The sequence below is a fragment of the Anguilla rostrata genome, chromosome 3 (assembly GCF_018555375.3).
Source record: "Anguilla rostrata isolate EN2019 chromosome 3, ASM1855537v3, whole genome shotgun sequence".
Taxonomy (NCBI): domain Eukaryota; kingdom Metazoa; phylum Chordata; class Actinopteri; order Anguilliformes; family Anguillidae; genus Anguilla; species Anguilla rostrata.
This window is the reverse complement of record NC_057935.1, coordinates 16,035,197-16,171,207: the sequence shown is the minus strand read 5'-3', so window position 1 is coordinate 16,171,207 and position 136,011 is coordinate 16,035,197. Positions and strand designations below refer to the sequence as shown.

Genomic DNA, 136,011 nt, shown 5'->3' with positions numbered 1-136,011 from the left:
CAAACTAACAGCATTATTACACCAGAGCAGCGCAGCTTTTACCTGGCAACCCCACCATGTAACTACATCAAAAAAAAGCAGTCTATCAAGCATGATCACACACAATCACCATGACTCGCAGATGTAATATTTCCTTAATGTGATGCATGTCTGACAAAGTGCAAAACTCTTTCCTCCCGAGAACAAGGGTGTCATTCATAAGTTTGAATATATTCATGTACTTTTATTTATATATTCATTAAATTTTTGTGTATACCTGTTCATGTATCTACACTATATGACCAAAAGTATCAGGGCACCTCTTGGTCTGGGGCTGTTTTTCATGGTTTGGGCTAGGCCCCTTAGAATCAGTGAAGGATAATCTTAATGCTACGGCATGCAATCACATACTAGACGATTCCGTGCTTACCCAATAGTATGGGGAAGGCCCTTTCCTGTTTCAGCATGCCAATGACCCCAGGCACACAGTGATGTCTCAAAGGATGGTTTTGTCAAGAACAGTGTGAAAGAACGTGACCGGCCTGCAACCCCTCAACCTCATCCAACACCTTTGGGATCAATTGGAAAACCAATTGCAAGCCAATCGCCCAACCAGTGCCCGACCTCACTATTGCACTTCTGGCTGAATGGAAGCAAATCCCTCCAGCAATACTCCAACATCTAGTATAAAACCTTCCTAGAAGAGTGGAGGTTGTTGTAGTAGAAAAGGGTGGACCAACGCCATATTAATGCCCATAATTTTGGATGAGATTTTGGATGTATATTTCTCTCCCTTTCCGCATTCATTAGTTCCCCAAATTAAATTGCACGAGAAATGACAGCTCTTCTTCAGACAAGTCGTATTGTATGTTCTATGAATGTATGCTGTGTAGATGCTGGTTATGTGGGGTGTAATATTATGGGATGCAGAGCAAGAGCTTCAGTGGCATGGAAAGTGAATGTCTGACTCTGATGTGCCCCTAATTACAGAGGAAAGAGGGAGGGGGGCTGAGAGTTTGCCCCAATCATACCTCCTAATCTTGACTCATCCATATTCCGTCACCCTCTCCTCTAATCCAGTTTAATCCTGCGAGCACAATGCCGAGCCACCCAAAACCAGTCCCAAAACAGGAAGTATTGTGAGTTTTTTATTTAACCTCTGCTCTATACCATCAGTTTCACAACTGCACGCAGCCTGTTTTGACAGAAGTCATTCATATGTGTACCAAATTCATTTGGGTCAGATGGAAAGTTATGGAGAGAAAGACATCCTGTTGCATAAGTGTTCTCTCTGAAAGAGGAGAGTGTCCTGGGTTGTGAGCTGCGTGTAGCTGATTCAAGCTAGCAGGGTCACTGTGACTGACCTTGCATTCCAGAAGATTTCCACCTACCCACAACAAACCCAGCACTCAGGCCTGCGTTTGGACTGATTCTCCGGGCTGAATCCCCAAATCCCCAACTGAATCACCTCCTGAATCACGACAAGACTTACTTTGGGGGGATTTGCTTTGAGGTTCTTTCCACAGTACAGTGCTTCACCCCCTGGAAGTGCGTGTGTGATGCTCTGTTTGTACTGTACACAGGATGAACAGGCCTGTACTTTTGCTTGATTTGCCTGCTTCCAAGGCCACACTGCGGTGAGCCTGGGTCAGATAACCAGGGAAACGGCCCTGGCTTTGTCTCTCCACCAGCGTGAGTAGCTCGCGGGGGCTCGGGAACAAGGAAGCGTCGCTATCGCTCTGGGACGTTACAGAGGATGTGGCACGCCCACTGAGCAGAGTAGCACAGCGCCTTGCGTCTGACAGACAGGAAGTGCTTGCACAGCAGCTCCAGAGGGCCGTGGCGCAGCCCGTGTCACGCACAGGAAGCTGGCCCCACCTTTTCAGGAAGTGACCGGGTATAGCTGCCAGGCGGAGTGCATCATCAGCTCAGGCGACGCCGAGTGCACCGAAGCACAGCAGCTTATTTCCCATGATCCTTAGTTTCCATTGTGAGTCACACAAAGCACAAGTCTCTTTGCTAAAGAGTAACCACATTACTGTGTCTGTTTAACCAACAAAGTGAAAACAGAACATTTTAAATCTCCCCATATATCAATTCAAAATACAAAAAGGGGAAAAGAAAAAGAATATGAAACCCAATATTAATTCATGATTGATTTCTGTTGTGAAACGGATATGAGTGAATTTCAGTGAACTGATCCCACAGAAAGACAGGGACCATTCTAAAGGTTGATAGCTAGATGCAGGCTGTGTGTGAACTTAGAAAGTTCTACCAACATTGCTGTCTTGTTTCTGAGGTCTAGCCAGAATTTTCTGGTCTTCAGCTCACTGATAGACTTCAACAGGCTATTGCAGTCCGGTTCACAATAAAAGCAGATCCCTGCCAAGTTTTACAGTCTGCCAGTCACAGCTATCTCCAAGCATGTATTATAAACATGTGGATAGCATTACCTCATAATACAGTATCATTGTTAATACGTTACCTTTTAGTACACATTATCAGTAAGTGGCACTGTAGCTTAGCGCCAGGGCCCTTCACCAGACTGGCAGACCTGGTGGCCCGGCACTGACATCAGTGTATGACATCACAGCAGGTCTTGTGGCGTGCTGGGTGATTACCAGCCTTAAAGTGAATAGTGCATTATGCAGCTGAGGCCAACAGGAAGCTGTAGATGTGTCACCGTGTTCACACAGTTAGAGTAAATGCAAGTGACACAACGTCTGCTGAAAGCGCCACGCCGTCTGCGCGAATCTTCCCAACAACTAGGTTGAGGATGAAGGGAGACCCAACAGAGTGTTAAACTCTGTCATACTGAGGCTTTTTCCGAAGGATGATGGTTAAATGGAGGGAAAAAACAGCCTGTTGATTACTAGTTGAAGACTTAATGTACACCATTCTCTGAGCTCCATTCATTTCAACCCCACTGAATATTGTGAGGGATAAATGTGAAATCCTTTTTAGTACTTTTTAGACGTTTCATTCTATTCTATCTTCAGTGAGATTGATACATTATATGAATCTCAGCCAGACCAGGTTTCAAAATGTGAACACCATGTTATGAAGGAGGAATTTGCTCTGTGGCTTGTGTTAGAAATGAAACTCGAATGTCTCTCAAATGTAAAACAACTCACTATCATTATCAGATTAGTAATTCAGTTGTGTGTGTGTGTGTGTGTGTGTGTGTGTGTATTGGGGGGGGGGGGGGTACTAAATTATTTGATGTAATTCCAGCCGGGAAATCCTGTTGGCCCAACAAGAATCCTAAATCCACAAGAGGAGGAACGAATTCAGAGTCAGACAAGCTGTTCTGTGCATTCCTGTCATTGTTCAGCCGATGCTATCAGGAGCCTGGCTTTCCGAACCGCGCTGATTGTGTCTACAAAAGTTGGTGGACGAAAGTCACAATGCAGGTTTATTTATGAAGGAAGGGCTGTTCGTTTGGAATGCAGGGTCTCTGTTACTCGCTCCCTCTACCACTCTGGCCAGGGTTCAATCAACATTTGCACTTTAACTGTTATATGCGATCGCATCTGCTAGTTGTCTTTTTAACTAACATGGTTTGGCGAGTTCAGCGATCACAAGTTGAAAAACTGTTTTTGTGAAAAAAAAGTAAAAATTATTTGTAAGTAAAAATGAAAAAATTTTGATTGAATCCAGGGCTCTCACTCTCTCTGTCTCTCTCTCAGTTTTTTCTCTCTCTCTCACAGACACACACACACACACACTCAGACTGCATGTGTGTGTGTGTGTTTTGTGTTGGAAGAGGATAAGTGAAGGATGGTGTTGGGTTTGTGTTCTTTTCCCTTGTCTGCCCCTGACGCAGCAGGCTCCCGCCCTTACTGCGCAGAGACACAGATGGACTTTCTGCGCTACAAAAGGGAGATCCCAGCTCAAAATTAAAATACTGCCTTTGTTCAGTCAGGAACTTCACAAAAAGACCATTCAACAGGTTTCTCCTTTGAATCCCATAATTATTTCAGAAGCCAAAACGACAAAGCGAATGCGTGTGTGCATGTGTTGGAACGTGTTGGATATTTAGACAACTATTTTGGAGACTAAGGTACAAACATGTTTCATTTTCATTATGAATGTATTTTTTTTAATGAATACTGATTCTTTTCAGGTAACGTGGAGACACAGACAGAAGGTGCTGTTGTGTGTGTTAAATGTTGTGAATTTGGGGCAGTTGTGTAACAGCCGCTGATGTAAGGGTGTGCTGAGGCATGGCGGCCTAAACGGCTGTTTTTCCTGGGAGGCGGGTTGGGGGGGCATAGGCGGTTGGGGGCGCATAGGCTGGTTGAGTGTCAGTGTTGTGCTAATTTGCCACACAAACATATTTAGCGGCGTTCGGTAGGCGTGTCTGATACGGTCCCTGTCACAAACAGCCGTGGTGAGGAAACAGTGCTGTCTGGCTGGGCATTGAAAGGCCCCTTCGCGGTCGCACTTTTCCCAAACGCCTTCCAGCTGCCCCCATTGTGCGGCCTATGTGGGAGCACTGGGATAATTTACAAGCCTTTAACCCCCCCCTCCCTCTCCCTCCCAAGAGGAGTTTACAGAGAGGGCTCTGTGCTGCTGGGACAAAGGGGGACCTCCTTATGCCTTTATATTCACTTCAGCCAGCCTAGAGATTCCAAGATACCCACACTCCACCCTACACCGCACCACACGCCTGACCCCACTCAACATCACACACGCACAAACGCACACATGCTATCACCCACACATAATAACACACACTGTCGCACACAGTCTATCGCATATGCGCACACATACGTTATCAAACGCGTATGCAGTTACGCACATGCAAACACACACGCTCACACGCAAACAGTATCTCACACTCTTCACAATCACACCGGCTCATCTCACTCAAATGCTAATACACATTTCCATAATCGCCCACACGCGTACTATCACATTTACTGTAAATAAGCACACAGACACATGTTCAGACACTCACACTGGCACATACGCATATGTATTCCAAATACCTACACATGTTCATACATGCTTATACACATATGAAAGCACACACATACACACACACAGAAAAGCTTGGGAAATGGACGGTTGCTCATTTCATAGCTGACGGCTATTTCGTCAGATCACACAGGCTAAAACCTTTCACAATCAAGGTACATTCAACCTTCCTTGATACATTCAGACAGCAAGTAAATGGCACCTTTAACAATGAAGCAGCTAACGCCTAGCTTTGAGCTTCCTTAATGAAACACTCCAGTATTGCTGCTCTTTAAATGTTAGGTACCAAACTATGTCCTTCCCGCCCGTCTACTTCTCCTTCCTCTCCCCTTTCTTTGTAAATGATGGGTTTTTCACAGCATCAATCGGTCGAACCGTGAGCATGCATGTTTCAACACGGCCTCTAAACACTTGAGGTCCCCACAAGGCACAGTTCTCTCTCAAATGAGGATCTTGCTCAAGGTCCCGCTGATCTGGCTAAGTAGTAATCTTAGAACTGTAATCTTCTTGATCTTCTCTTCGTGAGAAAGGCAGTGGAAGTCAGCAGAACAGGCTCTGACTGTCCAGAATGTTCCGCCATGCGCAGCCCTCTGCCCATTGAATATGGAGATCAGGACCCTTCTGACTATGGAATCTGCTACGTATTCAGGGCAGATACAAGACCCCTTTGTGCCTGGCCGTCCAGAACACACACAGCTTTCTTATTTCAACGAAAGCATGAAAACTAGACGCAGATCGCTAGGGCACACTAAACACAAAAATGTCTTTAAGCTGATTTTGGTAGGATGTTGATACGCATTACATACATATGTAAACGTGTGTAAGTAAATATGTGTGTATTCGACATGCCTGTGGTTTCAGAAAGAATGTGGCACCTGCAGTGGAAAATGCCTGGTCTGTAGAAGGGTTATTTTATTGCTGGAAACACACCGATGTGGACGGACGGTATTTGTCACATCCAATTTGATTTATGGCGGCTTGGCTAAGACAGAGACAAGAAATATGTAGCAACAAGCACACATTAAAAAGCAAAGCAAAACATGGTGCTTCTGTATTTTATGAACATCTCCCTGTTGATATTATTGTAGACAGTGGAAATAAATTGAAGTGCTTAATATTTCACTGAATGATTTGAAATAATCATTTTACGCATTGTTACCATTGGTATACATGTGGATTTGTTACGTTGTGCGTGGACCTTTTTTTAGATTAAAATATTTTTTATCTTGCAAAACCAATGGGAAGTAATGGTCATGTATTCCATGAAGAGACAGTGAAACAAAATGTAAAGTTTAATTTAAAACTTTTAAGTTTCTTTTAAATTTAAAGAAACTAAAGTGAACAAAATATCACTCAAAAGATTTTCCTTATTTTCCTACATTACTCTGAAGTCCCCTGAATGAATTTATCTAAAATAAATGCAAACTACAAATACAAACCATGCATTTTGTCAGGGCTGACTGTTGTAGTTTAGTGGTTATTTCAGACAAGTGTAACGCAAAGACAGAAAAGGTTTCACATTTGTATAAAAATTATTTTATTTCACGGTATAAAAAAAAAAAAAAAACGTTAACAGAAAATGCAAAAATATATCAAATATATTACTTTGGTTTATAAATATCACATATCAAACAGCAGTCTCCTGCGATTGGTGTCCCCCTGAATCGTGCTTTTGGGGAGCAGCCACAGGACTGCACAGCAGTACACAGTCATGAGGTAATCTGCGGTCATATTCAGTTCGTTCTCCGGTTGGGATCAGGGAACGTTCCAAAAAAAGGCAACTATTGGCATTGCAGAGATGAGGGCCGGTCTTGATTGTGACAGCGATCTTCTGCAGGCAATTCAGATTTTTCTAATAAAAGGGTAATACATTCACTGAACTGAACCCGCGTGGGGGAGGGGCGTGACCCGGTATCTAGCCACTAGCCATAGCGACAAACAATCCCCACTGCTGTGAAATAAAACAGGCCGCTTCGAAAGCAACTTAAGCTACCAAATACATATAAATATTCACCTGAGAGAACAGAAGCATTAAATACTCCTGTCTTATGAGGCAAAAGGGATGTCATCCCCTTCTCCATCAGCTTATATGGTGGAACACAAGCCTGGTTATTTAAGAAGAACCCCCCCCCTCCCCTCCCCATGCACCCTGGTCATGGCAGTTCTAAACCGGACCCTGTCTGAATACACAGAAGAAGTGGGGGGTAAAGGCTCAAGCCCCCCCTCCCCTTGCACTCCACTTCTGCCACATGCCGAACACTTGCATCTTGTCTTCGGCTTGAGGGTGGGGGTGGGGGTGGGGGGTGAGCTTTTCAGCGCAAGTCCAGCATTTCCTTCAATGGCAGTCAGTCACAACGCTTAAAATTCAGGTCTACTGCCCACAGGGACGTACGGACGAACGCCATTGGCCCCTGTGGCATTAGGGGGGAGGGGTCTAGTGCTTCTGCAAAGCGGCCCGAATGCACAACCTCGGCCCGAGCCGGGGGGGGTCTAAGTCCCAAGCGTTGCAGAGTCCTCCTTGCGGCGTCCGGGGACCCGGAGAGCGCCACAGCGACGCGGCCCGCCCCCTCGGCCCCTCAGCAGCTGGGAGAGGTGGTGATGGGACTCTGCAGGAAGGCCAGGGGGCTGGCGTTGGGGAGGACGGGGATGGAGACGGGGAAGTTGAAGACGGTGGCGCTCTGGCCCAGGGCGGGGCTGCCCGCCTCGGCCGAGCAGGTGGAGGAGGCCAGCACCTGCGACTCGAACTGCAGCAGCTGCCCCATGAAGCTGAAGTTGGGCGAGATGATGCTCCGCCGCTGCTTGACGAACTCAAAGGCCTCGTCCAGGCGCACGCGGTTGGTCCGCATCAGGTACGCCAGGCAGATGGTGGCGGAGCGAGAGATGCCCGCCTGGCAGTGCACAAAAACGCGCCCACCGGCGTTCCGCACCGAGTCTGAGAGAGAGAGAGAGAGAGAGAGAGCAGGTCAGTACAGAGCACATTCAACGGTCATGTATCGATGATGTCACAGCTACTGAGGTCACGTAGGTGAGCCTGAATGGGGGGCAGGGCTGAATGGGGAGTGAGTGTGAACGGCAGGAAACGGATTGTATCCCTCCTCTCCTGGCCTCTTTCAGAGGCAAATTGAACCGTTAGCGGTGGTGGTCTCGCATCTCATTTGGGGGAACAGGAAGAGGAGGTAAGAGTGGGGGGGATGGGTGGGGCTCCCCGCGGGGTCAGCTCACAAAGTGGACACAAAAGGGGGCGGAGGGTTCCCCCGCTGGTGGGGGAAGGGGGTGGGGGGGGGATGGGGGTTGTAGAGTAGGAAAGCAGTGGAGGGCTGGGGGAAGACTGCCTTTTGTTCAGCCAGAACAAAGAGCCTGGAGATCATTCAAACACAGCATGCTCAGCCCAGGTCGTGGCCCCATGCTTAACATGAAAAAGGGGGCACCCTCCTTCAACGAGGGAGAGGGGGGAAGGGGGGGAGCAGTGGTGATGTAAGCCCTGTTCCCATTATACAGTGGTACAGAGGGGAGCCTGGCTGGACAGCTGGTCAATTTGGAGGGAAACTCTGGATTTAAATTTAATTCAAGCCACTCCAGGGAACAGGTTGCCTGTGTGTGTGTGTGTGTGTGGGGGGGTCATTTCCGTGGAAGCATCTGTGCAGAACTATAGGGGGTGGGGGTATTTGTCAGTATGGAGGGAAAGGGAGGGAGGTTGGTTTTAGGGGGAAATTTGTAAAGAAACTCACCAATAAATTCAATAGCTTCGTTGAACCAGGAGCTGATGTCAGCTTTGTGGTTGTCCTCCACCGGAATGCTCTTGTATTGGTAGTGGCCATCAAAGTGATTCGGGCAGTTGGCAGAGACGTTGACGAGGGCCGTGATGCCCAGGGTGTCCAACATGTCTTTTCTGGACGCGTGATATGCACTGCCCAGGTACAGAAATGGCAGGATCTCTACCGGCCCACCCTGAGAATGACGACAAAATAAAACTTTACTTTTCCGTTTAACCAAAATAGGCACAGAAAAAGGCATTATACTTCATTTATTCTTGTAAAGCCTGTTGCTATGGATTAATACAAGTTAAGGCTTCATCGTCGGCAAGAACAGAACCTATTAATTCCCGCCCATTAAGGAGATGCGTGACAGGTCACTGTTTAAGTCTGAATTAAATAGGATTACTACCCCCACACCATGTGAATCTCCATTAGGTCATTTTTTCAGGACAATGAGCAGGCCTTTAGGCATATTTGTAATAACTTTAAAAAATAAAAAACACATAATCGAATATAAAATTTTAGCCTATTTAATGCATTCAAATCTTACCTGGTCGTAGAGGGGGGTGTTGCACGAGCTGCAGCCGGATTCCGCACTGTTGGGCTGGGAATTGGCGCTCAGCGGCAGGCACAAACCCTGGGGGGGAGCCGGCTTGGTGCACATATCGGGGAACTCGGAGGAAAAAGTCTCGAATCCACCTAAGCAACAATCGCAAACATTTACAATCCAACTCCCAAACAAAAACAAGTGACAGCTGTCTTGTTGAGTGGCTATTTTTGCATTCAATATGTCACCAAGATGCACGAAGCCAGTTGGCTGACAGCTGCTAGACAACATTTGTTTGTCGCCTTAAACAGGCAATTTCTGTCCCATGTAGCGTCGACAGCGACGTTATCGGAGCATACGGTAAGACTTCAGCAGCATTTAAATGATAGGCCTATACGATCAATTTGCAAGTTATGCTTGCAATTTCGTAAACTAAGAACCACTTTAACCTCGAAGTACAAAATTAAAGCTTACCTTTCAGCAAAAATATACTGGCGCCACATGGGTCGCGGCACAAGGCGTTCACCGCGAGCATTAACGTGCCATCCTTTTTCACTTGATCAAAGTCAAAGCTCCGGTCATCCAGAAACACAACCGCCTGGTACTCCCCAGATAGGAGTCTGTTCCTGGTTTGCTCGTTGGGAACAATATGTTCCAAACCCAAACCCCCTCTTGCTCTCCGGCGCACTATAGTGCTAAAACGCACATTAGTTGAACCGGGTATGTGACAGGAGTTGAACGAAAAGAAAGAGCGGCAGTCCAGGACAAGGCAGCCCGCTCCGTCCCCCTCCAACAGATTTCGGAAGGTGGCGCAGTCGATACTGGGGACTTCCATTATGACCATAGTAGGGCGACGTGCGGAAAACGGCAGATCTAAATACATAAAAAAAAACTGAACGTTCACAAAAGTAGGACAAAGATCCTTCCTGTGTTGTTGTTAATCGCCTTCTCGAAAACGGTTTCCGAAGTCTCCTTTTAGATAGTGTAGTGTCGTATTCAGTCGATTTCTGCTTTGTTCCTACGACGGATAAGTAGCCTAACTCGTTCAGTTTCCGAAAGAAAAAGCGGTGCCTTTGTAAAAAAATATCTATTGGTTTCAATAGGTATCCGTGTCTTCAGAGCTAACAGTGCCCCCTTTCCTTTTGTAAGTTTTGGAGTTACTCGTTTATACAGCTCGAATGTTCGCAACTTCAAACTACCTTATCTCAGTGGGCTGTATGTCCTCTTTTATGAATGAGGAATTGATGACGTTGAGTCCCCGCCCTTCTTGGATCTCCGCCAGAGTGAATTTGCACAGACGTCATGCGTAAGCTTGAGTCAAGCCCTTCTACCAGAGATCGCACAAACTAAACAAAACTGAGGTCTTGCTGGTGTTACAGGGACCCGAGGCAAGCTCAATTCCAGACGGCCTTTAATGTTTTGTTGCATTTATTTTTAATATTATTTTCCTTTAAAATTCTCTCTTTGAAGGCCGCATGGTATTTTGAAAAAAAGGATATCTGAAATGGGCGCAGAAGCAAATCTCAAATAAAGATACTCAAATGAATGCAAGAAAATAGTCATTTTCTTATTGTTATTTGAATATATATATGATAAAAGGTAATGTGCTATATATATACATGTGTATATGTATATGCGTGTGTGTGTGTGTGCATATACATGCTTACATACATGTGTTTATGTGTATGAAATTACATTTTAGAAAAGTAAAAACATATACTGTATGCACACACACACACACGTGTGTGTGATCACTGTTTTTGGTTTGTATGAGAAAATAAGTTCCATTTAATACGTTTGCATTCACATGTGCAAGTTTTTAACAAAGTGGACCCCTCTTCAGTTATGAAAACCCTCACTGCCCCAGGGCTGGGTCAAAGGAGGAATCTCGCAGAATATCCGAAGGAAAATTCCGTGATGTTATTGTTTGTTGTGCGTTTTATCCCTCTTCTTCAGATGAGAGCTGACAAATATCGAGACAATAAGCAAATTCCTATCACGGCCGCAATAAAAGTTTATGCGTTGTTTTTATTGGGCGCCAGTACGGTGCGACCGAGGAGAGGCCGAGCGAAGGTGAGTCATAAAGGTTAATCACCGTACAACAGCCGGAGCTCTGGTAGATTTCCACCGCGCCGTGAGGACAGGCCCCCGCCATGCCGTACCTGCCCACGGGCGGGTGGAAGCTCTGCTTCCAGGGATATCTGGGTGTTTGTTTACTCCTCAAAGATCCAGTTTGGCAGGTTTTGAAGCACACCTCCATCATGCTTACAGTATGGTGACAAAGTCAACATAATCGCTGCCATTTGGGGCAGGCTCAGTAGGCTGTTGTAAACATGTAGGACACTTCTTCTTTTTTATTTTAAGTGGCACAATACACAAAAAGGCAGGGCAGCCAGGCGACCCACCCGTGCATTGTGCCCAGCAACAACAGGAGGTCCTGAAAACCACAGAAACACACCTGAGTTTTGTATCAGTTTTTCTATAACATGCCCTCAGTTTTGTCCATGCCTGTTAAAAATGTCTGTGTGTGTGTGTGTGTGTGTGTATTCCACATAAATCATGTTTTATGCTAAACAAGTCCAGTCATTGTGGGGCAGTAAAAGATGTTACATTCACAAACCTGAGTGGAGCGAGTCCAAGCTGCTTATGCTTAACAAATTCTTGCTGTAAATCATGACAATATTCTCCCATCAGCTTCTGAGATAACTCCAGCAGTTGACTCATCATATAGGCCTAATCCTCCCTGTTTCCCTCTTCTCTGGTTAATGGACAGTGACAGAAAAAGTGCTTGTTTGCAGGCTACAGGTGTGTAGAGTTTATGAGATGCTGACCTTTGGTCACTGCTTGTATCACTTCAGCTTGTGCATGTGATTTACGGGTTAAAAAGCAAACTCAGGCAAGCAGGTTTGAGACTGATAATAAGGGACTTTTTGATATAAAATATATTACACCAGTGTATGTATACTTATATGTAGTTAAATACAAAAGTATTGAGACAGTGGTACGTATATATATTTTTTTGTTTTGGCGCTGTACTCCAGCACATTGTATTTGAAATAAAACAATGAATATGAGTTTAAAGTGCAGGTATTTACAACCATATCAGGTGAGAATTACAACCCTTTTTATAAATAGTTACCCCATTTTAGGAGGAAAAATTAATTGGATAATTGGCTGTGCAGCTGTTTCTTTGGGAGTTTTGTGTATTTCCATCATGAGCACATGCACAAGAAAGCTAACAAAAGATCTAGAGTTGATTCTAGGTGTGGAATTTGCATCTGGAGTCTATTGCTGTTGTCTCTCAAAACGGGGACCAAAGAAGTGTCAGTAAATCAGGCCATCATGAGGCTGGAAAATCAGTCTACATCAATCAGAGACATAGCTAAACATTGGGTGTCAAAATCAACTGTTTGGTACATTGTTAAGAAGCAAGAATGCATTGGTGGGCCCAGATATAGCAAATGACCTGGTAGACCATGAAAGACCACTGTAGTGGAAGACCGAAGAATACTTTCAGTTGTCAGAAAAAAACAATTTCAGCTATCAAACCAATCAAGAACACATACGTAGGCAAAGAGAAGACTACGCCAGAATAACCTCAGAGGGTTCACCACAAGATGCAAATCACTGGTAAGCTTCAAGAACAGAACATCACAATAGAGGTTGCGCAAAAGTACATTTACTGTAAAAAAAAAAACTAAACAAAACATAGAGTTCTGGAACAAAGTCTTAAGGACCTAAGAGACAAGTATTAACCGGTAATACAGTGATGGAAAGAATAAAATGTGAAGGAAGAAAGGGACTGCTCATGATCCAAAGCATCCCCCGCTCTTCTGTGAAACATGGTGGAGGTAGCATTATGGCTTGGGCATGTATGGCTGACACTGAAAATTGTGCACTTGTCTTAGATGATGTGACTGATGATCACAGTAGCAGGATGAATTGTGAAGTGTACAGAAACACCTTCTCAGATCCAACCAAATGCCTCAAAACTCATTTGACAGCACTTCACCATGCACCAAGACAATGACCCCAAACATTATAATGGGCAAAATTCATTGTTTATTTTGCTTATCTTTTTTGCCATTATCGACATGTATGAAATATTCAGGGTAAATAGAGCTGTAATATTCTACACCGCACCTTATTGGAAGATACATTGTGATAAAATGAGCTGGTGTAAAATACATATTCATTTGACTGGCACCAATACTTGATCTAAAATGTGCCTCAGAGTCTACTGCTAGTAAATCTTTTTTTTTTTCTTCTTTTAAAAAAATTAGGACACTTTTCCCCCACCCAGAAAATGCAGCCTGGATTTTGAATGTGAAACAGGAAAGCATATATAGGTCATGACGTCACCCCTGCATTTTTGTTGCTCTGACTCAAGTGTATCTAAAAGCACAGGAGTGCGGTGTCAGAAAAAAGTTTGCATTCTTTGTTTCTCCAAAACAAAGTGAGAAACAAAACAGAGAGAGAGAGAGAGAGAGAGAAAAAAACAACACAAAATTGTGGCTTGCAACACAGTACTGGAGGTTCTAGGGGAACCTGCGGTCAGTTCTTACTGTCAGAGCTCGGATGAATCAGTCCGAAAACTCGAGCCACACGGTGGTAACGTCACTTTGGGGGGAGGGTTATGGGGTGGATACAGTATGTACTCACATGTGTTTCCTGTACACGAAGAGGGGGGCGGGTTGAGTTTGTTGAAGTGAAGAGCAGTGACTGTGCATGTGCATTTAATTAAGGGAAAGAATGAGCGTTCTCTACAAGTCAAAAAACTTCTTGGAATACACAGCACAGGGCAGTTAGACCCAAAAAATCTCCATGCACCCAAATCTGGTTCTGTAAGAAAACAAACCATTACCATCAGATCACCAGGAATGCGTCTCCTCATTTGCATATTATTAAGGTTATGTAAGGTCATAACCTTCTGAGAAGAGATTTTACACTGGTCATGTGTGTTTATAATAAATCTAGAATATTTATTTGGATGGATAATGTAATATATTGATACTTTTCATTATACAACATTGGTATCCCTTTAAGTGGACAGTCCCGACAGCAAAGGGTGGATTACTGACCCGCCTGTATGCTTAAAAGGAGTGCCAACCCTTACATTTATTTACATTGTGACTTTGTGCAAATATAACTAAATTCAGCCTGAACTGTCATACGCATAGTTGTTCTATAAAACGACGAAAATAAACAAAATTATGGGAAACTGACGGAAATACCATTAAAAATGAGTCACTCTTGGTTTCACGTTTTCTGTTCCATGGACTAAAAACTGTGTTGTGTCACCCTGACAAACCCTCTGATTGCTGAAATGAAGCGCAAACAGCAAATGATGAATTTCATTGAGGCGGCGTCCGCGTGCATGTGTCATAAACTGCTGCGATGACCTCAGACAGAACACACTGTGACTGTTTAAGACCTCTTCCCCAATGCGTTGAAGAATGAAATGGAACTGAAACTCTGTCTCTGACAGTGCCTGGCACCGGCTTTCTGTCATATCTTTACAGACTAGTTTACCGTCATGGCACTGCCAGGGCATAACCGGCCAGCCCTATCATGTTTTCATAATTTCAGCCGAATATATGTAATGGCTTTTTAAAAAAACATGGAATCGCACTAAACGTGTAGCGCACTACACAATAAGATACGTGAATTCTGCGGATGGCATACGTGCAAACAGCACGTAGCCTATGTGGCAACTCGCCTATGCGGTAATAAATGCTGTGTGCTCGCTCACAGTCATTCCATATGTAGCCTACAAATTCAGCCTTATCTTTGGAGAACAAACACAGCTTTATTCTACGTTATTCAAATGGGCTTTGGCAGATATGCCATTGTGGACCTGGATAAAGACGCACTGTTGGTCATCCCAAACGTTTCAACATTTGAACGAGTGCGATCATTGTCTGTCCTATAAAATTAACATTACCCTTTCACTTGGCTGTTTCTCTTTTAATATACTGGAAAAGCAAAACTGTCAGGTTTGAACCGGGGTGAACAGAACACAAGGGCTCACGATAACTTGTTACATAACAGTGGCTCTCGAAATCTGGTGGCTGATTGTTTTTGCATAAATTAGGCTACTATTAATGTGCCCCAATACGATCCATTGTGCTAAAGGTAATTGTTTCAGCACGGAAAGTTCTGAGATTCCTAAGTCCCCGCAAGAATAACCTATACAGTATTCAGAAAAAGTCATAGCTCGGATTTCTGCACATGTGAAACGGATGGAATAATTCGTGCAGGCCATGACCGGATCGACGCGTAAATCATTACAAATCAAATACAGTAGTTTATTAATTTATTAAAATGTAGCTATCATGTATGTTTAGTAGACCTATAGGCCGACAGTGAGATTTAAACTGCAGAAGAATGTAGACTAGCCTACATTCAACAATAAATTCTGAAGCTGTCCAAATGTAAAAGTAAAGTAAAATATTGTTGAAACGACAAGCCCATGCTAAAGTGAGGATTTCCCCCCCTCTTTTCTATTAAATTTAACAGAACCAAGCAATTTTTTATCACTATGGTAAATGGACTGCATTTTATAGCGCTTTTATCGAAAGCACTTTACAATTGATACCTCTCATTCACCAGAGCAGTTAGGGGTTAGGTGTCTTGCTCAGGGACACTTCGACACGCCGAGGGCTGGGATCGAACCAGCAACCCTCCGACTGCCAGACAACTGCTCTTACCTCCTGAGCTATGTCGCCCCCATGTCACCCACTACGTTAAGTCTGTTGGACTTCTGGCTGGAATTAGACCTGACCCACTAGGTTAGGCTATAGAATATGCTATTGCTAAAACTATGAAATAAATTTAACCAGTTATAAGGTTGTACTCAAGATGACTGGTGTGTATGAATGGTCTAAAATCACATTTCCCTTTAAGCTACCCCAGAGTGTTGGAAAGGGCCCATTGACTAGGTCAGGCTTCTGCCATATATATCTCACCTGCCCATCAGCTGTAGATCTGCTGATCTGTGGAAGAAAGGGCAAGCCTTCAGGGCTTGAGATCAGCAGCATGCATGTCACACATAGCAACTGATGATGATCCCGTTGGGCTCACGGGGAAGAGAGACAGAAACTCAAGACATTTTCGAATGACAGGAAGCTAGTCACTTTGCCCAGTATCAAATAAAAAGAAACAATGATTACAGACTGGACCTCCGCGGGCGCTTCTATCATAGGCTATAACCAGGCTGAAATCAGCGACAAGTAATTTAGATGATATAATACTACGAACATCAATACTACGAACATCCCCAAAGTGTGTAGTACACTGTGCCACAGCTCCTTACAGCCAAACACGACTGCTGGAATGCCAAATGGATATTCATGTGATGTGCAAAATGTCTTTTTTTATTGATCACAATAATTTTCGTGACATACATATAAAACATGAAACATACATTTTAAATGATCAACATAAACAATAATATACAAGGGAGTCATTTAAACATTGGAATTAAACAAGAAATGAAATACACCAAACAACATGGGAATAGGCCAGCAAATAAAGGTATAACATACCAAAAGTAAAAGCAAGAGGGAATAACACAATCATTCCAAAATATAGGGATGTTAATACATTTTAAAGCCCATTCCTTTCTTCAATTGTTTTCATTATCTTACTTAAATCAAGGGAAGTATTAACAACTTTCTGTGAGCAGAAACTGTAAACGTGTTCCTCCTACTTTAAAGGGGGGGACGGAAATGGAACCGAGTCGGGCACCCCGAGCAGCCAATCCGCTTTTGCAAAGCGTCCTAAGCTGACGTCACCCCCGGTGAGCATAGCCGGCAGTATTGAAGTGAAGTCTTGAGTTGTCTTCTTCACCACTTTGTATTTTCAAATAGCCTTTTAAAAACTACTTGCAAATACAATGACTTTCGATGTCAGGAGGTAAGAATCGGATCATGCTCGCTTAGTTTTCCCATTGTGCCTAAACGTGTCGATCCATTTTAGCCAGCCCCATAATCAAGCTAGCTACCTAGCATTGATGCTGTAACGGTAACTGGCTCACTGGCTAACTTGAAGATTGCATCGTTAGCTTCTTGCTAACTAATGATCAAGAAATCGTATATATTTATATTAACTACGGGCATGTGTATTTGTTTTAATGTATGATACAACGAGCCTTTGGCAGAATGCATGTACTGCAAATGGCTCGTGACGTTTAGCTCCATTCACGCCATGGCATGGCAATTGGATTACAATTGAAGCTCAGTTAGCTTGTGAACAAAGATTGAATGAAATGATTGAATACTATCCTATCTAGTTACCTTGTAAGTTAGCTGTAGAAACCTACGTTTGCGCGTGATCTGTCGCTTTCATTTTAGCTGCGGCGTTATCAATTGATAATATTGTGGTTTAGTGATATTTTTAGTGAGATATTTCAAATAGAGCTTTTTGCTTGCATGTTTTTTTTTCTGTGCTTTGTTACCCCCATTTTACATTGCAATAGGCTATATTAAATCATAAGGTCTTTAATGCACCAGTGCGAGGAGATACACGTTGCCGCAATACTGCTATTAATCCGTTTTTTGGAAATCGATTCTGCTTTAAGTTTTAAATGTGGTTTATCAATGGGAATGAAAATAGAACTTGTTGATTTGGTTAATTTTCATACTAACAATGAAAATGGACACTATTGTGTCTTCGATCAGAGCATATTGGATTGTATGTCAATGGCTTTCAGACTGCAGGTTTCACTGAAGGTGTGTCTCCCTTTTGAATAATGCTGAAATCAGGTCACTGCCAGCTCATCACACCACCAGGATGCAAACAGGATACAGGATCATTCTGGCTGTCAGGCCTAATGTTCTATAGAGGAAAAGGGTTATATGGGGTTAACTGGGCTGATGGAAGTCCCCTACTCTAAAAACACTCTGCCACCCCTAAATCTGCACTTCATTTCCCACCAGCCCCTTTACATGCGGAGCTGTCTGCTGGGTTTGGGTGAAGAAACAGAATTTGTCCTGCTTTGGGTCAATCAGCTCAGGAGATACTGCAGATTATCTTGATTCCCCTCCTGTCCAAGGTGGTTGGCAATGTGAATTAAAATCAAACACAGGGCCGCCATTGTAAATAAGAATTTGTTCTTAATGACTTGCCTGGTGATATAAAGGTGAAATAAAATAAAAATATTTTTTTCTGCACTTAATAGCCCGGAGCACTGGGATATATGCCCTGATATCACAGTAATGAAGGCGATTGTTGTCTGTTCGATGCATCTCTCAGGGAACAGTGAGTCCAACAAAAAATATGCTGTTAAAATCTGTTTAGGCTGGTGGAATTGTAATTGTAATGAGGAGCTACCAGGTCTGACACACTGGTTTTTGTTGTGTGGTTGTACCAGCGAGCTGTGTACTAACCCTGATTTACTGAAGTGAATAGCATACATCTGGCTGTGTAACAGTATCCATTAAGCAGAGGGAAAAAAAACAAATAGGCTCCTCCCACACAAGCTCAGCCATGCTTTCTGCCATGGCCAAAATGTCATTTCAAAACTTTTTCTAACGTGGGGGAGAGCAGTGAATGTTTTGAACTGCATACCTGAAACCATCCCCACATAATTTTATTGGGCCAGACTACAAGATGTTAAGTTTCTTGGTGAGTTGGTATAGAATGCATCAGATAAATTGCAAAGCAAATTAAATCAATGGAACCATACAGATTGAAGAAAGACAGTGAGTGTCCAACTGATTAGAGCCAGTACTTCAGTAGATTGGTTCTAACACGATGGTCTGAGTGACTTTGTTACATCTGTAGATGACTAGAGAGGACAGGCATCTCTTATCAGTGATAACTCTCTGTGTGTGTGTGTGTGTGTGTGTGTGTGTGTTTTGTTTTTGCTGTTTTTTTCCTCCCTAAAAACTTCTGAGGATAGAAAACTGTGTCCATAGCCTAGGTCCAAGTTGTAGAGTTCATTGGGGTGTTTGTCAGGTTTTGGAGCCGGTGAGCTTCGGGGCCTGGTGTTCAGCCGGGCATGTGTGATGATGGTCTGTCAGGAAGGGCAGGTTAGGTAACCACGTCCCCCCCGACCCCCCCCCCCCCCCCCTTCAGCTCAGGTAATGTGCACTGACAGAGACTGTATAACTGCACAGAGAATCTGGCTTCCTGAACGGAATGGGTTTAGTGAAATTCCTTTCGGCTAACGTAAGTTGCGGACCCTCCAAACAACAGGCGCAGACATCTGGCAGCGAGATTCAATCAGGCAGGTAATCCTGACATCAAAGGGCAGAAGAGCTTAAGGTATGCAGGCTACATTGTTGCCTGTTCCTTTTAATTGAATTCATTGTACCCCTAAGACACTCTTCTGAAATTCAATTAAATCTCTCTGTCCCTGAGATGAATACTTTGGTTGATGTTTGACAGGAAGTGGTGCACAGTGGGCAGTATTTTAATGTTTAAATTGCACTTTGAGTAATAGTACAGTAACTACAATATACAGTGAATTGTTCAAACAATTTTGGGACTGTTTTACTTGTGTGACCCTAGACACGGCCAGTCAGAGATGGACCTGTCCGTAGGCGTTGTGGTGAAAAATTTTTTGTGCGTGCGAGGTGTTAGAAATGAAGAAAGCAAAACTCATCAGTTACCAAAACAAACAGACAGAAATGCAAAGTGTTTTTTTCTGCCTTGCGTGACTTGTGGATTTCCGCATCTGAGCTGTCACTTATGGTTTACCACCACTCATTATCTTTTGGTAGGCAGGCAAGGAAGTCAGAACAAACACTGAAGTGTGGTAACCAAAGCAACCAAAATGTCATGTCACAACAATGCTGCTCGTTCGCTGAGGCCTGACATCATTTCTCTTTGAGTAATTATGATGTATGGCAATGTCAAAAAAATATCCAGTTGGACCAGAAATACCTTGTTGTAAAATGTTGATTGATAGGCCTGAATGTTTTGGTTGAACCTTTTGCTCTGGCACATATTCAGAGCCCTCAGATGTGGTTTGGAATTCTGGAAATACCATTGTATCCCCCTTGCAGGCCAACTCGCCTTCATTTCTTAATTTTGGTTGGCAGTGTCATGTAGCTAATGGTTATGGAGCAGGGCTTGTAAATCAACAGTTTCCAATGCCCTGGTGGCTCACTGTTGCTGTAACTTCGGACCTGAATTGCTTCATTGAATCTCCAGCTGTATAAGTGGCTTGTGTGTAAAAATGTGCTGTGTATGTTGGGGTGGGTAAGCGTGGGCTGCCACCGTAGTTCAGATGATGGCGTCTAGATCTCTCTAAGAGCCCCGGAATTAGAGTGCTGAGTTGTTTGGTCTGGGGAGACTTCCCCAGGCCGCTGCGGAGGTGCAATGCACAGGCTCTCAGAGGTCTGGCTGCTTGTTCCATGGTGTGGAAACATCGCCTTTGAGCCCTTCAGAAATGGCTCGTGTTTCTCATGTGCGCAGTTCAACTGAAAGCGTGTGTTTTAGACACCAGCTCATCTGTGGCTTTATGTGCATCTCCCCAGAAAACTGAAAACTACAGTGAGAGAGAGAGGGAGATAATATAACTTTTTTAAATTTTTTTTATTTCTACGTTTTATTCCACTGTATTAGTTATATGTCTTATGTGTCATTGGCATTTGTTCGAGAATTGCTTTGGCAATATAGGCAATATACCGTTATGCCAATAAAGCATTATTGAATTGAATTGAATTGAATTAAATTGAGAGAGAGAGAGAGCATATAGGCTATCTGTTGTTTGTGTTGTGCAGATATAACCTTAAAAAATAGAAAGGAGTATGAGGCTTGAGTTCAGTTCGGAGTTCAGTGTTCCTCCAGTGTTTCATCTGTGTTGTGACAGAAAGGTTGCAGGTCAGAGCGGCTCTTAAAACAGACCCCGCATTCCTGGCCCCGCTGTGGGTGAGTTACGGCCGCGGGGGCGAACCGCGGGCACCGAGGGGAGGAATGTCGCACGCCCGTGACGGGCCGCGCGCCTTCGCTGCCCCGCTTCGCCTTCTCTCCTTCTGCCGGCTGAATGCGTTTGCCCTTTTGTTTTTGCCCCGCTTCCTCTGAGAGATTGCGGCATCCCCTTTGCGGTAAAACCAAACCAAAGCCCTGGGGTGGAAGGGCTCTGAAGATCCTCATTGGCAGTGTCACTTCCCCCCAAAATGCTTTCGCCGCTGTCAGTTACTGGGGCGGGAGGCGTGGCATTCGAGGCTCCGCCTTCAGGCTTTACAGCTAAGCGTTGCTATGGCGCGCTGAACTCATCACACCTGAAGCAGGCCTGAACACGGGCCAGCTAAGCCCCGCCCGCCTGGAACACGGTAAAGCCGCACATGCCATTGAGCGTTATGCTAATGCTCTGGGGTTTGGAGAGGAAATGCTTAAAGCGTGATTCAAATGATGTTTTCCCTGGCCTGTCACTCCAAATCATTAATTTCTGTTCTTAATAATGGCCAGAAAGAGGCCTTGCCAGTTGCTGATATATCATTGTGGAATTTGGGTAATTTCTCATAGAGAGGAGGGAGTGAGAATGAGCAAGAGTGAGGAAGCTGACCTAGCTGATTCATGTAATATAATTAATTATATTACATTACATTGCATTGCATTAAGCTTGATCACATTTAAGGCGCAAGTTGGAATTTTGGGGGTATGTTCAAAGATAAGATCCTGGCTCAAACAGGTGTGAAGTGACATGGCTGTGTTTGCAGAGAATGGAGATTTGAAACCCACTGCCAGACCTCCTACGGGTTATTTCTGAATGGTTGCCTAGGCTACGCGGGGAAATATTATGATGGTTACAGTTGTGGGCTCTGAGCTGCGCATTAAGCAGAGCGATGTGTGTGTGGACGGACGGACAGACTCTGGCGGTCGTCCAGCAGTCAGCCTTTGTGCATCAGGAAAATTGTACCCCTCTGCGTACACCCATAGTGTGAGATCCCTCCTGTGTGTGCACGCGTGTGTGTGTGTGCGCGCGCATGTGTGTGTGTGTGCGTGTGTGTGAGTGTGTGAGTGTGTGCATGTGTGCATGTGTGTGTGTGTGTTTGTGTGCGTGCGTTTTCGGAATGGCAGCTTTTATTTATTTCCTGGCAGGCTAAACATAGCCTAAATGAAACATTTTCCGATAACAGCGACTTGGCAGAAAGGGACTTCAGGTCATAATTATGCATTCACAAATCATTGTTTACAAACAGCGTTACAGCATTAGTGGCACGTCCTCTGCCGGGGCCAGGCCTCCTTCTCACTCTGCGTCAAAGACAGATTGCCTGCTCTCTGCCCTTCTGCCTTCTTTCTTCCAGAAAAGCTCGATTCCAGTTGCATTTGATCTGCATCACGGGTCTGAGTGAATTTTATAGGGTGGCTTTTGAGTTGCAGTACAGCATGGAAAGGTCATTGGTTATTTCATTAACTGCATTATTGCAGATGATTGGAAAGGAGAAGCTTTGCTTGCTGCTGGGTGGGTGAATATGAGTTCTCCAGGTGTAGCACCTGTAGGCTCTGTTAGTGTGGCTCTGTTACTGTGGGTATGGTGTTTGTCTTTAGCGGGACTCTGGTATGAGTACAGCATTTGTCTTTAGTTGGACTCTACTGTGGGTAGAGTGTTTGTCTTCAGCAGGACTGCAGTGTGGGAACAGTGTTTGTCTTTAGCAGCTGAGGAGTGGGTTGACTGTGTCCAGTCCAGTGAGCTCTGTGTTGCTGTTGCCAAATCCACACAGCGGTGGTGAAATGTTATGTCATTGTGCTGGGAAAAGATTCTTACACTTATGCCTGGCTGGTTGCAGTTAGCATACTTGTAGTTAAACTTTGTTTTTGTGTTTAGGCTGTTTGGTTGTTGTTTGGCTGTGCGGTTGTACTTGCAGATGTGTGCTTGTAGCAGGGCTGAGTGGTTGTAGCATGCCTGTGTGGTTGTAGCAGGGCTGAGTGGTTGTAGCAGGGCTGAGTGGTTGTAGCATGCCTGTGTGCTTGTAGCAGGGCTGAGTGGTTGTAGTTGCGCTGTGTGGTTGTAGGTGTAGTTTCTCCAGCGCATCTCCTGTTAGCCCTGTCACTCTTACCCTCAGTGGTGCCCGCTGTTCTCACTGGGCACCTCGCCTTGTGTCATGACCGAACGCTCTGACTACCCAGGGCTCGCTGATGAAGGCCTAGCGTGCCGCGCACACCACCGCCGTCCCAGGTAACATCGAGGGGGGCGGGGCGCGTTTCACTTCCCGTGAGCGTGCGCCTGGCCCGGCTGTTTGGACGCCGCGATCCCTGCCAGAGGGGGAACGAACGGGAAAGTCTCCCTCACATCCTCCTGGGCCTGCGTCAGCCAAGATTATCTAATTGCTGGAGGGAGGCCGCACAGATGTGGAGGCCTACGAGAGGGAGGGGCGCTGAGAGGGCTTGGATGGGGATGGGGATGGAGACGGGGTGGGGGCGGATGCTTGGGGGAGGCGGGCTGGAGTTCAGCGGAGAAGATTTAGAGCCGAAAAAGGCATTAAACTGGAGCCCCGGCAGCTCGCGAGCCAGAATAGTTCTGCCGTTGAGCAAGCGGAATGGCTCGACGCGGAAAGCCAGCGCCTGTCCAGCCGCGGTCTTAAATATTTACGCTTTCGGAACTTTTTAAAGAAGGATGAGTAAATGGGCGAAGCGCTAGGACGCTAGCCCCTGGGAGGGTCGGCGTGGCGTTTCAGTCATTTACCGTCACAACACTGGCAAATCGCTCCATGAGAGAGTTTCAGAAGCCGAATATTGTGTTCTGACATTTAGGCATTTAGGATTAGACGACAGATGCTAAGTGATGAGGATCACAACTGACAGTAGTAGGCAATACAAAATCTTACAACATGAAGTCAGATGCCAAAGTAGGTTCAAGTAGGAAATGAGAATATAGTATTATTAGGAAACAAATGGATTATGGGGTATAGACTAGTTTTATGTGTAGCATAGGTAGGGACAGCCAAGACACAGTTTGAATAGGTGCCAAATGCTCAGAGTTCAGCATTACATGACCCAAGAGGCAGTTTAAATAGTACAAAATGCTGAGTGTTCAAAATTAGATGAGCCAAGATGTAGTTTAAATAGACACATCTTCAGTCTGCAGAGGAAGATGGTTGGAACATTTCACCACTGCTAAGTCACAAGTATAGAATCCAATATTCAAATTTGTTTCTGCCGATTTATGATGATTCATGTCCGACTTTCCTTGACTTTGGTATGTACATCTGGGTTACATTGTGAAAATTTAAAATCAAGTTATGTTTGGATCCAGTTTACGTGATAATAAGTTAAAATGTCATAATTGGCCCAAATTTCTTTATTTTTGTGCATTTCCCTACAAACAAAGCTATGGTATGTAATCTGAAATGTTTGTATCGGAAAGTGTTTATATCTGAATTAAAATGGTTATCTTTTGAAACTGAGATGATAAAGCATCTTGAAGGAAGTAGCCTAGGCCTAATCGTTGTTTGGTTAGCTGCTGATATTAGAGTATAGGCCTAGAGGAAGTCAGGGTGTGGAAACCTACTGATATGTTAATCACACTTTTGTAAATGCCAAGCCTGCAGAAACGTGTTGTTTTGCTGTAACCCCTCTGAGAAACTGGACATCTTGTACTTTTGAAAATCTGGAACTGTTGCCCAAGAGAAGGCAGAACCATGCCCACCTCCCCCCCTCAAAGGGCCCCAGGCTTTTAACACCCAGCCCCCTTTTTTGGGGTGGATTTCACCAAGCCAAAACAAACGTGGCCACACTGTGACCTTCGCATATTTTTATACATTTTTCTTTTGTTGGAAAGACTGTTCCCAAACTGCACTGCTCCGAAGCTTCGGCCAAACCCAGAAAACCTTTCAGGAAAAATGAATGAAGGGTGGTCACCCAAAGCCCCTTTCACCCCACCCCCCAACTTCAGGCCAGAAAGGGTTAAGTGTTCATTTTTCTAAAGGTCAGAGGCGGAGGCCTTCTTGGGGGGAGGCAGGAATGTTGGGGCGGGCCGACACTGCTCAGCCTTCAGGCCAGATTTTTTGGTGGCAGCATTCCAGGAGGAACATTCTAGAGCGCTGCCGTAATGCCCCTCAGAATGCTGGGAACAGGCTGTGCTTTCTCACAGGGCCCTCGCAGCCGCGCGATCTGTTTACTTTTTCTTCTCTCTTACCTTTCTCTTTTCTTTGTTTTTCTTTACTTTTGGCCCTCCCTCCATTACCTTGTTTTTTTTTTCTCTCCTCAGGTTTGATATTTACCGGAAGGTACCTAAAGACCTGACGCAGCCCACATACACAGGAGCCTTCAGTAAGTGCGCCCCCCCCCCCCCAAACCGACCACCATTCCCTGCTACAGTAACACCCCCCACGACACTAACATCCGGCTAATAAGCACCATGGTGTTGTATGGGTATGAATAGAGGTGATTACGGCCCCCTCCCCCCACACACACTGAAGTTTATACAGATAAATCACTGTTTACCATTCTCCAGTTGTTATTCAACAACTTTGTCACTCAGTTGCCTGAAGCAAAGGGACACACCTCTTGATGACCAGCAAAACCATCACCCCCATTGTTGATTAATCACTGGTTAATATGTCACAAACCATTCCATGTCATTGTTCCAATTTCCTAACGCTAAACCGCATTGATTCAGTGTCCATTTAGACCTCCGATGACACATCAAGTGATCAGGACCTAGTTTGGCTGTTACACAAGCACAATGCGCTTGACACATTCCTCGCTGGTCAGGTTTTTTTTTTTCTTTCCCCCTCCTTTTGTTTGTTTGTGGAAATGTCTCACCAGCTGTGGTGGTCATGTGATTGCGCTAACTCCTCCTCCCCACCCCCCGCGCTCTAGGTGTGGTTCCAGTAATGCAGTAACACGCACGCTCACATGTTTGACCACGTCAGCCTGCAGGAATGACACCTACCTGGAGGCTAAGTCTCAGGTAGCGAGAGCTCTTAAATTCAGCACCATTCAAGCTCTCAAATTGCTTCACAAAAAAACAAAATGGACATGATATGAATATTATGACATTCATTCAGCCGTAGTGTACAAAATGGTCCTTATATTCTAATACAGCGCAGCCCACTTGTAAGCTTACCACATGTAGGATTAACCCAGAAGTAGTGATAACAACAGGATGCTATTTTTCCCTATGCAAATGTTATTTAAATAGTTCACACGTAATAATCAAGCACTATCATGATTTTTTTGGGTCGGTTCAAATATATTCCTCTTATTCCTGGCATAATTCATCCATTAATACCATGTAATTGTTGTATTTTACTTTTCAATGTAATTACTGAGCTAATAAGAGAAATACGTTTTTAGTTGTATGTGTGTCCTTTTGCCTACCTAATAGCTTGTGGCCGCGAGTAGAATGTTTACGTAAACAAGATCACATGAAATAAGTCTGTTCTTCAAAATTGCGGACTGAAGGAAGGTTTTTTCTGTTGAAGAAAAATGCCATTGAATCTTAAAATGAACCCAAAGCAGCCACGGCTCTTAAGGTGCCGAGTGTAAAACTTTGCGGAAAATAATCCAAAAGCAAAAGTGAACGGGCGAGGCTGGTTTCCACCTAAAAGATCGCAGAAGATGCGGTACATGTTGTTTACCAATTTTGTAGCTTTTGGTGAGTCACAATCCTTCTGGGATGATGCAATGGGGCATGTCCCACCAGCTAAAGCTTGCGGGAAACCTTGCACCAGAGTAATCAATTGGGTGGCATAACGGATGAGTTGTCTACCTGGGCATAGATTGGTCAATATGACCGTTTGTCACATGAGGACATGTGATGGATCAACCAAGGAATGCTTCTCCATCCAGGGCCTCTGGAACATTCATCATTTCTGGGTTTAGAGTTACAAGCTATTGCTTGATTTCTGAGCTTCCCAGGACTCTCTTTCTTAATTATGTTCCAAACATTTGGCTTTGGTAAACCAAAGGTTTGGCCTAAGTCACACAGTTTTTTTTTTTTTTTGCTTCATTGACTTTCATTGGCAGAACTCTGGTCCCTATGTTGACAAATACAAATAACTGACTCCAAAGGCAATTAACTAGATATACAAAAAATGATCTTAAATAAAAGCTGAGAATTTGTACTTTAACCACAGTTGTTTGAATACAAATTTAAAATTGTGGAGTACACAGCCAAATCAAAGAAAATATGTCTTTGTCCCAAAAAATATAATGCTCACTATACTCCATATATATGTATATATACACACAGTGCTGTGAAAAAGTATTTACCCCCTTCCTGAGTTCCTCTATTGATGGTTTCAGATCTTTAAATAAAGGTTCAATATGAGTGAGGTTTAAATTCAACAGGAATGGCAGCAATCAAGCCTAGTTGTGTTCAATCAGCTGAATCTAATTATCAGTTAAATTTGGTTAATTGGTTGGTTGAATGACTAAGGGGACAATTACTTTTTTTCACCTACTTTTTGTCGTTTGATAACCTTAACTTGAACGTTCATTAAATAAGAATATGAAATATGTGTTTACTCAGTTTCCCTTTATCTAATATTACACTTTGTCTAAACCATTCAGTGTGGCAAATGTGCATTAATAGAGGAAGTCAGGACGAGGGAAAATATTGTTAACAAAAATAACAATAATAATAATAATTCAAAACACAATGTGATGAACAAGCAAAAAAATTGGGGAATACATAAATAAACATTAAAAGATATATGCATTTGTTTATAGATAGACAGATAGAAAGATAGATAGACGAATGTGCGCTGATACATATATAAAGTAAAATAGCAGAAAGGAAAACCACAGAAGCTTTTTTTAACCGTGCAGTGAGCGTGTGCAGTGTTGAGGAGCATTATGTCCTGTTCTGCACTTGTGACGGGGCTGTCTTGCATCATGATGTCCGACACTGAGCTGCGAAGACCTGTGCTGAACATTACGCAGAGGAAGCCGCGAAACCGCAGCGCAGCGCAGCGCGGAGAGTACACCCCGTCACGCTCGGCGTCCACGTACGGCGCACAGCGGACTAGCGTCACGCCGTCGCTGCGGCAACGGTTGCACAACACGCCAGCGCTTATCGCTGTCCTGCCTATCAAGGAGGGGGATTGAGTTTCAGTGTTTAGCCGCGGGGGGGCATTCCAGACGAATTACAAACTAACATCTGACAATAGTTTTAATAAAGTAAGGAACAAACCCCCCCCCCCCCCGAAACCAGCATGAGCTGGATTATTAATTTCAGAATCTAGAACATTTTGGAGGGGGTGGGGGCAGGGAAGGTGGGGGTTGGGGGGGGTGGGCGGGGGGTTGTTCTTTTTGAAAGTCCTTCCTTTTTAGAACCGGTTATATCCCAAGTTTATATTGCGTGTTCCCTAAGTACATTAATACCTGCTGGGTTGTTTTGGAAAAAGATTTAATTATGCGTCCGTGCTGGGGGCGAAGATCACGCTTATCTGAAAATCAGCCGAGTATTTCATAAAGCAGGATTGCTGAGTTAGCTTGGTAACTGCAGTGAGTAAAACCTGGAACAGCTTTTTTTTTTCTTCAGTCCATGTTCCTGGTTTGGGAGGGTTCTGGGTTTTAATCAGTGCTGCTATCCAGCTAACTCTGTAATCATGCTTCATGAAACAGGGCCCAGAAATAAAAATATATTGTTTCCTCTGAACAAGCCCCCCACCTTTCTTTTTCTTTGAAGGATGTGGATCATTTTAATGGTTTAATGTGCTTTTTCTTTGCACAATATTTCTACTGTGTGGCATGACATACAAGACGTCTTAATTGGGCCTTAACCCAAGGCCCTTACAATAAGTATGGCTTTTACACTGGGAAAGCCACATTTTTAATAATAAAGTAAACTTAAATGATCATACAGCTGAGTTTCACCTTTCATTTAATATAATTAGACAGCCTGGTTCCAACTCTTTGGTGGGCAAGGGGCTGATGAACCAGCCTGATTCCAGCTCTACAGTGAAAAAGGGGTATAATGAGCCAGCCTGGTTCCAGGTGTATAGTAGGAGAGGGCTATAATGAACCAGCCTGATTCCAGCTCTACAGTGGAAAAGGGGTATAATGAGCCAGCCTGGTTCCAGCTCTACAGTGGAGAAGGGGTATAATGAGCCAGCCTGGTTCCAGGTCTATAGTAGGTGAGGGGTATAAGGAACCAGCCTGGTTCCAGCTATACAGTGGGAAAGGGGTACAATGAGCCAGCCTGGTTCCAGCTCTATAGTGGGAAAGGGCTATTATGAGCCAGCCTGGTGTAGCAGGTGTGCATGTTGGCTGTATGAATGGAACTCAAGTAACGGGCTGTAATGGGTCTTTCCACAGTCTCCATCTGCTGCTGTGTTTTCATGCTCTTCCTCTTCCTGTCTGAGCTCACCGGATTCATAGCGACAGAAATGTAAGTACACCCGTCACTCAGCCATCCATGTGTGTTATTGAGCGCACGCGCATTCTTTTCACTCTGCTTTTGAGCTCTGTGGATTTCAGTGCTTGGGGCAGGGGGCTCTCGGGGTAAACTCTTGATCTGTTGACTCCACGTGTGAGAGTTTTTCCAGCGACTGACCGGGGAAAGCCTTTAGCGTGCTGCCTGTCCTTTGTAGCGAACGCAAGGCCGTATATGCGCATGTATGTAAAAAGCCGCTAACCGCGTGCAGAGCTCTGGTGATGAATTAGCTGCAGCGGTCATAAACCGCAGAGCTCCCGGTGAAGTGGGGAAGCTGTTTATAGGAAACAGGACACAGTCTGAGCTTCCACAGGTGCCCGTTGCCAGTGTGCTGCCTTTTTCCCTGTAAATATTTAGCTTCAGTGTTTCTGGCAACAAGATGAGTAGGGGTTGGATGGATGTCGATGAGGTCTGGCCTTTCCTCTTGTTTTTTTTCCCAAAACGCCGTTCTCACGACCGAATGTCGAAAATAACCTCTCCGAGTTGGCCTTGAAAGGTGAAAGTCACCTTTTCCTGCTCAACCTCCAAGAAGAGGAGGACAAAGAAGGTGAAGAAGACCAAGAAGGCGAAGAATAAGACAAAGAACATAACAAAGAATGAGATGAAGAATATGAAGATGTGACCCTTCCAGACACCTTGTTTAGCACAGGGCGGACAAATGGATCCTGTATCCAGAGGCATTGTGGGCTTGGCTCCTGTAAGAATGATGTAATTCCGGTGCACCGATGAGGCAGATTCGATGGCTTTTTTTCCGTGAGGGTAATGGTTTTGGGTGAGAACTGGATAGCGCTCTGTTATTTGATTAAGAAACGAGAGACAGGAAGGAAGCGTCTGCCGGCATTGCTCCTCGTCCGGGGCCCCGCTCTCCGTTGCCAGAGTGACGCAGGTGAAGTCGTTATTTTTTGATGCGAGGCCTACGAGTGGCCGGCCTCCTGGCCCTGTTCATCAACTCGCCCGCATTCCCAGACGCCACCATTCCGGCTCTGAAGGTGCGGCCTACTTTCCAGGATAAATCATTCTGAAAGATCCCAGATAGATAAGTGACGTTCTGTTTTGGAAAACCTGCCGTATCAGACCTGAAAGCGCGGCGTGACCGCGGTGGTGTCTGGGTGAAAATGTGACCGCATTGACGGGAAGGAAAATGTGGCAATATTTAGAAAACAAGAAGATCTTCCTCATCTTCTTTCTAAATGTCAGACTGAACACTATGTCGCTCTGAATTTATTGTTAGAACCTAACAAAAGTATTTTTTATTGGGGTGAAAGCGGTATCCTGAGTGGAATCATCTATAAGTTAGGCTAATGCAAGACCAGAGGACCTGTGAAAAGTGATATTGGGATGATTGAATATAGCCACTGAGAACAGGGGTTAGCTTTTCATCAAGGTGATAAAAATGTTTCCTGTAATCACCATTTAACCTGATCCAATACTGTCTATTCACCATAAACCCAATGCTGACTATTCACCATAAACCCAATACTGTCTATTCACCATAAACCCAATGCTGACTATTCACCATAAACCCAATACTGACTATTCACCATAAACCCAATACTTACTATTCACTATAAACCCAATTCTGACTATTCACCATAAACCCAATAGTGACTAGTCACTGTGGCCCAGAACTGCGATTCTGCACTGACTGTCCAACAGTCATTTGTATTGTTCATCTGGATCAGTCAAGGGGAATTAATGCTGTCATAACACCATGAGGGGAAATGTTAAGGTGGCTCAGTTCAGTTTGCCTCCTACGGCGAAAAACAAAAGCATTGCCCAACCTGTTCTGTGCCTGCCTGCACGTGCGCTTTTGTGTGTGCTGTTTGTGTGCGTGGGTTACGTGCCAGTGTGTTCATGGGTTCAGGCGCCCTGTAACGGATCTGTTTGCGGAGTGAACAAAGTGTGTGTGTGTGTGTGTGTGTACGCAAATAAAAAGTGTGTGCGTGTGCGTGTGTCTGTGTCTGTGTGTGTGTTTGTGCGTGTATGTGCACGCATGTGAGTGAATATGTGTGTGTATACATGTGAGTGAATAAGTGTGTGTGTACGCACGCAAGTGTATATGTGCATGTGTGTGCATATGTGTGTGTGTGAGTGAGCGCTTGTGTCCTGACCCCTCTCTCTGTTTGCAGAGTGAATGAGCTCTATGTGGATGACCCTGACAAAGACAGCGGGGGGAAGATTGATGTGAGTTTAAACATCACTTTGGCAAACTTGAACTGTGATCGTGAGTATATATATACATATATATAAATACACCTCTCACTTTCCTTCATTACATCTCAGTGACTCTCTGTGTCTTTCCTTCCAAGTCTTTCCACATTATGTTGTGTTTTATAGCAAGTGGCCATTTTAAATGTCCTGCTTCTGTCTTTCTCAAAGACAAGACTGGTCTGTGTTCTCCCCAACAGGTTGTGCGTGTGTTTTCATGTTAATCTTCCATATAAACTGATCAATTATGAATTCCTCTGGTTAACAGGTAACATTTCTGTAGTGTAGCTGCAACATTATGCAACATTATGCAAGTCCTATTGGCTGGTCCTCACGCTGGAGTCTTCAAACGCCATTTTAAGTGCTGTTTTCTGTGAAAGCAGAAAACAGCAGAGATTATGAGTGGCTCATCCATTAAAAATTTTCTGATCTACTGTCCACTTACAAATCCCATAATTCCCTGTGGTGGATTGTGTCCCTTCCACCTTATGGCACAGTACATTGAAAACTTCAGGGGACCCCAGTGATATCATATTTGTTTCCTGGAAATGTTACTCCGCAATCTAATAAAATCTATGGTTGTTGGATAGGTAATGTTTTTTCCACATAATATAAACAATATGTAATTTCACTTGTGGTATTTTTCCAGTGTGGCTGCCAGGATATTTTAGGTGTGTTATCACTGAGATGCTAACGGACCGTATCTGTAGTTTTTCCTCGTTGTTTTTCTGAAGTGTCACTTTTGATATCCTTACATTGATACGGAAACTCAGCCTGATGCTGTTCTCTCCATTTCGTGCATGTGTCAGCAGGAAAGTATGCTATTTGATTTGAATTGTTTCCAGACCTCCAGATTTACTTAAAGCGGGCATCCGGAACTAAAACACGTGCACGGATGCACGCACGTACACGCACACACACACACACACACACACACACACACACTCACACTCTTTCCCCTTTAAAACTTTAACTGCAGTATTGTATACGTGCTTCAAGACCTAAAAATCTTTTGAATATGCTGCTTTTACAGTAAAGGCAGGAAGATTGTGGACTTTAGAGTGGCTTTTATGGTTGAAAATTTTAGCTTTTATTACTAAGGTTAGGGTTAAGTCGTGAAATGAGAACAGTGATGGTAGGTCCTCACAGGCCCGAGCTCAGGTCTTACTGAAGCTACTGTGAAGAGCTTTAATATAATGGCAAAACCACATTAAAGCTTTGTGGTTTTGCCATTATATTTGGCATGTGTGACATACGCACACAGAAAGGAGGGGAAACTTAACATATTCTGTTCTGAAGCCATTGTTATGTTTTCAGCCTTTGACTACTGATCTTGGATCATCTTAACTAACTGCAATGTAAATCTTAATAGCTAAATGAAAATTGATCCAGGGTCATCGATTGGGGGGTCAGCTGCTGGGGAGTTTACGCGATTGTAAAATCACACTCTCTGTCTCCCAAGGCGCTCCCACGAACGAAGGCCGAAACCGATTGGTCATTACGAATCGATGGCGTAAAGTAAAACGATGGCTAAATCGCTTGTGAAATGACTGTTGCCTCATGGACGGTTGCAGCATGGTGGATGAGTGGCAGGGGTGCGGGAGTGCATTTCTATGGGGCTTAGTGAATCTTTGGCCCGCGAGATGACCCCACGCTATCGTTTTACTCTGGTCCCACGCCAGCGGTCTGCGCGGCTTCCTGTGACACCCCGCCGTGTTCTACGGCGACAGGACACGCCTCCGGTTGCTACGGGGCCGCGTGGTGCCGTCACGTTGCGTCGCTCTGCTCACCTTTCAACGGGACGTGATCGAGTCTCTCTCTCCCGCTCTCGGCTTTCTGTACTGCCGTCATGTAGCGTCACTCTCTGCTCACTTTTCGACAGGATGTGATCGAGTCCCGCTCTCAGTTTTCTGTATTCAGTTACGGTTTGCTTCATTGGCATGCGGTGTACATTCCTGTTCCCCTGCACTTAGGAAAGAGCCAAGTGTCATTATCCCATGGCTGAATGATACATGGCATTTAGTGGCCAAAAATGTAAAAATATATGGTATTTAAGGCAAATTAAGGCAAAGAAAAAAATATAGTCCCCCCCCTTGAGCCCAGTGAGTTTGTCTTCTCTCTTCCCTCTCTCCCTCTATTCCTTTTCTCCCTCTCTTCCCTCTCTCCCTCTCTCTTTCCTCTGTCCGTCTCTCTTTCCTCTCTCCCTCTCTCTTTCCTCTGTCCCTCTCTCTTTCCTCTCTCTCTCTCTATTCCCTCTCCCTTCTCTCCCTCTCTCCCTCTCTCTCCCTCTCTCTTCCCTCTCTCTCTCTCTCCCTCTCTCCCTCCCTCCCTCTCTCCCTCTCTCCCTCTCTCTCCCTCGCTCTCGCTCTCGCTCTCCCTCTCTCCCGCACGGCGGTTCCTGACGCAGTCGGGACGCGGCGGGTCCGGCGGTCCGGGCCCTGGCACCGAGGCGCAGCGGCCCGTCCGGGGCGGATTACGGAGCGCAGAAAGCATTCCCCCGTGACGAGCGCGGCCGCGGCCCCGCCCAGAACCCAGGAAATCACAAAAAAAAAACCTGCTCGCTCGCTCCGAGGCCAAAAATGGCAAGAATGCCGAGGCTAAAGAGCGCGCGGGTGAAGCTACCGCTAGCGTTTTTGTTTTTCTGCCGTCCTGGTCCTGACTCACGCACTGTACGAGTGAAGGCCCTGAAAGGCAGCTTCTCTGCCAGACCGGGAGGTTTTGTTTTCATAATTATGCGCCGTGACCGCACACACCGTGCGCTCACTGCCTGCCGACCTTCCCTTGACCTTGACCGAGCCCCGCTCTGGCCTTCCCCTCCCTTGTGGGGCGTGTGCCGCGCGTCGCCTAGCGACACCGCGGCGGAATGCCGGATGGCGTTTGCTACGCGGGCGTCCTTTTTCGACACACCGGGCCGGCGTGGCGACATCAGCGAGGTCGCGGAGGTCGCGTCTGTGCGCCGCCGGTAGCCGAGCCTCCGCGAGGTTGTCGTAACCCGGGGAGCGATTGGCGGCCGCCCTGCGTAAGCGCTCTGCGGGGACAATCCCGCCGCGTCGTCGCCGTTTCGCCACAGCGCCGCGTTCCGCCTCGTCTAATCGACACTTCCTTCTTCCCACGCTCAGAATGCGCTGCAGGCCCTCCTCTTCCCTTATTCTTCAGCGTGTGCTTTTCACTTGAACCCGAGAGGAATTGCCAGTCTATTTCTGAGGAGGAAAGTGTCATGTTTTGAAAACAAACCCCAGGGAAAGGGATTGGTTGGTCGCGTGGACTTTTCCACAGCCCTGCCCGGAGGGGCGCTTTCGCGGAGTTTATTTCCCATCAGCCTCTCTGTTTGCATTCAGCTCCTCGATTGTGGGATGCTCGCTTCCATTACCACAATATCGCAGCGTTCTGACAACCCTGCCTTCCTCTTAAAATCGGACTATATATGTTTTTTTTTTCCATCCCGTGTGAAAATGCTGCCATTTAAGTCTCTGAGGCCCCCCTGCCCTCTTGTCTTTACTGATCCATTGGATCTTTAGTCATAGAGAAAGTGGAACCAAGGCTGACCTTTTTTCTCTCTTTCCTTCTCTTTCTTTCCCTTTTTTTTCCCCGCCCTGTGCTGTGATAAATGTCGAGAAGGTTTAGTCACTCGTTACTGTAAAATGGGTCCAACTGACATAGCTGTTTGCGTAACACTTACGCTCCACATGAACGTATCAGAAGCCGTTGTTCGAGGGAGAATACATTCTCGGGGAAAACACAAAGTGGGTTTTTTTTTCTTTTTTTTATAGCCTTATGACAGTAAGTAACCAGCTTCACATTAAAGCTCAACAATGACCTAATGTGGTGTATGCGTGTTCTCTTTTATAGTTCTGGCATTTAGGAGACGCTCCTATCCCAAGCTAAGACGGCTTACTTTTTCTTTTCTTCTTTTTTTTAACACACATGTCCATTTATACAGCTGGATATGTACCGAAACATGTCAGGTACCCTACTCAAGAATACAATGGGTATCTGGGAAGCAGTTCTACTTTCAAGCCCAGTTCACTTGCCGTTATGCTACTCTGTCACCCCTGCAGTATATTGCAATGTTGTGTTTAAAATGTTTTTAATTAATGTGCTTGTGCTTCATCGACTGTGAATGTAAACATGTGTTATGAACCCTGTATGTAACTTTTGCACTTTTTTCCCTTTCCATAAGCAGCCGTTTAGTTAGTTCTCTTTTTACTTTCTTGCTTTGTTTCATGTGTAACTATATTTTGCCTTCCAGAGGGCTCAGGGTGTCTTTTACAGTTTGGGGCCTGAGATGGCAGTAGCACGGTGTCGAGTGTTTTAGCCCGCTTATGTAATGCTGCGGAATAAGGCCTCCCTGTCTGCCCCCCGACCACCCGCTCCTTATCAGACAGGAAGTGGAAGCGGCCTGCGTGTGCACGCTTTTAAAAAGGGTGGCATGTATTCTTCCTTCCAGCAAATGTGTCCACAAGTTTATTTTGAGGCCCTTTTGGGAGGGGGGGGGGCGTGGGGGGCAGGATGGGGCGTTGTCATTAAGCATCCAGCGCTTAATGTCAAAGGTCGACGCGCAACCTGCCAAGCCGCCATTGGAGCACGCACACGCCGCGGGGAGGCTTCAGAAATAGGCCCCACCCAAAAATAGCTGCCATTTCAGCCCTTGGAAATCGGGTACGGATTGGGCCTGACCGGAGGCCGGGTCCAGACCTAACCAACCGACCCCCCCCCTGCCCCCCCTGCTCAAAAATGAAACTGTATCTGCCAGGGTGTATGTGCCCTGTTTGCCAGGGGGCAGCAGTTGGGGGGGGGGGCAGGGTTTACAGCTGCTTTTGGGTGTCTCGGGGGGCCGATGAGGGGCATTAGTGTAGCCTGTCTGTAGGCTGTGTGAGTTGGGGGTGCTAACTGAACTGCCATGCCGTATTTGGGTTGGCTCTCTGGCCAGCGGATTTGACTCCTCACAAGCAGTTAGCACCTTTGGCAGTGTGCCTGTCCAGTACGCTGGTTTGAGCCAGTACCCTGCCGCCTTGGCTAAATGTGTTAAATGGCAGCCATCTTGGATGAGGCCATCTCACAAGCAAATGAGAAGGATCACAATATAATATTTATACATCTCAGCTCCCTATAAGAAGAATTAAGATCTACATCCTCGATTCCCCCTCTCTGCTGCTTTGATTGGCCCTGTTTTCACCAGACCTAAGCGGGATTCAAGCTAGTTTGTATTGAGGCGTCTCCATGGAGACGCGCTGTGTTTATAATGGGTGTAATCATGGTGACTGTATGTCTCCATCCTGCCTTTTGTCAGTTCTTCTGCAGCGATGGATTTCCAAACTGTGAAGAATCTCATCCCTCTCTCCCCTGTCTCCCTCTCTCTCCCCCTCCCTCTGTATCCCTCTTCTGTGCAGTGGTGGGGTTGGATATTCAGGATGAAATGGGCCGTCATGAGGTTGGCCACATTGATAACTCGATGAAGGTTCCCCTGAACAGTGGCTACGGCTGCCGCTTTGAAGGGAAGTTTAGCATCAACAAGGTAAGGGCCAATGACCGCAAAAAAAACAAACACAGTTACAGTTAACCGTTACCTCTGCCTTTTACCCTAAATGTGGGACAAACGGCTTTTTAAAAAATAACAAAAACACATCCATTCAGAATGGCCTAGAAAGCACTGTGTAGATTAGAGGCCTGATTTTTCTGCATCATTATTATCATCCCAACCTCTTCCTCCTCCTGCTTCTCCTCATCCTCCTCATTGGTTAATAGGCTCCAGTGAATTAATTTGCATTGCAGTGCGGTTAGTTGATTGTATGTCCACAGGCCTGATAACTAGTTGCACCACCTTAAGCAGCAATAACTGCCACCACACGCTTCCTATAATTTGATATCAGCCTTTCACATCGCTGTGGAGGAATTTTAGCCCTCTCTTCTTCTCTGCAGAACTGCTTTAATTCCGACAAATTGGTAGATTTTTGAGCATAAACTGGTTGTCTCAGGTTCTGCCACAGAATCTCTATTGGGTTCAAGTCAGGACTTTGAGAATAATGACTCTCACTGTGGTTCGGTGGAATCCCAGAGCCTTGGCATAGAAATGGCTTTGTGGCCTTTTCCAGACTGATATATTTCAACAGATTATTTCTCATCTCTCCTGGAATTCCCTTTGTTTATGGCATAGTGTGGTTGTAGAAACTTGTGCTGACTACTTCACTCTGATGGTAAGGCTCAATTTGATTGGATTAGGTTTAAATTCAATCAAGACTGGCTGTGTCCAGCTGAATCTATTCATCAAACTTGGTTACTTGTCGATTGAGTAACTAAGGGGGCATTTATGTTTGATAACTTTTTTTCATTAAATGAACGAAATAATACATTTTAAAATGTGCCTTGCGTTTACCCTCTTTGTCTAATATTACATTTTGTCTAAAGATCTGAAACCATTCAGTATGACATACGCAGTTATGGAGGAAATCAGGAAGGGGGAGAATATGCTGCGCTGTACAAATCTTTATTTAAGCATTTGACCTACCTCTCCTGTCTCATCTCCAGGTGCCTGGAAACTTCCATGTGTCAACGCACAGCGCCACCGCCCAGCCACAGAGCCCTGACATGACGCACGTCATCCACAAACTGGCCTTTGGGGACAAACTACAGGTCCAAAAAAATAACCATCCAATTGCTAACTTTCTAACTGAAGATACATAATAATAATAATAATAATAATACTCTTTTTATAATGTGTGCCTCAGAAGCTGCATGTATTTATGAAGTAATGTACATTTCTGTTAAACTTCCTCTGATGTTGCATCTTTCCTCATCTTTCCTGTGTTTTTTTTTTTTTTTTTGTCTTCCAGGTTCAGAATGTTCAAGGAGCCTTCAATGCTTTAGGAGGAGCGAGCAAGCTGGAGTCAAACCGTACGTCCCCACACACGCACACACACACACACACACACACACACACATACACACATAAACAAACACACAAACAAACACACACACACACGCATGCCCCTGCTCCCACTGCCACACACAGGTCTGCTCGCATGCAGTGCTGCTCTGTGCCGCAGGGTCAATGGTAGACCGTCTCAGCGCGGACACTGCATCTGGACCGTGGCAGTTGGAGACACCTAGTGGTCAACCTTCGTCACAGCAGTCCTCAGTTGCAGAACAGACACTGTTCTCACAGTCAATACCAGTGAGGGCTGAGTGAGACTTCACCTAACGGATGGAGTTACACACTGGTATGACTCGGTCAAAGAGTTTTGCTAGCCTGTGCTTCTGTTTACTGAGGGCAGCTGGGAAGCAATGCTTGTCCCGGCCGTACGTATCTCAATTAAGTGAACGGTCAACAAAACAAACGATGGTGGGCGTAGACAGGCCCGAGACAAGCTTTCAGAAAGAGAAGCTGACTGTTTGCGTTGGTCCCTGCAGCTCTGGCTTCCCATGACTACATCTTGAAGATCGTTCCCACCGTGTACGAGGACAAGAGCGGGAGGCAGAGGTTTTCCTACCAGTACACTGTGGCCAACAAGGTGAGAGAGCCACTTCACCAACAAGCCTGAGACGCTAAGCTACGCGGATTGTACACTCAGTGATGTCATGGACGTTCTTATTTTAGAGGGACACGCTATCTACTGCTGTTTTCACTTCCCTCGCTTCTGTTTTCGTTTTTCGTCAGCCAGCCAAACTCTTCCCTTGTGTTTTATTTTCTCGCACAACAAGCTATGGTATCTATTAAAATAAAATAATAGTAATACTGATTCTGGTAATCACAAATAATGATAATTATTCATCGGAAAATCTGAGACACCTTTTGAGTCCTCAGCTGGTTCCAGTTAGAGAAAGTAAGCGTCGGCCTTGTTCCTGCGTGGATGTGTTCTCCAGGCTGATTACAATTTCCTGTGCTGTCATGTAGCGGCTGATTGTGGCTTCCTGTCTGGATGAGCTGACCGTGGCTCGTTGCCGTTTTGTCGCCCTGAGCAGGAGTACGTGGCCTACAGCCACACGGGCCGGATCATCCCCGCCATCTGGTTCCGCTACGACCTGAGTCCCATCACCGTCAAGTACACGGAGAGACGACAGCCCCTCTACCGCTTCATCACCACGGTGAGTAACCGAGGGCAACCTGCTCTTACACCGCCCTGATGGACCCCCGAACTTTACCAGGCCAATCATAAACCAGTTTGGAGCTGTTGCTTTGGAGCTATGCAGTGAGGAGGTCCGCTACACTACTAAGACTCTCACAGTGACCATGACCACGTGTAACCTTTCAGTGGTCATTTTCTCAGTGTCCATGACGATGTGTGACCTCACAGTGGTCATAAAGGTTACTTTCTGACCGTGACCTAGGCCATGACACAAACAAGTATCTGTAATCTGCACAGACACTATCAAGACTTTCTCACAGTAATTCTCGACAATGACGAGAGCCTGTCAGCGATTAGCGCCACTAATGAAACTCTCTCACTCTTAGCGTGATGCTAATTAGACTCCCTGTGATTCCCATCGCTGATGATCTCCCCCTCGTGCTTTTAGATCTGCGCCATCATCGGTGGAACGTTCACGGTGGCCGGTATCATCGACTCCTGCATATTCACAGCCTCTGAGGCCTGGAAAAAGATACAGCTGGGGAAGATGTCATGAGCCTCCCTTCCACTGGGGGCCCCGGCGAGCTCACACTCGACCCTCCTTATTTATATCATTGGGACCTGTCCAACTGACACCCCCCTCCTCCCTGTCCCTCTCTCTCTCCCCCGCCTCCCCACCTTCTTTTATTTTCCGTTAAAGTGGGGGTACGTTGGGGGAGAGAAAATGCATTGACATTCTTGTCATCGTCTTTTGTCATCTAAATGTGTTTCTGACTGAAATCATTGTATTGAGAATTTCTCATCCATGCAGATGCAATAGTCCTGTCTGTTTGTGTCATGGTCCTCAAGATTGTAATTTGCCAAAGTAAAGCCGCATTAACCTGTGACAAATCCGTTGGCTGTACAGATTGTTCAAGTGCATTCAGTCTGTCTGTGATTGTGCTGGAGTGTAGAACTCCTTCATGCTCAATAACAATCATCACCACTCCTATCTGTTTGGTGTTCATGTGACAGCCAATCAGGAGCGCGGCCATGCAGCATCCGTGTGATCTACGAACACGTATCACATGATTGCATGACGCCTGCATGGCCGCGCTCCTGATTGGCTGTCATATCAACACCCAGTATATAAGGAGAGATGTTTTTCCAGAATCATTAGACATGGCCTCAGAAGTTTGGAGATTCACTAGCATATCAGGTATGATTACATTTTTTTAAATTAGAAAAGCAACCTGAAATGCCGCATGGAGACAATGATTGTTATCGCGTTCCAAAAATACTTTGAGTATCACGATGGTTTATTGCCCAGTCCGAATTATCAGAGCCTGTATTTTTACGCCAGGTGTTTGTGATGAGAACTGCACGTGCTGTTGCTCTCCAATTTTTCAGCGTCCTCGTCCCAAGCCGTCATTTCCTGTATATTGTGTTATGAGCCTCCACTATGAATGAAGGACTTTCTCATTGTTCTTTTTAAAGAGAAGCTAAATACCTGCCACTTTCAGAAGAGACTGACTCAAAGCAAATAACAACACGCAATTTGTATTTCTATTTGTATTACAAATACCCCTGAAATTTGTAAAGAAAAGACTGAATGGATATCTTGATTTATATAACTGTAAAATATGTGCCACCCCCCATACAGACAAGAGATTCCATCCTTGATCCTGCCTTCAAGGAGGCTAGGCAGAGATTCTGCGGACGGGCACGATTCAGAGATGGCTGAAGTTTTTAATTTGTAGTTTTCGAACGGCAGGGCAAATGGAGGTGTCTGCCTGTGCCATGATTAGGAGGGCTTGCTTAGCTATCGCTCGCTCACATACTCTGCTGTACTGAGTACCGTGTAATTGCATCAGTGTAGAACCGTTCGGTTTTTCTTATCACGTTTGTGTAAATCCTCTGGATTTTTATAGTAATATCAATGTCGAATCATTAGGAGTTGAAACCACAGGCAAAATTACTTTTTTGGACCGACCTTTATTTTTATTCACGAAATCTGTATTGACTGTGTCCCATGATTTTTTTTCTTCTCCTTATAAAATATTTTTTGAGAACTACTGATCATTTTTTTAGGCCTTGAAACTGTCCCTTCTGCTCTCGTTTGTGGGTTTTGGGTGCAGATGAAAGATTTATTTGACATGAATAGCGACCAACTAAAATGTATGAAACGCATACATTATAGAAGGGCACACATTACACAGCTGAGACCTGTATATGCCCCTTAGCAGTGTAATATAAAACCCATCCCTGAGAAAGTGCAAGTTAATGAACTTAAAGATGGTACCTATTGAGTATAGGTTTGTGTGTGTTTATATATATATATATAGTTACACACACACATGAATACCTATGTCATTTTCTCAGAATAATTTGTGAGTAACCCACTGTTCTACAATTGAGAATATTCTCACATGGATACAGTTCAGAATGAGTTTTAAGGGAAGTTTTTGGCGACTGAATTTCCTCTTTTCGTTCACCCCGCGTGCATTAACCTCTCTCTGACTGGGAGGGAAATTGTGCCGATGAAGCAGTAGTGTTCAAGGTTCAGGGACCGCGAACCTGTCGCAGCGTACAAAGGTCCCTACTTTTCTGTGATTCTGCGCTGGCCTTCCTCCCTCCCAACAGTGCGCCCCGTCTCGCCAACGAGGGCCAAGAGACTGAACGCCTCCCCCTCCCCGCCCCCCGCCCCCCGCCCCCCGCCACTGCCCATCCGACATGCGTACATTTATCTTATTTTTTATAGCGTTATTGTTTTTTTTCATATGTGGTGGCTATATTGACTTTAGTCTAGTCATCAGCATTCTCTTTGAAGGTTTGTTACTTTGGAACAGGATTACTGCAAGGGAAGGAAAATAAAAAAATGATTGCTTTTGTTTTTAATTGTAAATTGCTAATTTTTTAAAATGAGAAAATGATAGCCAAAACGAGAATTATTTGCAATGGGAGTATACTGTTGTCTGTTGTAGCTCTTGTTGTGTGTTTGCACTGGCTGGGCCATGAAAGGTCAGGTTACTGTGTGTTTCTGGGGCATCTGGTACGGATTGGGCAGCTGTGGTGCACTGCACGTCACAGAAACGCTGCCGACATTGATTGCTTTTCCTCTTACGGACTGCCGACTGCCATCTGCGGCCACCTTAAAGAAGCCTTTCAGTAAGGAACTGGGCAAGCAGGGAATTTAGCGTGGAATCGATGCAACTCCCGCTCTTTAATAAAATCCTTTCAGAAGTGAAAGAATCAGTGTCACGTGCAGCCACAGAACAGCGTTTTTTCTGACCCAAAAACATTTGAAGGGAATGCAAACATGCCAAGTCATTTTTGTTTTGTAATTTTTGAGGAATACTGTGATTGTGTGGTATTAAAATGTTGGTAAAGTAACTCGGAGAACTCGGTGATGTTTATTTTCCACTTCCTGTTCATTGCCAGTGTCAGCTCTCTTTAGCTCTCCAACTCGCTTTATATATCTCAGACTCTCAAAGTGGCAAAATAGCCCTCAGAGCACCTGCCATATCTGTCATCCACAATCTGTCATGTGGAGAATGGAGTTTAGCATTGCAGCAGTGAAACTCGGGTCTCAAATTTCATATTCAAAATGAACTGCAGAGCTGATGTTCCATTGCCATACAGTTGAAGTGTTTGTTATATTTTTTATCAAATTGTTTTTGCAATTTTCTTTCACCAAATGTTTCCAAATGCTACAGTGAATGCGGGTCATTAGTTCTCTGGATTTTAAGCTTCTCTTCACTTTCCAGGTCTCAAAAGTAAAACTTGACAAAAACAAAATTAAGAAACAGATATATTGCTTTATTTATTTGCTTTTTTGTACAAATACAAAACAAAGGAAGCTTACTCTCGGGATAGATAAACGTAAAAGATGTGCGATAAAATGCATGAGAGTTTCGGTTTGACATAAATGCGCCACCCAGTGACCGGGAGGAGTACTGTTATTGATGAATGTGTTTATTTTTTTTCCGACTCAGTTCAGTGCTGCAGAGAACCCGTTGGAGAGCAGGGGGCGGGGACACGGTGTTGATGAGTACAGTGGTTAAAAACCGGGCGTGGCTCTCTTCTGCTCCGCTGGGCTCAGGGTTGGGGGGGTGGGGAGTGGAGGGGTCTACGGGCTGGCGGACCCGTCGGACCCGCCCTCGCTCGGGGAGGAGAAGAAGTCACACAGCCCCTCCTCGGACAGCTGGCCGTACTCGTTGTTGTAGAAGGTCTGGCCGGAGAGCTGGCTGAGGAAGGGAGGCCGGTGCCTGCCGCTCTGCCCCGCGCTGCCCTCCGCCTGCTCCGGACACCGGCTCAGCTGCTGACTGCACGGGGGGAGGAAGGGAAGGACAGAGATGGGGAGAGAAAGGGAAGGACAGAGATGGGGAGAGGAAGGGAAGGACAGAGATGGGGAGAGAAAGGGAAGGACAGAGATGGGGAGAAGGAAGGAAGGGGGAAGGAAGGACAAGACAGAAAGGGGGAGAGGAAGGAAGGACAGAGGAAAGGGGAAGATGAGGAGAGAGGGAAGGAAGGATGGGAGAGAAGGGAGAGTGAGGAGACGAGTGAGGAGAGAGAGAGTTGAGTGGGCGAACTAACTTTAAATTTCAGCAGTCCTTAATTTGCCATTTAAACAAGACCAATATCAAAATGCCTTGTCAAAGTTCAGCAAGCAGAGAAGACGAAACTTGAGAATGTGTAAATGTCAGGAAAGGGGTTCGCTTACCTTCTGGAAAGCGCTCCTCTGTGTTTGTGTTCAATTCTCTCAAACTCCTCCGAGGCCAGGACCATGCCACTGTCTGTCTGACTGTCCTGCAGAGGGAAATGAATAAACGCAAAACTCATGGTCTAAACCTCACGAGAGCGAGCCATATGAACTCCACTGCAGTGGTACAGGGAGGTACAGACACGACCGCAGCGGTTTGGTGAGAAACCCTCACTCACGTGGTGCGCTTTGATCGAGGTGAGCTCCAGCGGTAACTCCTCGAACGTCTTCACTCTGTTGTGGCAGACCCTGGAGGGCCCTGCCGTCACGCAGCCAGCGAACGGCACACAGTTATAGTATCTACAGGGAGGAGAGCAGTACCACAGGGTCACCATCATCACTCAACATCCAAACCACGCCCGCCTCTCCCACTCTCAGCAGGGTGTTGTTTGATAGACGGGGTATACCTGATTGGCAAGGAGCTGTTTGATGGGCGGGGCATACCTGATTGGCAGGGAGCTGTTTGATAGGTGGGGTATACCTGATTGGCAGGGAGCTGTTTGATAGGTGGGGTATACCTGATTGGCAGGGAGCTGTTTGATAGGTGGGGTATACCTGATTGGCAGGGAGCTGTTTGATAGGTGGGGTATACCTGATGGCAGGGAGCCGTTTGATAGGTGGGGTATAACTGATTGGCAGGGAGCCGTTTGATAGGCGGGGTATACCTGATTGGCTGGGAGCCGTTTGATAGGCGGGGTATACCTGACTGGCAGGGAGCTTTTTGAAGGGCAGGGCTTACCTGATTGGCAGGGAGCTTTTTTTAAGGGCAGGGCGTACCTGATTGGGAGAGAGCCGTTTGATAGGCGGGGTATACCTGATTGGCTGGGAGCCGTTTGATAGGCGGGGTATACCTGACTGGCAGGGACCTTTTTGAAGGGCAGGGCGTACCTGATTGGCAGGGAGCGTTTTTTAAGGGCAGGGCGTACCTGATTGGCAGGGTATTGCAGGCCAGCCTCAGCTCCTCCTCTGATGGCGGTCGGGACGAAGCCTGAGAGAATCCATCATCCTCCGAGCTCTGAGACACGTCCAAGGGGACGTAGTCCTTACCATCCTGGAGGGGGGACAGGGGAGGGAGGGAGAAAAGGAAGGGTAGGAATGAGTTGGGCCTTCTTACTGTTCTTCTTGGCTATAGGCCAAGTCTGTTGATTAAGCACATACTGATGTTCTTACATTTGGACATTCATTTAATAGATGCTTTATATTCACAAGTCATCTTGTCACACAACACTAAATGTAAAATGCAATGGGTAAACTGCAAGCACCAGAGTACCGTACGTCTATGGAAATTTACACAATGCTGTTGTCAACTAGGACAAATAAACATTGAAAGTGCCAGCTGTGTAGTCTGAAGAGGCACTGATGTGTCAGTATAGCTCCCCCTACCGGTAAGCCGTTGTCCTGCAGCAGGTCTCCCAGAATTTCCACCAGGGCAGGGAATGTGGGTCTCTCTCTCGGCTCGCCTTGCCAGCAGGCCAGCATTATCCGGTATCTGCCAACGACGGGGCGGGGGGAACGTTTCACATCCATTCAAAACTCAAACCAAAACCGCCTCCGACCAACCAGGGCTCTCTGCATTCCTTTTCACTCGTTCAAGCTTTGTTTTACTTTCCCCCCCAAAGGCTGGGCTTGTTTTACTTCCCGCCCCGTTCGCAGTGGATTCCACATGTTTCCGTACCCTCTCGCAAGCTGGCGGGTGAAACTGGCGGTTTATTGTTATTAATCACTCAAGTCACAGCAAATAAATTCATCTGTGCCTTCGGCGACCTGGCTCTGATTACGGAAAAAAGATTCTGCCAGTTGGTCCGTTTTAAAGTGGTACAGGATGTGGAGGAGTAGTTGCTAGGGTAGCATCTCAGCACATTTGAATGTAAGGGTGATTGAAGGGTCACAGACTAGATATAAGGGTCAATCAGGGGTCACAGTCTGGACATAGAAGTTAATGAAGGGTTACAGACTAGATGTAAGTGCCAATCAGGGGTCAAGGTATAGACTCAAGGATCATTAAGGGGACACAGAAATATAGTATATATAGATGTAAGAGTCAGTCAGGGGCTGCGGACTCACATCCCAGGAGAGGCGTTCTCTGGAGCCCGCATGCGCGTGCCATCTTTCAGCCGCTTGCAGAAATCCTCATCGATCTGAACACCGGGATACGGCGATGCACCTGAGGAGGAGGAAGAGAGTCACACACAGAAGGTCAGAGGCACACCACGTGTGCTGAGTGCCCTGTGTTTGAGTTGTCTACAATGCTCTGATGATATGTGTGGTGGCAGATATGCAGTGTTGTGATAATCCATGCGCAGTGCTTTAATGTTTTATGTTTGTTAGGAAGCTGTAAGGTCATCTCAGCCTGACCCATGACCCTGGACCCCATGGCTCTGCCCCCATCTCTTACCCAATGAGAATATTTCCCAGAGCAGAACTCCGAAGGACCACACATCGCTCTGGCTGGTGTAGACCTTGTCAAAGATGCTTTCTGGAGCCATCCACTTCAGAGGCAGACGAGCCTACGGAACCACAGGGGAACGTATCACACGTTTGATGTGTTATTACCTTTTATAGTAAGTTCTCAAGGGAAACAGTGAGAGTGTTTCAGTGTTTGAGTCAGCTGTTGTTCCTTGCTCTCTTACGTTGCCTTTGCGCACGTAGTCAGGGTCCTTGTAGATGTCTCTCGCCAGCCCGAAGTCGCAGATTTTCACCACGTTATTCTCAGACAGGAGGATGTTGCGTGCCGCCAGGTCTCTATGGATACACTGCAGGGTACAGAATGACCGTGAGTGAAATTGTTGCCTTTGAAGTTTGTCCTGTTTTCTCATCAAAGCTTCCATAAAGGATTAGTCGAACAGTGGCGCCTGGCTCTGGATTCAAACCTGCAACCCTCCAGGAGTAAGCACAGGCTGTGCCATGTAGCTCAGGCATAGCAGACAGCAGGCCTGCAGAGTGGTACCTATGTAGCTGCAGACTCACAGGTGGGAGTATCAGAGGAGTTGCAATGCTCCTTACTCAGATGCAGGTGGTACAGCAGTAACCTGGGTAGCACAGTTGTCTATTTAAAATTGACCAGTTTAGATGTCACCCTGCTCTGCTACTGTGACAGTGTGTGCAGTTCTCCTGTGGTCCACAGAGGGGCTCCACTCCCCTGCTGCAGGCTTCTTACCTTCCGAGAGGCCAGGAACTCCATCCCTCTTGCCACCTGATAACTGTAGCATATGAGGTCCTCTATAGTCAGAGGTGTCTTCCACAGGTCATCCACTACAGAAAGCGAGAGAGAGGAAGAGAGAGGGGCAAGAAAAAAGAGATGGGAGAAGAGGGAGAGGCAGAAAGAGAGAGGCAGAGAGCAACAGAATAAGAGGAAGAGGGATGGAGAGGGTATTGGTTAATTAAACTGGGCGGTTTTCTATGCAAGGACGAGTCTTACTCACACGCACACACAGGGACTGACCTTTCTCCAGAGTGGGTGGGGATTCTTGTTCCTGCTTACCGCTGGCTGTGGACGTGGGGGCTTGGCCGCTCTGCTCCACCTGTACGGCCTCCATCATGCGCCGGACCTGGTTCCGTGTCTTGGGGGAGCGGTCCTGTGGTGGCAGTGATCACAGGATTGAGGGCTGACTGCCAAACCCACCAGAGAAGCTCACTCGCCTCTACCCAACACTAAACACCCTCAGTCCCCCTCCCTCTGATAAAATCAGCACACAAAGCTCTTAGCGACATTAAAGATGCAGAGAGCAGCATCTTTAATGTTGAGGATCCGACTGACTGACCTAACTCAAGCAATCCCGTCCTATAAATAGCCACTTCCGTGAGACAAAAGTACCTGTTTGTCCAGCAGTCATGGGAGGTTTCCTTCCTGTTGCTATGGTCTTAAATTAAAATCATGAGAACGGCATGAGGGAAACTCTTACTCTGTAAGGCAAAAAGAACTCTCTCTTGGCTCGCAAGTAGTTAGATAGGTTTCCGTACTTGCAGTACTCCACAATCACCATTAGGGGGCCTGGAAGCAGAAACAATGGAGTTCAGTGATAAAAACAGGAAAAACTCACAAAGAAGTGGTGTCTCCCTTCAAACAAACTATTTTAATATTACTGTGGGAAAGTTTACGAGTTGCGGTCACGGTCATGGTCGCGGTCGAGGTGACCGAGCTTACCGTTGGGTTTGGTGCAGGCTCCGAGGAGGTTGACCACGTTCAGATGATGACCGATGTGGATGAGAATCTTCAGCTCTGACATCAAGGCTTTGTGCTCACTGGCTGTGGCTCCCTCTGTCTCACACACGCACATACACACACACATTGTGAGGTCTTCTCTCTAGTGGCCAGTCTCTCCCATTATTTAAAACGTCACTGCTCACCTTTCAGCATCTTGACTGCCACTGTGTCCAGGCTGTGGGTTTTGTTGAGGCTGACAGTGGAAGCTTCTATCACCTTCCCAAAAGCCCCATGGCCCAGAACCTTCCCTGGGGAATGGCAGGCCAGTGAGAGCATGTGATTGGACAGGGCAGGGATGATAAGAATATGATTGGACAGTGCAGCATGTATTTTTTGCATTCATTTTTGAACATTTGAATATTTTCAGTCTCATGTTCCCCTCTAGATGTTCTGGGCATATTGATGAAGCATGTGCAAAGTATGAGTTTGGTAAACTAGGTGCACTGATCCACAGCCCCAGCAGAGGGCGCTAGGCCTCACCAAGCCTCAGTCTTTCACGTGGGATCTCCCATTGGCTGGAGTCGTAAGACAGGTATTCACACTGATCCTCCAGTGGCACCTCTCCTGGGTCCATGATGATGGACAGGTAGCCTGTCTTTATGTCAGCTGGGTTCACCTGGTGGGGACGGGGCAGGGGTTAGAGCAGAGGGGCAGGGGCTAAAATAACTTCTGTTATTTCAAGTCAAAGATGAGACAGTAGGTGAGTATTTTATGTTTGTTTATTATAAAGTGGCAATGGAAGACACTAAAGAAGGTGAAAGAGAGCGAGAGAGCAATACTGACTGAGTGACTATTCAATTCAATAAACTTTATTTATCCCCGAGGGGCAATTCATTTGACAGATGTAGAGTGATAGATACTGTAGTAAAGCTTGCCTCAGTGGCTTTCTCATCTCTAACATCAAACACGCTCATCTACAGAGGTGCAAACACAAGCAGTCTACACAGCTGTGAACAGCAGCAGGGAATAAAGTAAACCTCCGTTGCCTATCTGTACCACAGACCAATCAGAGGACAGGGGAGAGTGATGTGGGCTCAGGAATGTTTAATTGGTTCAAACAGGTCAGTCACAGTCACAGTCACAACCACCCATTATATGGTTCAAGAGGCCTCTTCTCCTTGCTAGCCAACCCGGGGCGACATAGCTCAGGAGGTAAGACCGATTGTCTGACAGTCGGAGGGTTGCCGGTTCAAACCCCGCCCTGGGCGTGTTGAAGTGTCCTTGAGCAAGACACCTAACCCCTAACCCCTAACTGCTCTGGCGAATGAGAGGCATCAATTGTAAAGTGCTTTGGATAAAAGCGCTATATAAATGCAGTCCATTTACCAACCTGAGGGGAAGATTTGGGGTGTACAGAAAAGGGGCGGTGCTCACCCTCTTGACATTGCAGAAAATGAGGATGAGGAGGGCCCAGAAGAAGATCGCAATGACCCCTGTGCCGATGAGTATCACAATTTCCACATTGGTCTTGTCGTCTGAGCCTGCAGGAGAAAGGCAACACATCAGAGAGTCTCCTTTAGCCTCATTAGTACAATCCTGTCCACACTAACGCATTAAAATGACCCCCCTCGTTTAGAAGATTGCCCCCGCAAATCCCCCCCCAATCTGCCCCCAACAAGAGCAGAACCATAACCCTGCACAAACAGCCAGAGCGCTCCCCTGCAAAGCTCACAACCATGTCAGAGTTTGTGATCACACAACCATACACAAATCACACTCCACTCAACACAAAAGCACTGCACACGGCTTTATTAAAAGATGAGCTTTCGAAGTCCATTAGCAAAAAACACGGCCTTTTGCAAAAGCAGCTCTAGGGGGAGCTACAACACAATATCCATAAAGCAGCAATATTGATCACAAAAGCCCTACACATTTTACATGTAAATAAGGTCCACGCTAATTACAGAAAGCTGAATAGTTGTAGAAAAACGATTGCCACAGCAAACATCACAAACTGTAAATAAGGAATAGTGACGACTTTGCTTTCCCAAATATGTCTAATGAAATAAACTTTCCCTGTATGTTTGATTAGTACTGCAAGTTTGAACAATTTAGAGAAAGGAGGAAGATACAGTAGTACTTAAAGCAATGTGGCTGCACTTATGAAATTTGTGTGAGTGTGTGTATGTGTGTAGTGTGTCTATATGTGTGTGTGTGTGTGCATCTTACCCATGACAGAGAAAGTAGTGGAGGTGTGGATGTATGTATGTATGTATGTTTGTGTATATGGTGAGTGTGTATGTATCTTACCCATAATGTAAACAGTACTGGAGTATGTGGATGTATGTATGCATGTGGTAAGTGTGGGTATCTTACCCATGACAGAGACGATAGCGGAAGTGTGGATGCAGCCCTTCTTGTTGCAGGCGGTGCAGGTGTAGTGTCCAGCATCCTCCTCTCTCACGCGCTGGATACTGAGCGTCCGATTGGAGTCTTGCAGCAGAATCCCTGCACACATTCAGACAGCTGTCAATCACCCCACTCGCCTGCAGACACGCCCACGCCAGCCATACTTACTCACCTGTCAGCCAGCTCTGTACACGTCCACTCACATCCACTCACCTGCCTGTCAGACCTACAGCGCCCCCTGCTGCACAGCGAATGCCGAATCTGTTCCTCAAACAATGTATGACAGCCTGTGGCTTCACCAATGCTGAGCAAATTTAAAGTCATTCAGCATTGCACCATTTAATCCACCTTCTTCAAAATTACCGAAAACAAAAATAAAACAAATAAATAATGCAAATAAATAAGGTAAAGTCATATGAATTTTGGTAACTATGTTTTCATGGTGGCTTAATAGAGACTTTCTTAGGACCTAAAAATCAGGTAACACTCTCAAAGAATGAGCAGGCCTTGGAAATGTGAGTGAGGCGGCATCATATTCCACCCAGAAACCAAACCACTCTGTCAGCAGGGACCCAACTTACCACAGCCCCATAACATATACACACATACCTACATACGCACACACACACACACACACACACACACACGCACATTCCATCCGTGCCCCAAACCCACAGAGCTCCCCACGGATGTCATTCAACAGAATTCCATATGATAACACAGCAACTGTCAGGTGAGATATGTCTTTCAATCACCGTGTGAATGCGTGTGTATGCACATGTACATATGTGTGAGTGTGTGCGTTCAGGGTGACTTGGAGTGCTAAGTGTTCCTGGAGCCGATCTTTTCAAAATGCTGACACATTGTCAGAGGTGTTTGTGTTAGCTTGTCACGGACGTTCCTTATAATGTATTGAGAGACAGAGAAAGGAGTTGGAGAGTATATGCGTATGCCAGAGAGTGACAGAGAAGAGAGTCAAAGGCTAATTGAACTGCCTTTCCCTTAAAAGTTTTACATTCACGTTAAGTGCATATTTGGTTTTTGTAAAGTCGTCACTACCACTGCGATTTTTTTCTGTTCATTCCTCAGCATCAAACCGCGAAACGGAAAACAGAGAGGACAGACACCAGCCAAACGCCGACACAAACAACGAGGGGAGAGTGCCACTGCAGCCGTCTGCGGCTTTTATTAATATTTATACCCTGGAAGGACAAACACCGGGAACTTTCATGAATATGTATCATTAGTCAGTCTCAATGTGTATGGTCTGTCCTTTTCCACTGGTCAAAACAGAGACCAGAACTCCAAAAACACACATACACACACGTCTCCACTTTTATTGAGTTTTTCTGGCTCAATCTCAATTAAAATTTAACAGGGTCTTCCTGTTTACCCCACTGTCAGGGGAATAGGAAATCCAGCACAATCTGGCCTCAGGCGTTACACCACTGGAAAATATCGCCAGCATTTTCACAGAAGAAAAATAAAAAATTGTCCAAAGACTCCCAACACACTCGCACACTCACAAGCACACCGTGAGAATGAGGTGTCATGAACCCCGTAACGGGCGGTGCCATGTCCCACCCAATCACTGATTCCGGTATCAATCAAAAATGGCCATACCTGATTTCCAAAAAATGGCCAATAACCATTGCTTTACATCAATGAATAAGTGACACAACATCATCATTGAAAAGGCTATGCCATCATCTCATTTTTGGGGTACATAAAGCCTCGCATTCTCTGTCAAAAAGCCGCTGGCATTTGACAAAAGTCACAGAGATTTTGGGAGAACGGGCAGAGGTAATTCAGGGAGGGAGCTGGGGGGTCAGAGTTCAGGACAGCAGGGGCTGGAGAGACTCACCGGACATGGGGTGCAGGGGCTGGTTGTCCTTCAGCCAGGACAGCTGGGGGGTCGGCGTGCCTTCCACGTCGCACTTCATCAGCAGGGACTCGCTGACGTTCACCGTCTGATTGGTGGGGCCGTGTTTGTAGCGAGGGGGCTCCAGGGCTGGGAGGGACAGAGACTGTTAAATCAGAAAACTACCACATACCACATACCGCATCTGCATTCAAGTCACTTTCTCCTTTTCTAGAAGCACATGGTGTTGTCTGAACCCTCTCACTCGATTGAGAGTTTGTGTAAGTGGCAGACATGTATGGTTGACAGGTCTCAGTGATTAGTACTGTTGTGTGACTGACAGGTCTCAGTGATTGGGATTGACGTGTGGAGGACAGGTCTCTGCATGTAAAATTGACAGGCCTCTCTGACTGACAGGCATGTGTGTTTATCAGGTCTGTGATTGGCAGGGGTGTGTGATTTCCAGTTCTCTAATTGGCAGGCATGTATGAACAACCATGGTCTGTGATTGGCAGGGGTTTGTGATTGACAGTTCTCTAATTGGCAGGCATGTATGAACGACAGTGGCCTGCGATTGGCAGGGGCGCGTGATTGGCAGGCGTGCATCATTGACGGCTGTCCGTGATTGGCTGGCGTCGGTGTCCCTCACCTCTGACGGGTATGTACTTGCGGTGGCAGTGTTTCTCCCCCGAGCGCCGGTTCTGCACCTCGCACACGTAGTTGCCCTCGTGCTGCAGCTGGATGTTGGGGATGCTCAGCTCCAGGACCCAGCTGTTGCTGGCGCCGTCGAAGGACAGCCGCCCGTCCAGCCGCGTGGCGTACAGGTGCAGGCTCCGGCAGTCCAGGAACTGCGGCTTCCCCGCCTCGTCCTGCAGGGCCCGCGGGTCCAGCCGGTACCACTGCAGGCTTTCGTAGGTGTAGTTATCGGCGCTGCACTTCAGCTGCACCAGGTCCTGCTCCAGCGGCTCCTCGGTGGGCTGCAGCTCGATCCCGAAGCCTTCTGGGATAGCTGCAGGTGGAGAGGCCACAGGGAATGAGTAAAACCTCCATTATTGCAGCCTAACTACAGTGTCACAGATCTGAGTGAAACCTGAGATCCAGTACAATGAGAGTGTAGCTAGATCGGCATGCAAAATAAACCCGGTGAGGAAAGAGACCACCAATGGCCTTGGCATGGAATACCAAAGACCACAGCCACTATACCCCCCCACACACCCTTTCCACCGGTGCAGGAAACTGCAGGCATAACATTACCCTTCCCCCACCGGTGAAATCCCACTGAGATATTAAAAAATAATATAGCGTAAAATGTTAAATGAAACAAGCAGCTGTATTTTTGAAGGGTTGGCACATCATGAGCCGCTGTAATGGAAGTAGGCCAGCAGCTTCCTCACGAAGCCCAAGTGTATCTGGAGTATAAAAATGGCACGGATTAAGGACTAATATTTCTGGTCGCCTGGGAGACCCCCCCCCCCCCCCCGCCCCACCCACTCCTCCTTTTCCCGGGCAGAAAGATGAGCGTCTCAAGCCAAATAAAAGCCTATTTGTATTTTATTGATCTAATGGAACATTAGCAAAGGCACTATAAACACACGGGTGTTGTAGCAGGGAGGGAGGCATGATCTTGGAGATACTCACTGGTCACGTAGAAGTAGATGAGTCTCTCGTCTTTGCCCACCTTGTTGTATGCAGAGCACTTGTACATGGTGGACTCGCTCGCGTTCTGAATCACCAGTTTGCTCACCGTCTGCCGAAGAACAAACACCTATTCTCAGATCGGCTCACAGCTCACCTGGTCTGCGTTTACATGACAGCTGGTCTTAGGCTAAGCAAAATCTGACCTCATTTTCTGGTGGTTGGAAAAAACGGGTTTAAAATGGTTTTTAATAGGAATTAGGCCTATCTTCGTGGACCTCAACAGACAGCCCTGTCCTGGTGGTCGTTTGAGTCAACCCTCACCTCCTCCTCCTCCACCCCCGCCATCCCTCCCCTCCTCCTGTCCCCTTCACACACTGCAGGAAATGACCTCACAGGTGTGCCTGAAAACAGGAAGTGAGTGCTCTCTCCTTATGTGTTTATTCCCTCTCGCTGCAGGAAGTGTGGAGAGGAAGAGGGTTTTAAATATTTCTCATGTGGAAATGGCCGCCCGCTCGGCCCCTCTCTCTTCTGATTGACAAACGCTGTGCAGAAACTCTGCATCTGGGACACTTACATAAAGCTGTCTCAGTTTTAGGCTGGGTGGGGCACTTATAAAAGTGCACTCCAACCAAGTTTCTCAACCAAAGCTACAACAGAAATTTTACTCACTACACACAACCAACAGCCTCCTAAGCCAACACACACAAACATTTCCACAGTATTACCGCAAGCTAGCAGCATAAGTAGGACATTAACACTGCATAGCAGGATGTTGGGTTTAGATGTTGGGTGGCATGCAAAGGGCACCTTATTTCGGCCGTCGACCATCTCTGTCCAGGTGTCGATGCTCTCGATGGTGTTCACCGCGTTGTCCGAGTCCATGTCCTGCCAGTTCTGACACTCCGGGATTGGATCCCTGCGTTGGCGACCGAGCTCTCCTCTGCGAGATCTACAATCACACACACACACACACACACACACACAAAGCCGTTAAAATCTATTTCAGGCTGTTCTCTTTCAGGTTGATTACATCCAATCAATCTGCTAGACCAGGAAAAGCACAAAGAATACCACTTGATTTTTTTTATTTTGAAAACTTTAAAGACCTTTGTAAGCACATTTTCATATTACATTTTTTTTATTAACAATGATGTGCAGCTAAAAAAGAACAAGAACATGAAATGTTATTTCACTCCAATTAGCAGCTAGGACATTACGAGCTCTATTGTAGGCAGTATATATTTATTATATATGAATATCATACGCATTTAGAATCTAATATATCAAACAGTAGACTCTGCCTTTCAGCCTTAAAGCCATGGAAGAGGTGGACTGTGGGTAATGGTCATGTGACAGGTCAGGTCCAGTCCAGGGGGTCACTTGTGCAATGAGCTGCTTTGCATTACAGAAAGCAGGTTAGCTCCGCCCCTTAACTCTGCCCCATTCAACCATCAGGCTTGGCCCCCAGTGACTATGGCCAGCTTCCTGTGACCACCTTGTCACAGCTGCGTCTCTATAGATAGTGCAACAGGAAGGAGAATTTCTGACTGCGGCCCCACCTCGGACTAAAACCAGACAACCCAACCTGTTTCGTGGTCCCCTGTGTCTACGCTGAATAAGACAATTCAGCATTTGGGAAGGTTTGGGGGAAAATACGACGCCCCCGAGAGGTGGCATCCTCCCTGAGCGGCGGGCGTGGCCACGCCTGTCAGGACGCACTGATTGATAGCCCCCCGACGAGGAAGCGACTTCCAGAGGAACAGCAGCTTCCTGTGTTTGACTAGGGGTAACTAAGGATACGCACGGAGAGCGGACCTTCGCTCATTAAACCTTAAACACGTCCTCCCGTCACCAAAAAAAGGAGGAAGAGCTGGGCAAAATAAAAAAAGAGGAAAGCAGGGAGTAGGGAGAGCAGGAAGAGGGAAAGTAGGATAAAGTGATAAAGTGTTTGAAATGAAAAATGCATGCAACCCAGAGGGGGCTTAAGAGTGGAGGTGCGTTTTGGAGCGGGGGGGGTGGGGGGCAGATGGGGAGCCTGTGATTGGGCAATGCGGTTGCCGCGTACCCCAGTCCGTGAGGAGTGGAGAGTTACGCTGTGGGGTGAAATGGGGGCCCTTCTTCATGCTCATCTGAAGGGACTCCATAAAAAAATCCAAAGATTCCACATAGGAATCCAAAAATCGAAGGATCTAATACTCCAACTATCCAACAGTCTGACCACCTAACAATTCGCTTAGCTCACATATTAACAAACAAAAGATCTAATCATCTAATAATCTCATAATTTAAGAAATTTACGCTTCAACAATCCAATGATTCAATATTCCAGTAATCTAATAATGAAATGATCCAACAATCACATAAATCAACAATTCATCAATTTAATCATCTAATGATCCAATAATCTCATATTTTAACTAAAAATTTAAAATTCTATGTAACTGAAATAATAATGTAATAATGGTACATTATTACAACAATTGACCTAACAATCCAAAGAGCTAAAAACCAATAATGATTCAACAAAATAAAATTCCAGCCATCCAACTAATGAGCCAACAACCTAGAAACTATCCAGCGGTCAAACAGTCCAAAAATCTAATGACCTAATGACCCAACAATCCGAAAATTCAATTTCATAATCGTGGCTTGCGTGTGTGAGTGTCATTAGGATGTGGCTGTTGGAAAGACCTGGATGTGAAGCAGGACTGGTCTGTGTGAGTAAGAGGTGTCCAGTTTGGGGTGTTGGGGGGGAGGAGGAAGCCCCCTACTGCTGGGACAGGGTGCGGCTTTGCGCGTGAAGGTTATTCATTTTGGAGAAGATAGGACGGAAGGACCATGGTGTTTTGGGAAAGGAAACAGGTTGGGCTGGGAGATGTCAACACTGACAGTTCAGCCTGACCCCCCCTCCCCCACAACCAAAGGATGTCACCAAGCCCTTTGGCCCCACACTTCCTGTTGTTGGAACGATGCATCACTCACTATTACCCTCTTTCCTCTACACTAGTGCCACCCCCTTTCCCCTCCCCTCCCCTCCCCCCGCCTGTCAGGGTGGACCAAACCTGTGCTCCACCCCCTGCCCCACCACTCCTTCTTAACACCCAGTCTAGCTGTTGTAGGGAGTGGGAGGACCTTTACTACTGAGAAAACAAACAGGCCTCCTCTGCAAACCCGCCGGAGCCCCGGCCCCCTGCCAGCCGCCAGCGTCGGCACTAAGCCAAGATGGACAGGGAGAGAGAGCGTCGGTGCTGAACTCAGCATGAACCGCGCGGCCTCACACCGACCTCACAGCCACATGACAACTGACTGACTGGCCCGCCACGCTTTAGAAAGGCGTGGCTTTAAAGAGTACTGGGTGGTAAAAAGGGGCGTGGCTTTAAAGAGGCTGGAGCGCTAACAGGGTGTGGCTTTAAAGAGGCTGGAGCGCTAACAGGGTGTGGCTTTAAAGAGGCTGGAGCGCTAACAGGGTGTGGCTTTAAAGAGGCTGGAGCGCTAACAGGGTGTGGCTTTAAAGAGACTGGAGCACTAACAGGGTGTGTCTTTAAAGAGGCTGGAGCGCTAACAGCGTGTGGCTTTAAAGAGGCTGGAGCGCTAACAGGGTGTGGCTTTAAAGAGACTGGAGCGTAAACAGGGCGTGTTTTAAAGAGGCTGGAGCGCTAACAGGGTGTGGCTTTAAAGAGGCTGGAGCGCTAACAGGGTGTGGCTTTAAAGAGGCTGGAGCGCTAACAGGGCGTGGCTTTAAAGAGGCTGGAGCACTAACAGGGTGTGGCTTTAAAGAGGCTGGAGCGCTAACAGGGTGTGGCTTTAAAGAGGCTGGAGCGCTAACAGCGTGTGGCTTTAAAGAGGCTGGAGCGCTAACAGGGTGTGGCTTTAAAGAGGCTGGAGCGCTAACAGGCGGTACATTTCCTCTCTTACTTTCCCACAGGCCTGCCTGCAGAGCCGATTGGAAGATTAATCTGATTATCCACCAATCAGCAGCGACAGTGGTGGCAGTGGAGGATCTCTATAGAGTTTAAACAACGGCGTCATAATACGGCATGAGTGAGTGAAACAGTGGGCGTGGCCAGCCAGGGTCCTTACAGGTTTGGGCGGGAAAAGTTGAACCCGCATGGCCCCCAGGGCCTCCACTGCCAGGCGATGGTGGTGGGGGCGGGGATGCCGTACGCGGTGCAGGTGATGGTCTGCCGGCTGCCTCTCCGGTACGGGTTGGTCGGCGCCGCCGCCTCCTTCTCGTGGATCTGAGGGGGAACTGCAGACAGACGCACGTGTCACACCAACTGTACACACACGTTAGCTCTGGCTAGAGACCCATGTGCAGTGCATCTGGTTCATGTTTTAAACTGTCACAATGTCCATGTGTACTGACCCTGACAAATAAGAAGTAGAAGACATCACGCCAACTACACACGTATGCTTCAGAAACTGTAAACACACATCACGTCAACTTTATATAATGGTATGACAATCCAACAAGTGACCTAACAACCCACACAACTAAAAACCAATAATGATTCAACAATATAAAAATCAAGGCATCCAACTAATGACTACACACGTATGCCACAAAAACTGTAAACACACCTCATGCCAACTACACGTGTATCCCATTGCAACTATATACACACACCACGGCGACTACACCCATATGCCACGGCAACTATACACACATCACACCAACAACACATGCATGTCATGCCAACTATACAAGTGCATAATGCCAACTTCACGCTCACACTACGCATGCTGCCACCCTCAATATGTGCGTTTCACATTTACATTGGCTGTTCAATTCAGCAGACTATTAAGGTTAACAGTGACAACGAGAATTTACACAGATCAGTTGGAAGAGCACTGCTTCTGTGTTGTACTGTCCTTGTCATTAGTGTCCTTATTCATCACTGATAAATAATGACAAAGCACAACATAGCACTATAAGTTCATTAAAACAGGAAAGAATAGTCTTATGTTGGTAAAGAGATAAAACAAGGACAAAGCTATGCTGTTTGACAAAATAAGTACAAAGCCCTATGTTGGTTAGAGTGTGATTGCCCAAATAGGCTGGGCTACTGATTACCATTGACGACCAGAGTGATGCTGAGCCTCCTCTCCAGCAGGGCGGCAGTGTTCCTCAGAACGATGGTGTAGTTCCCTGCGTCCTGCTGAGACACCTCCTTGATCTCCAGGGCATGATGCTGGTACTTCATCCGGTTGAACTCAGGACGTTTGGTGATGAGCTTTCCATCTTTAAACCTTGAAAAAAATTTTAGATTTTTTTTATTTACATCGTTACCAGCTGTCCTGCACCAATGAATGCACAGCGGCAATTTGCTCCGCCTCACCATTGTGTTTCTGGGGTCGGGTAGGCTGAGACTTTGACGGACAGCCGGAAGGTCTTCTGACCCACAGTGGCTTCAATCACTGGCCTGTCCTTGTAATCCAGACTGATGAAGGGCTTTTCTGAAACGCCAACAGATTGACTGCATCAGACATCCTCACTGTGCCTGTCAATCACTCTGACACGCAGGAGTGAGTGGGTGGCAAACATATCCATCAACGCAATGAATTCCTCTGATACTATCCCGAAGAAACTGCATTGAAAAAAAATTCTGAAAAAATTCTATTCCATTCCTCGTTTTTTTTTGATAAAGCCATGCCCCAAATGTGGATCTCATTACTGTCAGTCTATGCACGTGGAGTAAGATTACACCACTCCAGGAAAGAAGCACTCAAGTCATCCTGTATCTGAAAAATGACTGACTTATCCACACATTAGCTGATACAGAGCAGACCTCTATGATCTGTGTGTGGTCTTTATGGCCTGTGTGTGGTCATATTGTACTGTGCACTATGATTTATGTGCGGTCTTTATGGCTTGTGTGTGGTAATATTGCATTGTGCACTATGACCTGTGTGTGGTCCTTATGGCCTGTGTGTGGTCATATTGTACTGAGCATTATGGCCCGTGTTCAGTGGTACCGTACCATGCACTATGACCTGAGTGGACAGCTGCAGGGACTGCTCCACACTCTGGGCTTGGCAGGTGTAAGAGCCAGTGTCGGAGATGTCAACGTGCTGGATGGTGAGGATGCTGGCGGCTTCGGTGCTGTGCGACAGCAGGTTGCGTTCGTGCTGAACATTCACGGTCCGGTTAATCTGCCAGGGCATGGTCAAAACACGGTCAAAAACACAGACACCAAATCTAAGACACTACTTCTGTATGCAACATCCCCGACATCTCCAAAAAATCGCACAGAGCTCCCCTCGCACACCTCCTCCAACCCCCCCAGCAGGTTCTTTACCGGTTTGCTCTGGTACAGCCACATGAAGTTCACGCCTGTGTTGAACTCCACCAGCGCTGTGCAGTTTAACACCAGTGCCTCTCCTGCCATCAGCTCCACCGACTTCTCAGGAAACAGCTTCAGACCATAAAACAACCATCCTGTGGCGTGGGGAAAGAGGAGTTAGAGTGAACATCATCAGTCAATCAAACCATCAATCCACATGTCAACCAATCATACAGCCAACCAATAATCAACCAACAACTCAATCGATTAAACAATCAATCCATATGTTTTTTTGCAAATATAGTTATTAAAGTTAAAATAAAACATTTTCTTTGCAACTTCCAGTTCAGCTAACTGAAGATCTCATCTCTCATGATGTATCTTTCTCTGCTGGCCTCAACAATGCAAAACCAAGCACTGTAGTCTTGGTTAGAGAAGCAGTAAGGAATATAGCTGAAGTGTGGATCACCCTACGTCTTGTGTGAACTCTAGTTAAACAGAGATGTTAACATTGCGATGTAAAGATCTTAACAACCACACGCACATGCCAAGAGATGCTGAATGAACTTGTAAAACAGAAAGGCAACTGCAGCAAATGCATTTTCTTACCTGTTCCCTGAGTGGCTTTCTCAAATCACGTAATTTCCAAGAAACACACTTAACGTGACCTAGGCTGCCTCTAAATTGTGTTCTGATATTTTGTTTGCCATATATAATTTTTTATTTTTGGGGAAAGTTGGCCTTTATAAATCAATCTCAGTTAAAGGAGCCTAAATGGCCAGCCTGCTGGTGAAAAAAGTTAAGTGAAAAGCAGCAGTTATAGAGTGCATGCTGACATTAATGTGACATTCGATCACAATGTGGACCCATGTTTATTTTCCCTGTCTGCGGCCCATGTCAACGCTGAACGCCGAGAATGAGTCACTTTTATGGCTCTCCAGAAGGCGACATGATTGAGAGTGTTGATCTTGGCTCTCGGATGCTAACAGGGCACGGTATCTTCAGATTAATAACGAGGAAGGAGAGGCAGGGAGAGAGGGAGTGCGAGAGTGACCTCATTCAACATCACTGCCTCACAAGGTCCTTCATAGTTCATTGAAAATGAACAGTGAGCAGACAAGAACCCCCCCCCCCCCCATTCCTTTCTCTTCTCCAACCCACGAATCCAATCACCTCTCAGCCGCAGCTCAAAACCAATCACCTCTCTTCTCAGAGCCATTCACCTCAAACGCTCAGAGCCAATCACCTCTCAGTTAAGAGTAAGTCACCTGTCATCTTAGAGCTCAGAGCCAATCATCTCATCCATCCATCCATCTATACTGGCTTAGCTCAGTGAGTGAGTCGCCCCCATTTACTCTGAGGCAGTGTGAGGTATTAAAAAATGTCATGAATGAAAGCCACTTTTATTACTGTTGTTACCACCACTCAGCTCTCAGTCAATGACTCCTCAGCCTCAGGTCAGAGTGAACTGCCCTTCAGTTGGCAGGAAGCTGCCTTCAAAGAGAAGGCACACGCTGATTTCAAGTGCACTCAGAGGCAGCTCTTAGCCTGTTTTACTAAAGGTTTACAGGATAATCAGATTTTCTACGGACTGAAACTTGAGATGCAATTGCTAATATCAAATGTGGAGCTGACGGACCTGCTGATATTCCCTCCCTTGAGGACTGCTCATATTATGGAGTGAAAGTAAATATTTATTGCATCAGTTTAATAGGCTAGGTTTCGAGCCTTGCCACTAAAAACATCTGTACCAGGAAGATTACTACATTCCAAGAAAAAATGAAGCAACAAGTGGTGTACTGTTACCCGGAGTCCCAGAATCTCATCCAACATGCAAAGACCATCTTGGCTTTTAGCCTGCTTGAATTTCTTGTGTATTTATTTTTCACGGGTTCTGAGCAATTAACATTTTCTGGATCCTTGGATCTGGATCCTGTACATTGAGGTGGGAAGGGTGACACCCAAAAAGACACACTGTCAGCTCCTCCTGCAGTCAATCAATCGATCAATCATTACTTTCTATAGTGCCACATACAATCATGCTATCACACAGTGCTTCACAAATCCCAACAAACATTTTCTAGATGGAGTGAAAAAAAAGAAAAGGAAAAAAAAACATTTTGTGTCACTGTGGGTGAAACTGGAATATTAACTGAACACCTTTAAAGGTGACGAAGCTGAACTGGGACACACAGAGGAAGAGGAGCACATTCAAACACTGACCGAAGCGAGTGGGTGACCGGGCCCTACCTGAGTGGTGGATCAGGTAGACGGTGGACTGGAACTCCCTGTTGTGGAGCACAGCTCTGCAGAAGAAGCCGATGAGGTTGGGGTGACTCAGCACAGCCTGGCTCGGCACAGACCAGCCCCTCTTACTGCTCCAGGTCAGATTCTTATCCACCAGTGGGATGGGAGAGGGGATCTATAGGGGAAAAAGCCAAAAGTCACATAGGGCACAAATACATACACACTCTCTCATACACGCATATACACACACACAAGCACATGTGTGCACACATACTCACACACACACACACACACACCCGCACGCACGCACGCACACACACACAAAATACACATGGATGCCTGCAAACACTCACACCCATATGCACACAAAAACAAACATGCATAAACATACTCATACACACACATGCATGCACACAGTCATACCCTTACTCTCACACACACAGACACACACTAACACACACCAAACATGCATAAACATACTCACACACACAAACACGCACACACAAAACATGCAAACACATACTCATACACACACACATGTATGCATATACTCACATCCTTACTCTCACTCTCATGCACACAGAGACACATACATAAACACACACACAATACATGCATACACACACTCATGCCCACACACATGCATGCATACACTCACATCCTTACTCTCACTCTCACTCACACAGAGACACATACACAAACACACACACACACACACTCACAATACATGCATACTCACACGCATACACACAATGCCTGCACTCACACACGTGTGGGCCATTTACCGGATGGAGGGTAACATTCAGGTCGGGCACAGCCACCAGACAGGGCACCTCTATGTACGTGGTAGACCGCGTGACAAAGATCGTCTCCAGATCCGTCCTTCTGACGAACGGGTGCTCCACATCTAGAAGAGGTAAACACACCTGTTCACATTCCTACCTGTTCACCCATTTTCCTGTTTAATCATTTCCATCACTCAGATTGATGTATTGCACAGTTGACTGATCCCCACAGTTTCCAACATTCCCAGTCGGTCACTATGCAAAGCAGCACAGTCTAATGGTTATGGAACTGGACGAGCACCGAGTAGGTTGCAAGTTTGATTCCCAGGTGGGGCACTACCATTCTAGCCTTTAGCAATGTAGTAAGCATAACCTTGCTTCAGCAAATTATCCAGCTGTATAAATGGATTGTATGTAAAGAAAATGCATGGTTTGAGTAAAATAAGTGTCTACAAAATGCAAAACACAAATGTGCTGTCCAATGGTGTTACTTTTGCGGTTTGAAAAATGTGACAAGCAAGGATTTGGTTTCTCTTTTTCGGGAACATTTTTTTTAGACAGAGGAGAGTAAGCATGGGGTTCCAGCCTGTTCCTAACATGTGCGAGGACAGCTGACGGACCATGACGGACCGGCCATGCTCACTGACAGGGCTTTAATTGTAGTTCAGAAAACAGTTCAACCACTGGACTGGGCGGATGAGGGTTTTCACAGGTAATTTAATTTCACTCACTCAGATCCCCCCGCCCCCCACCCAACCCCCCCATCCCCGACTAACAGCACAGGGACAGCGAGGTCATTCACCATACTGCAACCCTCCACTTTCATGGTCTTTGTGCTAAAGAAAGATTGTGTGAACGTAATGTGATGTCTGGATTGGATGCAACTTTTGTGGTCTCTGTATTGAGAAAAGTTGTGAAAAGGTTTGGTTGTGTCTGAATAGCACTTTAATGGCCTCTGTGTTGAAGAAACATTAGTGAACGTTGTCGCTGGATTCTTTTCACACGAGCGAAACATCAGACTCGTGGACTGCCACCACCCCTGAAGATGTGACTGAAAAACATACTGGATAACAGTATTTCACCATAAATATCTTCTGTAAAAGGCAGCTGTTGTGTGTGTGTGTGTATATGCGTGTGCGTACAGGTATGTGTGTGTGGGTGTGCGTGTGTGCATGTGGGTGTGGGTATGTGTGTGTTTGTGTACGTGCGTATGTTTGCGCTGGATAATTTTGGGACCTCTCCACTTGGTCCATAGCAGAGTGGTGGGCAGGGTAACTCCACTGCCCCAGAGACCACCGGTGGGCTAACCGGAGCCACATGTGTGCAGAGGGTCCGGCGTTGGATACTTTCACTACCCTTTACGGCTCTGATCACAGCTGGACCGCTCGCCCCACCTCCTTCCCCTCAGGGAGATCTGGGGAAACTGTTTTGGCACCTTGTCGGGACTGATTAGGACTGATTCATAAGAGTGCTTGAGTGGGTCCTATGTCCCACCACCACTTCTACTTTAGCTCACAGACTGAACTGGGATTCTGGGTAGGTACAACAGACCCACTGCAACTTGAACTCATGGTGACCCTTGGAGAAGCCCTCTGACTTACACACACACACACACACTCGCACAAACAACCAGGTGTGTCTCATATAGATAAGCGGTGGGGTCAGTGCCATCCAATAAAAATGCTGTTTTACTACAGGGACCCGCTGGACACATAGAACTGTAATGTTTCACTACGTTTCATGGCAAATCTTGTTAAAAAATAATGGGTCTAAAATCTCAATTTTTTTTTATTTGCCTATTTGAGACCCCTTGATTGCTGATGGCTTTTTGAAGTCATATAAATGTGTTCTGTAAGACAGGAGTAATTGGTCACACTATAAACCTCTGGATTTGACCGTGCATGAGTTATCATTTTTGAAGAAACTATTTCAAGATGCAAGTACAAGCCTCCCGTGCTGTGTATTAGATAGCACAACCCCTTCCAATTTACTTTAACCACTGTCCCAAACACTTGCATTCAAAAAACAAAGAGACGCACTACCATCTGAAGGCAGGAATCCGACTGGGCCAGTAAGTGCTCAGAGAAGAAACTTGAGAATGCGTTTGACCCTTTCTGACCAGCTCTGACACTGGGGTTATGACTCCAATGTGATGTCAGTGGTGATGTCACGGCAGAGTGCAGTCACAGGTTCTTTAGTCTGACCAGACACTCAGCTCCATATTCCTACTGCCAACTGTTGATGTCAAAGTGTTCCATTTTGTTGATACATGTTCTATGTGTGGTAACATATGACATCACAAGAGATGTCTGGTTCTGTAATTAAGAAGCAGGGAGGATAGAAGGAATGCAACAGCTTCGTATCTGGTGAGTCTGAAAAATCTGTGGTGCAGCGCACCTGGCACCAGGATAAATGTAATGAATGACACTTCATGCGGGACAATTCAGAATAAACGAAACCCTTCCTCACAAAGAGAAACAGGAAGAGAACCACAGCCCTCATTAAACGAGATTCCGTTAGCCACAAATCGTGCCTTTTCCTTAAAGCTGGAATACCCCTTAATACAAAGCAAAGAATCTGACCATCCCGAGGTTAAAATGTCAGGACCGAACTCTGAAAGTTCCGCTGTCAGATGCCTGTAAGTCTGAGGTTTCTGTTGATTAATGACAGGTCAGCAGTGGAAACAAACAGTGCCCAGAGACTGATCACACAGAAGTGCACTTGCCGAATGGTATCAGACTGAATGTCTTTAATTCAGATACATTTCAAAATATTTTTCCCTCCTCCCGTCTTGTTTGCATTTGCTGCAGTATAAATAAGCAGACAAGCCATTAAGATGTTTGGACACAGAGAGTCAGAGGTCGGGCCCTCTGGCATGCTGCTAATTGAAACCTCAAACACAGATGTTTTTTGGTCCCAAGGGTCAGTGTCTCTGACCCTGCGGAGAGACCCTGGCCCCAGCTTTCCAATCTTCCCTTCTGTAGTCAAACCCATACCGGCTCCTTTAACTCGTGTTTCAGGTCTTAAGCTCTACAGTGGGAAAGGGCTATGATGAGCCAGCCTGGTTCTAGCTATGCAATTGGAAAGGGGTACAATGAGCTAGCCAGCTCTACAGAGGAAAAGGGGTATAATGAGCCAGGTTGGTTCTAGCTTTACAGTAGGAAAAAGGTAGAGCCAGCCTGGTTCCAGCTGTGATGGCAATATGATGAACGTGATATGGTAATCAATGTTATTTTATAATTTCCCATACAAAACATAACCAAATGCCTTTGAATTAAAAAAAATAAATGAATTAAGTGTTTCTGTTGGAACCACATTGCAGTCAGCACGCCCTCCACAGCACAGTTTGGACTTTCAGAACGAGAGCTGGGGTTCAACTCATTGTTGATCAAATGGCAGTGCACAAACATGGCATAACCTCTGTGTGTCAGAGTGGAAGACTAAACGCTGAGATCGTGTTTCCTGGCTGATTATTGGTCAAACCAATAACCAGGACAAGCAACACATGCAAAATATTTCTGGCAACTGAATATCCAAGTCCAGGAAATCTGTCTCCAATCCCCTGTACATAAAGCGATTATTCGCTGAGTATGAAAACCTTCCCTGTTTAATCCATTTTCCTGGTCAGCTATTTGTCGTAACCTGACTGCAGGTTACGTGGAAATACTGTAAAACTGCCGTTTCGCCCAACCACTGATAATATCATACATACATGATAAATACTGTATCCAGCAGACTGGGTGCTAAGGAAACACTTCATCTGTACAGCACATGGGGGGCTGCTAAGATGAATTTCTGGCTTCGGCCTTTAGCATCTGAGGAAAGAGCTAAATGATGGGTCATGCTTGATTTGGAAGGGATAGAGCAAAATCCGAAGAGGCAATCTCTTATCCCAGAAAGATTATCTGAACCCCCCTCCACAACACACCCTGTAGCCTGCAGTGTCTCTCTGGACTGTCTCTGTGTCTAAACAAAACCCAAATCTGCCGCTGAGCAACTCGTAATCCTTAAAGCCTCCTTACGGCAATGCTTAGCACACAATGAGCTTGGACTTCGCTGGAGGGATCAGTGGGCTGCTGATGTACAAAACAACATGGCCAACACCCTGGCCCTGACAGTGATGTCATCTCTGTCAGGGAGCAGGCCGTGGAACAGTGCTGGAACTACAGTGTTTAGTGCTTTAATACTAAATGGGTGTACTCTAATGAATAGGGTGTAATGAGCCTGAACTTCCACATGGGAGTCAGACATCCGAGCCATAGGCAGAGCGCTGGCAGGTTTTAATCATGGCGGAAAACAGGGGGCATGTGTGCTTCTACCCCTTTATTAAATCTACGGTTTATTAATATTAGGATCCTTTACAAGCATTAGCCAACTCCCAAGGCAAAGCAAATAGCCCCAAGGCCATAGCAGCCAAACGCACCGGGCCCTCTTTGATGTAAAACTATCTCTTAAACAAGAGATCAATTTTCAGCTAAATGTCTGTAATTGTCTTGTACTTGTCCCAAAGAAAAGAGAAAACTTAGTGTTGGACAGCCAGGCAGAGGGGGGTGGGGGTGTGGGGGTCGGGGTGGAGGGGAAGGGACATGTGTAGGAGGGCTAATGAAAGTAGGGTGTCCCACATGGTTGTTACAGCAATTTGCTGACGTGGCAAATAGATTAACTTTTCTTTTCTAGCCAAAGGGATTGAATCTGGTCTCACAGATATGTGCCACTATTTTTTAATGACAATCAAACAACGGCTTTCTTGGTTGTTAATTCCATGCATTAAAATGGCACCATGTAAGACAGCTGTTAACCAAGGCGCAAATCGAACCTGGATTACATCAGAACCAGCAGGTCACTTTCGGAGAAAGTTCAAGGATTTACTTTGTTGTCACAAACCACAATTCACCTCTCTGTTTGAGAGTGACCTTGAAGTGTGTCACCTGTGTGCTTCCTCTACCTACACAGGGTTGGGGGTGAAGGGGAGATTAGTACGGTTGGGGGTGTGTGGGTGTTACCTCAGAACCCCTTGCTCTAAGCTCCTCCCTGGCATGTTTGACTCTATGCCCATAGTTTCCAGATACTCTCCAATACTGTTTCTAGGCTTAACCTGCAAAACAGAAATTTCCATTTTTTTTCTTCTTCTAGAGCTACTGGGGACCCCAAACGTCTGCTTGCAGAAGTCTAAGCTTCAGGCTGTTAGGCTGTTAGGTCATTAAGGCTGAGGTTAATAGGTAACGGTCGGAGGTTAAGTGAGTCAAAGGCGTACACCAACATTCCGTTAAGGGGCCACAGCACAGGTCAGGGAATGGGGAAGGGGGAGGAAACGCTCACCCCTAACGAAGACGTAGACGCTGGCGGCGGTGGTGCCGTCGATGATGGCCTTGATGTCCTGGTAGAAGCAGCGGTAGTAGCCGGTGTCATTGCCGCAGGCGCCCGTCAGCACCAGGGTCTTGCAGTACGGCCTGCCGGGCTCGCCCTGGCACTCCCGCACCTGGACCGAGCGCTGCCCCGGCGCCTCCACCCGCCGCGGCGGCAGCTCCTGCCGGTCCGTCGCCTCCTGTCTGGTCAGCGAGCTCTCAGGCCACGCCCAGTCCAGAGTGCGCTGTCCCCTAGGCGATGGGAACCAGACAAACGCCGCGGCCAACGTCAACACGCAGCCCGAGAAACGCAGTCGGACCAGATATGAGTAATGGTCGCAATTTTGTAAATGTTGGGCCCGGAGCCTGGGTTCTGATACTGATCCCTGATATGAAACCGGGGCGCAGGGGGGAGATTCATTTCACACCCTGTTGCCTCTCTTCCTCTTTCCATCTGTCCTGTTATTCAGAAACGGAGACCTTGCTGGGTATAGTGAAACCCTTTAAGCCTCTCCTGCGGAGTTTGATATTATCATTGAAATCCCCTATCCGTGACCCGGTGACTCATAGGCAGGTATTCAACATAAATAAACTGCGTTTCAGTTATATGTACTGGTTGCGGATGCCAGAAGAAGTCTGGCATCCACCACCAGTACTGCTGGTTTAAGGAGTCCAAGATGCAGCAGCTTAATTAACCAACATTATAACTTCCCAACACACTTCTAATGATGTTTACATACGATGTAAAACATGCAAACATGATGCATGATTTTCTATGCCCAGCCCTTTCAGCGGAATAACATTGTGCGTTCCTGAAATTTTCTCCACAGCACAATCTCTGAAGTCATTCTTTCCCAAATTCAACTGGGAGGATAAAATGACCCAACTGTCCTATATTAATTACTGTTAGAGCAACGTCTATCCATCAGATTGCACTTGGCGTAAAGCAGAATATGAGAAATAATATGATTTCCTCAGTAACAAGATTTTGAACCACAATGACACCCTGAACAAGAGCCATGGGGTTTTTGAAATGCGTAACAGTCTTCAACGAACGGCTCTGGACGAGCAGCCAAAAACATTATTTTCCTTCCAAAAGGCATGTACTTGCTACTGCTACAAAACAATTTATCCACAGGATTCTTGGCAAGGACATCCATGGAGAATTCTCCGGGATCTGAGACAAATAAAGTTATGTTCACCTTTTTGCCCCCAGCCTTCAAAACACATCGTTAGCACTTTATTTGGTGATGGCTGTAGCTTTAACATATTCATATCCTTGACAAAGCCTAACAGGAATATATCATTTACCCCAGTGGGAGTTAAATGTTAAGGCATTGTGAATTACATTACTTCTGTAGACCTTACAATGTCTGTATTAAATTTCTGTTTTTATTAAACAGTCTAATAAGCTTAGAATTAATCACTTCCAGTACCTGCATGTAATAGTCAATGTGTCATTGGCATGAATCACAAGGTCTTCTTTCGGGCTGTCGAGGGTGGGTGGAGTCATAGAATATCCAATCACCAGGCCTGCAGAGAGAAGAATAGTTTAATCGGGATTGGGCGAGGAGGGTAGAAAGAGTAAGGCAGAGAGACAGAAATGGAAATAAAGAACAGGAGGAGAGACAGGAAGAGAAAAGTTTTTTTTTGCATTTGCTCGTATGATGGCTTTGCATTTGCTGATCAGGTAATCTGTGCTTGATTACCCCTCATGGGCATACACTGTAATTATCCACAGTTTGTGTGTGTGTATGTGCTGTGTGTGTATGTATGTATGTGCATGCGTGCCTGTATGGATGTGTGTGTATATGTGTGTGCATGTGTGTGTATACATGTGTTTTTTATATTTTGGTGGGCTTGTTCTTCATCGATAAAAAAACCTGTTCATTAAGGCTTTGCCTAACACCTGATTCACTGCCGCCACGCTGCCTCGACTCATATCTGCGAATGCAGCAACTTGGCGACATAATTACCCGCGTTTAAAACCCCCGCCGGGTGTCATTAGGCTTCGTCGAGCTGCGCCCCTGCGTTTATAAAAATGTCGCCCCGGCTTATGCCACACCTGGAGATCGTTAGGGGCTGGGGCGCGGCAGTCAGAGGGAAAGAGGCCGTGTGGAGAGCGAGAGGCAGCGTGCCTCTCCGCTTAACCCCGCTTTGTTTAACAAGTGAAAATGAGCGATAGTAAAGGGGTTTAAGCGCAGGTCGCGCTGCCGAAGCGCCAACAAGCGCTCCGAGCCCCGACTATGCCCCCCCCCCCCGCCCCCACCATCTTGATCCCGTTACAAACCCGTGAATAAAACTCACTCAGCCGTTTTTCAAGCATCTTCGGGGCACACGGAAAAATGTGGCGACGTGCGCACCAGGACGGAATGAAAACTAATAAAGTCGTGTCCTGTTTTAAGGTTGGTGAAAACGAACCCCCGGAGATCAATTTGCCGTTCAGCAAGTGATCGCATCGCAGACTCCAGCCCACTACAGCTACAAGTCTAGGAGGTGTAAATTTCAAAACGATATTCAAATATTATATGATTCATCCAATAGTTGAACCCTACCTTTCCCCCAAAGCAGTGAACTGCACTGAATAATGACAACTACCTACTAAGATATGCATTAACTCACAATTTCAGGCTGGAAAAAATAATGCCCTTGCTGTCATTGTATGCACAGTTTTTAATCTTTCGTTCATGTACACTGATTTGTAGGAATATGTCTATGCATTTATTTTCATTTTTGGTGACGAATTCCAAACTCTAGTCCTTCTGGGATTGAGTGATGTCACGGTTGTAAGCTCCAGTAATCTAACATTCATTTTCCATTCTGCTAAACTTATTTTAGCCCAGCACATCTGTTGAAGTTATGCTTGCTGCAGATGCATAGTACCTCCACATATTACAGCGATGCAACATCTTTACAACACACCACTCGACAGGCGACTAAAGACTTGGCAAAAGCTCTCCCGCTGCACAGCTGTTTGAGCCATTCCAGGTCTTACGAGAAAAGTGATGCCTATGGAGATCTGCAAAGTGGCTGCTTTCTGTTTTCACCTCAAAACCAAAAAACACGAAACCCGGTGCGTTGAGTTTACAGTGTACTCAGCGGCTTTAAATGATCAATTAAGCGCTGAGTAACTACAAATACCAGCAATCCCTGCAGCTCTACAAGGGCAAGAGTGATTTCCCTTGCCCATAAGCTATGTACAGTGTTCCATAGATGTGCGTAAAGAGGAGAAACTGCCTGTCGGATGCAAAAACATTTTTAAAACATATTTTACGCACACTTAAACCTAATCAGCTATAAAGGTATGTGGATTGTGCTGGCTCTTGAACTAGGAAAAGTGGAAAAACAAGACCTTTCTCAATAGGAAGTGACATCACAAACCTCACCCCTTCCCCAACCTGACTGATCCTGTGACTCTACGAGTGAGCCCACATCGGCGGACGGCTGGGCGGCCAGGCCATCCAACAACGAGGCATCTGCCGTCAAAGCTCAGAGCTGGAGCCCCCGACCCCGCCTCTCCCCCGACGGTACGCCAGGACCAAGGACAATTTAACAACAACCGAGCGTGACCCAGCTGGACCGCACCGTCCATCACGTGCGGAGGCCTTGGACCAGAGCGGTCCAAATTCTTCAGATGCATCCTGCTGGCACTCGCACAATAGAAGGCTCCTCACCATTCTGTAAATATTTGGTGCGCGGCCACAGATCCCAGACCTGTGTTTACAGTAGAGCCCGGGCCAATTGGGGGGCAGCCCTTCTCCAACACCCCGCCGGCAGCCGCCCACGCATCACCTTTTATTCTTCCTCTCCTGCCTTTTCTTTTTCTTTGTCCTGAGCCCATTCAAACAGCCGTCACATTCACTGGAAGGCGGAAGACATCAAACAGGTAAAAATAGAGTGCGGGGGCGTACGGACTGTGTTTACTGAGGCTATCTTGCCGCGCTCACACAGAAGCACAGAAGCCCTTCCTGAGAGATGAAAACACAAAACGGTCTCTTCCATGTTTCAGTGCCTTCCAAGTAACATTATCATTCTCATTAAATGAATCCCTTATATACTCGTAATTGGGATTCTATTCTTATTTTCATTTCAATTACGGTTTACTCAAAACTGGCATCTCCTTAGAAACAAGCATTAGCGCCCAAAATATAACTGTCAACTACCAAAACAAATTATGAGCAGCTGGTTGTCATTTAGTGCTTAGAAGCCCAGTACTATGTGCAAATAAATATAAAATATTAGTGTGAAAGATGAAAAACTGTCATCGTGGCACCTCCACCCTGGTTACACTGTTTGGCCAGCAGAATTTAAGTTGAATGGATATCAAACTTGCATCTGATTTACCTCTACCTCAAGGAGTGGAACACAAGTCTCAGGAGGAGAGCTCCTTCCCATGAGTAAACACCTTTCTGAGGCTCAGTCACCTCCCGTAGCACAGCTCCCTCTTGCTCTAGCAGGACAACCCTCCAGATCATAGCACCCCCGGTAGCAGGGCAGCCATTAGAGAATGCCCTCAGAACACCCTGTTCTTAAGAAAGGACAATGTGGTGACACAGGGGGGCGGGGCCTCTGTTGCTGGGTGGTGTCCAGGAGACCGTGCCTGTGAATAGTCTGCGCTCTGCCCAGAATTCTACCTTGCACTGGCCTCTCTTTTTTGAATCATGTGCCGGCCAAGACAACTTCTTCAGTTTCCCTCAATTTCTTATGTTTTTTGTCCTCATTTAAATCTGAGAACCAAACCAAAGGAGAAAGCGGTTTATTTTAAGGATGATGTATTTGACCATTATTATAAAGCGAATTACACAAGTGACAAGTGTGTTTGTTCAGGAATGCCACAAGTTGTTCTGTTGGAAATGTGAGATTATTTTGTGTTTTCCAGCTTGATTAAGACAGCTGGGATATTTCTGGTATGTGACACAGAAAAGAAACACACAGAACAAAAATGAAAGTTTAGAAGAAACCATTTAGAACAACAAAGGCTAACCACAGCTGGGTGCATGACAATACATCACGTCCACTGTTTGTTTCTGGACAGAAAACAAACAGGCCAGTGTAGAATAATGGCCGCTCTCCATTGAACCTTTTTAGAAGCGACCTCAGAAGCAACCCCCTCCCCATTTAAAGGCACATGGGTAGCTGCTGTCTGAACTCTGCCATGACAGTGGGTCCTTTGGAGTATGAACAAAATCAAACCACCCCCTCCCCCCGGCCTCCCATCCCTGTCCCCATCTCTGTCCTCGTCCACTGGCTGCCTGCCTTGGGGACTGGTTAAATAAACAGCGTCCTTCTGCAAGACAGTGAGACAGGAAATTCCCCCCCCCCCCCCAAGGATGGATCACACCTCCTCTATTTCAGGAACAGCAGATTTCCGACCCTTCCGAAACACAGGGGGAAACGACAGCGTTCCTCCCGGAGCGCTGGGGCGCTCTCTCTCACCCTGGAAAAGCTCGTCCCCATCTCACCAGGGCCTCCTCCTCCCCACCCCCCTTCCTACCCCTCATTGTCCCAGACTTCACCAAAACCATTTCCTTCACAGGGTCTATAGCACCACTTCCCAACCAAACCCGACATCCTATGGCCATTCACTTAACTATCACACAAAGCGAGAGGGAAGTTTTCAGGTGAGTACCGAGGGCTGCAGACAGATTCAGGTGGTAGAAATCCGACAGATCTGCGACAGATCTCTAAACCAGGCACACAAGTACACAGCAGGGTGAAAATCATGTGGCGCCCAGGACAAAAATTTTGTCTGCGTGTATCATTCAAAAACATTTACCACAAGTTCACAGAACATTGGGCCCCCCTCCTCCAGGGCCCGGGACAATATGCCCGGCTGTATGGTCTCGAGGGAAGCCCTGGGTGGTGACAGCGTCAGGGTACCATGGTTACCCAGCGGTATGGTGCAGTACCCCAGTGGCAGGCTGCTCATGCGTGCCTTCATAAATTCCACAGCAATTTAACTGTCCTCTTACTGCTGTGGTTTGTTTATTACAGCTGAATTTTCCATATATTTGCTGTCTTTACTTTCTGACAGGTTACATGATTTTTTTTCAGCTGTACAGTGTGGATTTGTGGATATCTACAGTGTGGCAGACTAGCCAAGTGCTGAGTGCTGATGTCACAGTAGCAAGAGCTGGGCTGATTGACACCAAATCACGCGGCCGACTCTGGCTTCCATTAAGGTAACAGCAGGATCCACTCACCCCAAAAAACTGCCATGAGGTCATTTACACAGACCGCCTGCCCCCCCCCCCCCCCCACTCCAGCAGAGAGCAGTGGCCTCAGTGAGAATGGCCTCTATTATGGATTAGCTCCACTTGGCAGCATGGGACTGGGGGAGCCTCAGAGCCCTGTCCTAAAACCCACTCACGTTTTCGGATCCTCCCTGCAATTATGGAAACAAATCGCCAGCACCCGCACTGGAAACCTGCCATCGAACGATTACTCCGTTTGTCCACATTCCACATTCATCTTATTTGAGATGCTCCTGAGCCCGTTTGCCAAGGTTGGACACCCTTCTATGCTTGTGGTTTGTGCGCACAGTTATTCGGACCCCTCTCAGTCTCCAGGCTGTGAAATTCCAGGCTTTGGCTAAGCCGATAGCAATTCCTCTGGAACGAGCATGGCCGACTGTGACTGAGTCATTAATGCCGGGCCTGGCACTGGAGTGTGTGGGAATCTAATTTCAACCCGAATCTGATAAACAAACGTTTTTTTTTTTTTTTTTTTAATCAACAGCTAAACCCTGAAGAATGGCTGAGCAAGCATGAGTCTGCAGGACATTTTGAAGAAAGAGAGCAAAATGTGACATACTGCAGAAACCTTTGACGATCCAACACCAATAAAGAAACGTCCAAAGTCTTCCACAGCCTGCAAGGGCGTTTCGTAAAGATCAATAAAAACGAATTACGCCCAATGCCCTGGGGGAGCTGTGGAAGACTTCAGGCATTTTTTGTATTGGTGTTGGATTATTTTAGATTTCAACAAGGCCAGTGAATATAACATAATCCCACACCCAACAGCACATCCTCCAGAACAAGGTCATTTAACACATTTAATTCATAACAGAAGAATAGCTTGGATGCGGGGTATTAATCAAGATGGGACTGAAGGATTGAGATTCATTACCCCTCAACATTGAGACTCTTCTTAGATTTGATGGTAGCCATCTAACGACTCTCAGTGGCCACTTAATTAGTTACACCTGCTCGTTAATGCAAATAGTCTGCTCCTCCAAACAGTGAATCATGAGGCTGCAACTCAATATGCATGCAGAAATGGTGAAGAGGTTTAGTTGTCATTTGATCAAATATTAGAATGGGTGATCTAAGGATGATCAAAGCCATATTGACCGTGGTATGATTGTTGGCGCCAGATGTGGTGGTTACAGCATCTCAGAAACAGCTGCACTCCTGGAATTTTCATGTATTACAGTCTCTAGAGTTTACAGAGAATGATATGATGAATAAAAAACATCCAGGGAGATGCAGTTCTGTGGTCTGAGGTCAGACGACAAGGGGATGACTTGTTCAATCTAACAGAAAGGCCACAGTGGTGTGCAGAAGGGCACTGTGCATAAAACCTTAAAGTAGGTGGGCAACAGCAGCAGAAGACCATGTTGGATTCCAATGATGTCAGTTAAGGACAGGAATATGAGGCATAATCACCAAAACTGGACGACTGATGGCAGGAAAAAGGTTGCCTGGTTTGACAAATCTTAAATTCTGTCGTGACATGCGGGGGGTAGGGTTAGAATTTGGTGTAAACACCATAAATCCACTGGTCCATCCTGCCTTGGGTCAATGGTGCAACTTGCTCTGACTTTTCACAGACTTCACCACAAACATTTTCACAGTGGTGTAATGGTGTGAGGAATATTTCCTTGGTATTATGCTCCTTAATATCGATTGAATATCATTTGAATGCCAAATTGTTGCTGACCATACACACGCCTTTCCCACCACAGTCCACCCTTTTTCAAATGGATATGTCTAGCACGATTATGCACCACAAAGCACACATTATCTCATTCTAGTTCCAAGAACATGCCTGTGACTTCAGTTTACTCCAATGGCCTGCACAGTCCCCAGATCTCAACCCAATAGAACCTTTTAGGATGAGATGGAGTGGGAGGTTCACAGCATGATGTGTGGCTGAAAAATGTGCAGGAAATCTGCAGAATTTACAGTATGCTATTGTGTCCACATGGACTAAAATCCCTAAAGAATGTTTCCAGCATCCATGTCGTGAATTCAGACTGTTCTGGAGGCAAAAGTTGATTCTACAGCTGAGTGTATATGGTTGTATGTGTTGGTGGCGACTTGTAACTGTACCACTGGAGAGAGGGGGGTGTTGGGAGTTGGATATGGGAATTGTATTTTCAGTCGTATTCTGTTGGATGGTTTCTTGTGGAAACAATGAAAAGCAAAAAGCAACTGTTAAAAAACTTTGAGAGTCTTCTTGTTCTAATTCAGCAGACACATCCCCTCACACATTTGTTCCACCTGATAATTCTATCCTGTTCAATTCAATTTTATTTGTCATACTGTATATGCACAATCCAGAGCATTGAGACAATTACATTTCTTCCATCAATTACTTGGTCCAGTAGGGGTCCACAACCCGGTCCTGTACAAATCATTTGAAACCCAGACATTCCAGGGAAAAACTACTCTAATCAGGTTTTCAGGACGAGCAGTCTAATGCACCTAGCTGGTTTGCTAGCTCATTTTACTGAGACTTTGAATCAGTGGAATAAGAAAAAAACACACTTTGACATAGGTCAATTCAGTACTGAAGCTCTTCAAACCTCGAATCAGTGCGTTGGTATGCAACCTTCACTGGCATTCAAAAGATTACCGGAGCAGTCAAGCAAGAACGCGACACACGGCTAACAGCCAGGGGAATAAGCCATACTGGGGCCTTTCCTGATTACCACGTCCCCTGTCAGAGATCCCCCAGGGTTCCTTTCCTGAAACCCAGCCCCCCTGGTGAGTCAGACAGCCACAGGGCCACTGTGGCCCTCCCCCACGCCTGACTCCCTGACCGCAGTCCAGTGGCTTATCCCTTCTCTCCACTGAGACAAAAGTGACTTCACTCGATTGTTCCTGCTGCATGACTCACGGCGGACTCATCGCCGCTGTAATCCCAGAGGGGCCGTCCTCCATGGCGTCGGCTTCCTGCACCTCGGGAGGCCGTTTCCAAAACCACGCACTGCCCCAGGCTTCCTCGCTGAGAGGGGCCACCCCAAAATCAATGCTGGTTCCGATCGTTGTCTATTTCATGGGTGCACCCAGGAAAGGACAAGAATGTACCCCTCAGAACAAGCTTACTCCAGGGAGTTAAATATGCTCTCCGTGGTTAAAGGTCATCAACTATAGTCCATGGTGAGGCATCAGACCTGTTTAACACACAATCTGATTTCTGAATGTCATGATCTGAGCAATGAAGGTCAAACTCTGGAACCTGCAGGGTCAGAGAGCCCATAATTATAGATACGTATCGGAACAGAGCAAGTGCTTCCTCTATATGTATCAGTCTAAGCCGGCAAATTATGGTTTTATCATTTCAGTTTAAATAGCTTCCCTCAGGATCTAAATTTCGCTACAGCTGCCTGGCTGGATGACTGTAATACCTCTCTTAGTTGTTCAAGAACTGCTTTGTGCACAGCGTGCTTATGCATAAGCAATCAAAAAACATCGCTTGTTTATGATGCTTTTTCGGTGCTCCAATATTTTATATTCTGCTTTCATTATCTGTGTCGTGAAGCCATAATACAACTCATTTTTTTTTACTGTTACTATTCCTGCACTCTGTTCTGGAGTATGCAATAATAAAGAAAACAAAAACCCACCAGACCTAGAAATGAGATATGCAAGCACAGAGCAGGCTAACATCATAAACTTCCTCTGTTCAGCAACATGGCAGCTAATCAGGCCATGAGGGAGGGGGCAAGATAGCGGGATTCCACCCACTCCGGGAACCACTCAGATTTCAGATTTCATAAAATTCCACCCACATGCTGTATAATGTATGTAACAGAGTGTTCGTTTGGCAGAAGAAAACACACATATAAAACATATTCAGTTCAATTAAGCCTTACAGGTGACTGAAACAGTCTTGGCCCTTTAGCACTGAAGAACAATATGACACACATGAGGTAACATACACTTAACACTGAGCAAAACTTTCCCTAGCAACCACTTGATGGCTTTCTTCCCTAAACGTAAAGCATTCACCGTTAAGGAAGGAAGGGCATTTGCCCTTTTGACGCCGGCTCTTATATACGGCTCACAGACTGTGCAGTTTACAGCTAAACTGGCTCGCTACTGCACACGCTATTTAGCTTCAAGCTTTCCATTCCTGCTACAACAGGAAACTGGAGTGGGCCAGAAAATTCTTCAGGTGCCTGAAGCCAGCCAAAGGCATTACAGCCATTCGTACGCTGTTACATACTGACATGATATCAGCTTTGAGTTCCATGCGCCAGTGTTTAAGAGCCCAGTTGTGTGCACAGTTGGGCCCTTGGAGCGACTGATCTCCGTTCCGTTGACCCACGCGTTAGTCGGTCCGCGCCATTTACCTTCACGAGAGGATTCCGCGCCCACATAAAACCCCCCCGCTGAGCCGCCCCTGCCGCTCGCCCCGAGGCACAGGATGATTAATGGCCCGTGGAATTCTGATTTTTCTTTCTTCTTCTTTCGCTTCTGAACGTGCTGACAGAGGAGAGCTCTTCCGCCAGTTTTTTTCCGGAAGAAAAAAACTGAGTGGTAGGAAGGGTGACGCCACACGAAGCGCAAGGAGCCACTTAAGGCACTGTGCTAGATGTCCACCGTCGAGAGAGCCCAACCCCCCCACGCCCGCTCCCTCCTTGCCTGGATTCTCAATCCTATCGCTTACCGCTGTCTGGCTTCAGGTGACGGCTTGTTTGATGAGGGCCTTTGAGATCTTTCCTGTGTTTTACATTTCTGTTTAGCTGGGAGTGTGGAGTGAGCGTATGACAGCAATGGAAGAGATTCCTGCCAGATATCAATATTTTCCATATGGACATGTGATTCTGGAGCTGACTGCGCCTGAATGTGAGCGCATGTGTGTGTGTTTGTGTGTGTACGTGTGTGTGCATGTGCGTGTATGTGTGCTTGTGTGTGCATGTGTGTGTATGTGTGTGTGCATGTGCGTGTATGTGTGGTTGTGTGTGTACGTGTGTGTGCATGTGCGTGTATGTGTGCTTGTGTGTGTATGATGTTTGCGTGCGTGTGCATGTGCTTGTGTGTGTGTATGTGTGTATGTCTATGGAATGGGGGGGCGAGTGGAGAATGAGGGCGCAGAGGCAGTTGCACTGAATGAGATGTATTAAGACCCAGAGGGAAACATATCTACTCTCCACACGCCCGTGTGCTACCAATTAATCGGATAATATGTTATGCACAGTGTGGTTCAGAGTTTTAGCAATTAAGAATATGACTGGTTATGCTCTGTGTGGCTGGGCTGTTCTACCAATTAAACAGGCCATTTATTATGCTCTGTGAGGTTCAGAGTGTCAGCAAATAGGAAGAAGCACTAACTCTCAGACACCACTTCTTTATTAAAGCGGACATGATGTCTAGAACTACAGACCTACGCTTCACACACCCAGAAGGCCTGTGGTCACACATTGCAGAACTGTGTGCCTTCAGGCACTGAACACAAACACTGGGGATGGCATTAACGGCACCGAGCCTCTCCGATCAGCACACCGCAGTATGTGTCCATGAAAATACCAGCACATGAAATTAGTAGCATGATTGCAACCAACCAACTCTATATTTAAAGCCTGAAAATTCCTTCAATGCAGTTATTCATTGTCTGTAAATTAACTATTTGCTGTAGACTTAAATTTGGATGTGACCTATGCAACTGTAAAACACAAACTGTATTTATGTTTATGCTGCGTGCTTAGCATTTTATATTTGAAGGCTTTGTATGATGTTGTGGAATGGTTCTGATCTTCCCTGTGATTGCAGATGAAAACTTGCTTTTGAGCAAATATAAAATCCACATTGCAAACTGGACACTGCACCCAACAAATGAATGAATGAAAATGAGAAACTGTAAAATAAATACAACAAAATTATGGGTATGGGTAAGATGTCAGACATGTGGACCTTATGTCTGGTGAAAAGAATCCAGAACCTCAAACAAACTTATCCACGTGAAAAACACATGCTGCTGGTCTCTGTGTGTAAATGAATCAGTCCAAACACACCAAGGCTCCTCATGCACTCAATGGCTTGTGTGCAATGACACTGGGGTTGAGTCGGTTTGTTTTTACCCGGATAAATCAAAGCAAACCCTCGGCTCCTCAGTGGGCCCCACTGTGTTGTGGCCCCTGCTGAGACCATGCAGACCCCAGTTGGCCCCCTCATAAATCTTGCAGCCAATCTGATCCTCCCAATCCCCACCAAGGTTTACACATGCTACAGGCCAACCAAGGGCTTATAAAGAGGGCGAGAGCCCGTCCCTCTCTTTTAATCTCTCTCTCTGTCTCTTTCTTTCAACCTCTCTTTCTCTCTCACACGCTCTTTAAATCTTCCCCTCTCTCCCACTCTCTTTGTCTCCCTTCCTCTCTTTGTGCGATTCATCGACTGAAGCAGTCGTTTTTAATGGCATGACAAGAGTTGCCCAGCCTTACAAAAGCAACCTTTCAATTTCTCTCCCCTCTCTCTTTCTTTCCTCCTCGTTCGCCTCCCTCAATCTCTGGCCTCTCTTTCAGTCTCCCTCTGTTCCCTTTCATTCACTCTCCTTTCTGTCATCTTTTTTTCTCTCTCCCCTATCTCTCTCTCCACATTGCCAAGCCCTACCTGCTATCAGTGAGTGCACTATTACAAATGAGTTATTTCACTCTTTCTCTCATTCCACTGCATGTTGCTCCTTTTTCCCTCAGTCAGACCAAACTAATCGTACTTTATGTTCAAAAATGCAACTTTCACATTTTGCTGATAAGTTTAATGGATAAATCAGCACTCTCTCCTCACAAGTGTTTTCATGGGGTCTCTGCTTCTGTGAAACAGGTAGCGATGTCTTACTTCATGTCAAAAACATGGAGAACAAATCTAATTTAAGGAGGAGGTGGAACAAATTCACAGCCTTTACAGCCTGTCTGCAAATATCCACAGCCTGTCTGCGCATATCCACAGCCTGTCTGCGCATATCTACAGCCTGTCTGCGCATATCCACAGCCTGTGTGCACATATCCACAGCATGTCTGCACATATCTACAGCCTGTCTGCGCATATCCACAGCCTGTGTGCACATATCCACAGCATGTCTGCGCATATCCACAGCATGTCTGCGCATATCCACAGCATGTCTGCGCATATCTACAGCATGTCTGCGCATATCTACATATGTCACTGTCCCGGCACACATACACGCTGCCAGCGCCGCGCGGCAAAACAAAGAAACTTCAGATGGCGCGGAGTGTGGGACAGAGTGCCGACAGCCAGCATAGTACCACCGCTGGGTCGGACTGCAGCGGTCAAGCGTTGCTGTACGCGTGTGTCAGGTAATCAGTCATCGCGGCAGGGACTTTATTAGCAGCACCTGCGCCCCCGCTGACAGTGCCCAGGAAAGTTTCCTGATTTTGCGCAATTGAAAACAGATTCGCCAGGTACTTCTACCCGCCCCCATTTCCCCTCTGCCTAAACTCCTAACTCCAAACTGATGATATTAATCCACGCTAACTTAGAATTCCCCGTCCGGTATATTTGATCCTGAACCGCAGGATCTTGTTTCTTGAGCCATTACATCAGCTCTGGAACAGGAGGCTTATTTTAAAAGCAGAGTGTTCTAGGTTAAGCTCATTGCAGGGAAACGGGTTGTGGTGTGTGTGGAGAGCCTGACACGGTCTGATTTGCATGGTCCCTGGGCCTAAAAGTTGCTACACATTTGGAAGTGGTTTAAAGGCATCTTTGGTATCAAGACAATTTAACTGAATATAAAAATGTGCCGTGGTATTAGGCCTCGATGCACTGCTTCCCAGCCAAGCATGCACACAGGATCTAGTTTCACCAGGCACTCTGTTCCTCAAAATGAATGTTTTCCCATGTCTGGATCAGATGATAATTCCGAAATGGTCTTAATAATTTGTGAATGTCATAATATTATTGACGGGGGGGCGGTGAGTGTGGGTTTGGGGTGATGTAGGTTGGGGCTGAGAATTCACTGCGGAGAAAATATAGTGTAATGCGACCTCTCACAGCTTCAACCTCTTAATCCATTCCTCCCGTCATACATGATGATTTTACCACCATGTAGATTTGAGGACTCGTAATGTTGATGTTCTCAACATTGCTCTTACATCTACTAAAAATCGGGTTCACCTGGGAGCTTTCAAAGAAACAGAATGTGTAAAAGAAAAACCCGTTTTTGGACCAACGAGTGTGCTTCTCAGCTATGCGGGCGAGGGAGAGAGATTCCTCATCCTGGTACTTCCTGGCCCCAGAATGGGCAGGTCGTCCGAGTGAACGAGGCGAGCGTAGGGTGAGCGCTGTCAGACTGACGAATTCCAGCGCGCTGATAAGGAAGATACGAACGCTCCCCGCCCCGGGCAGAAGCGCAACGCTCTCACAGCATTGTGGGAACGTTGCCACGGCTACGCGCTGGCCCCGGGGGCCTCTAACGCAGATAAATGAGACAGGTTTAGTGCTCGGCTGGGCCTCGGCTGGCCTTACCGCTGCTCCGCTGAAGTGTTTTAAGTGGGGTCCTTCAAAATGGCTTCCTGAAAATGCACAGCTTTCCGCTTTCAGGTGTTACAACAAGACGACCCCAGTGGCAGTGGTGCTGCGATGTGACAAAAGCACTTGGTCTAGGGAAGGGCGAAACTCAACAATGTGCTCTCACAGTCCTGTGTTTGAGTTGCCATGGTTATTCTCAGCGTTTTTGAGCAGAACAGAAATGACTGGTCATACGGTCGTGTAGACTCATCGACCCATCAGAAAGCTTTGTGCTGGACCTCGTTACAATTAATAAGCAGCTCTTATACAGACCAAGAAGAGCAAGCACGCATGATATAACTGAATGGTTGCAGTAGCTGCCCAATAGGCTGTGACCAATTTGATGCCAGCCAATATAGGTGGCCAGCAGAGGGAAATGAGAAGGGGAGTGAAATGACTGAACCTGGGGAGGGAGCAGTTCAGGTGAACAGCAGCATTCTGGATAAGCAGCAGAGGTCTTATGGAGGAGACAGGGAGACCAGTGAGGAGGGAGTTGCAGTAGCCCAGACTGGGAAGGCCAAAAGATACGACTCCCTTGGAGCAAATCGTATTACACATCTCTAGAAAAAACGATGGCACATTTATTGTGAAGACAGCCTGGAAATTGATTTGGCGGTGTAGCGTAACTCCGCTCGAGGGTGGTGCTCTCCAGTGCCGACCCTCAGTGGATGGCTGCATATGCCGCTCAAGTTTCACTTGTGTCTTAAATTCTGATTAAAAATCCCCCACCCCCCCAAACGGGCTTCTGTTATCCAACTAAGAAAACCATAATTTACTCAGCCTCCAAATACCTATGATTTACATTTTGAACGGTAAATAAGGAGAGCAGGTGCCTGGCACATTTGTGAAATTTGCTGCAGAAGATTTTTTGGCATACTTTTGTATCACTAATCACCCTGGAAAAAAACTCCATATCCCAGGATTCCATGCTTTCTACACCAAAGGACAAATGATTTTAAATGGGTCTGTTAAAAGGTGCATTCCATTGCAGTCAGAGTCATCCTAGATGTTCCCCCCTCTTTAGCTAATGTCCAGACTGGCATTTTCACCATGTGCCTGGGTGATTTCTACTTTTACTGACCCAACCAATGCTGCTCGAACTACGCAATTCTCTTGCCAACACATAATTTGATAATTGTATTATATTATGCTATCAGATATCAGGGAGGAATGGTATTTTGAATCTGAGGAGCTGTGTTATATCAGATTAAAGTTACAATACACTGTTCACCACTGAGTCAACCGGTTAAATCAATCAGTCAGTATTGTACTGTTCACCAGTGCAAAGTCAGCTGATTAAATCAGACAGTGAACAATGACTCAGCGCTGGTAGTGCATTAAAACACACTGGCCTCCTTACAGTAACAGGAGTTAAAGCTGCATGAAGTACAGTTTTCATTCTCCAGACATGAACCAGATTTTTCGGGGTCAGGAACATAAGGTTTTTAAAAAGGCTGAATAATGACTTTTCCTTCATCCAGACTCACCAAAAGCAGGGTTAAGTGCTGCAATACATTTTCTGCAACCGATCATCTTTATTCATGATGAAATGTTCAGAATGGTGGATACAGTGCAAAGATACAATTCTGACATTAATAACCATGGGTAACTTTTTTTCCATTTTTTCAATTTTGTATATGTGTCTCACAGCCATAGAAGAGATGACCAAACTACACACCCGTTTTACACTAAAGGAGTTATTGTGGAGATTAATGATGAACTTCTATAACTTGGAGAAAACACATTTAAGTTGTTATGGAAACAAAGAAGCAACAGGGAAGTGTGCACTGATCTAAAACATCCAGTTATGTTGCTCACACTCACAGATGCAACATGACAGTAGAGCACAAAGAAGACAAAGCATCTTTGTACAGATATGGAAATAGGGCCAACAATCTCACATACTTAACTCTTCCTTTACCCAGCATGCACTCTCCTCTAATCTGGAAGAACACTGGAGAGGTTTGCGTAAGGTTTCTTTCCAGGACACAACAGGATATGTGATTGGCAGATTTAATTGGCAGCCTCTGGTTTGCTATGATGGCATCAGTGACCCGCAAACCTGGCCTTCCATTAGGGCCAACACTGCTTCTGAGCTGAGAAACCTGCAAGTCCTTAGTGAGTCCATAATCAAATGATAAGCATCAGATCATTATCAGCTCACTCTTAAGCCATGTTTAAACAGTACCGTTTGTTTACTTTGCCAGTGACTCATATTTGAGTTTTAAATTTCATCAAATGTGGAGAATATTATAGGCGAATGTGGCAACAACGGGCTCACTGGCACCTTATCAAGCTAAAGAACTGACTCCACAGTTTGGTATCAAATCCTAACCACGCCAGAGCCAACTGTGGTCAGCAGCCACATAACTTGCTGCAGCTTCAACCACAGAGGAAGAGTTGTAGTCAACAGGTGTGTCCCCCTCACAAATACGTAATTCAAGTGCAAACAAATCAAATTTCCTGCCTCCTGATTTTAATTTGTTATTACTCCAGCTGAGAGTGCACCTTTTCCCCAAAAGGCTAAACATCCCAGATCTGTTCATTCCTTTTAATTCTCAAATGAAAATGACATAGTTTTGAGACCTTGTCTCAAAATAAATGGTGTCAAGTTTATGGATGACCTAATGCAACCTTTTACTACATACATGTTAATCTTATTTCCTGTAGGGCGAAGGAGCTTTCAGGAGCAGCCCAGAACATTCTGTCACAAATTAATGTGGTATTCTGAGAGCAATACGCAAGGATATCATGCACTGCCTCCATTACTGTCTGGGCCAAAGTTCTTTTTTCATATAAATAACAGATTTGTAATCCCAGACCTCATGCAAATTCTGCTGCTTTTGGCCAAACATGGCCATTTGAAGACAAACATAATATCTCCCCAGCGGGGTAACGTGTTTGCCCAAAGCACAGAGACAGGAGCCCCAAACGGAGTCCAATTTGTTCCGGAATGTGAAGACCGGATAAGATGGATGAAGCAGAGAGAGATGCATTTTCTGGGGGGCCTTTGGGTTTTTGGACTAGATGGCACCTTCTCTAACCTCAGACGAGCTCAGCTGCAGTGTTTTTGGCCCTGAATCAACAGCAGTGCAAGAAGGGGGGGGGGGGGGGATTTTCTCAGAGGATAATGAAGGCGGTCCGACATAACAGCCTGCGTCAGGGAGCATTGGGGTTTTCACAACAGCCTGAGAAAGTTTGTGCATGGATCACTGATTTGACGTCTGTTTCAAGTGTTATTGGATCATTTCACACTCTGGAACCTTCTCCAAGAATCCAAGTTATAGAAGCTATGTCTGCAGAACTATGGCCACAATGTTTCAGAGATCTTCAGTTTGCCCGGTCTGTCCATGACACTTGATTTTTAGCTAAATAAAATGCACAATTATATTTTTAAAAACATCAAAATATAGATTCGTATACACCAAGCTCCACTGGGTTGACCACCACATGGAATGGACCTGTGTGGACATTTAATGGCAGGAGCGCTGGTTTTAGTTGAGTCGCGTTATTCAAACGAAGAGTCGCCATCAATCCTCATTTCCTGTTTGGGATGGCGGCTTTCACCAGAGCATATGGCTGCCATGGTTGCCACGGTAATGCATGGAACTGTGGACACCACACTGGGCAGAAAGCTTAATGATGCGTTGAAAAAATAACCCTGGTCTCAGGGTACAGTATACATCTGGCCTGAGATGAATTCTCTTTGCTGAACATGCTTAAGCTGCTCGATTTGTCATAGTCAGTGAGAACCGGAGTCAAGCTGCCCCGCCTACTCTGCTTTAAGAGGACCCCTGTAGACATTAGATTAATCATGCCGTCACACTGGTGGTCAGCCAGACGACACATTATCTTCATGCACTCTGAGGACAAATTAAGAATGTGTCTTGTGGAGATTTCGAAGACATGCCTGACTGGACTGTTCCCGCTTTCGTCAAAAAACACTGAACTGGGCCTTCAAAAACATAAAGTCTTTTTTTTTTTTAAACTTGCCTTTTTTGCCACAGGAAATGTGAAGGCTTTCATACACGCAGATATCCCTCATCCTGGCAAATTTCCTGCTTTCCTGTTAACCTCTCTGGCTTTTCATTTCCTCCTTTCACAGACAGAAAAATGTTGTGGGAGCATTTCCTTTTGTTCTGACGGGCAGGACACAAAAATTCACCATCCAGAATATTCTGAGCCCCAAACTTCATCAAAAATCTCTTAAATCAAAATATGATATGGTTTGTCTCTGCTTTTGAACAGACCTTTCTTTTTAAATTTTTAAAAATGCTCTTTTGGTTGTTACTTAAGATTTCAGTCAGGAAATGGAAAATGTATGACTTTGCAAACTTGTATATTTATGCAATGAGAAAGTGGCACTTGCCTGAATTGAGATGGAGTAGGGGAGTGTTTAGATTTAACTCCGGCTTAATTGTGTGGCTTGTTTTAGTTGATTATCTAGCTGCACAGGGCTACTTTGTCATTCCCTTAAGAGTAGGCACAGAGCGGTTTAAATGAGTTAATAAAGTAAAGGGAAATAAACACAGTTCATGAAACACCCCATAGTTTCTTCCCACTGATCCCTTTGGATTTAAGCTCTGGAAGAAAAAAGTTTAATGACACCCATGTTATGGAGTTAGGGGGTTGGTTTGCATCACCCGAGATCTTGTTGATTTAAAGACAGCGGGCCATTGGTGGATATCCGCTGAGCCAGAACGTTCAGGGGAGATGAGTGTATGTAATTCCAGGAGAGATGAGTGTATGTAATTCCAGGGGAGATCAGGGAGATGGGTAACATTCACCTTGGTGAAAATGAAAGGCACTAAGACCAGACCGGATGCGTGCGTGCATGTGTGTACCTGCATGTGTGTGTGTGTGTGTGTGAGTGTGCATGCATGTGTGTGTGAGTGTGTGTGCGTGTGTGCGTGCGTGTGCGTGTGAGTGCGTGTGTGTGTGCGTGTGTGAGTCTGCGTGCGTGCATGTGTGTGTGTGTGTGTATGAGAGTGCGTGTGTTTGTCAGTATGCGTGCACGCGCGCGTGTGAGTGAGTCTGCGTGCGTGAGTGTGTGTGTGTGAGTGAGTGTGTCCGGTCAGCAGTTGGGGGCAGACAGGGCACGCTGCACACCTCCTAAAGCGCAGTGTCAGCATCCTCTGGCCCTAAGGGGGGGGGGAGGCGGTCCCTCTCCTGCCATCGCACGCTGGGGCAGTTAAAATAAAAGCCACAAGGCCCCGCTTCCCTCCTCTCGGACAGAGACCTGGACAGAGGCGGCCCCCTGGCTTTGATGGTCTCTCTCGTCGTTCCCGCGACGGCTCCAAAACGCAAGCGGGCCTCTCTGTCGTTCCCACTCCTCATTCTTTTCCTCTTTCCTCTCTGAAGCGCGCGAGGATGTGGCTGGGACCATCTGTGTTGGGTTTCCTACGACCCCCCCCCCCCCTCACTACACACCCCCCCACCATCGACTACAGCGTCCTGTTCCTGTCTTCTTCATCCCTACTGGCACCGTTCACACATGTCATCACATTTATCCCCAAATCATTTCCTCTCACCAGTCATGGCCGACGACCTGCGGCGGTGAAAATTCCCGGCTTGGGATGGGGCGGGGGGGGAGGTTGAGGGTCACCCTGCTTATGCACGATGTGACGGACAGCGCAGAGGATAATGGTAAATGACCTTGAGCGGCGCTGGAGGTGACAATGACAGCTGGAGATGAACCTGGACTTCCTGGCGCCAGAGCCCTGAGTCTGCTGGACCTTCACACCGGCTATTTAAAACCTGCCTATACTGTGCAGACCGTAGGCACTGCTATTAAAAGCTCTTGTCTTCATAAAGTCAAACACCTTTTCACACACATTCATGTCAAAGCAAGGCCTGGAATTCTGCCAAGGAAGGTTTTCACAGACAGCAGGGAGGTCACTTTTGTGTGAGACAGAACTGCCAAAACAGATTTCTGAAAATGTCAGACACCCAATGAAAATACTAAACAGTTTTACATTTTTTGAGTGCAACCACTACCTTTAACATTGACATTTACTGTATGACATTCATAATTTGCGCAGATTTAATTTAAATTTACTCTTCATTTACATTTAAGATTTGAAGTATATAATTATATATGTATAATCTTAATCTGAAGTTCTCATTTGCAATATCTCATGCAGGTTTATCCTTACATAGACTGCTGAAGTAATTGAGATACCAGGCACAGGGGCACAATGTTCCAACTGGGATTTAAACCTTTAGCTCTGCAGTTGCAAGCTCTTGGCCTCATCACAACCTTCCCCACCAGAGCACCCTACAGGCCACACAGTACTACAGGAGTGTTAGTGACTGTTTTACACCCTACAAGCCTCACAATACTACAGGAAACCAGTGACTATTTTACACCCTACAGGCCACACAGTACTACAGGAGAGCCAGTGACTATTTTACACCCTACAGGCCGCACAGTACTACAGGAGAGCCAGTGACTATTTCACACCCTACGACCCACACAGTACTACAGGAGAGCGAGTGACTATTTTACACCCTACAGGCCACACAGTACTACAGGAGAGCCAGTGACTATTTTACACCCTATGGGCCAGACACTACTACAGGAGAGCCAGTGACTATTTTACACACAACAGACTATATAGTACAAGTGCTTGTGCTGACTGGAGGAGAGGCATGCCCCTCATTGACAAAAGTTGGGAGACTAAAGACGCTCTGTACCGGTCTGTACATGGTACATGGCTTACAAATCAGTCTGCAAAGCACCAGGCCGACAGCCAGAAATGGCACCAGAACTCATGATATCCCTTTTTCTCACGTCATTAGTATCCCAGTATTTTCCAGGACTTCTATTCAGTTGCCCACAAAAGGGTCAGATAATAATGTTCTTCACCACATTGTTCACTCTTTATTTTAAACAATACATTTTTAATATTTCCTCTGTAAAACACCCAATGTGATTTGGGGTGCGACAATGTGGTAGTAATCAGGGCGAACCAAAACAAAGATGGAACTGATTTATTTATCGACTAGCCAGTTAAATGCTTTCTGCTTGCCTTTCTGCACTGCTCACAGAGTGCCCATGGAATTGAAAGATCTTGGGGATAAGAAACATATAAATAAATAAATTCAGTCTGGAAGTGCAATTATAAAGAGCGTGAAGCTTCTGAAAGGCCTCGGCCTGTGATCAGATAACTGTGAATGAGCGACCGACTGCACGTGGGAGTATTGCTGGTCAGCGACTTTGGAGATTGCGGCAGAGTTCTGAAGAGGAGCAAATAAAGTCTGGGAGGGCGGGGGGGCGGGGGGTGTGTGGGTGTTGTGTCCGTTCTCGAAGGAGGTCACCAGGAGGGAGAATTGGAGGGGGGCGGCGCAGGGAAACCGGCAATTTCCGCAGCCTTGTCCAACGCTCACTTTCCCATGAACCCCCACTGACCCCTCCCCTCACATATTGAGCAGTATCACTGACTGGAGAAACCCAACACCCCACCATGCACCCCCGCCTCCCCCCAAATGCAGCATGGCCACAGTCCATCCTGCGGTCTGCGGTGATCAGCCCAATACAGGTAGGGAAACCACACACACTCACCTCCAAATATGGGTAGAGAAACCACACACACTCACCTCAAAATACAGGTAGAGAAACCACACACACTCACATCTAAATACAGGTAGAGAAACAGCACACACTAACCTCCAATAGCCAGCAGAGGAACAATCAGTTCTGAGGTCCGTATGTTGACAATATGAGCCAAATAAGAAAGAGAAGGCAGAAACGGTGTTTTTAATTTTCATTCCCCACAGATCATATTTCGTTTCCCTGCCAGTTCGTAACGGGTTGTATTTCGCAGCTCAAAACCCGTTCTGGAGATTTCAGCCGGCCCTGTTTTACCCAAATGGGAATCCTCCACGGACAGGCCCTGCCAGGAGAGACCTCATGACCCCTTCTAAAGAGGGACCACCCCGATGCCAGGCCCCCCAGCTCCCCCTCACCACACACTGGGCACTCCCACAGCGGGCCTCCAGGATGAAAAAGCGGCCTACCTCTCACTCACAGCGGAGGCCGTGTAACCTGAGCCCTGAAACCCAGGGTAATTACACGCAATATGTGCCACTATCACTGATAATTTAGGACCCTTGCTCCTGAACAAAAACTGCAGTATTTCAACAGCCTCTGTGCTGTTTTATGGATCGCCATGGAGAAACATTACTGTTGACACGGTGGTCAACAAGAAAAATGTACTTTCGCAGTTTCTTTTTAAAAAAATATTCTTTCGGAACCGAACAGCTCACTCATAAACTAATTCAGTATGACAGGAGGACTCCCCTCCCCCTTCTCCCTTCCCTTCCCGCCTTAGCGGACCTGAATGCACGTGCTTACACTTACACGTAGATCAGAGAACAGGACGTAGCTTGCCCTCAGCGGTTATTTACGCTTATTAATTATGCGATTTCAGTGGCCTTATGGGTAACAGTTTGTGAGGCTTAAGGGTCACAGAGTGTCAGCGTTTCAGCGCAGCCCGTGGCTGCTGTACCAAGAGCGCCCTGCCGGACCTTGCCGAGAGGCACACCGCTGGCCCGGTCATTTCCTGCAGATTGGCGCCATAGCAACGGAAAGCACAGGGCTCCGGTTTTTAGAGGCTTCACTCTCGGGTGAGTCACGTCCGATTTTCCATTAACGCAGAGCCACGTGTTTTACACGGGAACACGCTGTACGTGCCGTGTCCTCACCCGTCGGGCCGGCTCCACGCGCGGCGTACTAGCCGTCCTGTCTGAACCGGGTGGAGCTCGTCTCAGCACCCTCTTATTTTCACACCGGCACCCCTTTACTTCCTTTCCTGGCGCTGAGCGGATAACTCAAACTGGCAGCTAAGGAGACCTGAGGCCTCTGCACCCCCCCCCCCCCCCCCGTTCTGCCCCATTATTGAACACACAATTCTTTCCAAAGCTGCCAGCGTAAGGCAGTATATAAGGGAAAAGAGCCGTGCACTGAATGTGTCAAAAAAGCCATAAACCGGAAGAGGCTTTCATTCGCTCGGCCCCCCCCCTCCCCTCCCTCCCCCCAGTAAGAGCAGGCTGGACGGTGGCAGCCTTGAAGCCCTGTGGGCCCAGGCTCAGCGGTCACAGATGCATCAACGCCACGCCGGCCTTTATCTGCCCGGCTCAGGGCAGAGCTCCGCTCAGGGCGGCTCGTTTAATGGAGGCGACGCCCTGGCCCCGGGTGCGTGGCAGATTACCGTTAATCGTGGCGGCGAAGCTGAGAGGGCGTGCCCGCGGGCGGAGAGCCCACCGGGGAATACCGCCAGCAAGCCGTGGCCTCAGAGACGCGGCGGCGGCTACGCGGCTAGCACTTATCTCCTCTCAGTTGTTTCCATATTTCTTTTTTTCCACTTGTGAAATAAATGTTTGATCATTCAGCACTGCAAAATTCCTCAGTCACAGTATTCATACAGTGCCCTGCAGATGAAGGTGCAGGGGGTGGTTTCAGTTTTGGGGGGCAGGACGCTGAAGTCTGCTGCACTTCCAAATGCTACACCAGGAACCCAGACTGGAGCAGGAGGTACCCCTGGACCAGTCTGGCTGTGGTGCTGTAAGGCTACTGGCTCTGATGATCAGGAACCAGCTTAGCTGCACAGACATAAGTAGGAGGAAGACGCTCCACATGCTCCACATGGGAATTTGTGGGCACCCCATCAACAAGCAGAAGGTGCTGCTGCATGAAGAGATGCTGTTGTTCTGGGTAAATGAAACCCTCCCAACCTTACGTTATGGCTGACCTAATTGTGTATTACCCTGTGTGGCTGCTGGGCACAGTTGGGACTAGCATTGTCTGCTTGCGCAAATTCCTGGGTTGTAACAGGTAACAGGAATCATTAAAGACATGTAATTGTGCACAGTCTGAAAGTGTGTATGTGTGGGGAGGTGGGGGGGTCGGGTCAAGACAAATGGAGCAACCCCCATATGGATTTAATCAGCAAAGCTATCTTGACACAGATGCATAGCTGTAGATCTGATAGCTATAGAACCCTGGAGCTGTGATAGACAGAGGCTATATGGCCCCACCAGCAATCCTACTGCGTCACCCCAGGGAACCCCCCCCAGGATGCTCTGACTGACAGCTGTGTTAATGAGGCACCTGGCCTGCCATGTCTCTGGGCTCTGTAAGAGGGGGTCTAGTTCTGCCGATGGGATATGGGGACCCGGACAGAGCCGAGTGGTCCCCCACTCACACCACTGAATACTCACGCACTGACATCAGGGAGATCGGGGAGGGACAGGTACCTGTCAGCAAACTGCCAATCAAACAGACCTGCCAATCAAACACTTCTGCACATCTGTAACTCATACACACCTGCCAATCAAACACATCTGCAACTCATGTGACGTGAACCCCCATGTGAAGTGTGTGGTTGTGTCTGCGCACGTGTGCATGTATGTGTGTGTTTGTGGTTTTCTCATGTGCAGAGTGCTAGTCCCGCTCAGTGAGGTCATTTCTGTGCTGCTAGACTCCGCCGTGTGGGCTTTCGTTAAATAAAAAACACTGCAGTCCAGCTGCTGAGACACACTGGACACGGCACTGATCTAGGAAAAGTACTGAACACGTAACAGATCCAGGGAATACACTGAACACTGCACAGATTTGGGGAGTGTACTGAAAACTGAAGAGAACTGAACTGAACTGTACTACAGAGCCTACTATAGTATGCTGGGAGTGTGGTGGGGTACAATGTGTGTGTTGGGGGGGAAACGGAAAAAGAGAATTTAAGTACAGGATCCAGTGCCACCAATACCATTCCCCATTTGGAATGTGAACACGCAACTACCACTATGCCACACTGGCCCTCCAGTCAACACAATGCTATCCATTAACTGTATAATGGGTTCTTGCCATCACAAGAAATTGACTGAAACCACTGCATCTCCTTTAACCAGCCAGCTGCATTGTCATACACACAGTATAGAAGAATGGCTCTCCAAGCTATGCAATTCAAATGTAGAAATTATGCCTGCATTTCCATCCATATTTTCAGTAAAAGCTGCTTCTTGACCAGAAGCAAATTCTGATTACAAATCACTGTTCCGTAAATGCAAACAACAGTCAGTACAAAAATCTAGTTTCGGTGAAAAGTTGCCCGATAAGTAGAAAATGGTTTGTAGACCAAAGTAATTTAGTAAACGCAATAATGAAAATGTCAGCCCTCAGAATATAGATGAGGTTGAAATGTTTAAATATTTTAGCATTCTGCTTCCATCAGTCAAATTATATCCTTTCGGTTTTTCCACCCATCATTCTAAAATCGTATGAGGGTAAGTGGATAACCATTCAGAACGACATCTCTCAAATCCAAAAAGAATCAAATCCGAAAAGGATCATCAATCTTCAGTAGCCTAGGCCTGGAAATAAATAACCAGCGGTGAATATACCAGAATCAGAAATTCACTTCCACACTCAATCTATGGTTAGGCCAATATAAAGGTCAGAGCAAACCTATTCAAATGTGCAGGAACACTGCCTTAAATAAGGTGTTGCTCTTTTTGCATTACTCATTCATTAACTACAGCTGTTCATTCAGAGGTGGAACATCCAGGTACAGGAAGTAAAAGTCCTCCCCAGCATTTTGTTCTAATCGCCTGGATTTTCTAACTAGCACAATTATTCAGCCAGGAGGTAGAACTAATTAGTAAAATCAGCTGTCTGATCAGTTGTTCATGGGTGGAAAAAACACATGACAGGACTTTTACTTTGTTACCCCTGGACATTCCACCTCTGGTACATACTTCAGCAAAAAAGTAATTGTTTTTTTTTTCTTCAATAAACGTTGATCTCAATGTTATCTTTGATCCCCAATATGCAACTGCTGATCTCAATTATAGGTGCGTCGTTTGGCTAATGCGTCCTGTGTTCTGTGTCCTGCGTCGGGGTTACGCACGTGCACTGCATCGCCCTCCGGAAAGCGTGAACGCAGCTGCCGCTACAATCCAGCAAAGGAGCTGCGTATGTTACACAGACAGCGAAACCTGCGTAAACGGATTTCAAGTGCGTCCCTTCAATCTATGCTCCGTGCCTTGGCTGAGTGAGGAATCTAAGCAAGTCTTATGGTTATTTACCCATTTCCAATACGACATGCTTTTTTAAAAACAGCCAATTACAAAGAATCAATCGCACCTGCCAGAGCTGATTATTCAAAGAGGAAATCAGGTGCGTTGCCGTTGGACTTGGTTATTCTTCCATCGACTTTCCTGTCAACTGCTCGTCAGAAAACAAAACAGCTTCTCGGCAATCACGAACAGACAAGGCGTATTCCGTGGGATTATGCGATGAATATCTTAATTAGGTTTTGTTCCCGAAAGCATTTATCGAATTATATAGTTTAAAATAGGCTACTGCTCGATGTCTACCTTCGAGAGCACAGTAAATACAGTTCAACACAGTTTCCATTTAAAACCGATATTGGAAAAGCGTCCAACGTTCAGCTAATTACACAGTAGTTGTGAAATGCTGCAATCGTTGTCTGCTCATTAAATAAAAATCACGCGAATCTCTCGATTAAATATAATTGTCCTTCTTGTGCTAAAAGCAGTTGCCATGGAGTTGCGCCGAATAAATCAAATGCACACTCTCAAATGGTAGTTGGTATATTCTTCGACATGTTTACTAGGTCTGGTATTACATTATTATTAGGGGGATGATACAAATGTTAATAAGCAAAGAAAATAGGTATGTAGGTTACAGGGCGCCATAAGATCTGTAAGTATAAAGTGAGACGAGGCCCTAACAACTGAAATGGGCAAGGCCAGGGATAAATCGACGCCTCTGTAGGATGAGAGGGCGTTGTGGAAATAATGGGGCAGCTTTAAGATAACCTCAATTTTTTAAACCAGTTTTTATGTTTAAACAATTACGAATGCTTTAGACCACACTGTTTCCCAGAATTGCTACAGTTGAACAGATAGAATGTGACAGTTTAAAGCACCTATATATATATAAGTGTTTCCCACATACCGAGGCAATTAATTAATTTGGGGCTGTCACACAAAACCTAGATATTGAATTAAATAAGCTTTGAAATCACATATGCATCACAGGTGCTATGTAATTAGTACGCCTGAGCAGTCTTTTTCAGAATTTTGAGCAGTAATATCGTAGTTACTAAAATCGAATTAGTACTTTATTAGATTAATTTCTAATACTTAAATAAAGTGAAGGCTCCCTCTAGCGGCTGACTGTACGCGACACCTGACAGATAGGCGTTGTCTGCTGTCCTAACGCAGCCGTGTCTTCCTCCGGACTATCAAGCAGTGGCGGGAGTTCCAGTTACAGTCAACTGGATATGGATGCTAATATGCATTTTTTCATGCCGTTTTAGAAAACACGGCATTCCAGGCATAGATATGGAATTACGTCGTAGGAGTATCACACTTTGTGTATCAATAAGAATATCTCTAACATTAACCTTCGTAACACAGGCCTACGGGTAGGCTTATTTATGAACGCATCCATCATCAATCATAGGTTCATAAAGACTGATAAACAAGTGCACGTGAAGGCAGAACGACAAAGCTTGGATTCAAACAATGTATCCATACAGATGTAATGACCATCAACAGTTCCATCTCAAATGTTTTAATTCCGACACATTAAGTTTTCTGCAGCATCAAATCTATTCATTTCAGAAAGTTCTGATAAACTAATAGTCCCGGTGGCTCGATCGTATTTGGTGCGTGTCAGTTTATGTGAGCAATATATTATATTACAAGTAATAACTTTCCCACTGTTACACGTTAGTTAACCGTTTTCCAGTTGCCCATACGTCTGTAATAATTAAACGTAAACAAAGCTTGGTGTGATCTATGATAAACGTTTTCGCAGCGTTAAGGGTAGTTGTTCGAGCCAAACCGTATAAAATGTTATTACAATAAGGAAAAGGTCATAATTATTATTTTAAATAATACGTCAAATTATGCTACAAGCAGTGCTGGTAATTACATCTGTTCCTAGTTGATAGGTTTGTGATATACCCAGCGCGCAACAGACGGATCACAGAAGGAAGAGGAACAAAACGTGGACTTGTTCACTCATCTAATCACCACTTTTTACAGACGGATGAGCTTCTTTGCGTCATGTAAAATCAAACTAGTACCTGCCAGCGGAACAGTGAACAACAGTAGCTATAATCACTATCAAGCAAGCAAGCAGTATTAAAATGGTAGAAAATATAGTTGTAAAAAAGTTGCATACAGCCTTACGCGAAAGAGTTAAATGAAGTTCAGCACATTTCTGAGCGGCAGGACATATCCCACCAAACTGCCCGTGCATTTTAAATGAAGAAGCCTTATACTCTATAGCAAAGAATCACTCTAACCTGAAACACACGCGATCCCAATCCAAATCCGACAGAAAAACGTAAAATCTCTCTTCATTTCCAGATTTCCAGTCCTCGGATGTTTTTAAATCTTATATTAAACTCGTCTGTTTCTGTTATTGATGAAGTCAGACGCGGGAAAGCAAATGAAAAGTAACTGTCCCAGACGGACGCCAAACTCAGGTGAGCTTCGGAGACGCGACTGTCTGCTCGGCAGCCTTGCAGAGGATGTGTGAAATGTCAACGAAAAGTAAAGCGCTTTTCCTGTTAAAAGGAAATGTTTTTTTTAAAGATCAGAATGGATTTACAATGATTTCCTTTTCCCCCTTTTAACTACTCGTGACTGAGGCGTACATCCACCCTTTACGTATAGAAAACTCAGGGCGGATTTCAAGGACTGCCTAAAAGACCCATGTCAAACCTCCCTCCTCGCCACAGGAAAAACATATCCCTCCTTCACTTTTGTAAAACTATGCCGAAACACACCCAGAACAAGTGTCAGAATGCTTTAGGTGACAACTTATATTGGACTACCGTTGGAAAATCGTCCCATTTTCACAATAAAAAATAAAGTGATGGTGCAAAATTCAATTAAAAGATAATGTATGTAGCCTACGTTGTCTAAATGAACAACGCGAGGAAGAGGACAGCAAAGTAAATAATTTAAACTGAAATGTACGTGTATTAATTGGTACTAAATAAATACATGTAATTTAATACAAATAAAACGCTTGGATTTTAATCAGTACGTGTTTTGGAGTTAACAAGAGTGCACGAGCTCAGTTCACATTTATAAGTAATTAAGAACCAAGAAAACACTTTTGTTAATAGCTTTGACTGCGTCTACAGAGAAGACTGTTGTTAATTTGAATTTGATTAAACGTCTGTGAAAAGGAAACAAGAACCATTGGCTAATTATGAAAAGCGCATCATTACGAAAATTAAGTTTTTAAATACTTAATCATACTTTAAATAAAATAAATAAAAATACATATTTTGTGCATGCATGTTCTGTATGCTGCCTCGAAACAGAGGGTATGGCGCAGGAGGGCACCCATTTGGCGCGAGTTAAAAAAAGTTAAAGCGCGTTTGAAACAATGGAGTCCCTCAAGGGGAACTGTCATCTGTTGTCACTTCCATCTAAAAACTTCTAATTATCAACAGGAAAGATGAACCATCGTGCTCAGCTCCGGCTTTGCAGCGGACGTTTCCAGCAAATCTACAGAAATGGGGGGTGGGAGGGTTGTCCAACCCAGCCTTCAACCCTCTGGCTTCCCCGCTTCTTCGGAGACTTCAAAAACTGTCGGAATGAGAACCATGTGGAGACCAAGGACTCCCATAAAGAAAGCCTTTGGTTTACTTCAATAATTTTTTTATTGATGTTTTTAAAAACAACAGGCCGTTTTGGAACTTGGAATAAACTATTTTATTTATTTTTTATTTTTTATTACTTTGTGTGGGGAGGATTCTGCGGATATCTTCCCAACAGGCTTTGGGGAACCTAATGATCAGATTCCCACCAAGCCCTGTAATTCCACAGCTATTTGTATGTTTTCTCAGAAAAGCCCCCCAAGGTCCATATTTGATTTGGGCCCTGGCCGCGTTCATTGGTGGGGCTGTTTTTGTGGGCAGTGGACCTGCAGGGCCACAGGCTAATTCATAAATTTGGTGTTTCTTTAAGCTGTCGGAGGCCATGTTCCTCCCCGACAAACTTCAAACACACGAGAGAGGTTACTCAGGTGAAAAGAAAGCGTTGCATTTTCATGTCTGACATTCCTACAGGAAGTGCGGACCACATACAGGTCTATTTCAATTAGTGACATTACATAACAGCCCTGAGTAAGTTTTGAATACATTCCACAGGTGGGCATACAGGGCAGACTGAAATCTGAACCTTCCATTCTGGCCCCACCAGGGTTCCCAATTTAAGGTCTGACATTTTTGTATTCAGAGAAATCAGTCCACAGCCTTCCAGTGTTTCTCCAGGTGTCATTGAAACAGCTTTCATTCTGCCCCCTGGTACAGACACAGTCCCCAGAACGCAGCGTGTGTATTGAACTACTGCAGTTCAGATGCTTATGAGAACTAAACCTGAAGAGAGTGTACTGGATAAATGTTTCACCACCCCCAACACTGGGTTATTATAACCTCTTGTTTGGTTATGGACATAACCTAGCCTGAAAACCAATAAGATTTTGATTTCTTCGGTGTCACCAACATTGGTCTCAGTTGCGGGGGCAGAGTACATGAAGGGGGGGTGGTCACACACAGCAGGACTGGCTGCAGGAGGCAGAGTCTAATGGAGGGGGCGGAGTCTCAGATAACAGGCCAGGCTGCCGCGGTGGGGGTGGAGTCAGCCTGTAATGTGTTTCCTGACCCCAGGACCTGCCGGATGGAGCAGCAGTGTTTCAGTGCCTCGTCCTTGAGCTCGGCTTGGGGGGTAGGAAATGGCCCCCTTTCAAGTGTCAGCCAGGAGTGGATATTGTTATTATTATTACTTCTACTACCATGACCAGAGCAACGACAATTGCAAGTAATAATAATAATATAATAATAATAATAACAATAATAATATTTTGGAATATACCCCATGGCCAGTAAATATATAAATATAATACACAGACCATTTTGATGATGATGAGGATTATTATTATTATTATTATTATTATTATAGGGGCTAGTGTGTGGTATGGGAGGGATGGGTGATAGAGGTTTCAGGATAATATCACAAACATGGAGTTTTCTCATTTTGAATCATTCAAACTGAGTCAAACCTCTGGTTCTTTCTCCTAATAAACCAATGAACCCTCTGGCTATTAAACTTTAGCCCCAGGTTTCTGGAGTAACTGCACCTTCTAAAAAAAGTTTTGTGCCTGAACTGCATGCCTAACAAATGTTCTCCTTTTTGGACATGAAGGCTGCAATGCATCACATTGCAAAAATAACTGATCTCCCTTTGACCTTGTGTTGACTCAACTCACGCTTTCCGACTCAAAAACACTGTAACTCTTATCAAAGGGGCTTCTCTCCGGTCTGGTAAAAACCTATGAGGGATGGAAGGTTCTGGAGCCGTGTAACAAAGAAAGGCACAGTCAATCCCTGGAAGAAGAAGCATGACCTGTGAGCGAGATGCTTTATGCAGACAGCTTTGGCACATTTGCAGCCAGTTAAGCCATGTTAAAATGGCCCAGATAAGCAGGCCCGGGAATATAAAGCACTGTTCTTAAGCTCTCAGATAAATTCCTGTCAAGCTCAAGCATTTCTGTTATCGCGACAAGACATAAGATCTACTCTCACTCCGCACTACATGGAACCCCGTGATGAGTGTTGTCCTTATCGCTTTCTAGAATGTACAAAAGAGATCATTATGATAATAGTGAGAAGAAAAATAAAATCTCCCATTGAATCTTTGGACAGCTTTTTGAAATTCGAGTCAAGGCAGATCTAACCCAAAGGGATCTGGTTAAAGATATGTTTTTACATTTTTCTGCTATTTCTCACATGATGACAGAATATTAATAGTGGAAGTTAGCGGTGTGATTTACATTCCCATGACAGTGATCAAAGCCAGGAGGGTGGGGGGTAGCGGTTCCTGTTCCAGCAGGGAGGCGGGGTTCGCGGGGGTGACAGTGGTCGATCAGCGGGGTGTCACGGCATCCTGACCAGCGCCCCCTCATGGGGGCAGTAAACCAGCTCAGAGGCATAAACAGCACTATGTTTGTCTGACCCCTCCTTAGGATGAGGAAGGAAGATGTCACTGCATGAATGTGTGTTTGTGTGTGTGAGTGCGTGCATGTGAGCGTGTGTGTGCTTGAATATGTGATTCTCTGTGTGAGCGTGTGTGCGCATGTATGTGTGTGTGTGTGTGTGTATGTGAGTATGTGTGTGTGAGAGTGGATGTGTGTCAGAGATAACAGGAGTTTTGCACAGTTCCTGTCCTTGCCCTCCCATATTGCCTTGCTCTTGAGCTCCAGGTGTGACCACTTGACTCTTTGAAGAGGCTCTAGACTGCAGTGGACACCCACCATTAAAAGAAAAAAGAAAAATAATGCATGCATTTATTGGTCATATTTCACAACCAGGTTTAACCATTCATTAGCCATGGCTAACATACAATATATTTTTGTTATTGTGTTTTCATTGCCTGTCAGATGAATGCACTGCATTGCCATCCCTGTTCTAAATTGAGTGCTATAAATTACTAATGAATGCTCATAAAACCAGGTTTTAGTGCTCTGATCCATGGCCCAACCTTATTTTGGCATTAGCTCACCAGTGCTTGTCCTAAAGCCATTTAGCACTGATGGTGTCCACTTCAGAGCAGGCACTGGAAGAAATTTCGATTCTGTTTTATTAAGTTATTTAATGATTAATACATGGGATATGAATATGGAGTGTTACCCCTCTGCGTTTTTATGGCTGAAAAGAAAGGGGGGACATCCCGCGTGTCTCCACATCACTGATGTGGAAGCTGAGCAGTGTGCGGTTTCCTTCCACACAGAGAAAAGGCTCAGTGGTGTCAGCTTTGTTATTCTTGTAAGAATCCTTTCCTGGCAGCATGCACATTTTATTTATTACAGGCCATACATGAGCTGCAGGTCTGACTTGGTTAAATTCAAGTTTTCATTTTAATTTCTTTTCAGAATTCCCAACCCTCCCATTTGTTTTTCTCTAATTGAAATGTAAAATGGAAAGTGCTGTCTCTAGCTATCTTCTGTAACACGATAAAGCAATTTTCATGTAATTATGAATTAATAACGTAGGTTTGATTCATATTGAGCCAGTGGTGGTTTGGGGGTTTTACGTTATCATCACCATGGGAAATTACAGTTCAAGATCTCAGATAGGACATTCAGTGACAATCCTTTTGCGATTCAGACCGGTTTGATCAAATAAATGATCTGTTCAACATCGATTACATAATTCTGTGGATGAAAGCCTCCATAGTTTCTGACAACTGGTATTTAACTGTGTTATGTATTACCAATCCTAAAGACTTAAACTGATATTTCAGGGATAGCGGAACAGTTCATATAGTCAGTGATGGAACTGTCAAAGAAAGCATTGGAGATGGTATGGGGCTAGTATGTGTGCGTACGTGCGTGGATGGATGTGTATATTTGTGAGTGGTGTGTGTGTTTGTGAGTGGTCTATGAACAGTGTTTGTTTGTGTTTGTGTGTGTATGGCTTGTGTGAGAACTGTATATTATATGAGTGGTGTGTGTGTTTTAGAGTGGCGTGTGAATGGTGGCAGTTGGGGGTGGTGGAGTTTGTGCATGGATGTGCTGAGTGGTGTCAGGGGGGATGCACTGGTGTCACCATGGCTGCACAGGCAAGATCTGTGAATAACCCCCCCCCCACCCCCCTAAGCCCCCTGTCCTGTCCCTGGCCCCCTGAAGACCACCGTCAACAGGATGTGCCTTAGCCTGACCCTCCCCATGGAGTGCAAGACCAACCTGTGCAGAGATATACTTAGTCCCTCCCTCCCTTTGACATCAAAGCAAGCCTGAGGCCGCTGAGCCAGGGATCGCGCTTGTTTTGCCGGTGTTGCTTTGCCTTCATACATTCTGATATAATAGTTTTATATGATGTAGCCATTTCTGTTGCTCGTTGTTCAGCTCCAGTGCCCCAGTTCCCTTGTGCCGTTATGACGTGCACCGTTCTCTTCCCCCGATGGCCTTGCAGCTCGCGCCGGAGAGGACCTGCCAGAATGCATCAACAACGAACAAGTGAAAACAAAAACACCCGCCAAGGCCTCCCTCAGGCACAGCCAGCATGCAACCTGGAGCTGACACAAGGGGGCAGCAGAGAAGCCAAGGGCACTGGGCCTGAGGGCTACGCTGACAGTGGGGGAGGACCAAAGACTGCGATATATCTATACATGGCTCCGCCCCTTTTTTCTGCTGTCTTGGGGGTGGTGCCAGCAGGTGCAGGTGTAAGGTCTGTAAGGTACAGTATGAAGAGAACAGGAACCACCATGAAATTGAATAGGAAGGGACAAGAATACCACTTTTTTTAGCATCAGCAACCCACATGCAGTGATCACATGGGAACAAAAATGTTTTTCATCAGGAAATAATCATATACCATTAAGGGAGTGATGAATGAACACACACACACACACACACACCACACAGACTCATTAAGACCCAAAACCCACACAGCAAGGCTTAAAAGGAGTACAGCACTTCACGGTTCTCCGTGTACAGTAAATACTTCTACTCAACGAATCAATTATCTAAACAAAACTATTAATAGCCGGACAATAGCGTTCCTCCGGGAGGTTCCGCAGATGCAGCCCCAGTGACGACATTACATCATCATCTGCTGTGCAGACGGCGTGTTCCAGGCCGGGTTCGAGCTGGGCCTGGCGCGCTGCCCAGCCAAACAGCTGGATATACGCTAAGGAAACAGCGGCCCGGCGCTTCACCCAAGGACACCCCAGCAGCGCTCCTCCCGGGACTGGAACCCATCGCCTCATGGCTCGACTCCAGGTCCCCAGCCACGACACCCAAACCGCTAGCCCGGCGTTCCTCCGAGCTGACCGCTCAGAGGGCAGGGTTCGGTCGTCGGTAACCGCATCACCCCCGCGCCGGCAGGGCGAAGGGTCAGAGACACGTCTGGAGCCGAACGCTGACATACCTCTCCTTCGTGTTATGAGGCAAAGGCCCCATTCGCACTTCTATATGGGATGTGTATCTCATTTCCTTAGCAAATCAGACACGGGCTACACTGATGACTACGAGCTGAACACAAAAGAATCGCAGATGGATTTTGCGTTGGCCTTATCTGATCGAAACTGCCTCGGGACGTGGTCTAGCTCAGCAAAAGATTTTATGGTGAAGAATGTCTTCTCCTGTCACCAGTATTATACTAGCAAATAACATCCCACATTAAGCAAGCATGAGCCCGGAGATATTCTGATGCACAGCTGATCATCAGGCAGGAAGGAACTCAAAGTCTGTGTGCGAAAAGAAATGCAACCTCAAGTACTACACGTTCACAGAATCTATAGTGGCAATATGCAATTGTCCTCAATGATGGGCTCTGTCCTCCTTCTATAACGTGCGCTGATGAGTTTGGCTTTACTTCTTCAAAAGTGCCGTAGCGTCGGCTGTCATGAAATTGTTATGTCAGTTCCAGACACAATATTTAACTCTCGAACGTGCTGCGTCTAACCAACTTTCCTCTTTTCTTTCTAAGCATAACCTCCAAGACCCTCAGCAGTCTGGTTTCAGACCCGGTCACTCGACGGAGACTGCCCTGCTCTCCGTCACTGAGTCTCTCCACGCAGCACACGCAGCATCCCGTTCATCTGTCCTAATTCTTCTTGACCTCTCAGCTGCCTTCGACACCGTTGACCATCCTACACTTCTGTCTTCCCTGACAGAATTGGGAATTTGCGGACCAGCCCTCAACTGGATTGCGTCCTATCTCTCCGGCCGCTCCTTCCAGGTTGCCTGGGCCGGTGCAGTATCAGCTCCTCGTCCCCTCACAACTGGGGTCCCTCAGGGCTCTGTCCTTGGTCCCCTCCTCTTTTCTCTGTATACTAGGTCCCTTGGCCCTGTTATTGCCGCCCATGGCATGTCATATCATCTCTATGCAGATGATATTCAACTTTTCTACTCTTTCTCTCCCACAGACACTCAGGTCTCCGATCGCATATCCGCCTGCCTGAGTGACATCCAGAGCTGGATGACCAAACACCAGCTCAAGCTCAACACAAGCAAAACGGAACTTCTCCATATTCCTTCTCTTACCTCTCCCCCTTCTCATCTGCCCATTTCTTTAGGAGACACTCCCCTACACCCTTCACAGAGTGCCCGAAATCTTGGAGTTGTGCTGGACAACAGGCTGTCACTCTCTGAGAATATCGCGGCAACCACCCGGTCGTGCAGGTTCATCCTGTACAATATCCGCAGAATAAGACCACTCCTCACCAATTATTCCACACAGCTCCTGGTCCAGGCCATGATACTGTCACGTCTGGACTACTGCAACTCCCTCCTGGCTGGCCTCCCAGCATCAGCCACCAGACCCCTTCAGCTCATCCAGAATGCAGCAGCACGTCTGGTTTACAACCTCCCTCGTGACTCCCACGTCACTCCCCTCCTCATCTCCCTCCACTGGCTACCAGTGCAAGCTCGCATCCGGTTTAAGACACTGGTGCTTGCTTTCCAAGCAGTCAAGGGGTCAGCTCCTGGTTATCTGCAGAAGATGATCAGACCCTACAAGCCGGCCAGATCGCTCCGATCGGCTACTACAGGGCGGCTGATTCCTCCCCCAACACGAGCAGCAACAAGGTCTCGACTCTTTGCAGTTCTGGCCCCACGATGGTGGAACGATCTTCCAGTGGAGGTCAGAACAGCAGAGTGTCTGAGCACCTTCAAACGGAAACTCAAGACGCACCTCTTCTCTGTGTACCTCTCTCCTCTTCCCTAAACCCCCTCCCATAACTATTAAAAAAAAAAAAAAAAAAAAAAAAAAAAAATTTTTGGTTCAGACTATCTTGTTTCTCCTTAATGTATGCATCATAGTAAAGGCTTTTTATCTGCATGTTGTTCAATGGACTTAAGTGGACTTGATCCTGAGTTTGGTTACACTGTTGTAAGTCGCTCTGGATAAGAGCGTCAGCTAAATGCCTATAATGTAATGTAATGTAATGTAATGTAATGTAATGTAAAAATCAGGCCACTGCCACCGTTTTCCCCTCCGGCGATCGACAAACTCCTACGATGTCTGTGCACAACCTCCCCCCATTCCCCACCCACACCCCCACCCCCACCCCCATGTCCGCAATCTCAATCTCCCAGGTCTGCGGTTGCAATGTTCACAACCGCTCCCCCTCCAATCTGCCAATCCTTATAAAACCTCCATTTTTAATATGACCCTTTTTAACATATGATGGAAGCCCCCCTGGATGCATCTGAGCCTGGAATACGGATCCCTGGATCAGAAATGGTATAATATATACAAATTTCCTGAGATGCACACAAACCTGTGGAAGCTCAGATGTTTTATGCTGTTTTAAATCCCATTTTTATGGCGCAGCTACAGCAACACCAAGACATGCAGCCCTTTGATGACAAAGAAATCTCAAAGGGATTTGCACGGCCGCATTTAAAATGCTCATTATTGTGACCTACTTTTCAAATGATTACATTTTTTTTTTTTTAAATACTTAATGGGGTGAGGCTCAAGTCATTCCAGGTGTGGAGAATCAGAGGACATGCCATTAATGCCACAGTCACCCCAGCCCTGGAGTCACAGGGGTGGAGATAGGCAGACAGAGCCATACAGGGTGCTATTGGACTGGAGTGTGTGTGTGTGTGTGTGCGTGTGTGTGTGTGAGCACAGAAACACTGCCCACTTGTGTTGAATTTTGTTCTTTTACTGAGAGCATGCACACACACACACACACACACACACTATTTTCTTTTCAAGTGAAAAAAAAAACAGCAATTGAGTCATCAGAAGGTAGTTTATTTTCGTTTATTTTCTGAAACTACAACCATTCTCTAATCGATCACATGGGAGTACTGAGCAGAATTGAATAACTGATTTATTTTCAAAAAAGTGCAGTTAAAACAAGATTATCTGATTTAAAAGTAAGATCCCAGTAAGATTTATTTTACAGAAAATTAAATCAGCAATTTTTTAAAAATAGAGGTCTTGCTTGAATATAAACCCTACTTCCATGGTTGAACAGTTCACCTGGGAGACTAACTGAGAAAAGCAATTATACGACAGCAAGGCCAATCTGAATCAAGCTGTTCCTGTAGGAAAATGTGTAGTGCAGACCAGCTTGACTCAAACGAGTGTGTGTGTGTATGTGTGTGTGTTGCTACTGTACTACGGAGAATAAAGTGAAGAATTTTCCAGTCATAAAGTGGTTTCAAAGTGCAAGAAGTACATCACACATACATGCATCTTAAATGTCTTGAAACATAGCGACAGTCTATAAACCATAACCTCTATGTTTGTCTGACCTGTAGATACACAGCCCCAGAGTGCTTTGCAGTGAGGAGAACAACCCACTCAATCGCCCATACTGTGAGCTACGTCGCTAACGCACTTCAGGTATCTACCTCAGATTTATGACGCTAACACACTTGAGCCATGCTACCTCTCATGTAGTATTACACACCACATGATGGATGCATGGTAAAGGAAAAGACTACAACTCCCGCATACATCCATACTACTGCATGCCTGCCAAGGGCAGGTGTGGGGGAGGTGTTGATGTGGAGAATCACTGGATGGACTCCAACTCAGCTCTGCAGAGACACGTGTACTGCTCTAACAGTCACATCAACTTCGCTAATTAAAACAATTATTTTCTCCATTTGGCATATTCAAATATTTTCAACAAACAAGGAAGCGCTTGCCAGGGATTAGAACAGTGGCTTTTGCTGTAAATAAATAAAGATTTGACCACAAGGTAAATTGAGAGGCATGCTGGCACAGACATGCACTTGGCTATTTAACTCAGTTAAGCAGTGGAAGAGAGGAGGACGTGACTGGCAGAAAACCCTCTATGGAACCGCAGAATACAAAGCCGCTAAGGTGCACTCCCCAGCGCTGTGTTATCCAGAGACGTGCCACTAGATGGCACTAAGAGCAGAGCTATATAATACAGGGAAGCGCCTGTAGGGGGCTCACAGGAGCTCTGTATAATACAGGAAAGCACCTCTAGGGGGCTCATTGGAGCTCTGTGTAATACAGGGAAACACCAGTATGGGGCTCACGGGAGCCCCGTGTAATACAGCAAAGTGCCAGTAGGGGGCTCACAGGAGCTCTGTGTAACACAGGGAAGCGCCTGTAGGGGGCACATGGGAGGTCAGTGTAATACAGGGAAGCGTCTGTAGGGGGCTCGCAGGAGCTCTGTGTAATGCATGTAATGCAGGGAAGCACCTGTAGGGGGCTCACTGGAGCTCTGTGTAATACAGGGAAGCGCCTGTAGGGGCACACAGGAGCTCGGTGTAATACAGGGAAGCGCCTGTAGGGGGCTTGCAGGAGCTCTGTGTAATACAGGGAGGCACCTGTAGGGGCACACAGGAGCTCGGTGTAATACATGGAAGCGCCTGTAGGGGGCTCGCAGGAGCTCTGTGTAATGCATGTAATGCAGGAAAGTACCTGTAGGGGGCTTAAACAGCAGTCTGTGACATGGTGACGTGCCAGTCAGGCGAGGTGCTCAGAGGGGGTCTTGGGGGAAGTGGAGCAGCTTGATTGGCTGAGGCTTCTGCCCGCGCTCGCTCACGCAGGTGCTGAAGAAGGGGTAGGCGCGGCCGCGGGGGCCGTGGCGGAAGCTGTAGATGAGCCGCATGCTCTCGGCGTTGTAGAAGGACACCAGGCGCTCCTCGCAGTCCAGGAACACGCCCACGGTGCGGGGCGGCGGGTCCACCCGCAGCGGGGTCCAGGGCTGCGTGCCGGCCCAGTAGCGCCCGCCGTCGCGCAGGCGCAGCGTCCAGTACCCGTTCTCCGGGCTCAGCTTGGCCCGGGCCCGCCGGTCCACCGCCTCCAGCGCCACGCCCAGGTCCCACTTGGCGTTGCCGGCCACGCCCACCTCCCAGTAGTGGCGGCCGGAGGGGAAGCCCTGCGCCGCCAGGACGTTGACGCACTGCGTGAAGCGCTTGGGGTTCCGCTTGTACGGCAGCATCTCCTGGCACTCCACCACGCTGGTCTTGTCCCGGGACAGGCACAGGCTCGGGTGAGCCGTTTCCGGGTCAAAGGTCAGAGCAGCGGGGGCTGAGGGCGAGGAGGCGAAAGAACAAAACCATCGAGAAACTCACTTCCTGTTAAAAACCGAGCTGCTTTCTCACAATGCAAATGACTCAATGCCACTTCCACAGACGTGCTTTCTCAGAATTGGTCACTTGAACTGAAGACCGCATCTGTCTAATGCTGCACACATTACAGTTTTTCATGTTCAGTATAGACTGAACAAACAAATAAAGATTCCAACAGCTTTTGACAATCATGGGAGAGTGATAAAGCCCGTACTGGGTGGAGCCTGCATACCTGCATGTCCGTATACCTGACACCAGGATACCAACACACCCGCACACCCGCACACCCACACACCCGCTTACCCGGTCTGAGCAGCCGGTACATCCTCCTCCAGGTGATGTACTGCAGGGGGCCGGAGTACCTGCCGGCGAAGGCGCTCACGTCAAACTCCGCCCCCTTCTCCACCTGCAGGGAGGGCCTGGAGAAAAGACCGCAAAAAATAATTTAGAAAGATCAAACAAAGCGAACCTCCCCGTGCGCTGGACACAGACCTCACATACGGCAGTCGTCGGGAGAAAAACCCCAACGAACGTGGCCCTCGGCAACGGGGCAACTGCTTCGCTGAGGTGCCTTTTCAACGCCTCCATAAAAATAACATGTTCGGGGACCGGCGCGGTCGGAGTAAAAAGGTTGCGGTGACATTTGGCGCCACCGGCGGCTTTAAGAGCGATAGCTTATCGCGCGCTGGGATCGCGCTCGCTGCCGCCGCCGCCGCGCTCTGCATCATAAAGGAGGCGTCCTGCGGCGCCGCAAATGGCTTCTGCGTCCGCCGCGGTCGCACAAATCGAAAAAGGCTGCTCTGTGTCTGAAAGGCTTTAAAGGGTGAGCTGGGGGGGGGGGGGGCGCACTGACCAAGCAGCGCCATTTTCCATCACTGAAGGTACTTCAGAGACGAGACAGACTTTCTGGGAACTATCTGGAAAAGCTAACGGGCGGCTACGATACTCCGTGCCTCCACGCGAGGAGTTTAAGTGAGGACGTGTGCGGGCGTGGATCTCCCTCTCGCGTCTCTCCCGGTGTAATGAGCAGTTTTACGCAGACGGAACGATTAGCCTCCACCAAAAACAGCGTCGAGCGCCACGGTCTGAGCGCTACAGCGAGGCCAGCCTCGGTTTTGGCAGCGCGCTGACAGACGGAACCGATAGAAATGTTTTATATTTAATCCGGTGAACGAAAACATCTTGGTTTGGTGAACACGACAAGACTGAGAAGTGAAAAGAAAGGTTTCCCAGAGAAAGACGTCCAAAGTTCAATCGACCAGCGGCTGCCATCTTGCGAAAAACACACTGCGTACATAAACAATCAAAACTGTGGCAACAAAGCAGGAAAATAAACAGCCCCCCCTACCCCCCCAACCCCTCCACCCCCACCCCCTTACCAGTTATCCCCACTTCCCAACAAAATAATCCGGTTTCATGCTACATGCTTTCCAATTACAAATATTTTCAGGAATATTATTGTTTTCTCTCTCCTGCTGTAAATAGTGTCACCACAATTACACACCCCACTGCGTGAGACACCCACCTGAAATTCACCTCCGGAAGCTAAAAGGGAAGGGAAAAAACAGATTAAACAAACATTCATACAATAAACGTGCATTCATGCCATATTTATGAAAAGAATCGTTATGTAACTGCACACTGTTCATACTGGCTTCAGAATCGAGAGCTGCCATATGATAAATTCATGAAGGCAGCGGCACACTGAGTTTCCCATAATGCACTGCGGCTCGATAAACAGGCCAGCAGCACGAGAGAGGAGACCCAGACTGACCCCGAATGGGTCCTGAGATGTGGTCACAGCTCGTGCCAATGGGCCTAGAATCTGAGACCCTGTCCCAGCACAGGGATATTACACACACACAAACCCGCATGCACACACATACACAAGCTCACGCACAAGCTCACACACACTCACACATACACGCTCACACGAACACACACGTGCTCACACACGCACACACATACACACATGCTCACACACCCCCTCACATATGCTCACACACCAACATACACACAGTCAGACACACACACACACACACTCTAACGTGTCTCTTTGGCTCTGAAGAGCTTCACCAGCTGTCAGCACTGCCGAAGGCTCCAGGAATATTAGGCTGCAGGAGAAGCAAACGTTGATCTTACAGCAAACATCCTGCTCTACTGAATAAACATCGCTCCAGGTGAAGAGCTCAGAGAAATTAAAGTGCAAAAACATTACAGAATAAAAACGGGGATAATTGACATTTTTCAGGCGCATTTTCGCACAGTGGCAGCATCCAATTTACCCCTCGGTGCGAAAAGCTCTCTTTTATGTAACCGTTTCCCACTGAACCGACTCCCTCCGAGCATGGTCACGGCACACACACACAGACGCATACACGCGCGCACACACACACACACACACACACACACACGCGCGCACACACAGACGCATACACGCGCGCACACACACACACACACACACACACACACACGCGCGCACACACAGACGCTACACCGCGCGCACACACACACACACACACACACACACACACACACACACACACACACACACACACACACACACACACACACTGAGGCTACCGTGTGGTCGGGTGAGACGGAGGTAAAGCGGGCAGGAGGAGAAGTGGGCCACCGAAGCGGGGAGACCGGCCCGGTGCTCCCCCCCCCCCCCCACCCCCCTCCCCTCCCCCCACCCTGAGGCTGTCCCTCGCACACACAAAGCGCCTCCACGCAGATAATGGACGACGGCTTTCATCTCCTTAGCGGGGCATTAATGGTCTAAGCGTTTCCCCACCTCCCCGGGGGTCTGCGCACCTATGAATTTTAAGTGGGTTTACAGTATCTGCCGATACCCAGGAGGGAGGGGGCTGCCTGCAAGAATGTCTGCCTGGACTTTGCATGAGAGAAGGAATGAAAGCGTGGAGCACGTTGTACATTGGCTCCTGAGCATGTGCCAGTTGTGCCCAATGTGTCCTATGGCCACAGGTTACTGTGTCCTATACCAGTCCATGAGCCATTTCGGAGCTGGACTCCAGAGCGGGAGGGGCATAACTTACACGTCCTGCCAGGTGTGGGTGGCTTTACATCCCTTTCTACCTCCAAGCTATTTACCAGGTATCCGATGTCATCAGTGAGAGATACCTTTCCTCCCAATGGCGCTAGCCACTTCCTGTAGTGCCGTATACAGTCTGTACGGTGTAGAAAGGCCACTGGCTCTCCCGTAGTACTGTGTAGCCTGTCGGGTGTAAAATAGTCCCTGGCTCTCCTGTAGTGTTGTGTAGCTTGTAGGGTGTAAAATAGTCACTGCCTCTCCTGTAGTGCTGTGTGCCCTGTAGGGCGTAAAATAGTCACCGGCTCTCCTGTAGTACTGTGTGAACTATAAGATGTAAAACAGTCACAAAGTCACAGGCGACTGAATCAGAAATCCTGGGTGGTAAGGCGTGTGTGTGTGTGTGTGTGTGTGTCTGCATATCTGCACGTGTGCATTCACATGGCCATGTATGATTTTGCGCAGTCTTCATAGATGCCGCGCTGTGCTGACATGCGCTTTAGCACCGGTCTGTCCTTTAATCAGAGCCCTCTCTGAGAGGCGGGCGCTCACCTCCAGCAGCACGCTGGTCTCCACGGCGTCAGCAGCCTGCTGCAGCACGCGCACGCTCTCCTCCGCCTCGCGCACGGCCGCCCGCAGCTGCTCCAGCCTCCGCTCCGCCCGCTCCAGCAGCTCCTCCTGCTCGCGCCGCAGCTCCCCCAGCACCTCCTGCTCCTCCTGCTGCAGGAGCTCCCGCAGAGCCTGGAACTCAGCCTGCACCCGCGCCTGGAGCTCCGCACCCACCCTCTGTGTGTGCGAGAGAGAGAGAGAGAGAGAGGGAGAGTGTGTGAGAGCACGAGTGAGAGAGAGTGTGTGTGTGAATGTGAGTGTGAGAGAGAGAGAGTGTGTGAGTGAGAGTGAGAGAGTGTGAGAGTAAGAGAGAGAGAGTGTGTGTGGGCGTGAGTGAGAGAGAGAGAGAGCCAGAAAGAGATAGAGGGAGAGAAACGTCAACGAAATCCAGGCGAAGTACTCCTGACACCAATTTTCATGATTTTAATTCAAAATGACTCCTTTAACAATACGCACATCATGTGTTCACCTAGAGAATGCAAGCAGCAGCTGAACAGTCCAGTGATTTAGAAAGCCAAACTGAACCCGTGGAACATTTACTAACGCACACCCACACTTTAAGAGCTCCTGTCACATAAGCCAAGAGTACAGCGAGTCGCTACGGCTCTTAATGCTCTGCAGTAGCCCTATGGAACAGACCTTTATGGTGTCCACCTGCTCTTTGTCCTGGCGAATCATGTTCAGGTACTCCTCCCGCTTGGCGCAGTGGGACTCCAGGGAATCCTTCAGCTGATTCTGAAATCAGAGCGGGATCGCGCGTGAATTCTGGAGCCTCTCAAACGGCTACATCTGCACCGCGTTTCCCAGGGGCGACCGGCTGGGCTTCGCGCCATTTCCTGTGGTTTGGACAGTCACCAGCAGTTACCCGCGGGACGCGAGCGCTTCCCGGTCGCGGTGCCGCTCGAGGTCTCCGTTTGAAGTGCGCGCACCTGGAGAAAAAGCGTGAAACGTTCCTCATTTCAGCCCTCAGAGACCCGAAGAGTACAGCAGAGCGCAGACGCAGATGAAAGCTTCGTATGTGAAATTAGGCTCACACAGGAGTGCTGCTGCTTACTGTACATACGACATATCCCTGAGGGCAAATGGGACCTCGCAGATCCAGTTTCAATGTAAACAGGACAATTTGAGCAGCTCAGCACTCCCCAGTTACAGATGATGCCGTAACAAATTTTATTTATTGATCTGAATTAGGCCCGGTAAAAAAAAAGTTACATCTGAGGTGTTTGCAGTTTTGAAATGAACCGAAAATGATTACGGTGACACAAATGCAGGCCGGCGGCGGTGATTCCAGGACCCATTTCCCAGAAAACCCGAGAGGGTCATGCCACAATTGGCTTGACTCCACTGCGGGTGACCTGAAAGTCGATGAGTCAGCTACTGCCTTCGGCTATCCAAAAAGGGAACCAGCCAATTTCTGTCATATGATAACAATGAGGCAACACCATTTACTAAAAACAGGCAAGAATCTAGTTACACACCAATATAAACCAAAGTCTATATTGACTTTACCATGAACTCATTTACGCAGCAAGTAATACAGAAATGCCAAGACCTGCTAAACGTTAACTAGAGCCACAATTACTGCGTGCACAAAAAATCTGAACAACAGCATTCCTTTGAATTTGCGTGGCATGTGATAAGCCAAAAAAAATCTGCGGAACTATCCTAACCCGAGAAGCTTGGACGGAATAGTCTAGATGTGGTAGAGATTCCCCAAACATGACTCTTTACAAGTAAATATGTGCCACATGCACTTAAAATTATGCAGAACTCAAACAGATCTGAATGAGGCTTTACATTTCATTCAAAACACACATGGCTCCCTTTCACAAAGTAATTACTGAAATAACCCTGAACTTGCTTTTCAGTGGTGTCATGTGGTATGAATCCACAGTTTGAGATCTGGTGGAAAATGTCCACTCAGATCAATAAGGCAAGCCATTAGCCACTGGACAGGCCAATCAGAAGTGGAAGCGGCCCTGTGGTCATCCAAGACCTTGACTGTTCGGCTCACTCCTCGCAGTAATAAAAATTCCAGCAGCTGGAATGTTCTTTCAAGCTACATCGCAGACAGCTGACCATCTCCTGAATTCTGAGCAGTGAGAAAAACACATGAACACTCACTTCTGAGCTTTTAATACAGCTTGCAGCCTGTAGCAAGGGTTTAAAGAACCACAAATCTCTCCTTTTAACAGAGTGGCTATCGGGCTTGCTAATGTTAGGGGACTGCCTATAAGCCAGAGCCCTCCTGCTATTTACACATCTGATTTGCATTTTAAGAGCTTTACCAACTGGTGACGGGGGTCAAAAGCTTCTAAATCCTGTGGAGTTTTTCCAACTTTTTAATGAAGGCCAGTTAAAAACAAGTGAAACCAAATAGCCAAGCTAAAGAATTACACCCAATAATTTATTGAGAAATTCAGTGAAACACAAATAATTAATTATTACATCAGTGGTTGTGAAAACTTGCATACATTTGAAATGCTGAAATACTGCCAAATTTATTGTGAAGAGGACCTCCTGACGATGCTTAACACTATGTTAAAAAGAGAGCCACATAAACCCTTTCTTTTTTCGTAGATTTTCCCATCATTCCGTGCCAAATAGGTATTACTGAGTTGTGTCCTTTGTAAACAGACAGAGCTATTCGGTGACCTCAGCCCACAGACCCTGTGCTGGACATGGACAATCGCACTGTAAAAACACACTCCCTAAAAGGCACAATTTATCTAAATGTTAGGCAGTACACCACTGTTTTGGTGACTGAAATTGTTATGAAATAGCTACTTTAATATTTACGTGGTGATAGACTTTATTCCTTTCACCTGCTTTGGTTTACTTTGTACTTCAAAAGAAACCCAGACTCCCGTTAATGGCCAGTGTCAACTAGCAAACTACATCAGCATAGACACAAAATACTTTCTTGGGAATAACAAAAAAAAAAAAAACAATTAAAAAAAAAAAAAATTACAGAAATTTCAGATGGATAAGAATTTTACCAGTTACCGATTTTTAAGTTCCATGAAAGTGGGGATCTTGAAAAATCTCTGTGCAAACATTCGTAGGAACATATATATAGTACATTGGTTGATGGGGGATTCCAAACAGATGGCACAAGAAAGTACTTAAAATATTTGGCCTCAGCATATTCAGTTGTTTCCATCCACACATATTTTAAGTACATTTTGCGGTACATGTCTTTGTCAAATCCAATCAAATCCATTTCTATTTGTATCGCGCTTTTTACAGAAAACTGTCACAAAGACGCTTTACACGGTAGCCCAAAAACAGCAAAAGCATAGCAAAAACCAGGCCTGAACCCACAAATATCAAGCACATAAAAAAGAAAAAAAAACCATGTCTGCGTCTGGCCAGACTGATGAATATCTGAAATGAATTGGAGAAGTCGATAGGCAACCTTTTTAACCAGCAAGGGCACGGAGCTCACCTGTAGGTTCTTCTGGTAGCCTTCGCCGGAGCTTGCCCTCACTTTCTCCACCATGCCCGACACGAGGAAGTTGGTCTGGAGCTGCCGGTCGGGGAACTCATGCCTGCACTGCGGGCAGGACACGGTACCCCGGATACCCCTCCAGTATGTGGAGATGCAAGCCCGACAGAAGTGATGCATGCATGCCAGCATGACGGGGTCGCTGAAGAGCTCGTAGCAGATGGAACAGGTCAGGTCTTCTTTAAGCGACGGCTTCTTGTTATCGCTCGCCATGGTGGACCCTGCGTCAACCCACGAATCCTGTCAGGCGTCGAGGTCGGTGTCGGCATAGGACCAACAAGTTACAAGTTTAAGACATGCATCATGTCTGATAAATGGCATTTACATTAACACACAATTTGCATTTATTTTTATTAACATTTTGCTTAAGAGTAGACTGGTCTGAGAGCCCACTTGACTGCCAACAGCTGTAATCAGAATTTGCACTTGGCAAGAACGAAGTTGCTGTTCGTGTGTTAGGTAGTTTTAATAAAATGTCACACCAAATCACATTGTTTGAATAGCCTACAATAACGAACTACAAGGCCCGCACTGACTGAGAGTTTCAGCGTGGTTTTCCCAACATTTAATTTATCCTTCGTAAACACCACAGCCAAGGTTAACTATGCAGCTCGCTAGTCGTTCCAGCTAGCAAGCTAACTACTTTTTTCCAAAGTTACCTGACGTTTCAACCCGTTTAACGCGGACATGCTATTGGCAAGCGCAAACATAGCCTAAAAACAAAATAGCCTGCCATACCGACAACAATTGCATGTTTTTAAATATAAAAGATACGCCTGGTGATCTACTAAGTTATCTACTCGTCTCTGTGTACTTATGTTATTTTGACTTCGATACCTTATTTTTATCCACAGGAGAAAGTTCAGGTCCAGCACCCTGCCCTGTGTTTTTACTCCAATCTACTTACTTCCGGAAGTCTGAATTTAGCAGGATTGACAAACCTCAGAGCCAATAAGAAGCTGCGTTATCTGCCTGCTTCGTATTTATTGGACTACGGCTCGGATACCTTTGTCCCGCTTATGTAAGGCAGGCTTGTGATCATGGGGATATAGGCACTGTTCTTTCATTTTTTTACAAGGTGTGCCGTAAATGCTGCTGCTGCTGCTGCTACTACTACTTGGTCGTATACTACTAAGTAACAACAAGAATAATAATAATAATAATAATAATAATAATAATAATAATAATAATAATCCATATATTACACAGTAGCCTGTAGGAATAACACTTAGAAAGTGTTTTGTCAAGACATGGTCACATTATGAAAAGACTCATAATAAAACATAATAAAACTTGATAGTACAAGGGTCTTAGACTGTGGAGTAAAAAGAAGTGGCGTCTAGAGGCACACACTGTGAGACAACGCTTGGCTGTGCTCTCATGAATTTGCAGAGGACGCTGCTGTGCTAAAACCTGTTCAACGGGTCATTTAGTGTTTGCAGAAAAGAGAAAAACTTGGGCAGACTGTTAAAGAATAATTGTGACTGCATGATTACACAATTACATTACCTTTTGCTACAGCCGACAGCCACTGAAAACAATCCTGCCAGCAAATAATGAGACACATTGTGAAAACAGGCTCTGTTCCTTGAGAGAGTATGTCAGCATTTACATCTCTCCAAAGTGAGTGGACAAATATGTCATCTAAGCTTTGGTGCATTAAATTGCATTCCACAATTCATTACATTTACTCCCCAGTGAATCATCCTTCACGGCAAGCCCAATTTATTAGGTGAAAATGTTAAGTACTTAGAGCGGTCTGAAAATTGTCAAAACTCTTCTTTACATGAGCAAGCGATTCAAGTCTGAAAGAAATTTGTTAGACTAAAAATAACAAATGTGGATAACATTTTACAATATTTGTTCAGAAAGTTTTCCCAACATGTGGAACTAATATTATTTAGCTTGGAGCCTGACCATTTAGAGCCTTGCTTTGGAATGTGTGTGTGTGTGTGTGTGCGTGCGTGCGTGCATGTGTGCGTGCGTGCATGCATGCTTGTGTGTGTGTGTGTGTGTGTGAGATTGTGTGTGCATGCATGCGTTTGAAAGAATGTGCACGTGTATAACCTCAGACTACAGACCACGGTCCACTGGTTGACTACTGTGTATGGGAACCACGGACACATCACAGTTGACCGGTTGAGTGAGCTAGACAGTCAGCCAGTCAGTCACAAGCTGCTGTGGCAGTGAAGGAAATGCATGGCTCATCCTCAATATGCCTGGCCTGCATTTTGAACTAAAGGCACTAGGGGCATTAAACCCAAGCACTGTGTCTGATAAGGAAGCATAATCCCTATATTTACGGGATTGATTCGTATACTGCTCTTGGAGGAGACCAGCCTTAACAGAGCACGAATCAGAAGAGCCAGCTGTTGGATTTGGGGACCTGTCTTATCAGGCCATTATTAGACCTTTCACTTCTTCTCCCTAGGGCGCCTAAGCTAAACTACTTGTGCTACTAAGATTTTCCCCTCATACCCCCCAATAAATCCCACTTATTGAAAACATAAATTTCCCATTTCCTGGAGCAACTTTCTCTTTGTGATTTCTTCGATGCGGGGGAACTGGCCTTATTGAAATGCTCCGCTCGATTGGCGGAGTTACTGGGGCAGCAGCTGGCATTTGTAGTTCTGCTTCCTCCTCCATTCTTGTGTGTCCATCTCAGCATGCCTTCTCCTTTTTTCTCCTGTCTTCTCCTATCCTGGCGCCCCATGCAGTTCTGACTGTACGCAGACAATGCAGGTGTGTGAATGGGTCACGGTCACAGATTAGGCCTGACTGCTTAAGAAAGGGGTTCAGGTATGGCAGGGTTGTCATTATTCCCTTTTCAAGATGCGACAAGCAATTCTGTGACCCACGCCATGGTGATTCAGATATTGATGGGGGAGCGGTGTCTGAGACTGAGGAATCCCTGTGCTGAGAAAGATTAAGACCAACCCGAATAATGTTGCTGAAAAGCTTTGATTTGTTCTGTCTTTCTTATTTTAGCTCACTACGTTTGTCAGGATCCCATGTGGGTGAACGGTGAAGATTTGAGTTTGTTTGTTTATTTGTGTTAAGAACTGACTCTCTCTAATAGAACTCTGACGAAGAACAGAATTCCCACATCGCTCCGTGTCTAGCTATTCTCTCCCTGGGGCGTCACCAATGTGTGACAACCAGCATTTGGAAAGTTATTTGCCAAAGCGCTACAGAGGATGGGACAAACCATTGATCGCCTGTTCGCCTTATAAATAAAACTGCATCAGAAATAAACTCTGTATATGTCTGGAAAAACTCAGACCGCCTCCTGGCTGTTGGTCCCAAGTGAATAAGGCTTTTCACAGCAAATGGTGTTGGGTTTTAAATCACCTCCTATGCCAGGAGAACTGTAGCACTGATATTTTGTCTGGATCTGAAGTGATGGGGTTGGTGTCTGTTGACAGTGACGTTCAATGATCATGACCTGTTTCAGGCAGAATCTAGAAATGTTTTATATTGTATTAGTTTTGATGCATGTACTTTAACTGAAAATTGTGGATAACCTTGTTTAGAGCTTGCATTTGTCTGTATTATAAAATAACAAAAAATCCCCCAATGGCTATATTCAATTATTTCGGTTTTAACAGAAATTACTTTCAAACACCCAATGAATATTATAGTTACAAATTCACAGAAAGTGTTACGGGAGTTCTAAATTTATTCTGAAATAAAAGAGGCTTAGCTACAGTTGAGGAGCCCAGCATAAAGATTCACCTGTCTCACCTCAGGGCCTAGTAGCATTTTGAGGAATAGAGAGACAGGGAAAGGGTCTTAGCAGCTGAGAGAAAGGGAAGTATCTGTGCTTTTGTTGACATACTATTTTGGCTGACTGCCCATTTGGGTTTAGACCTTGCCTGTAGGTGCAGCCAATTGAATTGACAAGTTAGCCTGGGTGCCTGACTCTGTTAGACTTTTCGTTTGTACTGTTTGCTGGATCTAGGAACAAGTAATGGGGAAGACTGATGTATAAGCGTAGCTAGGTTCTAAACAGAGTTTGGCTTTTTATTTGTTTGTTTTTTGTCCTGTTCACCCTGACATTTCCCAGTCCCTTAGTAAAACCTATTGTTGTTTCTTCATGGTTGTTAAGACCCAGTCTAGATCAGACCATAACAGGAAAAAAGGTAAACAAAAGGGAAATGAGTCATTGAAATGTCTACTGCAAATAGGCCAGACATTCCGGTCCTTAACTACCTAACCAAAAGCTATCTAAATCTTATCTAGTCTTCAAAGGCTTGCTGCGTTTTCCGGCTTTAAACACTGAGCTTCGAGGCTCTGAGTCTGCTGACTGAGACCAAGTGTCGAAATAGCGTATCCCACGGAGATAAAATTTCACCCAGAGTTACCTTCAAAAATAACAAAGGAAAAACAACAAAGCAAAATAACACAATGTCCCGATGGAAGGATTTGTAGTCCACCTAGGAACACACCCGAACTCACCAGAGTCATTATATGGCGAACAGAGGTGCTAGAGGACAGTTGAGGTTGAATTGAATGGAACAGGGTCAAACACATAAAACTACAGTTGAAATGCTTAGAAATACCTCAATTACCTATCGATTCAAGTGACTTTCTTGTAGTTATCAAAGGTTTAGGTTGGTTATGGCCAAAGGGTAATTGTATACTTCCTAGGAAATTGGGCAATACTCATTTTGTAATAGAGGTGTTTTCCAAAAAAGTATTATCTCATAGAGGAGGTGTTTCTGAATATTTCAGTTTTATATGAGAAAGCTGCTTCACAAGTACTTTATGATAGCTTTGTCAGACTCCAATAATTTGTGCGTGATCTGTAAGTAACAATTCATCCCTAAATGTCTCTAAATTAATAAAATGATGGTCCTGATATGTTGTAAATACAAGTGAAAGGTGGTAGTGGAGACACAAGTTAGTCCCAATAAATGTCCCACAATGTTTATCTGAAATGCCGGGACATTTTAAATTCTGCATTCTATCCTATTTTACAATTTTGCAATATTTTTCTATCCTCTACAAGCTGTGATGTGCCATATGTAATATTTACTGCCACAGGAAAACAATGTGAATCTATGAAATGCAACAAAACAAAATCTGTAATAGGGCCATCAACAGGAAGTAAATGCTTGTTGTTTGTTTGTTTTTTTGTTTGTGCTCCCATTGAGATGGAGATGAGCCGAAAGGCTGACAACCTCACCTTCAGTCAGTATGTATGAGAGGAACTGTTCCCCGAAGATAATTAGAACCGACAAAGCATTTTTCATCACGAGTATTAGTTTTGCTCATGCACCTCATTGCCTGAAATAGCCCAAGGCTTAATTAATGGCAGAGATCAGCACTTGCGATAAACCAAACAAACAGACACAGTTTAGTCAGTGCTAGGCTATGTGCTGGGGATAAAAAAACATTCTGTTTGTTAGGGCACTGTCTCTTTGAGCTTGACAAACCCTTCAGGTAAAGCACCTTTACTCTGAGAACCCCGTGACTTGCCGATGCAGAACAATCAAACTGACTTCTGTCAACATACCTGGAGGACAGTGCCGGTGCATTTGTGTGACCCGTAGTTGGTGCATATTCTGCACGATGCCAGTTGCGTTGAGGTGCCACGGGTGGGCATCCCTCTCGGGGCTGTCAGGAGGAAGCTTGGTGGCCTGGCTTGGCTCTATGAAGCACAGCGGAGAGTGCTGTTGATTCACTGGCTGGCCAGAGTGAGCTGATGAACAGGTTGCAGATACCTTTTGCTGTAGCAACTGCTACTGCCTACACTATGAAAACACTCTTTGCCTTTTTTCAAGACATCAGGTTGAACACCTGAAATTACTTTCTTATCAGTGTCTAAAATGACCTTAGGTGCAATGCAGGACAATGCTATGCCGTTGGACTTGATAATTCTAAAGCTCGATATCTCTAAGCTATAGCCTGCTTACTTACTATCTGAAGATTGAACCATATTAATGTAAATATTAATATAAGTTTCTATACTGTCAATATCTTCGGATACTTCATTCACAACTGTGCCTGACACACCCTTACCATGCTCTGCTAAATTCACATAATTGGGAAAAAAAGTTTTGTACAATCTACACCAAACAGCTATCTTTTTTTTAAACCAGTATCCCAGTGTTTAAGTGGCTGTCATATGCAATATGTTTGGTAACTTGACACTGGGCCCTGAGCACTTTAAGCTGGTGATTTTTTGTCAAAGAAAGACTTTTACTGCAGTTGCGTTTAATTTGAGTGAAGCTGCCGACAAAATGCGTTTCTTGCTTTTGAAGGTCACCTTGAGATGTTTCTGACAGGAGTGACTGGTGAGCTTGACACTTGGGAGGCAAATGTCTCCTCTGTGAAATGGTAATGATTCTGAACCTGTTTTTCATTCACCATTAATGAGCTTGACGGGTTTAGAAAGGGCCACTCAACACCAGATGCGGATGATTTTTTTTTTCTGAATTCAAATGTCTAATGTCTAGTGTCTAATGAGATGCAGCACGTCTGTGCACTTCAAATTAAAATATTTTAATTGCAACCAGGACATTTGGTTACATTAAGGAAATAACACAGATCAGAGCTTAGGTTTTGACTTTAAACCAAATGTTTCATTATTTTATTCAAACAAAACAGAAAAAAACTATCCCCAGAGCTGAGCTGCTAGATCAGATGCAATTGCGCAAACTGGAATCCATTGCTGAAGAGTGATTATAATACACTATCTAATGCACAAGAAAAACCTGCACAGCTTACACACTTTTACATATTATCAATTTCTGCAACTAGGTTTCTATTAAGTATGCTATTCAGGTGAAGCCCCTCAAGTGTACAACCCCACTGGATATTTGAACAAGCAATTTCAGCTACACTGTGCTGGAGTCCGTCCTTATTCAGAACCAGCAAAACTGTTAATTATGTAAAAACTACTGAAGAATTCAGGACCCTCATCAAACGTAGATCGCTATAATCCCGTCCTTTCTGAATATTGACAGTTTTTTCCACCCCCCGGGGAGGCTATTTCAAAAGGACTCCATGAAACCACTTGAAAGCGTGCAGGACTGAGCCAGTGGTAATAAACCCCACACGAGCTGGGAGCATCGCCCTTCCCACTGTTTGGCCTGACACTGCAACGGCCAGCTTTTAAAGTTCCTATAATTGAGAATATTCAGACTTAATGGTGCCGGATAATAATAGAACATTCCCCACTGTGAGAGGTGAGAGTCCAGAGAAGCAGTCTATTTACTTTTCTACACCTCCACTGCCAGAGCCATTCTGTAATTATTCCACAAATAAAGATTCCAGGCTGATTCGATAAAAAAAAAAAATTATGACAGACTCTTGGCATGAAAAATATGTACCATAATCAAAAAGGCATGCCATTTCAAGATGTTTAACAGAGTGAGAAAATTAATTCAGCATTCTATAAATATAACGACTCTATCACTTTGGAGGCAAGGCAAGATGGTTCTGCTCAGAGGAAGTGCCAGATTTAAAAGCAATGTGCATTGCAGTGGATTTTGTACAAATATTGACATTATTAATTGCATGGAAATGCATTATTTAGGACTTGGTAAGCCAAGACTCAAAGCAAATTTTCCCTTGTGTCAGAAGAACAAAAGGCATCAAGTTGATTAATTTTTATTATCACTATTAAGAGTTATCTGTATGGCTTGGAGGAGTTAGATAGTGTGGGCATATTTCCTGGATTAATCTGCAGGAGGAGTTATCAGTGTGTTGACAGACCAGTCAGCCATCAGAGAAATTGAGAAAATAAATAGAGAAACTGTGATGTAATGGAACTATTTTCAGATTGGCTGCTGCACAGAAATCGCGCAGCAAGTTTAATGCACAAACCCTTGGGAATATGTTATCATGTGCAAGGATACAACACTTAGTAAAAATAACAACACTGGGTCTTCTTTTTATTTTATAAGCCAATAAAACATTGGAAATACATCAGATGTTTAAAAACAGTTCCCAACTCAGTTCTTTTAAAGTAAACCAAAATGTGAACTGACTGCAAGTGAACTCAGTCTTTTTTGTGTTCACATTCAACACTCAACACTCTTTCTGCTCCACTTACGCGTTGATGAGATCTCAGACCACTTGTTGTTGACACAACAGCTTCTTTAGAACTCAAATCCCACTGATGTAGCATTGAATTATAGGTAGGGGTTGACATAAGTTGTATGCCAGTATGCATTAACAGCAAAAATGTTAAAATACCCTGCAATTTTATGTCCTAAGGGAATGCATAGCTAAAAATAAGTAGACATTTGGACCATTATGACATACAATTGCTGTGCATTTGAATCTTTTGCTGTTAATGTGTACTTCTGTTAACCCCTGATTATGGGTCATTTTCTTCAAGATGGCCTCTGAAGATGTGTTTATCATTTGGTTGAACTACCTTTAGAGGAAGCAGATGCAAGAAGAGCACCTCTGACCACCCAATCCCCTGAACACCACCAGCAGCCATTCTGCTATTTATTTCGAGACGGGTATGCTCAGAAAATAATGACATAGGTGGCCTGAGTTTGGTTCATTTCAGAGGGGTCTAAGTTTGTGTGGCATGTTCACATGTGCACCAAAAATTGCTGAGTCACCACTTGAGAGGCTGAAATGAACCAAGTATGGAAGCAGGTTTTCTGGCACCAGTAGCAACACTGGCCCGTTCTATTAAACTAAATCCATCGTTTGCAAGACCTGTCAGCTAAGCTCAACATCTCACCTGCTGTAGCATGGAAAACAACCAGAGAGATGAGAGAACGCTGTTAATGGTCTGTTGTTTTTCTGCATCCTGTTCTTTTGGATCATACAAGATGAAATGGAACAACCTTGCGTGCAAGTCCACTCTGTTCACATGGCTGTCTCCAAGCCAGATCTGATGATGTCACTGGCAGCAGTCTTGGAGAAGACCAGAAGGAGTTGCTGGTGTGTGATGAACCTGGTGACCCTGATTTGTCCTAGATTTGATACCATACCATAGTCTATCCACACGTGCTGGAATAGCCCAATAGTACCATTATTCAGCAGGCTTTGGTGCCATAACCTACAGTCATTATTATTATTTTTATTGTTATTATTATTATTATTATTATTATTATTATTATTATTATTATTGAGGCCAAGTAGGGAGCTGGACCAGACATCACAATTGTCAAGAAAAGCCAAAGTTCAGCCTAGCAACTGCAGCAAGCCATCATAATCTTGCTGCTCTTAACTTCCATAAAATAGCATTAGAGGAACACTAGCCATTCGTTCAGCGGCTGAGCCCCTGTGCCTCATGTTACAGGCTGAGTTATCACTAGTCTGCTCTCTGCCCTTTCTTTCTCATTGCTTCCTGAATCTCAAAAAATAGATTTAAAAAGAATGTGCGCCATTGTTTTTTTTTTTTCTGGGAATGTCTAATCTAAATAATTTAATCACTTCCTTGCTATTTACCGGGAAGAAGCATTTTCAGCTATGAAAAGCCCTGAGCTGGAGACAGAGCTTCCAGAAAAATGAGAGCAGTTTCTTCATTTCCTAATGCATAGCTATTAGCACGTAAGGCACTGTCATACACACTGAACCGCCACTCACCATTTAGATAATTACCTTTCAGCAGCCATTACTAAAATTCACAAAAGGGTTCTTTTGTTTTTTACATATACACAGAAAAATGTTCAGTGTTAAACTCTGATAGAGGACATTGTCTTCTGATGTCTTCTAATATTTGATCCCTCTTGGAATAAATAACTTTAAAAAGATGTTTATCTTGTATTCAGTCAGCATACTATGATAAAATTATTTTATTAAGATTAAGTTCCAATATTAGTTGTAAAAACTAAAATGGTTTGATATGTACTTTAGGAATATTCTGTTATGAGTTTTGATATATACATATACAACTTGCTAACAAACTGTATTTAGCTGGTTTCTGTCATGCCACATGATATTATTTCAATAAAGATCACTAAGACTGCAAAGTCCAGCAGTCCCTTATTCTTTCACTGAGGGTGTCAGTGATGGTGGAACCCCTCTTCTGGTCCCTCAGTGAACCATATAATTAATATACAGCTCCTGCCACAGGGAATTACCGCACAAAATTATTCTTCAAATCAGCGTCAAGGCCAATATGAAACTTGATTTGTGAAATATGAATACAAGTCTCCAGAGGCTACATAATGTAATATGCTCTCTCCTCAATTTGCAGAAGGAAGATAAGTGTGGATTATATGACTTTGGCCAGTGGTTTTTTTCAGCTCTGTATTCTGTCAGCACAATCAGTTCTGTATTTCAGTTGGAATGAAGCAGCTTTTACAAGCTAAACCAATGAATAAACCAAGTGTTCCCATCTGTTGCTAAAAAGAGGAAACACAACAACGTGTTGTTTACCTAAATGCAAAAAAAGAAAGAAATAGAAATTTCTTGACTTTTTTGTCAAAATGAATTAAATCAACAATGTGGCCTTTCACTCACTGTCAACATTCGTACTGAGAACAATTATCTTTATTTGAATCACTGAAGTAATTCTTTCTCCTCTTGTTAACCACTCAGAGATGCATTTACATTCATTCATTTAAATTAAGCTCTTTGCCAGAGTGGCTCACGGGAGCCAAGTACAGACCCCAAACACAGGCAAGAGAAAATTGAAGCAATGAGTCACTGCATAAAATATGAAACATAAAAAAGCGACAATAAACATGTTATTCTTAAGTACCTTAATAAAGATGTCAACCTTGGACAGATGAATAAACCCACCTCCAGCATACACACTCATATACATACACACACACAACCCCCACCATGCACATACGTCTTGTTGAAATTATATATGCACACGTTATTTAAAACAAATAACTCTGAATTCAACAAGGCAATACAAGCTGAAATACTGTGCACCTTTATATGGTCCATTTATTTCGCAGCCACTCTTATCCAGGGAGAATTACAATGTAAGATGACATAAGTACATCCATTAGCATGAATACCCAGACCACTGAGCATATGTGTGACATCATTAAGGAACAAAATGTAATTAATTTATCAAGTACATAATCATAATAAACGTAAACAAATTATCGTCAAATATGGTCATATAGCTAAAAGTCCATAATAAACCCAAAAAGCATGCTATAATAATCCAGAATGATGTATTCATGAATTAATCCATTTATATAGGGGAACTGCTCTTTGCTTCTGCAGAGAGACAAGGCAGACATAGGTCAGAGTCTGACAGAATCAAGTAGTAAAAATTGTCACCGTGCATATTTTCACCCCATGGTGTGGAAAGTACTCCCTGTTGTCCATAAAATATGAGCTTGAATGCCACTCTTTCCCAAAGCTTCTTAAAATGTGATTATTAAAATACATCAGACATCATTAAAATTCTCTAGTCTAAAACCCTCACACATCAATTAAAAAAATCCTTAAATAAATTATTAAAATCCGCCCTCCCTAAACCCAGAGATGAAGCGAGCTTGAAATGGAATGGTGACTGCTAAGGATGCTGGGAGGCTCATTCGGTTAAGGCACAGCACTGTGGTGAATCCTGGCAGTGGGGTTCATGCATGGATGCACCCGCGATTGCAGATAACTGGACATTCCAAATTAGTGTGGGAATTGCACATGTTCAGCCACATGTTGGGAGCTCATTTTTATTTATTTATTTATTTATTTATTTATTTATTTATTTATTTATTTATTTATTTGTTTTAAAAAATGGTGAATGAAGTCACAAATTCCCATTACTATCAGAAATTCCCAGGTCAGAAACAACCCTATATGTCCAACACCTCCACCTTTATACATAGAAGGACATCCTTTTCTTATTGAAGTAAAATGAGTGTTAATGCATAATGAGTCCTGTAATCAAAATAGTACTTTCTTTGGGACAAAAGTATAAATATCAAAAAGCACCTCTGTCCTGGGCACAAACAAGTAAATCGCCATAGGGTGTTTTAATAACAATAATCTCCATGACACTAGAACATAGCATAGATGCCCTGCTATAGTTCCATGCCTGCTGTCCTGTCCAAAACAGTGTTATGTTTTGCTAAGGGGCGTTGGGCAGGGCTGTGTTTCTCTGGCTATTAGGGGCTTGTCAGGAGAGCCTGCTGTCGTGGAGACAGAGAGCGGTAATAGCGCCCATTCTCCGGGAGCGAACCCAATCAGCGCCGCAAAGCGGGAGCACCCGTGAGTCATGACTAACTGCCATTGCGTAACTTTCACTCGACGGTTAAAACGCTGGCTCACTTTCCAGGAAGCCCCGCCCCCGCCGAACGGAGCGGCTGTTTCCCTGGCACCCGCAGGCGCGAGAATATTTGATTTTGTGATGGTACTCAGAGTGGCGCTTGCAGGCAAGACAAATGAGGCGTATTAATGGCGAACTCTGTGAGTTATGGCCGCCTCCTCACCACAGTGTCTGTGGGCCGCTTTAGGGGATTTGTGGATGGGGGGTGGGGGGTGGGGGTAAGGAGGAGGGGGGTGCCCAGGGAGCAACAGAAAATCCAGGGGGAGATCAGCAGTTTGTTTCAATCTTGGTCAGCTCAACTTACAGCAACCTTGGGTCCTGCCTGCCAATGCTTAAGGGAACGCATGAACTCAATTCAGGCTGTTTTTCTGCTGAATTATGCACATCCAGAGCTTTGCTTGTACTCATCATTTTTTGTTCATTTAAACGTTGTTGTTTTAATTTTTTACTTAAATATGTGTAGTGGCGCTGCGGCTGTGACACTGGATTGGATTGTGTGGATGTGACATGTGGTTTTCCATTGAAACCTGGCCGTATCCATGGTGACCGTTGCCGGCATTGTTGTCCAGGGAGAGCCGGATCTACCCCGTCTCATTGCGTACTCGTGCCTCCTCTACAGACCCGTGCAGTATGTTTGCATCAGCAGTGCATGAAGCTTCCCTCTTTGACACCATGCTCACCCATGGAGAAGACAGAAGCTGTGGCTGCTTAAATATGTGTTTGAATTGAAGATAACCCACAGCTTGGAGGGTAGCGGAATGTGCTTGTGATTTTAACTGTTCTGAATTTCCAGCCTGCCACCACGTCCTGGTTTAACAGGATTAGGGCTACCTGTTTTTGAAGGTGGCCAAGAGTGTACAATTTAGTTTAAAAAAGTGTTACTTATTACTTATTTATGATCTTTGCATTTTACTGTTTTTATATTGATATTTTTTCTGCAGCTATACAACACTGTTTGTTGCATGTCTGGTAAATTGCCCAATTGCAAGACTAATTACATCTTTATTATTTATCTGACCTACCGCAGGGGTGAATCATGTAACTTTTAATCATGAATGTACATTTTTAGAACTACAGGATCACGGCATGATTAAATCAGTTTAAACATTTGGCCGTCTTTGCTGAATATTAAGAAAAAAGGCCAATTTTTTAATCACTAGTGACAAATTTAATTTCCAGCCCACGATGCATAATTCCTATATCCATATTCCCTGAGTAATTTCTGATGAGCAGGGGCGTAGCTAGGAATTCTGGGCCTCTGAAAGAATATTGCTCTGGGCTGACCTTTTTAATAAAACAAATTGAATTTTGTTTTAAACGCCCTCAGTTGTGGAGGGGGTTGTTTGATGTGCTACAGAGCAAGCAAAGAAAACTGTAATGTGCCCCTGGGCCTCTATTTGGGCCCACTAAACAATGTCTTTATTTTGCTTCAATTTCATTTAGCCATGGAAGATATTGAGACCATTTGCTCTTTTTTTAATAACATCCTGGCCAAGAGATGCATGCACTAAATGACATGTGACATGCTGTATTAATTTTTTACAACAACAAGTAATATGAATACAGGAGCTCAAATGAAGTACTTTTTTTCAAATGGACCAAGAAAAAGAGTTTATGATATGAATAAAATACAAATGTACAATGTTTGCATCTTTGCTTACATTTTTCTTACATAGTTTTTTCTATGGTGACATTTCCCACCAGTAAACTTAGACAACAAACGCATTAATGACCTGTGACTGCCGTCAGCAATAAATGTCACCAGCTTGGTGGATTGTGGGTCTGTGGGAGCGGTCATAGCATAAGTCTGGATAAAGTGCACATCAGTGCACTGCACTCTTGATTGAGGAAAGGGATTTATCTGTACACTCTAAGCACATGAAAAGTGCTCAAGTGTGCAAGTGTGATCAGGTGCACATATTGGGACAGCCTCCATATTTGCTATGATGCAAACTTTACTAGAGGGTAGGTAGAGGGCGCAAACAGCCCGAGCAAGAGCACTCACAGCTCGCCCTCGTGGACTTCACAGGAACACACCTTTGAGTCCACCAGTCCGCAAATCCAGTGAATAGGATTCAGCCACTGCAAGGGTCTTCTGCTTGTGCAAGGCTGTTCTCTCTGGGTTTCTACTAAAAAACTTTTAGGTCTGCCTGAGCTTAAAGAGTACTCCCTCCCTATCTCGTTGCCTTCAATTAGATATTAATATTTAATGAAGTTGTGTGATAAAATATTCATACATTTTCAGAGATTGACCCAAGCTGCCTTTTAATCTACATTACAGTGACCTACATTAGAAAGCAAAGTAAGAAAAATATACTAAAATAATCATTTCTATCCCAATCAGTCACAGTTCCATGCTTTTGTGTTGAACATATTTATGTAATGTAGCGCCTTTCACAATGGAAATATCATTGTGGAGCACTTTGCCAAACCACACGCAATGATGGAATGGCAATCCATTTCTCTTATTTTATTCATTTTAAATATGTATATCTGCACGTAGTTCCATTTAATTCTCATGTTTTTTAACTTGTCTGGTGAGGTTCCTTAAATGGAGCTGATTGGGTCTCTCCCCATGCAGCCATGAAGGGACAGCTGGATGGCTCATTCTGCTGAGACGCCGTTCCAGGATGTGCATGTGCTCAGACAACGGTTCCATTGCCAACTGGGGCAGGCAGCCCTGCAGGATAGCACATGGCTGGCTCCGGCTTGGCTGCGATGGGCATTAGTTTGCACATTTGTTGGTGTGTCATTGCGCACCAGCAGACTCCTCGGGTCAATGAGCCACTGGCAGTATGCCTGCACCAAATGTGTCAAATGTGCACTGGGCGTCGGCTTACTCCCCCAGTGCAGTGCTAAGAGAGATGTTGGCATGACCTGGCCTGGGGCCAGCCAATCAGGGCCTTCTGTCTCAGGCCAAGAGTTAACAGATACCCTCCTCTGCCGGACAGATACGCTCAGTGGGCTGGGACGACTGCGGCTTGATCCGTCAATTACCAGAGTCGGGCACTATAGAACTGTCTAAAGTCTGTGGATGATGGAAATCTAAGGAGACTTCAGAGGTAATGAGCCAGAAAGAGTGAAGAAAGTCAGGGTGAAAGAAGTGGGTGCCAATGGTTGCCTTGAAGATGGGTGTTGTATGGTTGTTGATCATTTTCTATGAAAAACATGTTAAATGGATTTGTTTGCTGTAGGCTGCTAATATGCAATTTTTCATTTAAATAAATGAAGCAAATAATAAAGAGGGAGGTATGAAAAACATGCTGAATGGTCTCTCTCTCTCTCTCTCTCTCTCTCTCTCTCTCTCGCTGTCTCCAGCATGGTGCCCTGCTCAAAGACAGCCGAGCAACATGGAATAGGAGCAACAAAGCAGCTCTGTCCTTTGTTGGGAAGGGGGGGGGATGTTGGCATACCTGCAGGGCTGGGTTGGGGGGTGTGGGTCATGGGGAATAATGATGATGATGTGCGACATACAGCCCATGATCCTGCCCACTACATCACAGTAACAACTCTGCAGGGCTCTAATGGAACAAAAATGAAACAGAAACCTGAGGGCTAAATATTGCTTGGCTCTGCCGGAGGGCAAAATTAATCTTTTAATGCTTTGTCGGGTGGAAAATGGAAATTGTTGTTGTAACAAGAGAAAAGTCAAACCATTTTGCGCAATTAATTAGGTTTGATTAAATATTTTAATTGAATAAAATAAGGTTTGGTGGGGATTGGCTGCTGCCTGCTTTCCCCCAAAGCCTGGGAGTTTTCAGCACCTTGGACAGCAGTAGCCTCTCCCATAGGTAGTCACAGCTGAGGATGGCTAATAATCAGTCCAGGTGTAGCCTGTGGAGGGGAAGGCCATTGTGGGCACAAGATGCATGGGCTGGCTTGCATCAGTACCATTTTATCTTTATTTTTTATGTGCTAATATGCTTTGCTTTTCATTTTCATGTTTCTTAAAAGAACGGCTACAACAGTGGTAACCAGCCATGTTCCTGGACATCTACTGTCCTGTAGGTTTTTGTAGGTCACTCCAACCCTGACAAAGAACACCTCATTCAACAGCCAAAGATCTTGACTGAGCTGCTAATTAGTAGAGTCAGGGATGCCAAATTAAGGTTGAAATGAAAACCTACCAGATGGTAGACCTCCAAGAACAAGGCTGGTTACTAATGTGCTAGAAGCACTTAACTAATTGTTTTTCCTGTATTTATATACCTCCTGATTGTCTCATTTTGTGTTGTCTCTGGTTTTCACTGTGCTGTTTTTACACCGCCCGAGATAAGGGGACAACACGACTGCTAGCCAGATCTCAGATCATTTTATTCACTTCTTTCCATTCTTCCAATGAAAGGAACCAGGTTCAAATGGTAAAGAGAGTGAGCACATGGCTTTAAACTTTGGCTTGACAGCTGACACCTAACCCTATACTTATACTACATACTCTGCCTACATATAAACAACCTTATACCTGTTTCAGTGCCTTTCCAGGTGAAGTCATAGTCATTCATAACATTAACATGGCAAAATATCAATCAATAAATCATCAGCCAATCAGCCAACCAACCAAGCAATCAGTAAAAAGAAAATGCAATTAAATTGGACTCATTTTAGGGGGTCTGAACTGATCAGCAATTAAGTAATGACTGGCAGTGGTTCATAGTAGAAGTAACGTCAATTGAATTGAATGCAAAAATACAGAAATCTCACTATTTTTCAAGCCAAAAAATGTGAAATTTTCTATCAATCCCTTAATGGCAGGACAGAGATAAACAGAGAGAAAATCCACTCCGTCAAATGTCACTGTGTACTTTTTTGCCGTTTCCTTGGGAAAATAACAACTGTCTTTCATTGTTGTTTGTCAAGACTGGTCTTTTTATAGCATGTAGGAAATTGTTCAAATGAATTATATTGACAAGAATTACAGTGGATTTCAGGTTTTATAAAAGAAACTAGTGTTAAAAAGAGACTAATGTCTAGAGGCTGCACTGTGATGATTCAGTAGAGCTGTCCAACTACCAAATCTATGCAATTTCTGTTATTCTCATTCCTTTTTATCTGAATGTGCAACACTATAGTTTTGAAAAGAGATGATGGACAAAAGGTTTTTTTTTTTTTTTGTACTCAATATTCATTGATGAATGAAGCAATCTCCAGAATGTCTGACAAGACTTGTTGTGTAGTCATTGCCTATTCAGACGCTTCATCAGCATGGCAATTACCGGTTCATTTTCCAAGCCAGTGTGCATGGAGACAGCGTAAGGAGCGGAATCTCCGGGATGAGCAAGTCACGCGCTCATTAAGACAGACAATTTCAGCGGGAGATCCAGAAACTCGGCCATTTTTAATTGCTGTAAATTAAACGGCGAAGGAGGGCTGTCTTTAGCAGCACAGTGAGGGGATGCCATCAGAACAGCACCTTCCACTACTAAAGGCTCACATACCAGTGACAGGTATCTTGCGGATTCACTGATGAATAATGGCATTTTTTGTCAACAAGCAGGCTATTAAGCGACAGTAATCACATACTGAAGCAGGCCTTCCCTGCAGCAGTCTTACCCAAACTATGCATCCATTATCTTTACCCATTTATCCTGGGCAGTTGTGGGGGGGGGGGGTGTTAGGGGGTTAGGGGTGCCTATCCCAGCGTGCAAGAATACACCCTGGACAAACTGCCAATCTATCGCATGGCACGCACCATTCTCTCACACACTCATACCTATCGGCAATTTTGAGTCTCCAGTTATGCAAAACATGCAAACTCCAATTTGAACCCAGGACCTTCGCTGTGAGGCAACAGTGCTACCCAGTGCACCACCATGCTGCCCTTCCCCAAACTATTTTGGTGTGAATATTGTGCATTTTTCTTAAGAAATCTTCCTCAAATTGACATCTCATATCAGCAATACAAGTTATTTCCTGTGTCTTCATCTGCCTCATTCACAAATGATTTTGATGGTATCTTTTACTCCATGAATGAAGCTGGGTTATCTTCTTCCTGCGTGTGTGTCTGCCTGACAGGCTATTATGCCAGATAATGACAGCACTGAGACGTGCTTTGCCATTGTCTGGTAATACGAATACGAAAAAAAAAGTTTTTTTTTGCATAAACACTATTTATATTTACTTTGGCATAAAGAAGAAAGAACTGTAGATACCTGAACCTGGAGCACTGAGGTCTCTGTGCTGGTGGAGCCAGGCACCTGCCTACTGGATAAAGTTAATCACACTGTCTCTATCAATCTAGGTGCTGTGTTTTTTTAAAAGAACACGCTGGATTGGGCTTCCAGAGGCCCTGGTCTCAGGGGCAGCGGTGCCCAAACAAACTAAACTCTGCGTGCTCTTGCGGGAACTTCGACAATTGGAGAGCGCTCCTAACACGCAAAAATCTATTTGTGTTTCCCAGTATTATTGTTCCCAGGTCTATTG

The 136,011-nt window shown here is 45.6% G+C and overlaps 4 protein-coding genes across 8 annotated transcripts; 1 reads left to right on the top strand and 3 right to left on the bottom strand.

Annotated features, from left to right (window-relative positions):
- Window positions 1-6,475: 6,475 nt before the first annotated feature.
- dusp1 (dual specificity phosphatase 1) lies at window positions 6,476-10,484 on the bottom strand. The gene is made up of 4 exons (XM_064326485.1): window positions 9,739-10,484; window positions 9,268-9,416; window positions 8,691-8,910; window positions 6,476-7,894 (listed from the first exon to the last, which is right to left on the bottom strand). The coding sequence occupies exons 1-4, from the start codon at window positions 10,145-10,147 to the stop codon at window positions 7,539-7,541; spliced, it is 1,134 nt and encodes a 377-aa protein (XP_064182555.1). The 5' UTR covers window positions 10,148-10,484; the 3' UTR covers window positions 6,476-7,538.
- A 6,489-nt stretch (window positions 10,485-16,973) lies between these two features.
- ergic1 (endoplasmic reticulum-golgi intermediate compartment 1) lies at window positions 16,974-43,245 on the top strand. Of its 2 annotated transcripts, none has more exons than XM_064326484.1 (10): window positions 16,974-17,065; window positions 25,427-25,488; window positions 29,485-29,557; window positions 31,732-31,826; window positions 37,201-37,325; window positions 38,336-38,440; window positions 38,641-38,701; window positions 39,218-39,318; window positions 39,770-39,892; window positions 40,322-43,245. In XM_064326484.1, the coding sequence occupies exons 3-10, from the start codon at window positions 29,508-29,510 to the stop codon at window positions 40,427-40,429; spliced, it is 768 nt and encodes a 255-aa protein (XP_064182554.1). In that variant the 5' UTR covers window positions 16,974-17,065; window positions 25,427-25,488; window positions 29,485-29,507; the 3' UTR covers window positions 40,430-43,245. The 2 variants fall into 2 exon arrangements, with proteins under 2 accessions (XP_064182554.1, XP_064182553.1); XM_064326483.1 differs by having other exon boundaries at window positions 17,043-17,181.
- Window positions 43,246-43,650: 405 nt separating this feature from the next.
- flt4 (fms related receptor tyrosine kinase 4) lies at window positions 43,651-98,859 on the bottom strand. 3 transcript variants are annotated; one of them, XM_064326481.1, is made up of 30 exons: window positions 98,420-98,859; window positions 70,764-70,860; window positions 69,302-69,579; window positions 63,983-64,104; window positions 63,201-63,372; window positions 60,966-61,105; window positions 60,648-60,819; window positions 60,006-60,123; window positions 59,741-59,916; window positions 58,747-58,915; window positions 55,474-55,615; window positions 54,667-54,775; window positions 53,678-54,037; window positions 53,032-53,178; window positions 51,135-51,266; window positions 50,193-50,299; window positions 49,299-49,434; window positions 48,962-49,066; window positions 48,759-48,872; window positions 48,517-48,605; window positions 48,057-48,189; window positions 47,772-47,866; window positions 47,245-47,367; window positions 47,010-47,121; window positions 46,679-46,778; window positions 45,998-46,103; window positions 45,541-45,665; window positions 44,794-44,914; window positions 44,576-44,661; window positions 43,651-44,177 (listed from the first exon to the last, which is right to left on the bottom strand). In XM_064326481.1, the coding sequence occupies exons 1-30, from the start codon at window positions 98,475-98,477 to the stop codon at window positions 43,982-43,984; spliced, it is 4,140 nt and encodes a 1,379-aa protein (XP_064182551.1). In that variant the 5' UTR covers window positions 98,478-98,859; the 3' UTR covers window positions 43,651-43,981. The 3 variants fall into 3 exon arrangements, with proteins under 3 accessions (XP_064182551.1, XP_064182550.1, XP_064182552.1); XM_064326480.1 differs by lacking the exon at window positions 98,420-98,859 and adding an exon at window positions 73,042-73,183; XM_064326482.1 differs by lacking the exons at window positions 51,135-51,266; window positions 98,420-98,859 and adding an exon at window positions 73,042-73,183.
- Window positions 98,860-107,881: 9,022 nt separating this feature from the next.
- On the bottom strand, window positions 107,882-118,346 carry trim105 (tripartite motif containing 105). 2 transcript variants are annotated; one of them, XM_064326479.1, is made up of 7 exons: window positions 118,215-118,346; window positions 117,318-117,598; window positions 114,509-114,604; window positions 113,813-114,046; window positions 111,734-111,753; window positions 110,512-110,627; window positions 107,882-110,167 (listed from the first exon to the last, which is right to left on the bottom strand). In XM_064326479.1, exons 2-7 carry the CDS (start codon window positions 117,588-117,590, stop codon window positions 109,614-109,616), a joined length of 1,293 nt encoding a protein of 430 aa, XP_064182549.1. In that variant the 5' UTR covers window positions 117,591-117,598; window positions 118,215-118,346; the 3' UTR covers window positions 107,882-109,613. The 2 variants fall into 2 exon arrangements, with proteins under 2 accessions (XP_064182549.1, XP_064182548.1); XM_064326478.1 differs by having other exon boundaries at window positions 117,318-117,617; window positions 118,215-118,336.
- Between the last annotated feature and the right edge of the window lie 17,665 nt (window positions 118,347-136,011).

Excerpts from the sequence above, each read along its gene's own strand:
- dusp1 (XM_064326485.1), bottom strand. The coding sequence starts at position 10,147 with ATGTATTTAGATCTGCCGTTTTCCGCACGTCGCCCTACTATGGTCATA. Across the intron at positions 8,911-9,267 it reads ACACCCCCCTCTACGACCAG|GGTGGGCCGGTAGAGATCCT; the intron begins GTAAGATTTGAA and ends CGTCATTCTCAG. Across the intron at positions 7,895-8,690 it reads CGAAGCTATTGAATTTATTG|ACTCGGTGCGGAACGCCGGT; the intron begins GTGAGTTTCTTT and ends TCTCTCTCTCAG.
- ergic1 (XM_064326483.1), top strand. The coding sequence starts at position 17,162 with ATGACTTTCGATGTCAGGAG. Across the intron at positions 29,558-31,731 it reads GGATTCATAGCGACAGAAAT|AGTGAATGAGCTCTATGTGG; the intron begins GTAAGTACACCC and ends CTCTGTTTGCAG. Across the intron at positions 38,702-39,217 it reads GAGCAAGCTGGAGTCAAACC|CTCTGGCTTCCCATGACTAC; the intron begins GTACGTCCCCAC and ends TGGTCCCTGCAG.
- flt4 (XM_064326480.1), bottom strand. The coding sequence starts at position 73,168 with ATGGGCTCAGGACAAAGAAAAAGAAAAGGCAGGAGAGGAAGAATAAAA. Across the intron at positions 58,916-59,740 it reads CATCACTCTGGTCGTCAATG|TTCCCCCTCAGATCCACGAG; the intron begins GTAATCAGTAGC and ends GTCTGTCTGCAG. Across the intron at positions 45,666-45,997 it reads TGCAGGACAACGGCTTACCG|GATGGTAAGGACTACGTCCC; the intron begins GTAGGGGGAGCT and ends TCCCCCCTCCAG.
- trim105 (XM_064326479.1), bottom strand. The coding sequence starts at position 117,590 with ATGGCGAGCGATAACAAGAAGCCGTCGCTTAAAGAAGACCTGACCTGT. Across the intron at positions 114,047-114,508 it reads AGCAGGTGGACACCATAAAG|AGGGTGGGTGCGGAGCTCCA; the intron begins GTCTGTTCCATA and ends TCGCACACACAG. Across the intron at positions 111,754-113,812 it reads AGACCAGCGTGCTGCTGGAG|CTTCCGGAGGTGAATTTCAG; the intron begins GTGAGCGCCCGC and ends CTTCCCTTTTAG.